General features: G+C 31.3%; 13 protein-coding genes and 4 long non-coding RNA genes across 17 annotated transcripts in view; 5 read left to right on the plus strand and 12 right to left on the minus strand.

Annotated features, from left to right (window-relative positions):
* The window catches only part of LOC150027805 (replication factor C subunit 4-like), a 6,322-nt gene extending 4,395 nt beyond the window's left edge, over positions 1–1,927 (minus strand). Inside the window, exons 1-4 of the mRNA XM_090301514.1 lie at positions 1,916–1,927; positions 1,302–1,417; positions 1,133–1,202; positions 979–1,052 (exon numbers count right to left, since the gene is read on the minus strand). Coding sequence (XP_090157640.1) covers positions 979–1,052; positions 1,133–1,202; positions 1,302–1,417; positions 1,916–1,927 — 272 coding nt within the window. The remainder of the gene's footprint in view (positions 1–978; positions 1,053–1,132; positions 1,203–1,301; positions 1,418–1,915) is intronic.
* Positions 1,928–2,024: 97 nt separating this feature from the next.
* On the minus strand, positions 2,025–4,503 carry LOC150027806 (replication factor C subunit 4-like). Its single transcript, XM_090301083.1, has 4 exons — positions 4,437–4,503; positions 2,430–2,487; positions 2,278–2,356; positions 2,025–2,195 (listed from the first exon to the last, which is right to left on the minus strand). Exons 1-4 carry the CDS (start codon positions 4,480–4,482, stop codon positions 2,040–2,042), a joined length of 339 nt encoding a protein of 112 aa, XP_090157209.1. The 5' UTR covers positions 4,483–4,503; the 3' UTR covers positions 2,025–2,039.
* A 13,089-nt stretch (positions 4,504–17,592) lies between these two features.
* On the plus strand, positions 17,593–18,775 carry LOC150027807 (cyclin-A1-2-like). Its single transcript, XM_090301515.1, has 6 exons — positions 17,593–17,723; positions 17,880–17,972; positions 18,147–18,280; positions 18,365–18,440; positions 18,530–18,606; positions 18,706–18,775. Exons 2-6 carry the CDS (start codon positions 17,907–17,909, stop codon positions 18,773–18,775), a joined length of 423 nt encoding a protein of 140 aa, XP_090157641.1. The 5' UTR covers positions 17,593–17,723; positions 17,880–17,906.
* Positions 18,776–22,351: 3,576 nt separating this feature from the next.
* LOC150027808 (uncharacterized) lies at positions 22,352–22,800 on the minus strand. Its single transcript, XR_016520716.1, has 3 exons — positions 22,685–22,800; positions 22,516–22,585; positions 22,352–22,435 (listed from the first exon to the last, which is right to left on the minus strand). It is a non-coding gene; the product is annotated as an uncharacterized LOC150027808 (long non-coding RNA).
* Positions 22,801–23,407: 607 nt separating this feature from the next.
* On the minus strand, positions 23,408–25,886 carry LOC150027809 (replication factor C subunit 4-like). The gene is made up of 4 exons (XM_090301922.1): positions 25,820–25,886; positions 23,813–23,870; positions 23,661–23,739; positions 23,408–23,578 (listed from the first exon to the last, which is right to left on the minus strand). Exons 1-4 carry the CDS (start codon positions 25,863–25,865, stop codon positions 23,423–23,425), a joined length of 339 nt encoding a protein of 112 aa, XP_090158048.1. The 5' UTR covers positions 25,866–25,886; the 3' UTR covers positions 23,408–23,422.
* A 13,089-nt stretch (positions 25,887–38,975) lies between these two features.
* Positions 38,976–40,158, plus strand: LOC150027810 (cyclin-A1-2-like). The gene is made up of 6 exons (XM_090301516.1): positions 38,976–39,106; positions 39,263–39,355; positions 39,530–39,663; positions 39,748–39,823; positions 39,913–39,989; positions 40,089–40,158. The coding sequence occupies exons 2-6, from the start codon at positions 39,290–39,292 to the stop codon at positions 40,156–40,158; spliced, it is 423 nt and encodes a 140-aa protein (XP_090157642.1). The 5' UTR covers positions 38,976–39,106; positions 39,263–39,289.
* Positions 40,159–43,734: 3,576 nt separating this feature from the next.
* LOC150027811 (uncharacterized) lies at positions 43,735–44,183 on the minus strand. The gene is made up of 3 exons (XR_016520717.1): positions 44,068–44,183; positions 43,899–43,968; positions 43,735–43,818 (listed from the first exon to the last, which is right to left on the minus strand). It is a non-coding gene; the product is annotated as an uncharacterized LOC150027811 (long non-coding RNA).
* Positions 44,184–44,790: 607 nt separating this feature from the next.
* LOC150027812 (replication factor C subunit 4-like) lies at positions 44,791–47,269 on the minus strand. Its single transcript, XM_090301923.1, has 4 exons — positions 47,203–47,269; positions 45,196–45,253; positions 45,044–45,122; positions 44,791–44,961 (listed from the first exon to the last, which is right to left on the minus strand). The coding sequence occupies exons 1-4, from the start codon at positions 47,246–47,248 to the stop codon at positions 44,806–44,808; spliced, it is 339 nt and encodes a 112-aa protein (XP_090158049.1). The 5' UTR covers positions 47,249–47,269; the 3' UTR covers positions 44,791–44,805.
* An 11,813-nt stretch (positions 47,270–59,082) lies between these two features.
* Positions 59,083–60,573, plus strand: LOC150027813 (cyclin-A1-1-like). Its single transcript, XM_090301517.1, has 7 exons — positions 59,083–59,304; positions 59,385–59,521; positions 59,678–59,770; positions 59,945–60,078; positions 60,163–60,238; positions 60,328–60,404; positions 60,504–60,573. Exons 1-7 carry the CDS (start codon positions 59,154–59,156, stop codon positions 60,571–60,573), a joined length of 738 nt encoding a protein of 245 aa, XP_090157643.1. The 5' UTR covers positions 59,083–59,153.
* A 3,576-nt stretch (positions 60,574–64,149) lies between these two features.
* LOC150027814 (uncharacterized) lies at positions 64,150–64,598 on the minus strand. The gene is made up of 3 exons (XR_016520712.1): positions 64,483–64,598; positions 64,314–64,383; positions 64,150–64,233 (listed from the first exon to the last, which is right to left on the minus strand). It is a non-coding gene; the product is annotated as an uncharacterized LOC150027814 (long non-coding RNA).
* Positions 64,599–65,205: 607 nt separating this feature from the next.
* Positions 65,206–67,684, minus strand: LOC150027815 (replication factor C subunit 4-like). Its single transcript, XM_090301919.1, has 4 exons — positions 67,618–67,684; positions 65,611–65,668; positions 65,459–65,537; positions 65,206–65,376 (listed from the first exon to the last, which is right to left on the minus strand). Exons 1-4 carry the CDS (start codon positions 67,661–67,663, stop codon positions 65,221–65,223), a joined length of 339 nt encoding a protein of 112 aa, XP_090158045.1. The 5' UTR covers positions 67,664–67,684; the 3' UTR covers positions 65,206–65,220.
* Positions 67,685–80,466: 12,782 nt separating this feature from the next.
* On the plus strand, positions 80,467–81,957 carry LOC150027816 (cyclin-A1-1-like). The gene is made up of 7 exons (XM_090301518.1): positions 80,467–80,688; positions 80,769–80,905; positions 81,062–81,154; positions 81,329–81,462; positions 81,547–81,622; positions 81,712–81,788; positions 81,888–81,957. Exons 1-7 carry the CDS (start codon positions 80,538–80,540, stop codon positions 81,955–81,957), a joined length of 738 nt encoding a protein of 245 aa, XP_090157644.1. The 5' UTR covers positions 80,467–80,537.
* A 3,576-nt stretch (positions 81,958–85,533) lies between these two features.
* Positions 85,534–85,982, minus strand: LOC150027817 (uncharacterized). The gene is made up of 3 exons (XR_016520714.1): positions 85,867–85,982; positions 85,698–85,767; positions 85,534–85,617 (listed from the first exon to the last, which is right to left on the minus strand). It is a non-coding gene; the product is annotated as an uncharacterized LOC150027817 (long non-coding RNA).
* A 607-nt stretch (positions 85,983–86,589) lies between these two features.
* Positions 86,590–89,067, minus strand: LOC150027818 (replication factor C subunit 4-like). Its single transcript, XM_090301920.1, has 4 exons — positions 89,001–89,067; positions 86,995–87,052; positions 86,843–86,921; positions 86,590–86,760 (listed from the first exon to the last, which is right to left on the minus strand). The coding sequence occupies exons 1-4, from the start codon at positions 89,044–89,046 to the stop codon at positions 86,605–86,607; spliced, it is 339 nt and encodes a 112-aa protein (XP_090158046.1). The 5' UTR covers positions 89,047–89,067; the 3' UTR covers positions 86,590–86,604.
* Positions 89,068–100,877: 11,810 nt separating this feature from the next.
* LOC150027819 (cyclin-A1-1-like) lies at positions 100,878–101,952 on the plus strand. The gene is made up of 4 exons (XM_090301520.1): positions 100,878–101,099; positions 101,180–101,316; positions 101,473–101,523; positions 101,902–101,952. Exons 1-4 carry the CDS (start codon positions 100,949–100,951, stop codon positions 101,950–101,952), a joined length of 390 nt encoding a protein of 129 aa, XP_090157646.1. The 5' UTR covers positions 100,878–100,948.
* A 475-nt stretch (positions 101,953–102,427) lies between these two features.
* On the minus strand, positions 102,428–108,748 carry LOC150027820 (replication factor C subunit 4-like). Its single transcript, XM_090301521.1, has 5 exons — positions 108,737–108,748; positions 108,123–108,238; positions 107,954–108,023; positions 107,800–107,873; positions 102,428–102,597 (listed from the first exon to the last, which is right to left on the minus strand). The coding sequence occupies exons 1-5, from the start codon at positions 108,746–108,748 to the stop codon at positions 102,453–102,455; spliced, it is 417 nt and encodes a 138-aa protein (XP_090157647.1). The 3' UTR covers positions 102,428–102,452.
* Positions 108,749–108,845: 97 nt separating this feature from the next.
* Positions 108,846–111,323, minus strand: LOC150027821 (replication factor C subunit 4-like). The gene is made up of 4 exons (XM_090301087.1): positions 111,257–111,323; positions 109,251–109,308; positions 109,099–109,177; positions 108,846–109,016 (listed from the first exon to the last, which is right to left on the minus strand). The coding sequence occupies exons 1-4, from the start codon at positions 111,300–111,302 to the stop codon at positions 108,861–108,863; spliced, it is 339 nt and encodes a 112-aa protein (XP_090157213.1). The 5' UTR covers positions 111,303–111,323; the 3' UTR covers positions 108,846–108,860.
* Positions 111,324–121,896: the final 10,573 nt, after the last annotated feature.

Here is a 121,896-nt window from a genome sequence, read left to right on the forward strand (position 1 = left end):
GCAAGTATGGGTTGGGTACAAGTATACACATGTTCCTTGATGGGCATGGGGATGAGACAAAAAATTCATAATTGTTGGATATAAGGATGGGAATGGGGATGAATGTTTACTTCAAGGATGGGATGAGATAGTAAAACCCGCACTTGTCCCACCCCATTGCCATCCCTTTGGATACAAAATAAAAGTCCTTTTACAATGCACCCCATAAGGTTTAATTACCATTTGGTACCTACAATTGCAACAACTTTCCCTTTTAGTTGCTATAGTTTAAAACATTCTCTTCTGGTTCCTATAATTGCCATGTTTTTACCCTTTGGGTCATTGTTCTCTAAAGTCATACAACGACATTTCAGATTAATGTTGATTAAATGAACCACGTCTCATTCATTTCAAACAATGTTAGCCAACACTTGGCAAGGAGAACGAAAGGGTAAAGAGATGCAAATACAGGGACCAAAATTAGATGTTTTAGGTTATAAGGGCTAAAAGGGGAAATGTTGCAACAATAGGGACCAAAAGAATAATTAAAACTTCATTAGCATTACATGTCAAAATTGATGGAAATCATGGTCATGGTATCTTATGGACATATCTATTATAATTTTGTAGTTAAAATTATTTATTTAGGTGCTTTAAACCTTAGGCTTAGACTTGTTTGATTCCTTGATGTTGGTTGTTATTAATGTGTTCATCTCTCAAACTCTTTTTTTTGTCATTAATTATGAATTTATTCAATTTAGGAGTTCTTATCTTATTTTTCAGCATATATACGTGTGGTATAAAACTTATGCTATGCGTATCATAAAGCTTCAAAATAGCAATTGTCCTATAACTCGCTATAGCTTTTTTGGAGCCAACCACTCCATGGCACTATTTGGATTAATTACTTTCATCATGGTGACTATAATACTCATTAGCTCCTTAAAGATATGAGAATACCAAATTAAGAAGAACATATTAGCATGAAAGACAAGATACCTGCTCACATAGTTGCATATAAAAAAGAACCTTGTAACTTTAGAGTAAGTTTCCATCGTACGCCTCAGGGCATTCTGTACAGCAATTGAAGGTGGTGTGAAACCAGAACACTTTGAGACAGCAACGTTAGAAATGAAAAACATAACAAACATGCCTGAGCATCTTCTGTCATTGAATCAGCCTCATCTAGAACAATAATCTTAAATGGTGGACAAGGATGACCCCTGCAATATCAAAACACCATAACAAAGAGGAAGTTATTCAAATCTTACAAGCAGAGAAAGGAGGGGGAAAGACTTTTAAGAGAATTATATTTCCCATACTTCTTACGCTTGTTAGTACCAACAGCCACAACAGCAAAATCTTTTATCTTTGTACGAACAACATTAATCCCTCTATCATCACTTGCATTCAGCTCCAGCACCCTGGACTTATAGAGCTCAGGTCGGTAATATATAGTTGTTAGAAATTAAATTACATGTGCCATTGTGTCCATCAGCACAACAGATTAGCTTAAGGAAGAAAACGGAAGCATTTTTTACTACCAATGAATCCCAACTCATAAAACAAACAAAATTGACATTTTGATAAATTCAACCCTCAAAATGATCCTCTACTGCATAACATTAGGTCTTTCATTTCTAACAGTTGAACAAAAAATATTCCTAGTAAAATTATTACCATAAGTTGCTATTAAAGTGATGCACAATTTGCATAGTCTTTGGATCTCTATGACTCAACATGTCAAGAATTCAAAGGTAGTTATATAAATTTTGTGAAAATATTTGAACTTAAGGTATTCCTTAAATTAGATTTGATTTCCTTTTTACTCGGTAAATGATTTCATGGTGAAACTGACTAACAAAGGTTTATTGAAATATTCTTAAGAGTGTAAAGCATATTTTAAGAGAAAGTTTTAACAGATAGTTCATATCACCTTGGTTTCCATTACATGTAGTCAATCTTGGATTCTTGATTAGATATTATTTAGCAGCTCTGTTTATTTTGATCTACAGAGCAACCAAAGCTAGTAGTTGTTAGAGCTGCTTAAGGTCTCTTGATCACAAGAAATTGGCATAACAGTTAGAAATAAACAAGCGCTCTTCTAATTGTGAAAATAAAACTAAAGAGGGATACCCAAAAAGCTGGTGGGCAATTGCAAGAGCAGTAGTTGTTTTTCCAGTGCCGGGAGGACCATAGAAGAGCATGTAGGGGCACTGCAATACAAGATTAGCTTGATTCATTGAGGAAGAGGAGGAGGAGGAAAGGGAAAAGTAGGTATTTGAAAAGGATAATTACACTTCCAGTTTCAAGGGTATTTGTTAGCACTCGAACAACTTCTTCTTGGTGGGCAACATCTTTCACTTTCCTTGGTCGGCTGGGTTACAACATTCAAAATTAGATTTGTACAAAATAAAATATAGAAATAATTGAAAGAGAACTTATGTTACTATTTCTCGACCCATTGCTGAGAGCTCTGCATGATTGAGGCCGTCTTATTTTCACACACTATTAAAAAGAAAAAAGAAAAAGTTTTAAAACAGCATATATCAAGGCAATAACATACCAACACAGTATCATATCAGGGATTGAAACATACAGATAGCTACTAGGAAGTTGCATATCATAATATAGAAAAATGAGGTATGTTAATGATAGATTGATAACAGTTACTATCTTCATTTGGTGTATTAGAACTTAAAACCAGACCCAGTTATGAGAAACCTGATGCGAAGCCTACCAATAGGAAACTTAAGTTGTTTGTAACATAAATGAAAGCAATAGAATATGGATACATAAGATAGTGCATAATAGAATGTGACTTCTATCACTTCTTAAAATATCTTATAATATTTTGAGTGTATCTGATGTACTTAAAGGAAAATCACACATGCAGCAAGTATAAACAGATGGAGTCTGACGTTTAAACTATTTAAAGAGAAACATGGTTAAAAGAGCAGTGTGAAAGATGGACTGAAGGAAAATATAGCCACAACAAAATTTCATAACCTTGCATTGCATATTCTGAAATAGATGTCCAAACAAACAAACACATCACTGAACATAAGAACTAAACAGAAACATATCAGTGACAGTGAACACCACACATCAACCACACAAAAAAAACTATGGGGTCAAAAAACAAAAAGGGAAGACCCTTGATTCAAGTATTCTTGCCACAGAACAAATGAAATTGCAGAGGGAAGCAAAACAAATCAGTCCAAAACCCTTCAGATTGAAAACAACCCCAGACACCAAACACTTGATATTTATATGTTGTTGTTCAAAATCCTTCCTTTTTCATACAGCCTAAATATGAAAATTCTGATACCCAAGTTGAGCGCAAATAAATAGTTCTAACAGAAAACATCTTTGTTATTTTTTAAGCCGATATTCATGTTTCTTTTTCCTTTGGGCTTGTAGCTAGCTAGCTTCAACTCGAATTCCATATCGGTGAGAGAGAGAAAACTTACCAATTATCATAAATATATCATGTACTAACAAATATATAAACAAGTTGCAACTATGTAAGCTTATAAAAGGCAAGCATTAGCATATTTCCTACAAAATCAAATTAGAGCCCTTTCGTAACTGTTGTGTGCTACTAAACATGTGCCAATGCACCAAACAGTTGTAAAGGCAAGCACTGCGACAATGGATGAAAAAGAAAAAAACATACACTGATTAAAACATTCAAATAGGAAGATTACGAGAATGAGAGAAGAATAAAATACAGATTATATGACTGAAATGGAACACTTCAGAGGAAGGTGGATAGTAAGTATCACAATTGCGAGTCTGGAGAGGAAGGATGAAATAATTTGGGATTATGATAGTAAATGGAGGAAAGAGTTTAGAGAGTGAGGGTTTTCTGTTCTTCTTTAGGGTTTAGGTCCCAATTATTTGTGTAAGGAGGGAACATGTTGCGAGAGTATTTTTCCCGCATGTAAAATTTCATCTAATAGAAAAAAATGGATTAAGACCCTTTTAAATTATAAATTAATAAGTTTCATTTTATTTTTAGTTCTTCAAATTTAATATAAACTTTTGAAATTATTTTAAAAAATTAAATATTTAAAATTTCTTGATTTCAGAAAGAGGGTTTCTTTTACACTCCTATATTTTTTCTCCAACCCTACATCTTCTAAAATATCCAAATTATTCTTAATAATTTTAAATGGTTATAAAATAGGATGTTCGGTCAAAGAAAAGAGTCTTCAGAAAAGGAAATCTGAAAAACAAAAACATCATTCTGAAATACTCTTTCTAGGATACATTTATTGATTTCCAAAATGGAAAAAATATTTAAAATGGTTAGCCCTTTTCAAAAACAGGTTAAGGACTACCTAGACTACCTTTTTTGGAATATATGCACCTTCTCATTTCATTCCAGATTTATCATTTACACAAATATTATGGATTATAAATTCCGAAAGCAACACAAAAATGAATTTTACCTTTCTTCTTCGACGAACAACGTTTCCAAAACCATCCACTAACCATCGCACAGAAAAGAAGCACACATGTTTGTTGATATTTACGGAGAACTCACGCACTAAAATCACCAAAATCGCCCATAATACTCATTGCGGCTTGCTCTGAGCAGTGACAACAAAGAAATGTTTGTTTAGGTTCTTAAAACCTCTTAGGGTTAATTTTGTCAATTCACATTTCTGATGGGATGGTGAGTACAGTAAAAAAATATTTTTAATAGTTCTTGACATTAATTAATAATAAATTATTTTATTTATGCACTTTCCCATTTCATTCTACATTTATCATTTACACAAATATTATGGATTATAAATTTCGAAAGCAACACATAAATGAATCTTACCTTTCTTCTTTGACGAACAACGTTTCCAAAACCATCCACTAACCATAGCACAGAAAAGAAGCACACATGTTTGTTTATATTTACTGAGAACCCACGCACTAAAATCACAAAAATCGCCCAGAATACTCATTGCGGCCTGCTCTGAGCAGTGACAACGAAAATGACAGAGAAGAAATAAATGTTTGTTTAGGTTCTTAAAACCTCTTAGGGTTAATTTTGTCAATTCACATTTCTGATGGGATGGTGAGTACAGTAAAAAAATATATTTTTAATAATTCTTGACATTAATCAATAATAAATTATTTTAAAAATAAAAATCATATATTTTATATTAGAAGAATTAAAATATTTCTTTAAATATTAGGAACGAATATCACATTATCTTAAATTTTAGGAATTAAATACAATGAATTACTAAGTGAAATCTAATTGAACCGAAAAAATATTATAAAAAAAAAATCAAAGAAGAATAAAACCATAATCTAATACTTGATATAGTAAACTTCTTTTAAAAATTATGTAAAACTATATATCTTGTTTAGATAAGTAAAAGTAGATACTTGAATAACCTGGTGAGTGTACTACTAATTAAACTTTCAAACATGATTTAAGTGATTTAAGGCTAATGAAAGTTGTTCATAGTTAATTGGGGACAAGTTTTCACCTAACCAAATTAAGAAAATAATAATAATAAGTTTTTATCCGTGTACATGATAGTTGTAGCAGCAATATGCAATTCAAATTGGTAGACAACTCAAGTGTCAAAATGGTCAATATTTACTAGATTGAAACGAACCAAATAAAAGAGAGCACAACAACACCATTTTGAATGATATTTTTTGAATTTTCCTAAATTTACTCATACACACGTGAGTATATAAGTTAGTATTCTTCAAGTGTAAATGGTTTATGTGTAGCATCAAAAGATGAAGATAAAGATGTGATTTTTTTTTGTGTATTGTAAAAAATCATGAATACAAGGCCGACTTTGCAATTTAATTTTAGAGTTTTTTTTATTTGATCTCCGTTAATAATGATGAAGTCATGTAATAAAGACAAAATATCTATAATAAGATATGACGAGAATTTAGTATATAAAGTATTTTTTCAATAGTATCTATTGGATGTGGAATATACTATTTAACAGTGGTATATTAATTCTATCTTCTATTTAATATTAATTAATTTTTCAAAGTTTATATTATACTTATTAAATCATTTTTTATCACATCAACTTTAGTTATCACATATTTATGGTTAATTGAGATTTTTAAAAAAATAATATTATATATAGAATTAATATTCAATTTAATATAATAATTTAAAAAAAACAATGTTAATATTTTTTTTTAAAATATTCATTTACGTTCGTTCCATACTGTACAAATTAATGTTATTATGTATGTGACATCATCAATAATTATCATGTTTTATGAAGATGTAATAACCATTAAACTTTATTAAAAAAATAAATTAAATTTTTAAAAATAATTATATTAAATTAAATATTATCCTAAATATATTATTTTGATTGGTATGAATAATTACCACCTCTTCTTGAGAGACTCTTAGTCCCATTGTTTCGTAGTGATACTGTTTTTTTTTTAGTGATTGTGTAATTTACTTTCTCTTTTCTACTTCTGATCTCCTCTTTCTGACCTCCTCTTTGTTGACTCTTATTTGCTTATTTTTATTTTTTGTTGTCCTCTTATTTTACATGTGATTTCTCCATAAGTTATTATTAGCACCTTGTCGATGTCAAGAGCAGTATCAAGAGATTTCAATTTTAACAAATCAAAATATTCTCTGTCATTTTAGTTCTTCATCCTCAGACTCTTTATCTACGTACATTTATCATTTCATACTGTGAATATTTATATCACATGTCACTTGTTAACAATTTAATTTAATAAGAGAACACATTCACTTATTTTAAATAAATTATGATTAATTAAAAAAAATTAAAGATTATAAAACTACATTGAAATAAACGTCCATGCAAAAAAGATATATATTTGACTTAAAAAATAAAAAAATACACTATAAAAATATTTAATTTTAATAGAGGTTTGTTAAGTGAGACAGATTTTGAAGATTTTTAAAAAGAAATTATGATTTTTTATTTATTTTCATTATCAGATTCTTCTAAAATTTCATTGTTTTATGAGAGTATAACTTTTAAGTGTTTCAGGCATACTCTTGCTATCTTCATCTTTTAATCTCACTCACACATACAATTTCTTCTTCGCCGAGAGTATTTTTCTTAAATGTTAGAAAATGTGTTGATTTAAGTTTGAAATATGAGACTTTCATATATTAAGACCCAAGCAATGAGAGAGAACCAAAATAAAATAAAAAGGGATTCCTTGTATTAAGGTGTAAGGCAACTATAATTAGATTTCAGCCATGAGAAAATTGGTGGTTTTTTTCTTAAAAGATAATAATTGTCTATTAAATTATAATTTCAATTAGTGAAATTTTAATTGCTGTTTATGGGTCGTGTGTTGGATTATATTTTGACACCTTTTCTATTATTTTGGACTACATTAGACAGTGAGTGTTCTATGTGGTAATAAGGGAATTAAGGTGTGATCGCATCACACCAATAGAAACTAAATGTAATTTTTCAGCAAGATTTCACATTCATGGTTGGTATTACTTAACTCCATAAAGAAAAACATTCTTTTGGGGTCGTATAAAATTTATTGTCATGATTCAACTACTTAAGCTTTTCTAGGAAGTAGAAGAGAACAGTTTCTCATCTGTTTGGTGAAATGGATAAAAAACAAGAACAAGACCAGGAGAACTCAAACATGTATGACATTGATGTTACTATATTAGAATAGATGCATATTTGATAAAAACAGTTATTGATTAAATTTTAAAAACATTTGTATTTCTGTGATTGCTCACTACTTTCAAATCTTATAACAATTACTACTAGAGGCTATATTTTTCAAATTTTAACAGTAGACAAATATGTCTAGTGTATGGTAACCAACTGTGCTATTTAGTTGCCTTATGCATTGCACGGACTATGGATTTCATGCCACCATATTTACAGCATCAATATAAAGATGCTCTTAAGCTAACATGGGGGATCATTTTTCACTTTCTCTTGTTTGTTAGGATGAAACTCCTCTTTTATCTTTTTCTTTCATAACTTATTGTAGGCTTTCCTTTTCATTGTTCCATTGGCATTTAGTTTTTTCTTCTTCTTGGGCTGTTTAGCTTTTACAAGAACAAGGAGAGAGATTCAAAGTCATATTTTGATGTTGAGAGAGTCAATGATGGGTCGAAATTGGTGCTTTTTGTGGACATTGAGAATAGAGAAAGAAGAATACTTGATAAGTTAAAAATTATAAAGAAGGAAAAGACTTCAAAATTCTTTAAATAAAGTTGAGGTTGACAAATTATGCAAGAAGGTACTTAGTTTCAGTTTCATAATTTATATGGACAATTTCAATATTAATTTATGAGTACTTATTTTTCTTACTAATTAATGCTTTTAATTAATTGAAATTGGACAGGTTGCAGTTTTGGAGACTGATGCTTCCACAGGTGGGATTATAGCAGAGGAGGCAGGGAAATCCTAAGAAGCAGCAACCAATGCAAAATTCTAACTCTGTTGTGGTGATCACAGAATGGGAAACTTTTGATTAAGGTAAACCAAAATGCTTCACACACATTACAAATGTATTAGTGAGACATCATGTGATAATGAATTGTTTTTCCTTTAAAGAAAAATGGTTAATCTCTCATTCTAAGACTGCAAATTACACTAAAGTGTAGTTCACATTATTTTCTTTGTACATCTACTTGCACCTTTCATATCTTGTGTTTTATATACGATGATTTGGAGTTCCTCTGGAATGCGTTGTGAAATTATACTTTTGTTCTTATTCTTTTTACCCTTTTCAATTTCTTCATTTGGAGTTGATTATGACTGAAACACTAATGTATTTTGGAGTTTATGTTATCTCATCATTTGAACTTCTCTAAATTGTGATTTTCTATCATTGTTTGTAGCGATATGTGAGTGTATGTTTGATCCATGAATTTCCAATTTAGTTCATTTGATCCATGAATTTATACTCGTACATATTGTTTTCACGTATATCAAGGATATTCTCTGGAGAATATCAATCAACATCTTATAAAATTTTATTAAACAAGTCATATTTGATATTAACATTTTTTTTTCATACAAGCAACTTACACTTCGATTTCATGAGTGCGGGGTGAGTTTAAGGTATTCAATAAGGTAATGCTTGCACTCACTTATACACTATGATCGCTATCAAATCACCTATAAATATATAGTCTTACACACGAGTTGACATGTCTCGGTCTGAGGAAGGTGTGCTGGAGATCCCACATTGACTAGAGATAAGGACATTTCATAGTATATAAGTGAGTGCAAACCTCACTTTATAAACCAATTTCATAAGGTTCAGTCAGACTTAAAGTCAACTTCTTAATATTGTATTAAAGCTTTATTGCGCTCTTTGTACAAACTTACCTATACCTTCACCCAGATGAGAACCCCACAACTCTGCTCGTCTCGCTGGTACTTTACTCCAACAATTTTCACTCGTGGAGTAGGTTAATGCTTACGATATTAAGTGCGAAGAACAAGATCAAGTTCATGGACAACACAACTCCTCAACCTGCGAAAATCGATTCCAGCATTTGGAACAATCTCATAACCAAATATAAATCATCAAGATCTAGAATCTTCATTTGTAGGTAAGAAGTTCATATTAAATAATTTAATTTCCAATAAATAGGATTCTTGACTATGGAACCACAAATCATGTATTTTGTACATTATCTATTTTTACTACTTATCACCGCATTAGTTCTATTCTCATAAAGTTACCTAATGACCATTATGTGTTTGGTAACCATTTTGGAATTGTTCATCTCAATCACATAATTTATCTTACTATTGTGCTGTGCTATATGTTATAGATTTTTCTTTTAACCTTGCTTCAATTTCAAAACTTACCTCCTCTCTTAAATGTAAACTCATATTTTCTTCTCATGAGTGTATATGATACATTTTCTTCTCATTTGAGAGCTAGTTGTTGGTTTGTACATTTTCAATAATTCTCATGAATATAATGTCTCTCCTATCTTCAATTGTGTTGCTCAAAACATTAGGCTTTGACATGATAGGATGGGACACCCCTCTAGTGAAAGTTTAAACTTTTAAAAACATATTATCCTAGCATTTACAGACTTATGTTTGTGATGCTTATCATCAAGCAAAACAAAAAGAAACTTCATTTTTTCTTTAAAAATTCGCATGTTGTTCATATTTTTTATTTGATACATATGGATATATGGGGCCATGTCCTGTTATTTTTATGAATGGTTTTAGATACTTCCTCACTGTTATCGATAATTTTCATTATACTTGGATTTTTTCCTATGCGTGATAAGTTTGAAATCAAAGATAATGTTATGAATTTCAGTTCTTATATTGAAAATCATTTTCAAACAAAGATTAAGACTAAATGTACTGATAATGATGTTGAATTTATGATGAAATATTTTTTTGCATCCAAAGGTATTGTTCACTAAACTACTTCTGTGGAAACACCAAAGAAGAATGGTATTGTTGAGACAAAGCATCAATATCTTTTAAATGTTACTAGAGCTCTTTTTTTCATTCTAAACTTATGTTAATTTTTGGACTTTTTCTATCTAGCATGCTACTTACTTAATAATTTGTATTCATATACCTATTCTTAGTAATACCACTCCGCATGAAAAACAATATGATAAAATTTGTGATCGTTATGTTTTGCGTGTGTTTGGATGTTTATGCTACTCTTGTTTAAACCACATACAAAAGGTTTTCTTTTCCTGAATTTGAAAAATCATAAAATTGAGATTTCTAAACATGTTGTTTTTTATGAAAATCAATTTCCGTACATTATCAAAACATTTTTAGACATGTGTTTTACCTATACATTCAAACATATAATTGAAAATTAAATTGATCAATATATTATGGCATAAAGTCGTCAATATTAAAAGATTATTTAATATGTTAATATATTGGTTGGAGGCGTCAAATTTGATATTTGTTCGTTTTGCTGTCAAATTAAGATGATTCCAACGTAGATATTTTTAACGCTAAAAAATGATAATATAATTGTGGTTAGATGATTCTAAATCATTTCCCAACGAATCCAATAATAAAATCAGTAAATCAATGTTCATAATCTATCTACAAGCAAAATAAGTTAGTAGTAACAATAAAAATAAAAAAGGGGTTGAGATTGTTTAATAAAAAAATATAAAAGAATGATTAAAATAGAAAATAAAAAGCGTTGGTTCCCAAGTTCTTTCACCAATAAATTCTTCATAGGTCATCTAAAGGTTATCATCCTTCAATTCTCACATATAGCTAAACCAGATTAAACATGTGTCAATCTAATTTAACTTGAAGTTCACCAGTAAAGCATCATGTGGCCAATAAATTAATTAGAACATTGCGAACTAACTATGAAATCAAAGTTTAAGATAAAGAAGACTCTTAATCATGCGTTCAAGTACAACCTCTCACAAAAACCAGATTTCTAAGAGATTAGAATATTTAAACAACTACTATAGAAAATTGGAAAAAAAATTATTAATCAAAATTTTAGAACTCAATGAGAAATTATAAAATAATCAATAAAAAATGTTTAGTCTTCCATGCGAAGGCAAAAAAGTTACAAAGAAGAAAAGAAACTAAGAGAAAACCATATGAAGCTCCTGACTTTGTCTTTATTAACAATTTCTCAATTTTCAACTTCTCATAATTCTTGAATTTTGTTTCCTTGTATTTTGCAAAATATTTGCTTCCAATTTTGTTGTTGAGATATTGTAGATTTTATTTTCTCATTCTTTTCCTCATATTTGTTTTCTATTTTGATTCAAATAATCAACTTTGACTTTTGCATATTTGACTCATTTGCAAAGATAAACACTTCCTTTAGACTAATCTAAAAAAACACAAAATTAATACAAAAATTAGTTAAGACCAAAGTAAACACAATTATATGAATAAGAATTAAAATAATGAATTTATTTATTATTATAATCTAATAGTATATAATTAGAACTATTCAGTATGAATAAATATATACTTAAAATTTGAGTTTTTGAAATTGGTCAATGTGTTAGTTGAAAAAATAATGATTAATTAAGTATAAATAAAAATTATTCTTATTGTTGGAACCACGGTCATAATCAAAACAATTATTCAATTTCTCCAATTTTGTTAAATTTAATTTATTATAATAAAATATATATTTGAGTGATATCCTTTTAATTTTTTCCATGTTGCATTCAATTAACATAAATAATGTGATTAATTAATTAAATGAACTAAAATTATAACATTATATTCAACTTTCTTAAATTCAAAATAAATAAAATCAAAAAATTACACCCAATTATAAGTAAACACAATTTTTTTTTAAACTTGAAAATTAAACAAAATTACAAACATTAAAAACAAATAAATCCTAAGTATTGAAAGCCGTACACCGAATAGTTAAATCTTTTAAAAAAAAATATAAACTTGCTATTAAACACGATTTTTTAAAACATAAAAATATGCTAATAAGGACGAACTTAAAAAAAAACATGTTTTTAATTACGACTTTACAAAAGAAAAACAAATTATTTTCAAACCTCCCTCCATACCTTTTTCTTTTACATGTATATTAATTTTGAAAAGTCGATTTTTATTTTTTAAAACTTTTTTAAATAATCTTAATTGAAGTATAATCTCAGTTGCATTTCCGCACTTCAAAATTCTCTCTTTTAGTAGCAACACTTCTATTATTTTTCAACTATAACATTTGGTAGAATAATTTAATCATTTAAGCACATGTGAACAACTTAACAAGAATATTCGTTGTATTTTACCTTCCATAGTGTGAAGATATTTTTTTTTAGTTTTGTAGTCAATTTTTCATCTTAAATTTATTTTGTAATTTCTGAAAAAATAACTAAAAATATAGAAAAAATAAAATGATGCTTTTGCTCAAACTAATAATAGAAGTAAACATAATTTTTTTAAATATCTTTCTACTTTATTTGATACAGTTTTTTCATTATTTAAATGAGAAATAATTTAATCATTTTTTTTATGTTTTTATAAAAAGCTTTCATGTTAGGCATTACTATGTTACTTGACATCTCAACTAGGCTGACACCTTAAGTAAAAACAATCATTTGTCATCATATGAAAAAAGTATTATTAAAAAAAAGGAAGAAAATACAAAAATATGGGAGGACTAGACCAAAACCCATATGTTAACAAAAACGATACATAGGTAGACTATACCTATTAATAAAGAATTCTAATAACAGACTAGATGAAAACCTATTATACCAATGAAATGATTCTCTATGAATAAATCTTAAATTAGCCAACTTATTCGCACATGCATTCCCTTCACGAAAAATATGAGTAACCTTATGATGACTTTTTACGGCAAGTGCACCGCGTTTGTCAGAAGTAATAATTGTCCCTCAAGACGGATATCGATCCCACAAGGAACAATAAATTATGAAGTACAATATTCGCTAAATATAACAACATAACAATAAAAATAGTTTAGAAGTTATTGTGTTGGCACTGATCAATCAGAAAACAAACAAAGAATTAGTTGCTTCAATTGGAAAAATATGGATTAGGTTTCATCTCTCCCACTCTCATGTATTTTGATGTTAATATTGAGTTCTTTGATTGAAATTGATGCCCGTAGAAAATTCATTTATATCGATCTCTCGCATATAAAATTCTTAAGAATGTTTTCCTAAATATTGATCCCTCGCATATTTATAAAAACAAGTTAGAATCACACTCAGACGTTAATGACAAATAACATTTCAAGTTTATCCCTAGCACTCAAATATGCTTAAGTATTGATGTTTAGGTCCAAACCCTAAAAATACATCTCGGTCACGAAAAGTTAAAAAGTAAAACAACAATACCAATAATCAATCAGGAACTGAATATCAATATATAAGATATCACCACAATACATAAGAGTTTGAGCATATTACTCCCAATCCCAAAGGGTAGAATTAGCGACGCATACTTCTATCACCTTCCATTCTCCCAATTGGTTACAATTCACTCTATGGTGTTTTCCTCTCAATCTGGCACACTAGGGTTGAGCCTCTAGCCCTCTATTTATCATAGTTTTCTAGGGTTAGGTTGCTTCCTATGTCGCGCTAATGAGCTAAATGATAAAACATAAAAGAGACTCAATCTTTCTTTGCATCTTTTTCCATTCTGGGACCTTCCGGCTTTATCTTTTTAGCTCAAATTATTCTCCTTTATTCTAAATCTCCAATCTTCCCTATAAATCTGCAATTAACACCAAATTTGGCAATAAAGTGCTTTTATTCAAATAAAGCTCATAAAAATGTAAAAAAGTATAAATTCATAAATTATGGATTATTTTATATGTAAATTAGCAATAAATCCTCATAAGTGCCTATATTTTAATATGAAATATTACTGAAATTAGACACTTATCACCTTAAACCTGATTTTTCCACAGTAATTAAGACAAATATTCTATCGATTACGAAACATTCAAGGAACATTTGTCTTAGCAGTAAACGCAGCACAAACAAAGGCATAGTCACATTCCAGCCAGACATTAGTAAGACCTAACTTTTGAGCTTCCTCCAAAGCATATATAACTCCATAAAATTCAGCAACCAAAATAGTTTGAACATAAAAAAACGCAGAGAAAGCTCCAATAAACTACCCCATACTCCCACGGAAAATACTTCCACAAGCGGCAAGACATGGATAACCCTCATCTAATAAGAAGAGAACGTAGAACTTTACCAGTACGAGTGTTAATACCAAAAAACTTGAGCACATTGAAATTGAACATATCATTCCTCATCGAAGCTTTAGATGAATTACCCACTAGACAAGTTAAATCTTTAATAACCAAAATAGCCATAGAAACCTCAATCTTATCCTGAAAATGAGCATAATTCATCATGCGTCATATCATCCAAATAGAAAAAGTTATCACAGCTAACTTAACCAATTTAACCAACAGACTACCATCACTCTTAATAAAAGAAAGAAAATCATCCTTATTAGATAAATCATAAGTAGGGAAAATGTGTCGAACTCAACTCCAAATACGCAAAACATTAACACATTCAAAAAATAAATGTTAAATAGATTCCTCATGTTTTTCACATAGCGTACACATAGAACAAATATGCAGACCTTTATTTGAATATGCTGATATGTAGGAAGTCACCCATGAAAAACTTTTCAAAGGACAAGAGTTTTGGAAGGAGAAATATATGAAGACCAAATAAATATAATAACACAAATTAACTTAAATAATTTAATACTTTTATTTTTAAAAAAAATAGTATTTTTTTAAAAATTAAAATAGAAAGAAATGAACTTAAAAGTCATATCGTATTAACTTCATTTTTAATAGGAAACTTTATGAGATATATGAGTTTTTAATATATTTTTATTAAAAAAAATTAATATAGATTAAACCTTTTGTTAATTTTAGTCTGTAATTGAATTTAAGAATATTGTTGAAATTAAAAAATATATCAATATAGAAAAAGAATTTATCTATAAAAATATAAAAATATAAAAAAATAACAAAGATTTACTTCATAATACCACTTTAGAATGAGAAAGTCAATAATTTAAAAATTAAAATCATACTTTTTTTGAAACACAATTTTTTCATTTTGAAATCATTTTTTTAAGTATATCATATTTATATCTATATTTTTTTAAAATATATCTTTCAATAAAGTTAAACTAGAATGATACCATTTTCATAAATTTAACATAAATGTGTAACTTAATTTACACAATTTATATATAAATCATAAATGACAGAGTATTTAATACACCAAGAAGAAGATAATAAACACAAACATTATTAAAAATAAAAAATTATCTCTCTGTGATCCAAAATTTAAATTAATTAATAAATATTTTTAATAGTAAATTTAATTTTGAAATAGATAAAAATATTATTAAAAAGAACAAATTCAATAAATATTGATATGTATTATCAGGAACTCCGAAATAATTTGTCTTATAAAATTCACTGAAATAATCTGTCTTATAAAATTTACCTTTTCATTTTATAAAAATATTTTGATATTATTTGTCATACGTAATTTTTGTATTGACAATTGTCTGAAAATGACTCAAACATACATCCTGCAGTTAAACTTTATTTATATAAAGTCATTAATATATAAAGTCATTTTATATAAACGCTCTTAGAAAATCATCATATATTTTATATGGTGGTCCTAAGATTGGTGGATTCAGATGCAAAACCAACAATGGGTTTCATATATGAAGAGATGGATCGTGCAAAGGAGAAGATTAAGAACAATTTTAATCATATTAAGAAAAGGTAAAAAATTTATAGCTTTTCTCTTTAAAAATTTAATTACTCCTTCTTCTTCTATTACTTATATGATAGTTAGTATTGATTACTATTGAATGAATGTATGTAGCTATGAAGAGGTTTGGAAAATAATTGATGCAAGATGGGATAATCAACTTCATAGGCCTCTGCATGCAGCTGCATACTATCTCAATCCTCAATTTCATTATGAACCTGAGTTTAGATCTGATGATCCTGAGGTGAAAGAAGACTTGTATACATCCATGAGAAGATTGGTTAAGGATGCTGCTGAAAGAAGGATAATTAATGTGCAACTTGTTGAGTATCATTTTGGTAGAGGAGCCTTTGCAATGGATGACGCAAAGGAAAGTAGAAAAACAATACTTCCTGGAGAATGGTGGGAGATGTTTGGGTATAGAACTCCAGAGTTGAAGAGGTTTGCTATCCGAATTCTAAGCTTGACTTGTAGCTCTTCTGGATGTGAGCGAAATTGGAGCTCATTTGAAATGGTAATTGAAGTTATTTATAATTTCTTTATTTAGTTTTATATGGTTAGTTACTAAATTTCCTATTTAATATAGGTTCATACAAAGAGAAGAAACCATTTGCATCCACCACTGCTTCCTCCTCTACCTCCTCCTCTAGAAACCGTTTGCATCCACCACCGCTTCCTCCTCTACCTCTTCCTCTTTAGTCGCTCCTACAAACGTGCCAAAGAAGCGTCCACCTCTCTCTAACCTCACCAACACCGTCGCTCACCGCAACTCTTCCTCTTCGGTACTAATTCCTCTTTTAACTAATTCCGCAAACTTAACACACATCGCAAACAGCTTCATTAACTATTGCTTCTTGCGAATTTCGCATTGCTAGGTTTCGTGCGCAGCTAAACTCGCGAAGACGAAGAAAGAGCCTGTTCCGCTCTGCTCAGGCAATAAAAGGCTTGCGTTGGCGAATGTCAAACCTATTAATGCAGTTGTTTTCCCCAAGGCTAATTCTCTCCCTGCGAGGAATCAAGCTCCTCCTCCTCCACTCGTTGTCACTGTTACTGTTCCTCCTCCGGTGCTGGATGCTTCACCTAGTACATCTGATGCAATGTCGGTTTCTATGGATGAGTCGATGTCTTCTTGTGACTCCTTCAAGAGTCCTGACATTGAATATGTGGACAATAGTGATATTGCGGCTGTTGATTCAATTGAGAGGAAGACGTTCAGCAATCTCAATATCTCTGATTCTGCCGAATCAGGTTTCATTCTGGTCACTTCTACTGAATATAAAATTATCTGCTCATGTTTTTACATTAGATATTGATTGAAGTCTTTGCATGCAACATTTGTAGTAGAGACATACTTGTTGAGTTGGAAAAAGGGGATAAGTTTGTCAATGTTGATAACAATTACGCGGATCCTCAGCTCTGCGCATCCTTTGCTTGTGATATCTACAAGCACCTTCGTGCGTCTGAGGTATAGTTAAGCTACATTTGAAAAATATATGCAGTGATCTCTGTTATTTTTGTTTTTATGATCAGAGTAAGCAAAGAAAATGTGGCTATTAGAATAATTGCTGTTTATTTTAGAATGTCGTATTGGTCTAATATTTTCTAGTTTTTGAAATATTAGGCAAAGAAAAGGCCTTCCACAGACTTCATGGAGAGAATTCAGAAGGACATAAACCCCAGCATGCGTGCAATATTGATTGACTGGCTTGTGGAGGTAAATGATGTTTGTTGATAACTACACATGTTAAACTCAAACATTATTATATTGCAAATAGGAATATGTAGGTAATATTTTATTCTTGGGGGAACGTCGCTGTTCTTTCCAATAATAGTTCAGTGCCACACCTGGTGTATATGGCTACATGCTAAACTCAGTTTCGGATTGCAGGTGGCTGAAGAGTATAGACTAGTACCTGATACATTGTATTTGACGGTAAACTACATTGACCGGTATCTTTCAGGAAATGTGATGAACAGACAAAGATTACAATTACTTGGTGTTGCCTCCATGATGATTGCCTCGTAAGGAGTCATACAAGTTCCTCGTAATTTTTCTGATTGATGGGGTTTCTAGTATTGATATTGGTTTTTGGTATTTGTTTGCAGTAAATATGAGGAGATTTGTGCACCTCAGGTGGAAGAATTTTGTTACATTACTGATAACACGTACTTCAAAGACGAGGTTTGGTTTGAATTCATTTGAGGCTTCAGGTTAACTGTTTATGTATGTATTTGAGGACCTCACATCTCAAGCAAAATTATCCGATGCAGGTTTTGCAGATGGAATCTGCTGTTTTAAATTTTCTCAAGTTCGAAATGACAGCCCCAACGGTAAAATGTTTCTTAAGGTACTGTAGTTCATAACGGATTAGTATGAGATTGATCGTTTGAAATTATTTCAAGCCGTTCTGATATAAAACTATTTTCTTTCTCGGTATAATTTACAGAAGATTTGTACGTGCAGCCCAAGGAGTTTTTCTCGGTATAACAGTTTTTCTTGTAACAATTATTCCCTAAGAAACAGCACAGACTTAACACAGTTGGAATGTTACTCATTAGTCTGGTGGAGTCAAGCAGAATATGTTAAAAGCATCACATTCAAAGATTACATTATTTGATGTGAAGAGGTTAAGTTAAATTACACATGAAAACTATAAGAAAATAGAAATCATATAACTTAATTGTTTGAAAATTGAGTGTGTTGATCAGGAAATTCCGCTCACCTGCAAGTATGTGATTGCCCGACAAAGATCTCCTTGAGAAAAAGAACTAAGGGTTGAAATAGCCTATGGAAGCAAAGGCATGAAAAATAATCCATTATGATGTAACAAAACCTCTATAGATAAAAGACTGAACATTAAGAATGATACTACATTGTGTGAGAACTAACATGCTTGGTTGGAGAGAAATAGAGGAGAGGGGAGTTGAAGAGGGATTTTAATAAAACTTTTTTGTTTGATTCAAATTCTAAGAGGGAGTGGATTGGGAATGGAGGGGAGCCAAATCCCTCATTCAATTTTTGCTCCCCTCCAATATTGGGGAGATTTGGAGGGGAAGATAAGTCATTTAAAACATTTTAAATGTATTGACAAAAATAATCTTATTTACACTTGGGAACCCAAAATAACAAGGAAATGAAGGTAAATTAATTTTTAAAAAGTCTCCCCTCCCCTTGTGAACCAAACAAGAAACAAGTTGCTTATCCTCTCCATTTATATCCCTCCCCTCCCTTCCTCTTAACTAAACAGAGTATCTAATCAAAATCCCTCATCTTCCTTCCCTTCCCCTCCACTGAACTAAACAGCCCATAAGGTTCTCACCTCAGCATCAAGACAGAGTTCCTCTTCTTTGCATATGTACAAAATCCGGCTGCTCATGATTTCTTCTGACAATGGCTTGAACCTGAATTTTGCACATCTTGAAGCAAGTGGTTCTATAATCATATGGAAAAAAAAATGACAACCATATAATGTATGAAGTCAATGTGTTCTATCCTTGGAAACCATTAACAAGAACAAAAGGAAAAGGACTGTATCAATATATCACATTAACATGGCGTTTGATACCAAAGCAACTTTTCATACATGGGAATCATGATTCCTGATCAATATGAATCTTGAGAATTATGATTCACACAAATGATAAGTTTTATTTGGTTGATCAAATATATTACCAGAAATACTTATACAAGTTTTCTATAATTCAAAGAATAATGTCATTTTTACAAAATTCTTACCACATTAAGTGATTTAATAACAATAACATGATATTCTTTTTTCCATTAAGACTTTCCTTTTAACTAAAGAATGTTAGATTTTCTTCTCCGTAAATGTCCATTCAAAGGAAATGGTGCTGCCTGAAAAATTAATTTTTAAAAGGTTATATAAACTTCCAATCCTTGGACATAGGGATGGCAAATGAACCCATATGTGCGGGCATTATTCAAACCTATCCCGATTTTGACAAGAAATCCTCGCATTAGCTACAGTACGGGTATGGATAATACCCAATTTATTAAATTGGGGATGAGAATGGATATGTACATATCTACCCCGTTTTTTTTTTCATACATTTCCCAGTACTCATCCATGTCCTCATACTCATCCCCATTTTAAATTACTAAAACACTTTTAATTTATTAGGTAATTTAAAAAACTTATATTAAGTTTTCTTTGGTCCTTAGTTTTGTAACTTATTTCTAGGTCTTACATTTGGTCATTTTTACTCTTTTCTATAATTATTTGACCTTTATTCAATTGTTATTTAATACTCTAATTTGATATTTATACAATTATAATTTTTTTTCTTGATATTTGACATTAGAGAAAATAAAATTCATATCCTATTAATATTTAATACTTGATAATATCATGTTTCTTTAATGTGATTTTTATTTTTTATAAAAAAAATATTTAATTAAAATGTGTGTTAGAGATCTCACATCAACTAAAGATTAGAGCATTTCTTAACATGGTATCCAAATCATTTCGAATCTATCCTAGCGAGAGTTTCCTATGCCTATCGTGTCACCCGCTATCGAGCTGCTATCAGACCATCCATAAATATAAATATATAGTCTCACGCACGAGTTGATAGTTTCAACGTGAGGAGGGTGTGTTGGATATCTCATGTCGACTAGACATTAGAGGTTTTCTTAATAATGTGAAACAATGTTATTCAAAACCAATTATGGTGGAAACTGACAGAGGAATTTCTAATCAATGCCACAACATGGCAATGACAATGCGAGTTTGTCATGGCAGCCACTTTTTGCATCATGAGATACTAGCAGTGAACAAAGATACCATAAAAGACAGAGAGAAGAAGGCTTGCAACGGCAACACAAGATCTAATGAGGTTGTGTGGTTGTTGCACGAGGTTTGATGAGGCTGTGGTGACAGTGGAAAATCAAGAAATTACATGAGATGAGGTGTGGAGTGGCTAAGTTGGAAATGTTTTGTTGCTATTTTAAGTTTGAAATTTGTGGTGTATTTATATATTGAATTTCTTTTGACGCAATGCTTCTGCCATAACCCGTTATGGTTTTTGTTATAACTTCATAAAGGATTGATATTTTCCATTATCAAATCAAATATTGATAACACTGATGTGAAATAGCAAAGGGGCAAGTATGGGTTGGGTACAAGTATACACATGTTCCTTGATGGGCATGGGGATGAGACAAAAAATTCATAATTGTTGGATATAAGGATGGGAATGGGGATGAATGTTTACTTCAAGGATGGGATGAGATAGTAAAACCCGCACTTGTCCCACCCCATTGCCATCCCTTTGGATACAAAATAAAAGTCCTTTTACAATGCACCCCATAAGGTTTAATTACCATTTGGTACCTACAATTGCAACAACTTTCCCTTTTAGTTGCTATAGTTTAAAACATTCTCTTCTGGTTCCTATAATTGCCATGTTTTTACCCTTTGGGTCATTGTTCTCTAAAGTCATACAACGACATTTCAGATTAATGTTGATTAAATGAACCACGTCTCATTCATTTCAAACAATGTTAGCCAACACTTGGCAAGGAGAACGAAAGGGTAAAGAGATGCAAATACAGGGACCAAAATTAGATGTTTTAGGTTATAAGGGCTAAAAGGGGAAATGTTGCAACAATAGGGACCAAAAGAATAATTAAAACTTCATTAGCATTACATGTCAAAATTGATGGAAATCATGGTCATGGTATCTTATGGACATATCTATTATAATTTTGTAGTTAAAATTATTTATTTAGGTGCTTTAAACCTTAGGCTTAGACTTGTTTGATTCCTTGATGTTGGTTGTTATTAATGTGTTCATCTCTCAAACTCTTTTTTTTGTCATTAATTATGAATTTATTCAATTTAGGAGTTCTTATCTTATTTTTCAGCATATATACGTGTGGTATAAAACTTATGCTATGCGTATCATAAAGCTTCAAAATAGCAATTGTCCTATAACTCGCTATAGCTTTTTTGGAGCCAACCACTCCATGGCACTATTTGGATTAATTACTTTCATCATGGTGACTATAATACTCATTAGCTCCTTAAAGATATGAGAATACCAAATTAAGAAGAACATATTAGCATGGAAGACAAGATACCTGCTCACATAGTTGCATATAAAAAAGAACCTTGTAACTTTAGAGTAAGTTTCCATCGTACGCCTCAGGGCATTCTGTACAGCAATTGAAGGTGGTGTGAAACCAGAACACTTTGAGACAGCAACGTTAGAAATGAAAAACATAACAAACATGCCTGAGCATCTTCTGTCATTGAATCAACCTCATCTAGAACAATAATCTTAAATGGTGGACAAGGATGACCCCTGCAATATCAAAACACCATAACAAAGAGGAAGTTATTCAAATCTTACAAGCAGAGAAAGGAGGGGGAAAGACTTTTAAGAGAATTAGATTTCCCATACTTCTTACGCTTGTTAGTACCAACAGCCACAACAGCAAAATCTTTTATCTTTGTACGAACAACATTAATCCCTCTATCATCACTTGCATTCAGCTCCAGCACCCTGGACTTATAGAGCTCAGGTCGGTAATATATAGTTGTTAGAAATTAAATTACATGTGTCATTGTGTCCATCAGCACAACAGATTAGCTTAAGGAAGAAAACGGAAGCATTTTTTACTACCAATGAATCCCAACTCATAAAACAAACAAAATTGACATTTTGATAAATTCAACCCTCAAAATGATCCTCTACTGCATAACATTAGGTCTTTCATTTCTAACAGTTGAACAAAAAATATTCCTAGTAAAATTATTACCGTAAGTTGCTATTAAAGTGATGCACAATTTGCATAGTCTTTGGATCTCTATGACTCAACATGTCAAGAATTCAAAGGTAGTTATATAAATTTTGTGAAAATATTTGAACTTAAGGTATTCCTTAAATTAGATTTGATTTCCTTTTTACTCGGTAAATGATTTCATGGTGAAACTGACTAACAAAGGTTTATTGAAATATTCTTAAGAGTGTAAAGCATATTTTAAGAGAAAGTTTTAACAGATAGTTCATATCACCTTGGTTTCCATTACATGTAGTCAATCTTGGATTCTTGATTAGATATTATTTAGCAGCTCTGTTTATTTTGATCTACAGAGCAACCAAAGCTAGTAGTTGTTAGAGCTGCTTAAGGTCTCTTGATCACAAGAAATTGGCATAACAGTTAGAAATAAACAAGCGCTCTTCTAATTGTGAAAATAAAACTAAAGAGGGATACCCAAAAAGCTGGTGGGCAATTGCAAGAGCAGTAGTTGTTTTTCCAGTGCCGGGAGGACCATAGAAGAGCATGTAGGGGCACTGCAATACAAGATTAGCTTGATTCATTGAGGAAGAGGAGGAGGAGGAAAGGGAAAAGTAGGTATTTGAAAAGGATAATTACACTTCCAGTTTCAAGGGTATTTGTTAGCACTCGAACAACTTCTTCTTGGTGGGCAACATCTTTCACTTTCCTTGGTCGGCTGGGTTACAACATTCAAAATTAGATTTGTACAAAATAAAATATAGAAATAATTGAAAGAGAACTTATGTTACTATTTCTCGACCCATTGCTGAGAGCTCTGCATGATTGAGGCCGTCTTATTTTCACACACTATTAAAAAGAAAAAAGAAAAAGTTTTAAAACAGCATATATCAAGGCAATAACATACCAACACAGTATCATATCAGGGATTGAAACATACAGATAGCTACTAGGAAGTTGCATATCATAATATAGAAAAATGAGGTATGTTAATGATAGATTGATAACAGTTACTATCTTCATTTGGTGTATTAGAACTTAAAACCAGACCCAGTTATGAGAAACCTGATGCGAAGCCTACCAATAGGAAACTTAAGTTGTTTGTAACATAAATGAAAGCAATAGAATATGGATACATAAGATAGTGCATAATAGAATGTGACTTCTATCACTTCTTAAAATATCTTATAATATTTTGAGTGTATCTGATGTACTTAGAGGAAAATCACACATGCAGCAAGTATAAACAGATGGAGTCTGACGTTTAAACTATTTAAAGAGAAACATGGTTAAAAGAGCAGTGTGAAAGATGGACTGAAGGAAAATATAGCCACAACAAAATTTCATAACCTTGCATTGCATATTCTGAAATAGATGTCCAAACAAACAAACACATCACTGAACATAAGAACTAAACAGAAACATATCAGTGACAGTGAACACCACACATCAACCACACAAAAAAAACTATGGGGTCAAAAAACAAAAAGGGAAGACCCTTGATTCAAGTATTCTTGCCACAGAACAAATGAAATTGCAGAGGGAAGCAAAACAAATCAGTCCAAAACCCTTCAGATTGAAAACAACCCCAGACACCAAACACTTGATATTTATATGTTGTTGTTCAAAATCCTTCCTTTTTCATACAGCCTAAATATGAAAATTCTGATACCCAAGTTGAGCGCAAATAAATAGTTCTAACAGAAAACATCTTTGTTATTTTTTAAGCCGATATTCATGTTTCTTTTTCCTTTGGGCTTGTAGCTAGCTAGCTTCAACTCGAATTCCATATCGGTAAGAGAGAGAAAACTTACCAATTATCATAAATATATCATGTACTAACAAATATATAAACAAGTTGCAACTATGTAAGCTTATAAAAGGCAAGCATTAGCATATTTCCTACAAAATCAAATTAGAGCCCTTTCGTAACTGTTGTGTGCTACTAAACATGTGCCAATGCACCAAACAGTTGTAAAGGCAAGCACTGCGACAATGGATGAAAAAGAAAAAACATACACTGATTAAAACATTCAAATAGGAAGATTACGAGAATGAGAGAAGAATAAAATACAGATTATATGACTGAAATGGAACACTTCAGAGGAAGGTCGATAGTAAGTATCACAATTGCGAGTCTGGAGAGGAAGGGTGAAATAATTTGGGATTATGATAGTAAATGGAGGAAAGAGTTTAGAGAGTGAGGGTTTTCTGTTCTTCTTTAGGGTTTAGGTCCCAATTATTTGTGTAAGGAGGGAACATGTTGCGAGAGTATTTTTCCCGCATGTAAAATTTCATCTAATAGAAAAAAATGGATTAAGACCCTTTTAAATTATAAATTAATAAGTTTCATTTTATTTTTAGTTCTTCAAATTTAATATAAACTTTTGAAATTATTTTAAAAAATTAAATATTTAAAATTTCTTGATTTCAGAAAGAGGGTTTCTTTTACACTCCTATATTTTTTCTCCAACCCTACATCTTCTAAAATATCCAAATTATTCTTAATAATTTTAAATGGTTATAAAATAGGATGTTCGGTCAAAGAAAAGAGTCTTCAGAAAAGGAAATCTGAAAAACAAAAACATCAATCTGAAATACTCTTTCTAGGATACATTTATTGATTTCCAAAAATGGAAAAAATATTTAAAATGGTTAGCCCTTTTCAAAAACAGGTTAAGGACTACCTAGACTACCTTTTTTGGAATATATGCACCTTCTCATTTCATTCCAGATTTATCATTTACACAAATATTATGGATTATAAATTCCGAAAGCAACACAAAAATGAATTTTACCTTTCTTCTTCGACGAACAACGTTTCCAAAACCATCCACTAACCATCGCACAGAAAAGAAGCACACATGTTTGTTGATATTTACGGAGAACTCACGCACTAAAATCACCAAAATCGCCCATAATACTCATTGCGGCTTGCTCTGAGCAGTGACAACAAAGAAATGTTTGTTTAGGTTCTTAAAACCTCTTAGGGTTAATTTTGTCAATTCACATTTCTGATGGGATGGTGAGTACAGTAAAAAAATATTTTTAATAGTTCTTGACATTAATTAATAATAAATTATTTTATTTATGCACTTTCCCATTTCATTCTACATTTATCATTTACACAAATATTATGGATTATAAATTTCGAAAGCAACACATAAATGAATCTTACCTTTCTTCTTTGACGAACAATGTTTCCAAAACCATCCACTAACCATAGCACAGAAAAGAAGCACACATGTTTGTTTATATTTACTGAGAACCCACGCACTAAAATCACAAAAATCGCCCAGAATACTCATTGCGGCCTGCTCTGAGCAGTGACAACGAAAATGACAGAGAAGAAATAAATGTTTGTTTAGGTTCTTAAAACCTCTTAGGGTTAATTTTGTCAATTCACATTTCTGATGGGATGGTGAGTACAGTAAAAAAATATATTTTTAATAATTCTTGACATTAATCAATAATAAATTATTTTAAAAATAAAAATCATATATTTTATATTAGAAGAATTAAAATATTTCTTTAAATATTAGGAACGAATATCACATTATCTTAAATTTTAGGAATTAAATACAATGAATTACTAAGTGAAATCTAATTGAACCGAAAAAATATTATAAAAAAAAAATCAAAGAAGAATAAAACCATAATCTAATACTTGATATAGTAAACTTCTTTTAAAAATTATGTAAAACTATATATCTTGTTTAGATAAGTAAAAGTAGATACTTGAATAACCTGGTGAGTGTACTACTAATTAAACTTTCAAACATGATTTAAGTGATTTAAGGCTAATGAAAGTTGTTCATAGTTAATTGGGGACAAGTTTTCACCTAACCAAATTAAGAAAATAATAATAATAAGTTTTTATCCGTGTACATGATAGTTGTAGCAGCAATATGCAATTCAAATTGGTAGACAACTCAAGTGTCAAAATGGTCAATATTTACTAGATTGAAACGAACCAAATAAAAGAGAGCACAACAACACCATTTTGAATGATATTTTTTGAATTTTCCTAAATTTACTCATACACACGTGAGTATATAAGTTAGTATTCTTCAAGTGTAAATGGTTTATGTGTAGCATCAAAAGATGAAGATAAAGATGTGATTTTTTTTTGTGTATTGTAAAAAATCATGAATACAAGGCCGACTTTGCAATTTAATTTTAGAGTTTTTTTTATTTGATCTCCGTTAATAATGATGAAGTCATGTAATAAAGACAAAATATCTATAATAAGATATGACGAGAATTTAGTATATAAAGTATTTTTTCAATAGTATCTATTGGATGTGGAATATACTATTTAACAGTGGTATATTAATTCTATCTTCTATTTAATATTAATTAATTTTTCAAAGTTTATATTATACTTATTAAATCATTTTTTATCACATCAACTTTAGTTATCACATATTTATGGTTAATTGAGATTTTTAAAAAAATAATATTATATATAGAATTAATATTCAATTTAATATAATAATTTAAAAAAAACAATGTTAATATTTTTTTTTAAAATATTCATTTACGTTCGTTCCACACTGTACAAATTAATGTTATTATGTATGTGACATCATCAATAATTATCATGTTTTATGAAGATGTAATAACCATTAAACTTTATTAAAAAAATAAATTAAATTTTTAAAAATAATTATATTAAATTAAATATTATCCTAAATATATTATTTTGATTGGTATGAATAATTACCACCTCTTCTTGAGAGACTCTTAGTCCCATTGTTTCGTAGTGATACTGTTTTTTTTTTAGTGATTGTGTAATTTACTTTCTCTTTTCTACTTCTGATCTCCTCTTTCTGACCTCCTCTTTGTTGACTCTTATTTGCTTATTTTTATTTTTTGTTGTCCTCTTATTTTACATGTGATTTCTCCATAAGTTATTATTAGCACCTTGTCGATGTCAAGAGCAGTATCAAGAGATTTCAATTTTAACAAATCAAAATATTCTCTGTCATTTTAGTTCTTCATCCTCAGACTCTTTATCTACGTACATTTATCATTTCATACTGTGAATATTTATATCACATGTCACTTGTTAACAATTTAATTTAATAAGAGAACACATTCACTTATTTTAAATAAATTATGATTAATTAAAAAAAATTAAAGATTATAAAACTACATTGAAATAAACGTCCATGCAAAAAAGATATATATTTGACTTAAAAAATAAAAAAATACACTATAAAAATATTTAATTTTAATAGAGGTTTGTTAAGTGAGACAGATTTTGAAGATTTTTAAAAAGAAATTATGATTTTTTATTTATTTTCATTATCAGATTCTTCTAAAATTTCATTGTTTTATGAGAGTATAACTTTTAAGTGTTTCAGGCATACTCTTGCTATCTTCATCTTTTAATCTCACTCACACATACAATTTCTTCTTCGCCGAGAGTATTTTTCTTAAATGTTAGAAAATGTGTTGATTTAAGTTTGAAATATGAGACTTTCATATATTAAGACCCAAGCAATGAGAGAGAACCAAAATAAAATAAAAAGGGATTCCTTGTATTAAGGTGTAAGGCAACTATAATTAGATTTCAGCCATGAGAAAATTGGTGGTTTTTTTCTTAAAAGATAATAATTGTCTATTAAATTATAATTTCAATTAGTGAAATTTTAATTGCTGTTTATGGGTCGTGTGTTGGATTATATTTTGACACCTTTTCTATTATTTTGGACTACATTAGACAGTGAGTGTTCTATGTGGTAATAAGGGAATTAAGGTGTGATCGCATCACACCAATAGAAACTAAATGTAATTTTTCAGCAAGATTTCACATTCATGGTTGGTATTACTTAACTCCATAAAGAAAAACATTCTTTTGGGGTCGTATAAAATTTATTGTCATGATTCAACTACTTAAGCTTTTCTAGGAAGTAGAAGAGAACAGTTTCTCATCTGTTTGGTGAAATGGATAAAAAACAAGAACAAGACCAGGAGAACTCAAACATGTATGACATTGATGTTACTATATTAGAATAGATGCATATTTGATAAAAACAGTTATTGATTAAATTTTAAAAACATTTGTATTTCTGTGATTGCTCACTACTTTCAAATCTTATAACAATTACTACTAGAGGCTATATTTTTCAAATTTTAACAGTAGACAAATATGTCTAGTGTATGGTAACCAACTGTGCTATTTAGTTGCCTTATGCATTGCACGGACTATGGATTTCATGCCACCATATTTACAGCATCAATATAAAGATGCTCTTAAGCTAACATGGGGGATCATTTTTCACTTTCTCTTGTTTGTTAGGATGAAACTCCTCTTTTATCTTTTTCTTTCATAACTTATTGTAGGCTTTCCTTTTCATTGTTCCATTGGCATTTAGTTTTTTCTTCTTCTTGGGCTGTTTAGCTTTTACAAGAACAAGGAGAGAGATTCAAAGTCATATTTTGATGTTGAGAGAGTCAATGATGGGTCGAAATTGGTGCTTTTTGTGGACATTGAGAATAGAGAAAGAAGAATACTTGATAAGTTAAAAATTATAAAGAAGGAAAAGACTTCAAAATTCTTTAAATAAAGTTGAGGTTGACAAATTATGCAAGAAGGTACTTAGTTTCAGTTTCATAATTTATATGGACAATTTCAATATTAATTTATGAGTACTTATTTTTCTTACTAATTAATGCTTTTAATTAATTGAAATTGGACAGGTTGCAGTTTTGGAGACTGATGCTTCCACAGGTGGGATTATAGCAGAGGAGGCAGGGAAATCCTAAGAAGCAGCAACCAATGCAAAATTCTAACTCTGTTGTGGTGATCACAGAATGGGAAACTTTTGATTAAGGTAAACCAAAATGCTTCACACACATTACAAATGTATTAGTGAGACATCATGTGATAATGAATTGTTTTTCCTTTAAAGAAAAATGGTTAATCTCTCATTCTAAGACTGCAAATTACACTAAAGTGTAGTTCACATTATTTTCTTTGTACATCTACTTGCACCTTTCATATCTTGTGTTTTATATACGATGATTTGGAGTTCCTCTGGAATGCGTTGTGAAATTATACTTTTGTTCTTATTCTTTTTACCCTTTTCAATTTCTTCATTTGGAGTTGATTATGACTGAAACACTAATGTATTTTGGAGTTTATGTTATCTCATCATTTGAACTTCTCTAAATTGTGATTTTCTATCATTGTTTGTAGCGATATGTGAGTGTATGTTTGATCCATGAATTTCCAATTTAGTTCATTTGATCCATGAATTTATACTCGTACATATTGTTTTCACGTATATCAAGGATATTCTCTGGAGAATATCAATCAACATCTTATAAAATTTTATTAAACAAGTCATATTTGATATTAACATTTTTTTTTCATACAAGCAACTTACACTTCGATTTCATGAGTGCGGGGTGAGTTTAAGGTATTCAATAAGGTAATGCTTGCACTCACTTATACACTATGATCGCTATCAAATCACCTATAAATATATAGTCTTACACACGAGTTGACATGTCTCGGTCTGAGGAAGGTGTGCTGGAGATCCCACATTGACTAGAGATAAGGACATTTCATAGTATATAAGTGAGTGCAAACCTCACTTTATAAACCAATTTCATAAGGTTCAGTCAGACTTAAAGTCAACTTCTTAATATTGTATTAAAGCTTTATTGCGCTCTTTGTACAAACTTACCTATACCTTCACCCAGATGAGAACCCCACAACTCTGCTCGTCTCGCTGGTACTTTACTCCAACAATTTTCACTCGTGGAGTAGGTTAATGCTTACGATATTAAGTGCGAAGAACAAGATCAAGTTCATGGACAACACAACTCCTCAACCTGCGAAAATCGATTCCAGCATTTGGAACAATCTCATAACCAAATATAAATCATCAAGATCTAGAATCTTCATTTGTAGGTAAGAAGTTCATATTAAATAATTTAATTTCCAATAAATAGGATTCTTGACTATGGAACCACAAATCATGTATTTTGTACATTATCTATTTTTACTACTTATCACCGCATTAGTTCTATTCTCATAAAGTTACCTAATGACCATTATGTGTTTGGTAACCATTTTGGAATTGTTCATCTCAATCACATAATTTATCTTACTATTGTGCTGTGCTATATGTTATAGATTTTTCTTTTAACCTTGCTTCAATTTCAAAACTTACCTCCTCTCTTAAATGTAAACTCATATTTTCTTCTCATGAGTGTATATGATACATTTTCTTCTCATTTGAGAGCTAGTTGTTGGTTTGTACATTTTCAATAATTCTCATGAATATAATGTCTCTCCTATCTTCAATTGTGTTGCTCAAAACATTAGGCTTTGACATGATAGGATGGGACACCCCTCTAGTGAAAGTTTAAACTTTTAAAAACATATTATCCTAGCATTTACAGACTTATGTTTGTGATGCTTATCATCAAGCAAAACAAAAAGAAACTTCATTTTTTCTTTAAAAATTCGCATGTTGTTCATATTTTTTATTTGATACATATGGATATATGGGGCCATGTCCTGTTATTTTTATGAATGGTTTTAGATACTTCCTCACTGTTATCGATAATTTTCATTATACTTGGATTTTTTCCTATGCGTGATAAGTTTGAAATCAAAGATAATGTTATGAATTTCAGTTCTTATATTGAAAATCATTTTCAAACAAAGATTAAGACTAAATGTACTGATAATGATGTTGAATTTATGATGAAATATTTTTTTGCATCCAAAGGTATTGTTCACTAAACTACTTCTGTGGAAACACCAAAGAAGAATGGTATTGTTGAGACAAAGCATCAATATCTTTTAAATGTTACTAGAGCTCTTTTTTTCATTCTAAACTTATGTTAATTTTTGGACTTTTTCTATCTAGCATGCTACTTACTTAATAATTTGTATTCATATACCTATTCTTAGTAATACCACTCCGCATGAAAAACAATATGATAAAATTTGTGATCGTTATGTTTTGCGTGTGTTTGGATGTTTATGCTACTCTTGTTTAAACCACATACAAAAGGTTTTCTTTTCCTGAATTTGAAAAATCATAAAATTGAGATTTCTAAACATGTTGTTTTTTATGAAAATCAATTTCCGTACATTATCAAAACATTTTTAGACATGTGTTTTACCTATACATTCAAACATATAATTGAAAATTAAATTGATCAATATATTATGGCATAAAGTCGTCAATATTAAAAGATTATTTAATATGTTAATATATTGGTTGGAGGCGTCAAATTTGATATTTGTTCGTTTTGCTGTCAAATTAAGATGATTCCAACGTAGATATTTTTAACGCTAAAAAATGATAATATAATTGTGGTTAGATGATTCTAAATCATTTCCCAACGAATCCAATAATAAAATCAGTAAATCAATGTTCATAATCTATCTACAAGCAAAATAAGTTAGTAGTAACAATAAAAATAAAAAAGGGGTTGAGATTGTTTAATAAAAAAATATAAAAGAATGATTAAAATAGAAAATAAAAAGCGTTGGTTCCCAAGTTCTTTCACCAATAAATTCTTCATAGGTCATCTAAAGGTTATCATCCTTCAATTCTCACATATAGCTAAACCAGATTAAACATGTGTCAATCTAATTTAACTTGAAGTTCACCAGTAAAGCATCATGTGGCCAATAAATTAATTAGAACATTGCGAACTAACTATGAAATCAAAGTTTAAGATAAAGAAGACTCTTAATCATGCGTTCAAGTACAACCTCTCACAAAAACCAGATTTCTAAGAGATTAGAATATTTAAACAACTACTATAGAAAATTGGAAAAAAAATTATTAATCAAAATTTTAGAACTCAATGAGAAATTATAAAATAATCAATAAAAAATGTTTAGTCTTCCATGCGAAGGCAAAAAAGTTACAAAGAAGAAAAGAAACTAAGAGAAAACCATATGAAGCTCCTGACTTTGTCTTTATTAACAATTTCTCAATTTTCAACTTCTCATAATTCTTGAATTTTGTTTCCTTGTATTTTGCAAAATATTTGCTTCCAATTTTGTTGTTGAGATATTGTAGATTTTATTTTCTCATTCTTTTCCTCATATTTGTTTTCTATTTTGATTCAAATAATCAACTTTGACTTTTGCATATTTGACTCATTTGCAAAGATAAACACTTCCTTTAGACTAATCTAAAAAAACACAAAATTAATACAAAAATTAGTTAAGACCAAAGTAAACACAATTATATGAATAAGAATTAAAATAATGAATTTATTTATTATTATAATCTAATAGTATATAATTAGAACTATTCAGTATGAATAAATATATACTTAAAATTTGAGTTTTTGAAATTGGTCAATGTGTTAGTTGAAAAAATAATGATTAATTAAGTATAAATAAAAATTATTCTTATTGTTGGAACCACGGTCATAATCAAAACAATTATTCAATTTCTCCAATTTTGTTAAATTTAATTTATTATAATAAAATATATATTTGAGTGATATCCTTTTAATTTTTTCCATGTTGCATTCAATTAACATAAATAATGTGATTAATTAATTAAATGAACTAAAATTATAACATTATATTCAACTTTCTTAAATTCAAAATAAATAAAATCAAAAAATTACACCCAATTATAAGTAAACACAATTTTTTTTTAAACTTGAAAATTAAACAAAATTACAAACATTAAAAACAAATAAATCCTAAGTATTGAAAGCCGTACACCGAATAGTTAAATCTTTTAAAAAAAAATATAAACTTGCTATTAAACACGATTTTTTAAAACATAAAAATATGCTAATAAGGACGAACTTAAAAAAAAACATGTTTTTAATTACGACTTTACAAAAGAAAAACAAATTATTTTCAAACCTCCCTCCATACCTTTTTCTTTTACATGTATATTAATTTTGAAAAGTCGATTTTTATTTTTTAAAACTTTTTTAAATAATCTTAATTGAAGTATAATCTCAGTTGCATTTCCGCACTTCAAAATTCTCTCTTTTAGTAGCAACACTTCTATTATTTTTCAACTATAACATTTGGTAGAATAATTTAATCATTTAAGCACATGTGAACAACTTAACAAGAATATTCGTTGTATTTTACCTTCCATAGTGTGAAGATATTTTTTTTTAGTTTTGTAGTCAATTTTTCATCTTAAATTTATTTTGTAATTTCTGAAAAAATAACTAAAAATATAGAAAAAATAAAATGATGCTTTTGCTCAAACTAATAATAGAAGTAAACATAATTTTTTTAAATATCTTTCTACTTTATTTGATACAGTTTTTTCATTATTTAAATGAGAAATAATTTAATCATTTTTTTTATGTTTTTATAAAAAGCTTTCATGTTAGGCATTACTATGTTACTTGACATCTCAACTAGGCTGACACCTTAAGTAAAAACAATCATTTGTCATCATATGAAAAAAGTATTATTAAAAAAAAGGAAGAAAATACAAAAATATGGGAGGACTAGACCAAAACCCATATGTTAACAAAAACGATACATAGGTAGACTATACCTATTAATAAAGAATTCTAATAACAGACTAGATGAAAACCTATTATACCAATGAAATGATTCTCTATGAATAAATCTTAAATTAGCCAACTTATTCGCACACGCATTCCCTTCACGAAAAATATGAGTAACCTTATGATGACTTTTTACGGCAAGTGCACCGCGTTTGTCAGAAGTAATAATTGTCCCTCAAGACGGATATCGATCCCACAAGGAACAATAAATTATGAAGTACAATATTCGCTAAATATAACAACATAACAATAAAAATAGTTTAGAAGTTATTGTGTTGGCACTGATCAATCAGAAAACAAACAAAGAATTAGTTGCTTCAATTGGAAAAATATGGATTAGGTTTCATCTCTCCCACTCTCATGTATTTTGATGTTAATATTGAGTTCTTTGATTGAAATTGATGCCCGTAGAAAATTCATTTATATCGATCTCTCGCATATAAAATTCTTAAGAATGTTTTCCTAAATATTGATCCCTCGCATATTTATAAAAACAAGTTAGAATCACACTCAGACGTTAATGACAAATAACATTTCAAGTTTATCCCTAGCACTCAAATATGCTTAAGTATTGATGTTTAGGTCCAAACCCTAAAAATACATCTCGGTCACGAAAAGTTAAAAAGTAAAACAACAATACCAATAATCAATCAGGAACTGAATATCAATATATAAGATATCACCACAATACATAAGAGTTTGAGCATATTACTCCCAATCCCAAAGGGTAGAATTAGCGACGCATACTTCTATCACCTTCCATTCTCCCAATTGGTTACAATTCACTCTATGGTGTTTTCCTCTCAATCTGGCACACTAGGGTTGAGCCTCTAGCCCTCTATTTATCATAGTTTTCTAGGGTTAGGTTGCTTCCTATGTCGCGCTAATGAGCTAAATGATAAAACATAAAAGAGACTCAATCTTTCTTTGCATCTTTTTCCATTCTGGGACCTTCCGGCTTTATCTTTTTAGCTCAAATTATTCTCCTTTATTCTAAATCTCCAATCTTCCCTATAAATCTGCAATTAACACCAAATTTGGCAATAAAGTGCTTTTATTCAAATAAAGCTCATAAAAATGTAAAAAAGTATAAATTCATAAATTATGGATTATTTTATATGTAAATTAGCAATAAATCCTCATAAGTGCCTATATTTTAATATGAAATATTACTGAAATTAGACACTTATCACCTTAAACCTGATTTTTCCACAGTAATTAAGACAAATATTCTATCGATTACGAAACATTCAAGGAACATTTGTCTTAGCAGTAAACGCAGCACAAACAAAGGCATAGTCACATTCCAGCCAGACATTAGTAAGACCTAACTTTTGAGCTTCCTCCAAAGCATATATAACTCCATAAAATTCAGCAACCAAAATAGTTTGAACATAAAAAAACGCAGAGAAAGCTCCAATAAACTACCCCATACTCCCACGGAAAATACTTCCACAAGCGGCAAGACATGGATAACCCTCATCTAATAAGAAGAGAACGTAGAACTTTACCAGTACGAGTGTTAATACCAAAAAACTTGAGCACATTGAAATTGAACATATCATTCCTCATCGAAGCTTTAGATGAATTACCCACTAGACAAGTTAAATCTTTAATAACCAAAATAGCCATAGAAACCTCAATCTTATCCTGAAAATGAGCATAATTCATCATGCGTCATATCATCCAAATAGAAAAAGTTATCACAGCTAACTTAACCAATTTAACCAACAGACTACCATCACTCTTAATAAAAGAAAGAAAATCATCCTTATTAGATAAATCATAAGTAGGGAAAATGTGTCGAACTCAACTCCAAATACGCAAAACATTAACACATTCAAAAAATAAATGTTAAATAGATTCCTCATGTTTTTCACATAGCGTACACATAGAACAAATATGCAGACCTTTATTTGAATATGCTGATATGTAGGAAGTCACCCATGAAAAACTTTTCAAAGGACAAGAGTTTTGGAAGGAGAAATATATGAAGACCAAATAAATATAATAACACAAATTAACTTAAATAATTTAATACTTTTATTTTTAAAAAAAATAGTATTTTTTTAAAAATTAAAATAGAAAGAAATGAACTTAAAAGTCATATCGTATTAACTTCATTTTTAATAGGAAACTTTATGAGATATATGAGTTTTTAATATATTTTTATTAAAAAAAATTAATATAGATTAAACCTTTTGTTAATTTTAGTCTGTAATTGAATTTAAGAATATTGTTGAAATTAAAAAATATATCAATATAGAAAAAGAATTTATCTATAAAAATATAAAAATATAAAAAAATAACAAAGATTTACTTCATAATACCACTTTAGAATGAGAAAGTCAATAATTTAAAAATTAAAATCATACTTTTTTTGAAACACAATTTTTTCATTTTGAAATCATTTTTTTAAGTATATCATATTTATATCTATATTTTTTTAAAATATATCTTTCAATAAAGTTAAACTAGAATGATACCATTTTCATAAATTTAACATAAATGTGTAACTTAATTTACACAATTTATATATAAATCATAAATGACAGAGTATTTAATACACCAAGAAGAAGATAATAAACACAAACATTATTAAAAATAAAAAATTATCTCTCTGTGATCCAAAATTTAAATTAATTAATAAATATTTTTAATAGTAAATTTAATTTTGAAATAGATAAAAATATTATTAAAAAGAACAAATTCAATAAATATTGATATGTATTATCAGGAACTCCGAAATAATTTGTCTTATAAAATTCACTGAAATAATCTGTCTTATAAAATTTACCTTTTCATTTTATAAAAATATTTTGATATTATTTGTCATACGTAATTTTTGTATTGACAATTGTCTGAAAATGACTCAAACATACATCCTGCAGTTAAACTTTATTTATATAAAGTCATTAATATATAAAGTCATTTTATATAAACGCTCTTAGAAAATCATCATATATTTTATATGGTGGTCCTAAGATTGGTGGATTCAGATGCAAAACCAACAATGGGTTTCATATATGAAGAGATGGATCGTGCAAAGGAGAAGATTAAGAACAATTTTAATCATATTAAGAAAAGGTAAAAAATTTATAGCTTTTCTCTTTAAAAATTTAATTACTCCTTCTTCTTCTATTACTTATATGATAGTTAGTATTGATTACTATTGAATGAATGTATGTAGCTATGAAGAGGTTTGGAAAATAATTGATGCAAGATGGGATAATCAACTTCATAGGCCTCTGCATGCAGCTGCATACTATCTCAATCCTCAATTTCATTATGAACCTGAGTTTAGATCTGATGATCCTGAGGTGAAAGAAGACTTGTATACATCCATGAGAAGATTGGTTAAGGATGCTGCTGAAAGAAGGATAATTAATGTGCAACTTGTTGAGTATCATTTTGGTAGAGGAGCCTTTGCAATGGATGACGCAAAGGAAAGTAGAAAAACAATACTTCCTGGAGAATGGTGGGAGATGTTTGGGTATAGAACTCCAGAGTTGAAGAGGTTTGCTATCCGAATTCTAAGCTTGACTTGTAGCTCTTCTGGATGTGAGCGAAATTGGAGCTCATTTGAAATGGTAATTGAAGTTATTTATAATTTCTTTATTTAGTTTTATATGGTTAGTTACTAAATTTCCTATTTAATATAGGTTCATACAAAGAGAAGAAACCATTTGCATCCACCACTGCTTCCTCCTCTACCTCCTCCTCTAGAAACCGTTTGCATCCACCACCGCTTCCTCCTCTACCTCTTCCTCTTTAGTCGCTCCTACAAACGTGCCAAAGAAGCGTCCACCTCTCTCTAACCTCACCAACACCGTCGCTCACCGCAACTCTTCCTCTTCGGTACTAATTCCTCTTTTAACTAATTCCGCAAACTTAACACACATCGCAAACAGCTTCATTAACTATTGCTTCTTGCGAATTTCGCATTGCTAGGTTTCGTGCGCAGCTAAACTCGCGAAGACGAAGAAAGAGCCTGTTCCGCTCTGCTCAGGCAATAAAAGGCTTGCGTTGGCGAATGTCAAACCTATTAATGCAGTTGTTTTCCCCAAGGCTAATTCTCTCCCTGCGAGGAATCAAGCTCCTCCTCCTCCACTCGTTGTCACTGTTACTGTTCCTCCTCCGGTGCTGGATGCTTCACCTAGTACATCTGATGCAATGTCGGTTTCTATGGATGAGTCGATGTCTTCTTGTGACTCCTTCAAGAGTCCTGACATTGAATATGTGGACAATAGTGATATTGCGGCTGTTGATTCAATTGAGAGGAAGACGTTCAGCAATCTCAATATCTCTGATTCTGCCGAATCAGGTTTCATTCTGGTCACTTCTACTGAATATAAAATTATCTGCTCATGTTTTTACATTAGATATTGATTGAAGTCTTTGCATGCAACATTTGTAGTAGAGACATACTTGTTGAGTTGGAAAAAGGGGATAAGTTTGTCAATGTTGATAACAATTACGCGGATCCTCAGCTCTGCGCATCCTTTGCTTGTGATATCTACAAGCACCTTCGTGCGTCTGAGGTATAGTTAAGCTACATTTGAAAAATATATGCAGTGATCTCTGTTATTTTTGTTTTTATGATCAGAGTAAGCAAAGAAAATGTGGCTATTAGAATAATTGCTGTTTATTTTAGAATGTCGTATTGGTCTAATATTTTCTAGTTTTTGAAATATTAGGCAAAGAAAAGGCCTTCCACAGACTTCATGGAGAGAATTCAGAAGGACATAAACCCCAGCATGCGTGCAATATTGATTGACTGGCTTGTGGAGGTAAATGATGTTTGTTGATAACTACACATGTTAAACTCAAACATTATTATATTGCAAATAGGAATATGTAGGTAATATTTTATTCTTGGGGGAACGTCGCTGTTCTTTCCAATAATAGTTCAGTGCCACACCTGGTGTATATGGCTACATGCTAAACTCAGTTTCGGATTGCAGGTGGCTGAAGAGTATAGACTAGTACCTGATACATTGTATTTGACGGTAAACTACATTGACCGGTATCTTTCAGGAAATGTGATGAACAGACAAAGATTACAATTACTTGGTGTTGCCTCCATGATGATTGCCTCGTAAGGAGTCATACAAGTTCCTCGTAATTTTTCTGATTGATGGGGTTTCTAGTATTGATATTGGTTTTTGGTATTTGTTTGCAGTAAATATGAGGAGATTTGTGCACCTCAGGTGGAAGAATTTTGTTACATTACTGATAACACGTACTTCAAAGACGAGGTTTGGTTTGAATTCATTTGAGGCTTCAGGTTAACTGTTTATGTATGTATTTGAGGACCTCACATCTCAAGCAAAATTATCCGATGCAGGTTTTGCAGATGGAATCTGCTGTTTTAAATTTTCTCAAGTTCGAAATGACAGCCCCAACGGTAAAATGTTTCTTAAGGTACTGTAGTTCATAACGGATTAGTATGAGATTGATCGTTTGAAATTATTTCAAGCCGTTCTGATATAAAACTATTTTCTTTCTCGGTATAATTTACAGAAGATTTGTACGTGCAGCCCAAGGAGTTTTTCTCGGTATAACAGTTTTTCTTGTAACAATTATTCCCTAAGAAACAGCACAGACTTAACACAGTTGGAATGTTACTCATTAGTCTGGTGGAGTCAAGCAGAATATGTTAAAAGCATCACATTCAAAGATTACATTATTTGATGTGAAGAGGTTAAGTTAAATTACACATGAAAACTATAAGAAAATAGAAATCATATAACTTAATTGTTTGAAAATTGAGTGTGTTGATCAGGAAATTCCGCTCACCTGCAAGTATGTGATTGCCCGACAAAGATCTCCTTGAGAAAAAGAACTAAGGGTTGAAATAGCCTATGGAAGCAAAGGCATGAAAAATAATCCATTATGATGTAACAAAACCTCTATAGATAAAAGACTGAACATTAAGAATGATACTACATTGTGTGAGAACTAACATGCTTGGTTGGAGAGAAATAGAGGAGAGGGGAGTTGAAGAGGGATTTTAATAAAACTTTTTTGTTTGATTCAAATTCTAAGAGGGAGTGGATTGGGAATGGAGGGGAGCCAAATCCCTCATTCAATTTTTGCTCCCCTCCAATATTGGGGAGATTTGGAGGGGAAGATAAGTCATTTAAAACATTTTAAATGTATTGACAAAAATAATCTTATTTACACTTGGGAACCCAAAATAACAAGGAAATGAAGGTAAATTAATTTTTAAAAAGTCTCCCCTCCCCTTGTGAACCAAACAAGAAACAAGTTGCTTATCCTCTCCATTTATATCCCTCCCCTCCCTTCCTCTTAACTAAACAGAGTATCTAATCAAAATCCCTCATCTTCCTTCCCTTCCCCTCCACTGAACTAAACAGCCCATAAGGTTCTCACCTCAGCATCAAGACAGAGTTCCTCTTCTTTGCATATGTACAAAATCCGGCTGCTCATGATTTCTTCTGACAATGGCTTGAACCTGAATTTTGCACATCTTGAAGCAAGTGGTTCTATAATCATATGGAAAAAAAAATGACAACCATATAATGTATGAAGTCAATGTGTTCTATCCTTGGAAACCATTAACAAGAACAAAAGGAAAAGGACTGTATCAATATATCACATTAACATGGCGTTTGATACCAAAGCAACTTTTCATACATGGGAATCATGATTCCTGATCAATATGAATCTTGAGAATTATGATTCACACAAATGATAAGTTTTATTTGGTTGATCAAATATATTACCAGAAATACTTATACAAGTTTTCTATAATTCAAAGAATAATGTCATTTTTACAAAATTCTTACCACATTAAGTGATTTAATAACAATAACATGATATTCTTTTTTCCATTAAGACTTTCCTTTTAACTAAAGAATGTTAGATTTTCTTCTCCGTAAATGTCCATTCAAAGGAAATGGTGCTGCCTGAAAAATTAATTTTTAAAAGGTTATATAAACTTCCAATCCTTGGACATAGGGATGGCAAATGAACCCATATGTGCGGGCATTATTCAAACCTATCCCGATTTTGACAAGAAATCCTCGCATTAGCTACAGTACGGGTATGGATAATACCCAATTTATTAAATTGGGGATGAGAATGGATATGTACATATCTACCCCGTTTTTTTTTTCATACATTTCCCAGTACTCATCCATGTCCTCATACTCATCCCCATTTTAAATTACTAAAACACTTTTAATTTATTAGGTAATTTAAAAAACTTATATTAAGTTTTCTTTGGTCCTTAGTTTTGTAACTTATTTCTAGGTCTTACATTTGGTCATTTTTACTCTTTTCTATAATTATTTGACCTTTATTCAATTGTTATTTAATACTCTAATTTGATATTTATACAATTATAATTTTTTTTCTTGATATTTGACATTAGAGAAAATAAAATTCATATCCTATTAATATTTAATACTTGATAATATCATGTTTCTTTAATGTGATTTTTATTTTTTATAAAAAAAATATTTAATTAAAATGTGTGTTAGAGATCTCACATCAACTAAAGATTAGAGCATTTCTTAACATGGTATCCAAATCATTTCGAATCTATCCTAGCGAGAGTTTCCTATGCCTATCGTGTCACCCGCTATCGAGCTGCTATCAGACCATCCATAAATATAAATATATAGTCTCACGCACGAGTTGATAGTTTCAACGTGAGGAGGGTGTGTTGGATATCTCATGTCGACTAGACATTAGAGGTTTTCTTAATAATGTGAAACAATGTTATTCAAAACCAATTATGGTGGAAACTGACAGAGGAATTTCTAATCAATGCCACAACATGGCAATGACAATGCGAGTTTGTCATGGCAGCCACTTTTTGCATCATGAGATACTAGCAGTGAACAAAGATACCATAAAAGACAGAGAGAAGAAGGCTTGCAACGGCAACACAAGATCTAATGAGGTTGTGTGGTTGTTGCACGAGGTTTGATGAGGCTGTGGTGACAGTGGAAAATCAAGAAATTACATGAGATGAGGTGTGGAGTGGCTAAGTTGGAAATGTTTTGTTGCTATTTTAAGTTTGAAATTTGTGGTGTATTTATATATTGAATTTCTTTTGACGCAATGCTTCTGCCATAACCCGTTATGGTTTTTGTTATAACTTCATAAAGGATTGATATTTTCCATTATCAAATCAAATATTGATAACACTGATGTGAAATAGCAAAGGGGCAAGTATGGGTTGGGTACAAGTATACACATGTTCCTTGATGGGCATGGGGATGAGACAAAAAATTCATAATTGTTGGATATAAGGATGGGAATGGGGATGAATGTTTACTTCAAGGATGGGATGAGATAGTAAAACCCGCACTTGTCCCACCCCATTGCCATCCCTTTGGATACAAAATAAAAGTCCTTTTACAATGCACCCCATAAGGTTTAATTACCATTTGGTACCTACAATTGCAACAACTTTCCCTTTTAGTTGCTATAGTTTAAAACATTCTCTTCTGGTTCCTATAATTGCCATGTTTTTACCCTTTGGGTCATTGTTCTCTAAAGTCATACAACGACATTTCAGATTAATGTTGATTAAATGAACCACGTCTCATTCATTTCAAACAATGTTAGCCAACACTTGGCAAGGAGAACGAAAGGGTAAAGAGATGCAAATACAGGGACCAAAATTAGATGTTTTAGGTTATAAGGGCTAAAAGGGGAAATGTTGCAACAATAGGGACCAAAAGAATAATTAAAACTTCATTAGCATTACATGTCAAAATTGATGGAAATCATGGTCATGGTATCTTATGGACATATCTATTATAATTTTGTAGTTAAAATTATTTATTTAGGTGCTTTAAACCTTAGGCTTAGACTTGTTTGATTCCTTGATGTTGGTTGTTATTAATGTGTTCATCTCTCAAACTCTTTTTTTTGTCATTAATTATGAATTTATTCAATTTAGGAGTTCTTATCTTATTTTTCAGCATATATACGTGTGGTATAAAACTTATGCTATGCGTATCATAAAGCTTCAAAATAGCAATTGTCCTATAACTCGCTATAGCTTTTTTGGAGCCAACCACTCCATGGCACTATTTGGATTAATTACTTTCATCATGGTGACTATAATACTCATTAGCTCCTTAAAGATATGAGAATACCAAATTAAGAAGAACATATTAGCATGGAAGACAAGATACCTGCTCACATAGTTGCATATAAAAAAGAACCTTGTAACTTTAGAGTAAGTTTCCATCGTACGCCTCAGGGCATTCTGTACAGCAATTGAAGGTGGTGTGAAACCAGAACACTTTGAGACAGCAACGTTAGAAATGAAAAACATAACAAACATGCCTGAGCATCTTCTGTCATTGAATCAACCTCATCTAGAACAATAATCTTAAATGGTGGACAAGGATGACCCCTGCAATATCAAAACACCATAACAAAGAGGAAGTTATTCAAATCTTACAAGCAGAGAAAGGAGGGGGAAAGACTTTTAAGAGAATTAGATTTCCCATACTTCTTACGCTTGTTAGTACCAACAGCCACAACAGCAAAATCTTTTATCTTTGTACGAACAACATTAATCCCTCTATCATCACTTGCATTCAGCTCCAGCACCCTGGACTTATAGAGCTCAGGTCGGTAATATATAGTTGTTAGAAATTAAATTACATGTGTCATTGTGTCCATCAGCACAACAGATTAGCTTAAGGAAGAAAACGGAAGCATTTTTTACTACCAATGAATCCCAACTCATAAAACAAACAAAATTGACATTTTGATAAATTCAACCCTCAAAATGATCCTCTACTGCATAACATTAGGTCTTTCATTTCTAACAGTTGAACAAAAAATATTCCTAGTAAAATTATTACCGTAAGTTGCTATTAAAGTGATGCACAATTTGCATAGTCTTTGGATCTCTATGACTCAACATGTCAAGAATTCAAAGGTAGTTATATAAATTTTGTGAAAATATTTGAACTTAAGGTATTCCTTAAATTAGATTTGATTTCCTTTTTACTCGGTAAATGATTTCATGGTGAAACTGACTAACAAAGGTTTATTGAAATATTCTTAAGAGTGTAAAGCATATTTTAAGAGAAAGTTTTAACAGATAGTTCATATCACCTTGGTTTCCATTACATGTAGTCAATCTTGGATTCTTGATTAGATATTATTTAGCAGCTCTGTTTATTTTGATCTACAGAGCAACCAAAGCTAGTAGTTGTTAGAGCTGCTTAAGGTCTCTTGATCACAAGAAATTGGCATAACAGTTAGAAATAAACAAGCGCTCTTCTAATTGTGAAAATAAAACTAAAGAGGGATACCCAAAAAGCTGGTGGGCAATTGCAAGAGCAGTAGTTGTTTTTCCAGTGCCGGGAGGACCATAGAAGAGCATGTAGGGGCACTGCAATACAAGATTAGCTTGATTCATTGAGGAAGAGGAGGAGGAGGAAAGGGAAAAGTAGGTATTTGAAAAGGATAATTACACTTCCAGTTTCAAGGGTATTTGTTAGCACTCGAACAACTTCTTCTTGGTGGGCAACATCTTTCACTTTCCTTGGTCGGCTGGGTTACAACATTCAAAATTAGATTTGTACAAAATAAAATATAGAAATAATTGAAAGAGAACTTATGTTACTATTTCTCGACCCATTGCTGAGAGCTCTGCATGATTGAGGCCGTCTTATTTTCACACACTATTAAAAAGAAAAAAGAAAAAGTTTTAAAACAGCATATATCAAGGCAATAACATACCAACACAGTATCATATCAGGGATTGAAACATACAGATAGCTACTAGGAAGTTGCATATCATAATATAGAAAAATGAGGTATGTTAATGATAGATTGATAACAGTTACTATCTTCATTTGGTGTATTAGAACTTAAAACCAGACCCAGTTATGAGAAACCTGATGCGAAGCCTACCAATAGGAAACTTAAGTTGTTTGTAACATAAATGAAAGCAATAGAATATGGATACATAAGATAGTGCATAATAGAATGTGACTTCTATCACTTCTTAAAATATCTTATAATATTTTGAGTGTATCTGATGTACTTAGAGGAAAATCACACATGCAGCAAGTATAAACAGATGGAGTCTGACGTTTAAACTATTTAAAGAGAAACATGGTTAAAAGAGCAGTGTGAAAGATGGACTGAAGGAAAATATAGCCACAACAAAATTTCATAACCTTGCATTGCATATTCTGAAATAGATGTCCAAACAAACAAACACATCACTGAACATAAGAACTAAACAGAAACATATCAGTGACAGTGAACACCACACATCAACCACACAAAAAAAACTATGGGGTCAAAAAACAAAAAGGGAAGACCCTTGATTCAAGTATTCTTGCCACAGAACAAATGAAATTGCAGAGGGAAGCAAAACAAATCAGTCCAAAACCCTTCAGATTGAAAACAACCCCAGACACCAAACACTTGATATTTATATGTTGTTGTTCAAAATCCTTCCTTTTTCATACAGCCTAAATATGAAAATTCTGATACCCAAGTTGAGCGCAAATAAATAGTTCTAACAGAAAACATCTTTGTTATTTTTTAAGCCGATATTCATGTTTCTTTTTCCTTTGGGCTTGTAGCTAGCTAGCTTCAACTCGAATTCCATATCGGTAAGAGAGAGAAAACTTACCAATTATCATAAATATATCATGTACTAACAAATATATAAACAAGTTGCAACTATGTAAGCTTATAAAAGGCAAGCATTAGCATATTTCCTACAAAATCAAATTAGAGCCCTTTCGTAACTGTTGTGTGCTACTAAACATGTGCCAATGCACCAAACAGTTGTAAAGGCAAGCACTGCGACAATGGATGAAAAAGAAAAAACATACACTGATTAAAACATTCAAATAGGAAGATTACGAGAATGAGAGAAGAATAAAATACAGATTATATGACTGAAATGGAACACTTCAGAGGAAGGTCGATAGTAAGTATCACAATTGCGAGTCTGGAGAGGAAGGGTGAAATAATTTGGGATTATGATAGTAAATGGAGGAAAGAGTTTAGAGAGTGAGGGTTTTCTGTTCTTCTTTAGGGTTTAGGTCCCAATTATTTGTGTAAGGAGGGAACATGTTGCGAGAGTATTTTTCCCGCATGTAAAATTTCATCTAATAGAAAAAAATGGATTAAGACCCTTTTAAATTATAAATTAATAAGTTTCATTTTATTTTTAGTTCTTCAAATTTAATATAAACTTTTGAAATTATTTTAAAAAATTAAATATTTAAAATTTCTTGATTTCAGAAAGAGGGTTTCTTTTACACTCCTATATTTTTTCTCCAACCCTACATCTTCTAAAATATCCAAATTATTCTTAATAATTTTAAATGGTTATAAAATAGGATGTTCGGTCAAAGAAAAGAGTCTTCAGAAAAGGAAATCTGAAAAACAAAAACATCAATCTGAAATACTCTTTCTAGGATACATTTATTGATTTCCAAAAATGGAAAAAATATTTAAAATGGTTAGCCCTTTTCAAAAACAGGTTAAGGACTACCTAGACTACCTTTTTTGGAATATATGCACCTTCTCATTTCATTCCAGATTTATCATTTACACAAATATTATGGATTATAAATTCCGAAAGCAACACAAAAATGAATTTTACCTTTCTTCTTCGACGAACAACGTTTCCAAAACCATCCACTAACCATCGCACAGAAAAGAAGCACACATGTTTGTTGATATTTACGGAGAACTCACGCACTAAAATCACCAAAATCGCCCATAATACTCATTGCGGCTTGCTCTGAGCAGTGACAACAAAGAAATGTTTGTTTAGGTTCTTAAAACCTCTTAGGGTTAATTTTGTCAATTCACATTTCTGATGGGATGGTGAGTACAGTAAAAAAATATTTTTAATAGTTCTTGACATTAATTAATAATAAATTATTTTATTTATGCACTTTCCCATTTCATTCTACATTTATCATTTACACAAATATTATGGATTATAAATTTCGAAAGCAACACATAAATGAATCTTACCTTTCTTCTTTGACGAACAACGTTTCCAAAACCATCCACTAACCATAGCACAGAAAAGAAGCACACATGTTTGTTTATATTTACTGAGAACCCACGCACTAAAATCACAAAAATCGCCCAGAATACTCATTGCGGCCTGCTCTGAGCAGTGACAACGAAAATGACAGAGAAGAAATAAATGTTTGTTTAGGTTCTTAAAACCTCTTAGGGTTAATTTTGTCAATTCACATTTCTGATGGGATGGTGAGTACAGTAAAAAAATATATTTTTAATAATTCTTGACATTAATCAATAATAAATTATTTTAAAAATAAAAATCATATATTTTATATTAGAAGAATTAAAATATTTCTTTAAATATTAGGAACGAATATCACATTATCTTAAATTTTAGGAATTAAATACAATGAATTACTAAGTGAAATCTAATTGAACCGAAAAAATATTATAAAAAAAAAAATCAAAGAAGAATAAAACCATAATCTAATACTTGATATAGTAAACTTCTTTTAAAAATTATGTAAAACTATATATCTTGTTTAGATAAGTAAAAGTAGATACTTGAATAACCTGGTGAGTGTACTACTAATTAAACTTTCAAACATGATTTAAGTGATTTAAGGCTAATGAAAGTTGTTCATAGTTAATTGGGGACAAGTTTTCACCTAACCAAATTAAGAAAATAATAATAATAAGTTTTTATCCGTGTACATGATAGTTGTAGCAGCAATATGCAATTCAAATTGGTAGACAACTCAAGTGTCAAAATGGTCAATATTTACTAGATTGAAACGAACCAAATAAAAGAGAGCACAACAACACCATTTTGAATGATATTTTTTGAATTTTCCTAAATTTACTCATACACACGTGAGTATATAAGTTAGTATTCTTCAAGTGTAAATGGTTTATGTGTAGCATCAAAAGATGAAGATAAAGATGTGATTTTTTTTTGTGTATTGTAAAAAATCATGAATACAAGGCCGACTTTGCAATTTAATTTTAGAGTTTTTTTTATTTGATCTCCGTTAATAATGATGAAGTCATGTAATAAAGACAAAATATCTATAATAAGATATGACGAGAATTTAGTATATAAAGTATTTTTTCAATAGTATCTATTGGATGTGGAATATACTATTTAACAGTGGTATATTAATTCTATCTTCTATTTAATATTAATTAATTTTTCAAAGTTTATATTATACTTATTAAATCATTTTTTATCACATCAACTTTAGTTATCACATATTTATGGTTAATTGAGATTTTTAAAAAAATAATATTATATATAGAATTAATATTCAATTTAATATAATAATTTAAAAAAAACAATGTTAATATTTTTTTTTAAAATATTCATTTACGTTCGTTCCACACTGTACAAATTAATGTTATTATGTATGTGACATCATCAATAATTATCATGTTTTATGAAGATGTAATAACCATTAAACTTTATTAAAAAAATAAATTAAATTTTTAAAAATAATTATATTAAATTAAATATTATCCTAAATATATTATTTTGATTGGTATGAATAATTACCACCTCTTCTTGAGAGACTCTTAGTCCCATTGTTTCGTAGTGATACTGTTTTTTTTTTAGTGATTGTGTAATTTACTTTCTCTTTTCTACTTCTGATCTCCTCTTTCTGACCTCCTCTTTGTTGACTCTTATTTGCTTATTTTTATTTTTTGTTGTCCTCTTATTTTACATGTGATTTCTCCATAAGTTATTATTAGCACCTTGTCGATGTCAAGAGTCAACAGTAGAAGAGAACAATTTCTCATCTGTTTGGTGAAATGGATAAAAAACAAGAACAAGACCAGGAGAACTCAAACATGTATGACATTGATGTTACTATATTAGAATAGATGCATATTTGATAAAAACAGTTATTGATTAAATTTTAAAAACATTTGTATTTCTGTGATTGCTCACTACTTTCAAATCTTATAACAATTACTACTAGAGGCTATATTTTTCAAATTTTAACAGTAGACAAATATGTCTAGTGTATGGTAACCAACTGTGCTATTTAGTTGCCTTATGCATTGCACGGACTATGGATTTCATGCCACCATATTTACAGCATCAATATAAAGATGCTCTTAAGCTAACATGGGGGATCATTTTTCACTTTCTCTTGTTTGTTAGGATGAAACTCCTCTTTTATCTTTTTCTTTCATAACTTATTGTAGGCTTTCCTTTTCATTGTTCCATTGGCATTTAGTTTTTTCTTCTTCTTGGGCTGTTTAGCTTTTACAAGAACAAGGAGAGAGATTCAAAGTCATATTTTGATGTTGAGAGAGTCAATGATGGGTCGAAATTGGTGCTTTTTGTGGACATTGAGAATAGAGAAAGAAGAATACTTGATAAGTTAAAAATTATAAAGAAGGAAAAGACTTCAAAATTCTTTAAATAAAGTTGAGGTTGACAAATTATGCAAGAAGGTACTTAGTTTCAGTTTCATAATTTATATGGACAATTTCAATATTAATTTATGAGTACTTATTTTTCTTACTAATTAATGCTTTTAATTAATTGAAATTGGACAGGTTGCAGTTTTGGAGACTGATGCTTCCACAGGTGGGATTATAGCAGAGGAGGCAGGGAAATCCTAAGAAGCAGCAACCAATGCAAAATTCTAACTCTGTTGTGGTGATCACAGAATGGGAAACTTTTGATTAAGGTAAACCAAAATGCTTCACACACATTACAAATGTATTAGTGAGACATCATGTGATAATGAATTGTTTTTCCTTTAAAGAAAAATGGTTAATCTCTCATTCTAAGACTGCAAATTACACTAAAGTGTAGTTCACATTATTTTCTTTGTACATCTACTTGCACCTTTCATATCTTGTGTTTTATATACGATGATTTGGAGTTCCTCTGGAATGCGTTGTGAAATTATACTTTTGTTCTTATTCTTTTTACCCTTTTCAATTTCTTCATTTGGAGTTGATTATGACTGAAACACTAATGTATTTTGGAGTTTATGTTATCTCATCATTTGAACTTCTCTAAATTGTGATTTTCTATCATTGTTTGTAGCGATATGTGAGTGTATGTTTGATCCATGAATTTCCAATTTAGTTCATTTGATCCATGAATTTATACTCGTACATATTGTTTTCACGTATATCAAGGATATTCTCTGGAGAATATCAATCAACATCTTATAAAATTTTATTAAACAAGTCATATTTGATATTAACATTTTTTTTTCATACAAGCAACTTACACTTCGATTTCATGAGTGCGGGGTGAGTTTAAGGTATTCAATAAGGTAATGCTTGCACTCACTTATACACTATGATCGCTATCAAATCACCTATAAATATATAGTCTTACACACGAGTTGACATGTCTCGGTCTGAGGAAGGTGTGCTGGAGATCCCACATTGACTAGAGATAAGGACATTTCATAGTATATAAGTGAGTGCAAACCTCACTTTATAAACCAATTTCATAAGGTTCAGTCAGACTTAAAGTCAACTTCTTAATATTGTATTAAAGCTTTATTGCGCTCTTTGTACAAACTTACCTATACCTTCACCCAGATGAGAACCCCACAACTCTGCTCGTCTCGCTGGTACTTTACTCCAACAATTTTCACTCGTGGAGTAGGTTAATGCTTACGATATTAAGTGCGAAGAACAAGATCAAGTTCATGGACAACACAACTCCTCAACCTGCGAAAATCGATTCCAGCATTTGGAACAATCTCATAACCAAATATAAATCATCAAGATCTAGAATCTTCATTTGTAGGTAAGAAGTTCATATTAAATAATTTAATTTCCAATAAATAGGATTCTTGACTATGGAACCACAAATCATGTATTTTGTACATTATCTATTTTTACTACTTATCACCGCATTAGTTCTATTCTCATAAAGTTACCTAATGACCATTATGTGTTTGGTAACCATTTTGGAATTGTTCATCTCAATCACATAATTTATCTTACTATTGTGCTGTGCTATATGTTATAGATTTTTCTTTTAACCTTGCTTCAATTTCAAAACTTACCTCCTCTCTTAAATGTAAACTCATATTTTCTTCTCATGAGTGTATATGATACATTTTCTTCTCATTTGAGAGCTAGTTGTTGGTTTGTACATTTTCAATAATTCTCATGAATATAATGTCTCTCCTATCTTCAATTGTGTTGCTCAAAACATTAGGCTTTGACATGATAGGATGGGACACCCCTCTAGTGAAAGTTTAAACTTTTAAAAACATATTATCCTAGCATTTACAGACTTATGTTTGTGATGCTTATCATCAAGCAAAACAAAAAGAAACTTCATTTTTTCTTTAAAAATTCGCATGTTGTTCATATTTTTTATTTGATACATATGGATATATGGGGCCATGTCCTGTTATTTTTATGAATGGTTTTAGATACTTCCTCACTGTTATCGATAATTTTCATTATACTTGGATTTTTTCCTATGCGTGATAAGTTTGAAATCAAAGATAATGTTATGAATTTCAGTTCTTATATTGAAAATCATTTTCAAACAAAGATTAAGACTAAATGTACTGATAATGATGTTGAATTTATGATGAAATATTTTTTTGCATCCAAAGGTATTGTTCACTAAACTACTTCTGTGGAAACACCAAAGAAGAATGGTATTGTTGAGACAAAGCATCAATATCTTTTAAATGTTACTAGAGCTCTTTTTTTCATTCTAAACTTATGTTAATTTTTGGACTTTTTCTATCTAGCATGCTACTTACTTAATAATTTGTATTCATATACCTATTCTTAGTAATACCACTCCGCATGAAAAACAATATGATAAAATTTGTGATCGTTATGTTTTGCGTGTGTTTGGATGTTTATGCTACTCTTGTTTAAACCACATACAAAAGGTTTTCTTTTCCTGAATTTGAAAAATCATAAAATTGAGATTTCTAAACATGTTGTTTTTTATGAAAATCAATTTCCGTACATTATCAAAACATTTTTAGACATGTGTTTTACCTATACATTCAAACATATAATTGAAAATTAAATTGATCAATATATTATGGCATAAAGTCGTCAATATTAAAAGATTATTTAATATGTTAATATATTGGTTGGAGGCGTCAAATTTGATATTTGTTCGTTTTGCTGTCAAATTAAGATGATTCCAACGTAGATATTTTTAACGCTAAAAAATGATAATATAATTGTGGTTAGATGATTCTAAATCATTTCCCAACGAATCCAATAATAAAATCAGTAAATCAATGTTCATAATCTATCTACAAGCAAAATAAGTTAGTAGTAACAATAAAAATAAAAAAGGGGTTGAGATTGTTTAATAAAAAAATATAAAAGAATGATTAAAATAGAAAATAAAAAGCGTTGGTTCCCAAGTTCTTTCACCAATAAATTCTTCATAGGTCATCTAAAGGTTATCATCCTTCAATTCTCACATATAGCTAAACCAGATTAAACATGTGTCAATCTAATTTAACTTGAAGTTCACCAGTAAAGCATCATGTGGCCAATAAATTAATTAGAACATTGCGAACTAACTATGAAATCAAAGTTTAAGATAAAGAAGACTCTTAATCATGCGTTCAAGTACAACCTCTCACAAAAACCAGATTTCTAAGAGATTAGAATATTTAAACAACTACTATAGAAAATTGGAAAAAAAATTATTAATCAAAATTTTAGAACTCAATGAGAAATTATAAAATAATCAATAAAAAATGTTTAGTCTTCCATGCGAAGGCAAAAAAGTTACAAAGAAGAAAAGAAACTAAGAGAAAACCATATGAAGCTCCTGACTTTGTCTTTATTAACAATTTCTCAATTTTCAACTTCTCATAATTCTTGAATTTTGTTTCCTTGTATTTTGCAAAATATTTGCTTCCAATTTTGTTGTTGAGATATTGTAGATTTTATTTTCTCATTCTTTTCCTCATATTTGTTTTCTATTTTGATTCAAATAATCAACTTTGACTTTTGCATATTTGACTCATTTGCAAAGATAAACACTTCCTTTAGACTAATCTAAAAAAACACAAAATTAATACAAAAATTAGTTAAGACCAAAGTAAACACAGTTATATGAATAAGAATTAAAATAATGAATTTATTTATTATTATAATCTAATAGTATATAATTAGAACTATTCAGTATGAATAAATATATACTTAAAATTTGAGTTTTTGAAATTGGTCAATGTGTTAGTTGAAAAAATAATGATTAATTAAGTATAAATAAAAATTATTCTTATTGTTGGAACCACGGTCATAATCAAAACAATTATTCAATTTCTCCAATTTTGTTAAATTTAATTTATTATAATAAAATATATATTTGAGTGATATCCTTTTAATTTTTTCCATGTTGCATTCAATTAACATAAATAATGTGATTAATTAATTAAATGAACTAAAATTATAACATTATATTCAACTTTCTTAAATTCAAAATAAATAAAATCAAAAAATTACACCCAATTATAAGTAAACACAATTTTTTTTTAAACTTGAAAATTAAACAAAATTACAAACATTAAAAACAAATAAATCCTAAGTATTGAAAGCCGTACACCGAATAGTTAAATCTTTTAAAAAAAAATATAAACTTGCTATTAAACACGATTTTTTAAAACATAAAAATATGCTAATAAGGACGAACTTAAAAAAAAACATGTTTTTAATTACGACTTTACAAAAGAAAAACAAATTATTTTCAAACCTCCCTCCATACCTTTTTCTTTTACATGTATATTAATTTTGAAAAGTCGATTTTTATTTTTTAAAACTTTTTTAAATAATCTTAATTGAAGTATAATCTCAGTTGCATTTCCGCACTTCAAAATTCTCTCTTTTAGTAGCAACACTTCTATTATTTTTCAACTATAACATTTGGTAGAATAATTTAATCATTTAAGCACATGTGAACAACTTAACAAGAATATTCGTTGTATTTTACCTTCCATAGTGTGAAGATATTTTTTTTTAGTTTTGTAGTCAATTTTTCATCTTAAATTTATTTTGTAATTTCTGAAAAAATAACTAAAAATATAGAAAAAATAAAATGATGCTTTTGCTCAAACTAATAATAGAAGTAAACATAATTTTTTTAAATATCTTTCTACTTTATTTGATACAGTTTTTTCATTATTTAAATGAGAAATAATTTAATCATTTTTTTTATGTTTTTATAAAAAGCTTTCATGTTAGGCATTACTATGTTACTTGACATCTCAACTAGGCTGACACCTTAAGTAAAAACAATCATTTGTCATCATATGAAAAAAGTATTATTAAAAAAAAGGAAGAAAATACAAAAATATGGGAGGACTAGACCAAAACCCATATGTTAACAAAAACGATACATAGGTAGACTATACCTATTAATAAAGAATTCTAATAACAGACTAGATGAAAACCTATTATACCAATGAAATGATTCTCTATGAATAAATCTTAAATTAGCCAACTTATTCGCACACGCATTCCCTTCACGAAAAATATGAGTAACCTTATGATGACTTTTTACGGCAAGTGCACCGCGTTTGTCAGAAGTAATAATTGTCCCTCAAGACGGATATCGATCCCACAAGGAACAATAAATTATGAAGTACAATATTCGCTAAATATAACAACATAACAATAAAAATAGTTTAGAAGTTATTGTGTTGGCACTGATCAATCAGAAAACAAACAAAGAATTAGTTGCTTCAATTGGAAAAATATGGATTAGGTTTCATCTCTCCCACTCTCATGTATTTTGATGTTAATATTGAGTTCTTTGATTGAAATTGATGCCCGTAGAAAATTCATTTATATCGATCTCTCGCATATAAAATTCTTAAGAATGTTTTCCTAAATATTGATCCCTCGCATATTTATAAAAACAAGTTAGAATCACACTCAGACGTTAATGACAAATAACATTTCAAGTTTATCCCTAGCACTCAAATATGCTTAAGTATTGATGTTTAGGTCCAAACCCTAAAAATACATCTCGGTCACGAAAAGTTAAAAAGTAAAACAACAATACCAATAATCAATCAGGAACTGAATATCAATATATAAGATATCACCACAATACATAAGAGTTTGAGCATATTACTCCCAATCCCAAAGGGTAGAATTAGCGACGCATACTTCTATCACCTTCCATTCTCCCAATTGGTTACAATTCACTCTATGGTGTTTTCCTCTCAATCTGGCACACTAGGGTTGAGCCTCTAGCCCTCTATTTATCATAGTTTTCTAGGGTTAGGTTGCTTCCTATGTCGCGCTAATGAGCTAAATGATAAAACATAAAAGAGACTCAATCTTTCTTTGCATCTTTTTCCATTCTGGGACCTTCCGGCTTTATCTTTTTAGCTCAAATTATTCTCCTTTATTCTAAATCTCCAATCTTCCCTATAAATCTGCAATTAACACCAAATTTGGCAATAAAGTGCTTTTATTCAAATAAAGCTCATAAAAATGTAAAAAAGTATAAATTCATAAATTATGGATTATTTTATATGTAAATTAGCAATAAATCCTCATAAGTGCCTATATTTTAATATGAAATATTACTGAAATTAGACACTTATCACCTTAAACCTGATTTTTCCACAGTAATTAAGACAAATATTCTATCGATTACGAAACATTCAAGGAACATTTGTCTTAGCAGTAAACGCAGCACAAACAAAGGCATAGTCACATTCCAGCCAGACATTAGTAAGACCTAACTTTTGAGCTTCCTCCAAAGCATATATAACTCCATAAAATTCAGCAACCAAAATAGTTTGAACATAAAAAAACGCAGAGAAAGCTCCAATAAACTACCCCATACTCCCACGGAAAATACTTCCACAAGCGGCAAGACATGGATAACCCTCATCTAATAAGAAGAGAACGTAGAACTTTACCAGTACGAGTGTTAATACCAAAAAACTTGAGCACATTGAAATTGAACATATCATTCCTCATCGAAGCTTTAGATGAATTACCCACTAGACAAGTTAAATCTTTAATAACCAAAATAGCCATAGAAACCTCAATCTTATCCTGAAAATGAGCATAATTCATCATGCGTCATATCATCCAAATAGAAAAAGTTATCACAGCTAACTTAACCAATTTAACCAACAGACTACCATCACTCTTAATAAAAGAAAGAAAATCATCCTTATTAGATAAATCATAAGTAGGGAAAATGTGTCGAACTCAACTCCAAATACGCAAAACATTAACACATTCAAAAAATAAATGTTAAATAGATTCCTCATGTTTTTCACATAGCGTACACATAGAACAAATATGCAGACCTTTATTTGAATATGCTGATATGTAGGAAGTCACCCATGAAAAACTTTTCAAAGGACAAGAGTTTTGGAAGGAGAAATATATGAAGACCAAATAAATATAATAACACAAATTAACTTAAATAATTTAATACTTTTATTTTTAAAAAAAATAGTATTTTTTTAAAAATTAAAATAGAAAGAAATGAACTTAAAAGTCATATCGTATTAACTTCATTTTTAATAGGAAACTTTATGAGATATATGAGTTTTTAATATATTTTTATTAAAAAAAATTAATATAGATTAAACCTTTTGTTAATTTTAGTCTGTAATTGAATTTAAGAATATTGTTGAAATTAAAAAATATATCAATATAGAAAAAGAATTTATCTATAAAAATATAAAAATATAAAAAAATAACAAAGATTTACTTCATAATACCACTTTAGAATGAGAAAGTCAATAATTTAAAAATTAAAATCATACTTTTTTTGAAACACAATTTTTTCATTTTGAAATCATTTTTTTAAGTATATCATATTTATATCTATATTTTTTTAAAATATATCTTTCAATAAAGTTAAACTAGAATGATACCATTTTCATAAATTTAACATAAATGTGTAACTTAATTTACACAATTTATATATAAATCATAAATGACAGAGTATTTAATACACCAAGAAGAAGATAATAAACACAAACATTATTAAAAATAAAAAATTATCTCTCTGTGATCCAAAATTTAAATTAATTAATAAATATTTTTAATAGTAAATTTAATTTTGAAATAGATAAAAATATTATTAAAAAGAACAAATTCAATAAATATTGATATGTATTATCAGGAACTCCGAAATAATTTGTCTTATAAAATTCACTGAAATAATCTGTCTTATAAAATTTACCTTTTCATTTTATAAAAATATTTTGATATTATTTGTCATACGTAATTTTTGTATTGACAATTGTCTGAAAATGACTCAAACATACATCCTGCAGTTAAACTTTATTTATATAAAGTCATTAATATATAAAGTCATTTTATATAAACGCTCTTAGAAAATCATCATATATTTTATATGGTGGTCCTAAGATTGGTGGATTCAGATGCAAAACCAACAATGGGTTTCATATATGAAGAGATGGATCGTGCAAAGGAGAAGATTAAGAACAATTTTAATCATATTAAGAAAAGGTAAAAAATTTATAGCTTTTCTCTTTAAAAATTTAATTACTCCTTCTTCTTCTATTACTTATATGATAGTTAGTATTGATTACTATTGAATGAATGTATGTAGCTATGAAGAGGTTTGGAAAATAATTGATGCAAGATGGGATAATCAACTTCATAGGCCTCTGCATGCAGCTGCATACTATCTCAATCCTCAATTTCATTATGAACCTGAGTTTAGATCTGATGATCCTGAGGTGAAAGAAGACTTGTATACATCCATGAGAAGATTGGTTAAGGATGCTGCTGAAAGAAGGATAATTAATGTGCAACTTGTTGAGTATCATTTTGGTAGAGGAGCCTTTGCAATGGATGACGCAAAGGAAAGTAGAAAAACAATACTTCCTGGAGAATGGTGGGAGATGTTTGGGTATAGAACTCCAGAGTTGAAGAGGTTTGCTATCCGAATTCTAAGCTTGACTTGTAGCTCTTCTGGATGTGAGCGAAATTGGAGCTCATTTGAAATGGTAATTGAAGTTATTTATAATTTCTTTATTTAGTTTTATATGGTTAGTTACTAAATTTCCTATTTAATATAGGTTCATACAAAGAGAAGAAACCATTTGCATCCACCACTGCTTCCTCCTCTACCTCCTCCTCTAGAAACCGTTTGCATCCACCACCGCTTCCTCCTCTACCTCCTCCTCTTTAGTCGCTCCTACAAACGTGCCAAAGAAGCGTCCACCTCTCTCTAACCTCACCAACACCGTCGCTCACCGCAACTCTTCCTCTTCGGTACTAATTCCTCTTTTAACTAATTCCGCAAACTTAACACACATCGCAAACAGCTTCATTAACTATTGCTTCTTGCGAATTTCGCATTGCTAGGTTTCGTGCGCAGCTAAACTCGCGAAGACGAAGAAAGAGCCTGTTCCGCTCTGCTCAGGCAATAAAAGGCTTGCGTTGGCGAATGTCAAACCTATTAATGCAGTTGTTTTCCCCAAGGCTAATTCTCTCCCTGCGAGGAATCAAGCTCCTCCTCCTCCACTCGTTGTCACTGTTACTGTTCCTCCTCCGGTGCTGGATGCTTCACCTAGTACATCTGATGCAATGTCGGTTTCTATGGATGAGTCGATGTCTTCTTGTGACTCCTTCAAGAGTCCTGACATTGAATATGTGGACAATAGTGATATTGCGGCTGTTGATTCAATTGAGAGGAAGACGTTCAGCAATCTCAATATCTCTGATTCTGCCGAATCAGGTTTCATTCTGGTCACTTCTACTGAATATAAAATTATCTGCTCATGTTTTTACATTAGATATTGATTGAAGTCTTTGCAGGCAACATTTGTAGTAGAGACATACTTGTTGAGTTGGAAAAAGGGGATAAGTTTGTCAATGTTGATAACAATTACGCGGATCCTCAGCTCTGCGCATCCTTTGCTTGTGATATCTACAAGCACCTTCGTGCGTCTGAGGTATAGTTAAGCTACATTTGAAAAATATATGCAGTGATCTCTGTTATTTTTGTTTTTATGATCAGAGTAAGCAAAGAAAATGTGGCTATTAGAATAATTGCTGTTTATTTTAGAATGTCGTATTGGTCTAATATTTTCTAGTTTTTGAAATATTAGGCAAAGAAAAGGCCTTCCACAGACTTCATGGAGAGAATTCAGAAGGACATAAACCCCAGCATGCGTGCAATATTGATTGACTGGCTTGTGGAGGTAAATGATGTTTGTTGATAACTACACATGTTAAACTCAAACATTATTATATTGCAAATAGGAATATGTAGGTAATATTTTATTCTTGGGGGAACGTCGCTGTTCTTTCCAATAATAGTTCAGTGCCACACCTGGTGTATATGGCTACATGCTAAACTCAGTTTCGGATTGCAGGTGGCTGAAGAGTATAGACTAGTACCTGATACATTGTATTTGACGGTAAACTACATTGACCGGTATCTTTCAGGAAATGTGATGAACAGACAAAGATTACAATTACTTGGTGTTGCCTCCATGATGATTGCCTCGTAAGGAGTCATACAAGTTCCTCGTAATTTTTCTGATTGATGGGGTTTCTAGTATTGATATTGGTTTTTGGTATTTGTTTGCAGTAAATATGAGGAGATTTGTGCACCTCAGGTGGAAGAATTTTGTTACATTACTGATAACACGTACTTCAAAGACGAGGTTTGGTTTGAATTCATTTGAGGCTTCAGGTTAACTGTTTATGTATGTATTTGAGGACCTCACATCTCAAGCAAAATTATCCGATGCAGGTTTTGCAGATGGAATCTGCTGTTTTAAATTTTCTCAAGTTCGAAATGACAGCCCCAACGGTAAAATGTTTCTTAAGGTACTGTAGTTCATAACGGATTAGTATGAGATTGATCGTTTGAAATTATTTCAAGCCGTTCTGATATAAAACTATTTTCTTTCTCGGTATAATTTACAGAAGATTTGTACGTGCAGCCCAAGGAGTTTTTCTCGGTATAACAGTTTTTCTTGTAACAATTATTCCCTAAGAAACAGCACAGACTTAACACAGTTGGAATGTTACTCATTAGTCTGGTGGAGTCAAGCAGAATATGTTAAAAGCATCACATTCAAAGATTACATTATTTGATGTGAAGAGGTTAAGTTAAATTACACATGAAAACTATAAGAAAATAGAAATCATATAACTTAATTGTTTGAAAATTGAGTGTGTTGATCAGGAAATTCCGCTCACCTGCAAGTATGTGATTGCCCGACAAAGATCTCCTTGAGAAAAAGAACTAAGGGTTGAAATAGCCTATGGAAGCAAAGGCATGAAAAATAATCCATTATGATGTAACAAAACCTCTATAGATAAAAGACTGAACATTAAGAATGATACTACATTGTGTGAGAACTAACATGCTTGGTTGGAGAGAAATAGAGGAGAGGGGAGTTGAAGAGGGATTTTAATAAAACTTTTTTGTTTGATTCAAATTCTAAGAGGGAGTGGATTGGGAATGGAGGGGAGCCAAATCCCTCATTCAATTTTTGCTCCCCTCCAATATTGGGGAGATTTGGAGGGGAAGATAAGTCATTTAAAACATTTTAAATGTATTGACAAAAATAATCTTATTTACACTTGGGAACCCAAAATAACAAGGAAATGAAGGTAAATTAATTTTTAAAAAGTCTCCCCTCCCCTTGTGAACCAAACAAGAAACAAGTTGCTTATCCTCTCCATTTATATCCCTCCCCTCCCTTCCTCTTAACTAAACAGAGTATCTAATCAAAATCCCTCATCTTCCTTCCCTTCCCCTCCACTGAACTAAACAGCCCATAAGGTTCTCACCTCAGCATCAAGACAGAGTTCCTCTTCTTTGCATATGTACAAAATCCGGCTGCTCATGATTTCTTCTGACAATGGCTTGAACCTGAATTTTGCACATCTTGAAGCAAGTGGTTCTATAATCATATGGAAAAAAAAATGACAACCATATAATGTATGAAGTCAATGTGTTCTATCCTTGGAAACCATTAACAAGAACAAAAGGAAAAGGACTGTATCAATATATCACATTAACATGGCGTTTGATACCAAAGCAACTTTTCATACATGGGAATCATGATTCCTGATCAATATGAATCTTGAGAATTATGATTCACACAAATGATAAGTTTTATTTGGTTGATCAAATATATTACCAGAAATACTTATACAAGTTTTCTATAATTCAAAGAATAATGTCATTTTTACAAAATTCTTACCACATTAAGTGATTTAATAACAATAACATGATATTCTTTTTTCCATTAAGACTTTCCTTTTAACTAAAGAATGTTAGATTTTCTTCTCCGTAAATGTCCATTCAAAGGAAATGGTGCTGCCTGAAAAATTAATTTTTAAAAGGTTATATAAACTTCCAATCCTTGGACATAGGGATGGCAAATGAACCCATATGTGCGGGCATTATTCAAACCTATCCCGATTTTGACAAGAAATCCTCGCATTAGCTACAGTACGGGTATGGATAATACCCAATTTATTAAATTGGGGATGAGAATGGATATGTACATATCTACCCCGTTTTTTTTTTCATACATTTCCCAGTACTCATCCATGTCCTCATACTCATCCCCATTTTAAATTACTAAAACACTTTTAATTTATTAGGTAATTTAAAAAACTTATATTAAGTTTTCTTTGGTCCTTAGTTTTGTAACTTATTTCTAGGTCTTACATTTGGTCATTTTTACTCTTTTCTATAATTATTTGACCTTTATTCAATTGTTATTTAATACTCTAATTTGATATTTATACAATTATAATTTTTTTTCTTGATATTTGACATTAGAGAAAATAAAATTCATATCCTATTAATATTTAATACTTGATAATATCATGTTTCTTTAATGTGATTTTTATTTTTTATAAAAAAAATATTTAATTAAAATGTGTGTTAGAGATCTCACATCAACTAAAGATTAGAGCATTTCTTAACATGGTATCCAAATCATTTCGAATCTATCCTAGCGAGAGTTTCCTATGCCTATCGTGTCACCCGCTATCGAGCTGCTATCAGACCATCCATAAATATAAATATATAGTCTCACGCACGAGTTGATAGTTTCAACGTGAGGAGGGTGTGTTGGATATCTCATGTCGACTAGACATTAGAGGTTTTCTTAATAATGTGAAACAATGTTATTCAAAACCAATTATGGTGGAAACTGACAGAGGAATTTCTAATCAATGCCACAACATGGCAATGACAATGCGAGTTTGTCATGGCAGCCACTTTTTGCATCATGAGATACTAGCAGTGAACAAAGATACCATAAAAGACAGAGAGAAGAAGGCTTGCAACGGCAACACAAGATCTAATGAGGTTGTGTGGTTGTTGCACGAGGTTTGATGAGGCTGTGGTGACAGTGGAAAATCAAGAAATTACATGAGATGAGGTGTGGAGTGGCTAAGTTGGAAATGTTTTGTTGCTATTTTAAGTTTGAAATTTGTGGTGTATTTATATATTGAATTTCTTTTGACGCAATGCTTCTGCCATAACCCGTTATGGTTTTTGTTATAACTTCATAAAGGATTGATATTTTCCATTATCAAATCAAATATTGATAACACTGATGTGAAATAGCAAAGGGGCAAGTATGGGTTGGGTACAAGTATACACATGTTCCTTGATGGGCATGGGGATGAGACAAAAAATTCATAATTGTTGGATATAAGGATGGGAATGGGGATGAATGTTTACTTCAAGGATGGGATGAGATAGTAAAACCCGCACTTGTCCCACCCCATTGCCATCCCTTTGGATACAAAATAAAAGTCCTTTTACAATGCACCCCATAAGGTTTAATTACCATTTGGTACCTACAATTGCAACAACTTTCCCTTTTAGTTGCTATAGTTTAAAACATTCTCTTCTGGTTCCTATAATTGCCATGTTTTTACCCTTTGGGTCATTGTTCTCTAAAGTCATACAACGACATTTCAGATTAATGTTGATTAAATGAACCACGTCTCATTCATTTCAAACAATGTTAGCCAACACTTGGCAAGGAGAACGAAAGGGTAAAGAGATGCAAATACAGGGACCAAAATTAGATGTTTTAGGTTATAAGGGCTAAAAGGGGAAATGTTGCAACAATAGGGACCAAAAGAATAATTAAAACTTCATTAGCATTACATGTCAAAATTGATGGAAATCATGGTCATGGTATCTTATGGACATATCTATTATAATTTTGTAGTTAAAATTATTTATTTAGGTGCTTTAAACCTTAGGCTTAGACTTGTTTGATTCCTTGATGTTGGTTGTTATTAATGTGTTCATCTCTCAAACTCTTTTTTTTGTCATTAATTATGAATTTATTCAATTTAGGAGTTCTTATCTTATTTTTCAGCATATATACGTGTGGTATAAAACTTATGCTATGCGTATCATAAAGCTTCAAAATAGCAATTGTCCTATAACTCGCTATAGCTTTTTTGGAGCCAACCACTCCATGGCACTATTTGGATTAATTACTTTCATCATGGTGACTATAATACTCATTAGCTCCTTAAAGATATGAGAATACCAAATTAAGAAGAACATATTAGCATGGAAGACAAGATACCTGCTCACATAGTTGCATATAAAAAAGAACCTTGTAACTTTAGAGTAAGTTTCCATCGTACGCCTCAGGGCATTCTGTACAGCAATTGAAGGTGGTGTGAAACCAGAACACTTTGAGACAGCAACGTTAGAAATGAAAAACATAACAAACATGCCTGAGCATCTTCTGTCATTGAATCAACCTCATCTAGAACAATAATCTTAAATGGTGGACAAGGATGACCCCTGCAATATCAAAACACCATAACAAAGAGGAAGTTATTCAAATCTTACAAGCAGAGAAAGGAGGGGGAAAGACTTTTAAGAGAATTAGATTTCCCATACTTCTTACGCTTGTTAGTACCAACAGCCACAACAGCAAAATCTTTTATCTTTGTACGAACAACATTAATCCCTCTATCATCACTTGCATTCAGCTCCAGCACCCTGGACTTATAGAGCTCAGGTCGGTAATATATAGTTGTTAGAAATTAAATTACATGTGTCATTGTGTCCATCAGCACAACAGATTAGCTTAAGGAAGAAAACGGAAGCATTTTTTACTACCAATGAATCCCAACTCATAAAACAAACAAAATTGACATTTTGATAAATTCAACCCTCAAAATGATCCTCTACTGCATAACATTAGGTCTTTCATTTCTAACAGTTGAACAAAAAATATTCCTAGTAAAATTATTACCGTAAGTTGCTATTAAAGTGATGCACAATTTGCATAGTCTTTGGATCTCTATGACTCAACATGTCAAGAATTCAAAGGTAGTTATATAAATTTTGTGAAAATATTTGAACTTAAGGTATTCCTTAAATTAGATTTGATTTCCTTTTTACTCGGTAAATGATTTCATGGTGAAACTGACTAACAAAGGTTTATTGAAATATTCTTAAGAGTGTAAAGCATATTTTAAGAGAAAGTTTTAACAGATAGTTCATATCACCTTGGTTTCCATTACATGTAGTCAATCTTGGATTCTTGATTAGATATTATTTAGCAGCTCTGTTTATTTTGATCTACAGAGCAACCAAAGCTAGTAGTTGTTAGAGCTGCTTAAGGTCTCTTGATCACAAGAAATTGGCATAACAGTTAGAAATAAACAAGCGCTCTTCTAATTGTGAAAATAAAACTAAAGAGGGATACCCAAAAAGCTGGTGGGCAATTGCAAGAGCAGTAGTTGTTTTTCCAGTGCCGGGAGGACCATAGAAGAGCATGTAGGGGCACTGCAATACAAGATTAGCTTGATTCATTGAGGAAGAGGAGGAGGAGGAAAGGGAAAAGTAGGTATTTGAAAAGGATAATTACACTTCCAGTTTCAAGGGTATTTGTTAGCACTCGAACAACTTCTTCTTGGTGGGCAACATCTTTCACTTTCCTTGGTCGGCTGGGTTACAACATTCAAAATTAGATTTGTACAAAATAAAATATAGAAATAATTGAAAGAGAACTTATGTTACTATTTCTCGACCCATTGCTGAGAGCTCTGCATGATTGAGGCCGTCTTATTTTCACACACTATTAAAAAGAAAAAAGAAAAAGTTTTAAAACAGCATATATCAAGGCAATAACATACCAACACAGTATCATATCAGGGATTGAAACATACAGATAGCTACTAGGAAGTTGCATATCATAATATAGAAAAATGAGGTATGTTAATGATAGATTGATAACAGTTACTATCTTCATTTGGTGTATTAGAACTTAAAACCAGACCCAGTTATGAGAAACCTGATGCGAAGCCTACCAATAGGAAACTTAAGTTGTTTGTAACATAAATGAAAGCAATAGAATATGGATACATAAGATAGTGCATAATAGAATGTGACTTCTATCACTTCTTAAAATATCTTATAATATTTTGAGTGTATCTGATGTACTTAGAGGAAAATCACACATGCAGCAAGTATAAACAGATGGAGTCTGACGTTTAAACTATTTAAAGAGAAACATGGTTAAAAGAGCAGTGTGAAAGATGGACTGAAGGAAAATATAGCCACAACAAAATTTCATAACCTTGCATTGCATATTCTGAAATAGATGTCCAAACAAACAAACACATCACTGAACATAAGAACTAAACAGAAACATATCAGTGACAGTGAACACCACACATCAACCACACAAAAAAAACTATGGGGTCAAAAAACAAAAAGGGAAGACCCTTGATTCAAGTATTCTTGCCACAGAACAAATGAAATTGCAGAGGGAAGCAAAACAAATCAGTCCAAAACCCTTCAGATTGAAAACAACCCCAGACACCAAACACTTGATATTTATATGTTGTTGTTCAAAATCCTTCCTTTTTCATACAGCCTAAATATGAAAATTCTGATACCCAAGTTGAGCGCAAATAAATAGTTCTAACAGAAAACATCTTTGTTATTTTTTAAGCCGATATTCATGTTTCTTTTTCCTTTGGGCTTGTAGCTAGCTAGCTTCAACTCGAATTCCATATCGGTAAGAGAGAGAAAACTTACCAATTATCATAAATATATCATGTACTAACAAATATATAAACAAGTTGCAACTATGTAAGCTTATAAAAGGCAAGCATTAGCATATTTCCTACAAAATCAAATTAGAGCCCTTTCGTAACTGTTGTGTGCTACTAAACATGTGCCAATGCACCAAACAGTTGTAAAGGCAAGCACTGCGACAATGGATGAAAAAGAAAAAACATACACTGATTAAAACATTCAAATAGGAAGATTACGAGAATGAGAGAAGAATAAAATACAGATTATATGACTGAAATGGAACACTTCAGAGGAAGGTCGATAGTAAGTATCACAATTGCGAGTCTGGAGAGGAAGGGTGAAATAATTTGGGATTATGATAGTAAATGGAGGAAAGAGTTTAGAGAGTGAGGGTTTTCTGTTCTTCTTTAGGGTTTAGGTCCCAATTATTTGTGTAAGGAGGGAACATGTTGCGAGAGTATTTTTCCCGCATGTAAAATTTCATCTAATAGAAAAAAATGGATTAAGACCCTTTTAAATTATAAATTAATAAGTTTCATTTTATTTTTAGTTCTTCAAATTTAATATAAACTTTTGAAATTATTTTAAAAAATTAAATATTTAAAATTTCTTGATTTCAGAAAGAGGGTTTCTTTTACACTCCTATATTTTTTCTCCAACCCTACATCTTCTAAAATATCCAAATTATTCTTAATAATTTTAAATGGTTATAAAATAGGATGTTCGGTCAAAGAAAAGAGTCTTCAGAAAAGGAAATCTGAAAAACAAAAACATCAATCTGAAATACTCTTTCTAGGATACATTTATTGATTTCCAAAAATGGAAAAAATATTTAAAATGGTTAGCCCTTTTCAAAAACAGGTTAAGGACTACCTAGACTACCTTTTTTGGAATATATGCACCTTCTCATTTCATTCCAGATTTATCATTTACACAAATATTATGGATTATAAATTCCGAAAGCAACACAAAAATGAATTTTACCTTTCTTCTTCGACGAACAACGTTTCCAAAACCATCCACTAACCATCGCACAGAAAAGAAGCACACATGTTTGTTGATATTTACGGAGAACTCACGCACTAAAATCACCAAAATCGCCCATAATACTCATTGCGGCTTGCTCTGAGCAGTGACAACAAAGAAATGTTTGTTTAGGTTCTTAAAACCTCTTAGGGTTAATTTTGTCAATTCACATTTCTGATGGGATGGTGAGTACAGTAAAAAAATATTTTTAATAGTTCTTGACATTAATTAATAATAAATTATTTTATTTATGCACTTTCCCATTTCATTCTACATTTATCATTTACACAAATATTATGGATTATAAATTTCGAAAGCAACACATAAATGAATCTTACCTTTCTTCTTTGACGAACAACGTTTCCAAAACCATCCACTAACCATAGCACAGAAAAGAAGCACACATGTTTGTTTATATTTACTGAGAACCCACGCACTAAAATCACAAAAATCGCCCAGAATACTCATTGCGGCCTGCTCTGAGCAGTGACAACGAAAATGACAGAGAAGAAATAAATGTTTGTTTAGGTTCTTAAAACCTCTTAGGGTTAATTTTGTCAATTCACATTTCTGATGGGATGGTGAGTACAGTAAAAAAATATATTTTTAATAATTCTTGACATTAATCAATAATAAATTATTTTAAAAATAAAAATCATATATTTTATATTAGAAGAATTAAAATATTTCTTTAAATATTAGGAACGAATATCACATTATCTTAAATTTTAGGAATTAAATACAATGAATTACTAAGTGAAATCTAATTGAACCGAAAAAATATTATAAAAAAAAAATCAAAGAAGAATAAAACCATAATCTAATACTTGATATAGTAAACTTCTTTTAAAAATTATGTAAAACTATATATCTTGTTTAGATAAGTAAAAGTAGATACTTGAATAACCTGGTGAGTGTACTACTAATTAAACTTTCAAACATGATTTAAGTGATTTAAGGCTAATGAAAGTTGTTCATAGTTAATTGGGGACAAGTTTTCACCTAACCAAATTAAGAAAATAATAATAATAAGTTTTTATCCGTGTACATGATAGTTGTAGCAGCAATATGCAATTCAAATTGGTAGACAACTCAAGTGTCAAAATGGTCAATATTTACTAGATTGAAACGAACCAAATAAAAGAGAGCACAACAACACCATTTTGAATGATATTTTTTGAATTTTCCTAAATTTACTCATACACACGTGAGTATATAAGTTAGTATTCTTCAAGTGTAAATGGTTTATGTGTAGCATCAAAAGATGAAGATAAAGATGTGATTTTTTTTTGTGTATTGTAAAAAATCATGAATACAAGGCCGACTTTGCAATTTAATTTTAGAGTTTTTTTTATTTGATCTCCGTTAATAATGATGAAGTCATGTAATAAAGACAAAATATCTATAATAAGATATGACGAGAATTTAGTATATAAAGTATTTTTTCAATAGTATCTATTGGATGTGGAATATACTATTTAACAGTGGTATATTAATTCTATCTTCTATTTAATATTAATTAATTTTTCAAAGTTTATATTATACTTATTAAATCATTTTTTATCACATCAACTTTAGTTATCACATATTTATGGTTAATTGAGATTTTTAAAAAAATAATATTATATATAGAATTAATATTCAATTTAATATAATAATTTAAAAAAAACAATGTTAATATTTTTTTTTAAAATATTCATTTACGTTCGTTCCACACTGTACAAATTAATGTTATTATGTATGTGACATCATCAATAATTATCATGTTTTATGAAGATGTAATAACCATTAAACTTTATTAAAAAAATAAATTAAATTTTTAAAAATAATTATATTAAATTAAATATTATCCTAAATATATTATTTTGATTGGTATGAATAATTACCACCTCTTCTTGAGAGACTCTTAGTCCCATTGTTTCGTAGTGATACTGTTTTTTTTTTAGTGATTGTGTAATTTACTTTCTCTTTTCTACTTCTGATCTCCTCTTTCTGACCTCCTCTTTGTTGACTCTTATTTGCTTATTTTTATTTTTTGTTGTCCTCTTATTTTACATGTGATTTCTCCATAAGTTATTATTAGCACCTTGTCGATGTCAAGAGCAGTATCAAGAGATTTCAATTTTAACAAATCAAAATATTCTCTGTCATTTTAGTTCTTCATCCTCAGACTCTTTATCTACGTACATTTATCATTTCATACTGTGAATATTTATATCACATGTCACTTGTTAACAATTTAATTTAATAAGAGAACACATTCACTTATTTTAAATAAATTATGATTAATTAAAAAAAATTAAAGATTATAAAACTACATTGAAATAAACGTCCATGCAAAAAAGATATATATTTGACTTAAAAAATAAAAAAATACACTATAAAAATATTTAATTTTAATAGAGGTTTGTTAAGTGAGACAGATTTTGAAGATTTTTAAAAAGAAATTATGATTTTTTATTTATTTTCATTATCAGATTCTTCTAAAATTTCATTGTTTTATGAGAGTATAACTTTTAAGTGTTTCAGGCATACTCTTGCTATCTTCATCTTTTAATCTCACTCACACATACAATTTCTTCTTCGCCGAGAGTATTTTTCTTAAATGTTAGAAAATGTGTTGATTTAAGTTTGAAATATGAGACTTTCATATATTAAGACCCAAGCAATGAGAGAGAACCAAAATAAAATAAAAAGGGATTCCTTGTATTAAGGTGTAAGGCAACTATAATTAGATTTCAGCCATGAGAAAATTGGTGGTTTTTTTCTTAAAAGATAATAATTGTCTATTAAATTATAATTTCAATTAGTGAAATTTTAATTGCTGTTTATGGGTCGTGTGTTGGATTATATTTTGACACCTTTTCTATTATTTTGGACTACATTAGACAGTGAGTGTTCTATGTGGTAATAAGGGAATTAAGGTGTGATCGCATCACACCAATAGAAACTAAATGTAATTTTTCAGCAAGATTTCACATTCATGGTTGGTATTACTTAACTCCATAAAGAAAAACATTCTTTTGGGGTCGTATAAAATTTATTGTCATGATTCAACTACTTAAGCTTTTCTAGGAAGTAGAAGAGAACAGTTTCTCATCTGTTTGGTGAAATGGATAAAAAACAAGAACAAGACCAGGAGAACTCAAACATGTATGACATTGATGTTACTATATTAGAATAGATGCATATTTGATAAAAACAGTTATTGATTAAATTTTAAAAACATTTGTATTTCTGTGATTGCTCACTACTTTCAAATCTTATAACAATTACTACTAGAGGCTATATTTTTCAAATTTTAACAGTAGACAAATATGTCTAGTGTATGGTAACCAACTGTGCTATTTAGTTGCCTTATGCATTGCACGGACTATGGATTTCATGCCACCATATTTACAGCATCAATATAAAGATGCTCTTAAGCTAACATGGGGGATCATTTTTCACTTTCTCTTGTTTGTTAGGATGAAACTCCTCTTTTATCTTTTTCTTTCATAACTTATTGTAGGCTTTCCTTTTCATTGTTCCATTGGCATTTAGTTTTTTCTTCTTCTTGGGCTGTTTAGCTTTTACAAGAACAAGGAGAGAGATTCAAAGTCATATTTTGATGTTGAGAGAGTCAATGATGGGTCGAAATTGGTGCTTTTTGTGGACATTGAGAATAGAGAAAGAAGAATACTTGATAAGTTAAAAATTATAAAGAAGGAAAAGACTTCAAAATTCTTTAAATAAAGTTGAGGTTGACAAATTATGCAAGAAGGTACTTAGTTTCAGTTTCATAATTTATATGGACAATTTCAATATTAATTTATGAGTACTTATTTTTCTTACTAATTAATGCTTTTAATTAATTGAAATTGGACAGGTTGCAGTTTTGGAGACTGATGCTTCCACAGGTGGGATTATAGCAGAGGAGGCAGGGAAATCCTAAGAAGCAGCAACCAATGCAAAATTCTAACTCTGTTGTGGTGATCACAGAATGGGAAACTTTTGATTAAGGTAAACCAAAATGCTTCACACACATTACAAATGTATTAGTGAGACATCATGTGATAATGAATTGTTTTTCCTTTAAAGAAAAATGGTTAATCTCTCATTCTAAGACTGCAAATTACACTAAAGTGTAGTTCACATTATTTTCTTTGTACATCTACTTGCACCTTTCATATCTTGTGTTTTATATACGATGATTTGGAGTTCCTCTGGAATGCGTTGTGAAATTATACTTTTGTTCTTATTCTTTTTACCCTTTTCAATTTCTTCATTTGGAGTTGATTATGACTGAAACACTAATGTATTTTGGAGTTTATGTTATCTCATCATTTGAACTTCTCTAAATTGTGATTTTCTATCATTGTTTGTAGCGATATGTGAGTGTATGTTTGATCCATGAATTTCCAATTTAGTTCATTTGATCCATGAATTTATACTCGTACATATTGTTTTCACGTATATCAAGGATATTCTCTGGAGAATATCAATCAACATCTTATAAAATTTTATTAAACAAGTCATATTTGATATTAACATTTTTTTTTCATACAAGCAACTTACACTTCGATTTCATGAGTGCGGGGTGAGTTTAAGGTATTCAATAAGGTAATGCTTGCACTCACTTATACACTATGATCGCTATCAAATCACCTATAAATATATAGTCTTACACACGAGTTGACATGTCTCGGTCTGAGGAAGGTGTGCTGGAGATCCCACATTGACTAGAGATAAGGACATTTCATAGTATATAAGTGAGTGCAAACCTCACTTTATAAACCAATTTCATAAGGTTCAGTCAGACTTAAAGTCAACTTCTTAATATTGTATTAAAGCTTTATTGCGCTCTTTGTACAAACTTACCTATACCTTCACCCAGATGAGAACCCCACAACTCTGCTCGTCTCGCTGGTACTTTACTCCAACAATTTTCACTCGTGGAGTAGGTTAATGCTTACGATATTAAGTGCGAAGAACAAGATCAAGTTCATGGACAACACAACTCCTCAACCTGCGAAAATCGATTCCAGCATTTGGAACAATCTCATAACCAAATATAAATCATCAAGATCTAGAATCTTCATTTGTAGGTAAGAAGTTCATATTAAATAATTTAATTTCCAATAAATAGGATTCTTGACTATGGAACCACAAATCATGTATTTTGTACATTATCTATTTTTACTACTTATCACCGCATTAGTTCTATTCTCATAAAGTTACCTAATGACCATTATGTGTTTGGTAACCATTTTGGAATTGTTCATCTCAATCACATAATTTATCTTACTATTGTGCTGTGCTATATGTTATAGATTTTTCTTTTAACCTTGCTTCAATTTCAAAACTTACCTCCTCTCTTAAATGTAAACTCATATTTTCTTCTCATGAGTGTATATGATACATTTTCTTCTCATTTGAGAGCTAGTTGTTGGTTTGTACATTTTCAATAATTCTCATGAATATAATGTCTCTCCTATCTTCAATTGTGTTGCTCAAAACATTAGGCTTTGACATGATAGGATGGGACACCCCTCTAGTGAAAGTTTAAACTTTTAAAAACATATTATCCTAGCATTTACAGACTTATGTTTGTGATGCTTATCATCAAGCAAAACAAAAAGAAACTTCATTTTTTCTTTAAAAATTCGCATGTTGTTCATATTTTTTATTTGATACATATGGATATATGGGGCCATGTCCTGTTATTTTTATGAATGGTTTTAGATACTTCCTCACTGTTATCGATAATTTTCATTATACTTGGATTTTTTCCTATGCGTGATAAGTTTGAAATCAAAGATAATGTTATGAATTTCAGTTCTTATATTGAAAATCATTTTCAAACAAAGATTAAGACTAAATGTACTGATAATGATGTTGAATTTATGATGAAATATTTTTTTGCATCCAAAGGTATTGTTCACTAAACTACTTCTGTGGAAACACCAAAGAAGAATGGTATTGTTGAGACAAAGCATCAATATCTTTTAAATGTTACTAGAGCTCTTTTTTTCATTCTAAACTTATGTTAATTTTTGGACTTTTTCTATCTAGCATGCTACTTACTTAATAATTTGTATTCATATACCTATTCTTAGTAATACCACTCCGCATGAAAAACAATATGATAAAATTTGTGATCGTTATGTTTTGCGTGTGTTTGGATGTTTATGCTACTCTTGTTTAAACCACATACAAAAGGTTTTCTTTTCCTGAATTTGAAAAATCATAAAATTGAGATTTCTAAACATGTTGTTTTTTATGAAAATCAATTTCCGTACATTATCAAAACATTTTTAGACATGTGTTTTACCTATACATTCAAACATATAATTGAAAATTAAATTGATCAATATATTATGGCATAAAGTCGTCAATATTAAAAGATTATTTAATATGTTAATATATTGGTTGGAGGCGTCAAATTTGATATTTGTTCGTTTTGCTGTCAAATTAAGATGATTCCAACGTAGATATTTTTAACGCTAAAAAATGATAATATAATTGTGGTTAGATGATTCTAAATCATTTCCCAACGAATCCAATAATAAAATCAGTAAATCAATGTTCATAATCTATCTACAAGCAAAATAAGTTAGTAGTAACAATAAAAATAAAAAAGGGGTTGAGATTGTTTAATAAAAAAATATAAAAGAATGATTAAAATAGAAAATAAAAAGCGTTGGTTCCCAAGTTCTTTCACCAATAAATTCTTCATAGGTCATCTAAAGGTTATCATCCTTCAATTCTCACATATAGCTAAACCAGATTAAACATGTGTCAATCTAATTTAACTTGAAGTTCACCAGTAAAGCATCATGTGGCCAATAAATTAATTAGAACATTGCGAACTAACTATGAAATCAAAGTTTAAGATAAAGAAGACTCTTAATCATGCGTTCAAGTACAACCTCTCACAAAAACCAGATTTCTAAGAGATTAGAATATTTAAACAACTACTATAGAAAATTGGAAAAAAAATTATTAATCAAAATTTTAGAACTCAATGAGAAATTATAAAATAATCAATAAAAAATGTTTAGTCTTCCATGCGAAGGCAAAAAAGTTACAAAGAAGAAAAGAAACTAAGAGAAAACCATATGAAGCTCCTGACTTTGTCTTTATTAACAATTTCTCAATTTTCAACTTCTCATAATTCTTGAATTTTGTTTCCTTGTATTTTGCAAAATATTTGCTTCCAATTTTGTTGTTGAGATATTGTAGATTTTATTTTCTCATTCTTTTCCTCATATTTGTTTTCTATTTTGATTCAAATAATCAACTTTGACTTTTGCATATTTGACTCATTTGCAAAGATAAACACTTCCTTTAGACTAATCTAAAAAAACACAAAATTAATACAAAAATTAGTTAAGACCAAAGTAAACACAATTATATGAATAAGAATTAAAATAATGAATTTATTTATTATTATAATCTAATAGTATATAATTAGAACTATTCAGTATGAATAAATATATACTTAAAATTTGAGTTTTTGAAATTGGTCAATGTGTTAGTTGAAAAAATAATGATTAATTAAGTATAAATAAAAATTATTCTTATTGTTGGAACCACGGTCATAATCAAAACAATTATTCAATTTCTCCAATTTTGTTAAATTTAATTTATTATAATAAAATATATATTTGAGTGATATCCTTTTAATTTTTTCCATGTTGCATTCAATTAACATAAATAATGTGATTAATTAATTAAATGAACTAAAATTATAACATTATATTCAACTTTCTTAAATTCAAAATAAATAAAATCAAAAAATTACACCCAATTATAAGTAAACACAATTTTTTTTTAAACTTGAAAATTAAACAAAATTACAAACATTAAAAACAAATAAATCCTAAGTATTGAAAGCCGTACACCGAATAGTTAAATCTTTTAAAAAAAAATATAAACTTGCTATTAAACACGATTTTTTAAAACATAAAAATATGCTAATAAGGACGAACTTAAAAAAAAACATGTTTTTAATTACGACTTTACAAAAGAAAAACAAATTATTTTCAAACCTCCCTCCATACCTTTTTCTTTTACATGTATATTAATTTTGAAAAGTCGATTTTTATTTTTTAAAACTTTTTTAAATAATCTTAATTGAAGTATAATCTCAGTTGCATTTCCGCACTTCAAAATTCTCTCTTTTAGTAGCAACACTTCTATTATTTTTCAACTATAACATTTGGTAGAATAATTTAATCATTTAAGCACATGTGAACAACTTAACAAGAATATTCGTTGTATTCTACCTTCCATAGTGTGAAGATATTTTTTTTTAGTTTTGTAGTCAATTTTTCATCTTAAATTTATTTTGTAATTTCTGAAAAAATAACTAAAAATATAGAAAAAATAAAATGATGCTTTTGCTCAAACTAATAATAGAAGTAAACATAATTTTTTTAAATATCTTTCTACTTTATTTGATACAGTTTTTTCATTATTTAAATGAGAAATAATTTAATCATTTTTTTTATGTTTTTATAAAAAGCTTTCATGTTAGGCATTACTATGTTACTTGACATCTCAACTAGGCTGACACCTTAAGTAAAAACAATCATTTGTCATCATATGAAAAAAGTATTATTAAAAAAAAGGAAGAAAATACAAAAATATGGGAGGACTAGACCAAAACTCATATGTTAACAAAAACGATACATAGGTAGACTATACCTATTAATAAAGAATTCTAATAACAGACTAGATGAAAACCTATTATACCAATGAAATGATTCTCTATGAATAAATCTTAAATTAGCCAACTTATTCGCACACGCATTCCCTTCACGAAAAATATGAGTAACCTTATGATGACTTTTTACGGCAAGTGCACCGCGTTTGTCAGAAGTAATAATTGTCCCTCAAGACGGATATCGATCCCACAAGGAACAATAAATTATCAAGTACAATATTCGCTAAATATAACAACATAACAATAAAAATAGTTTAGAAGTTATTGTGTTGGCACTGATCAATCAGAAAACAAACAAAGAATTAGTTGCTTCAATTGGAAAAATATGGATTAGGTTTCATCTCTCCCACTCTCATGTATTTTGATGTTAATATTGAGTTCTTTGATTGAAATTGATGCCCGTAGAAAATTCATTTATATCGATCTCTCGCATATAAAATTCTTAAGAATGTTTTCCTAAATATTGATCCCTCGCATATTTATAAAAACAAGTTAGAATCACACTCAGACGTTAATGACAAATAACATTTCAAGTTTATCCCTAGCACTCAAATATGCTTAAGTATTGATGTTTAGGTCCAAACCCTAAAAATACATCTCGGTCACGAAAAGTTAAAAAGTAAAACAACAATACCAATAATCAATCAGGAACTGAATATCAATATATAAGATATCACCACAATACATAAGAGTTTGAGCATATTACTCCCAATCCCAAAGGGTAGAATTAGCGACGCATACTTCTATCACCTTCCATTCTCCCAATTGGTTACAATTCACTCTATGGTGTTTTCCTCTCAATCTGGCACACTAGGGTTGAGCCTCTAGCCCTCTATTTATCATAGTTTTCTAGGGTTAGGTTGCTTCCTATGTCGCGCTAATGAGCTAAATGATAAAACATAAAAGAGACTCAATCTTTCTTTGCATCTTTTTCCATTCTGGGACCTTCCGGCTTTATCTTTTTAGCTCAAATTATTCTCCTTTATTCTAAATCTCCAATCTTCCCTATAAATCTGCAATTAACACCAAATTTGGCAATAAAGTGCTTTTATTCAAATAAAGCTCATAAAAATGTAAAAAAGTATAAATTCATAAATTATGGATTATTTTATATGTAAATTAGCAATAAATCCTCATAAGTGCCTATATTTTAATATGAAATATTACTGAAATTAGACACTTATCACCTTAAACCTGATTTTTCCACAGTAATTAAGACAAATATTCTATCGATTACGAAACATTCAAGGAACATTTGTCTTAGCAGTAAACGCAGCACAAACAAAGGCATAGTCACATTCCAGCCAGACATTAGTAAGACCTAACTTTTGAGCTTCCTCCAAAGCATATATAACTCCATAAAATTCAGCAACCAAAATAGTTTGAACATAAAAAAACGCAGAGAAAGCTCCAATAAACTACCCCATACTCCCACGGAAAATACTTCCACAAGCGGCAAGACATGGATAACCCTCATCTAATAAGAAGAGAACGTAGAACTTTACCAGTACGAGTGTTAATACCAAAAAACTTGAGCACATTGAAATTGAACATATCATTCCTCATCGAAGCTTTAGATGAATTACCCACTAGACAAGTTAAATCTTTAATAACCAAAATAGCCATAGAAACCTCAATCTTATCCTGAAAATGAGCATAATTCATCATGCGTCATATCATCCAAATAGAAAAAGTTATCACAGCTAACTTAACCAATTTAACCAACAGACTACCATCACTCTTAATAAAAGAAAGAAAATCATCCTTATTAGATAAATCATAAGTAGGGAAAATGTGTCGAACTCAACTCCAAATACGCAAAACATTAACACATTCAAAAAATAAATGTTAAATAGATTCCTCATGTTTTTCACATAGCGTACACATAGAACAAATATGCAGACCTTTATTTGAATATGCTGATATGTAGGAAGTCACCCATGAAAAACTTTTCAAAGGACAAGAGTTTTGGAAGGAGAAATATATGAAGACCAAATAAATATAATAACACAAATTAACTTAAATAATTTAATACTTTTATTTTTAAAAAAAATAGTATTTTTTTAAAAATTAAAATAGAAAGAAATGAACTTAAAAGTCATATCGTATTAACTTCATTTTTAATAGGAAACTTTATGAGATATATGAGTTTTTAATATATTTTTATTAAAAAAAATTAATATAGATTAAACCTTTTGTTAATTTTAGTCTGTAATTGAATTTAAGAATATTGTTGAAATTAAAAAATATATCAATATAGAAAAAGAATTTATCTATAAAAATATAAAAATATAAAAAAATAACAAAGATTTACTTCATAATACCACTTTAGAATGAGAAAGTCAATAATTTAAAAATTAAAATCATACTTTTTTTTGAAACACAATTTTTTCATTTTGAAATCATTTTTTTAAGTATATCATATTTATATCTATATTTTTTTAAAATATATCTTTCAATAAAGTTAAACTAGAATGATACCATTTTCATAAATTTAACATAAATGTGTAACTTAATTTACACAATTTATATATAAATCATAAATGACAGAGTATTTAATACACCAAGAAGAAGATAATAAACACAAACATTATTAAAAATAAAAAATTATCTCTCTGTGATCCAAAATTTAAATTAATTAATAAATATTTTTAATAGTAAATTTAATTTTGAAATAGATAAAAATATTATTAAAAAGAACAAATTCAATAAATATTGATATGTATTATCAGGAACTCCGAAATAATTTGTCTTATAAAATTCACTGAAATAATCTGTCTTATAAAATTTACCTTTTCATTTTATAAAAATATTTTGATATTATTTGTCATACGTAATTTTTGTATTGACAATTGTCTGAAAATGACTCAAACATACATCCTGCAGTTAAACTTTATTTATATAAAGTCATTAATATATAAAGTCATTTTATATAAACGCTCTTAGAAAATCATCATATATTTTATATGGTGGTCCTAAGATTGGTGGATTCAGATGCAAAACCAACAATGGGTTTCATATATGAAGAGATGGATCGTGCAAAGGAGAAGATTAAGAACAATTTTAATCATATTAAGAAAAGGTAAAAAATTTATAGCTTTTCTCTTTAAAAATTTAATTACTCCTTCTTCTTCTATTACTTATATGATAGTTAGTATTGATTACTATTGAATGAATGTATGTAGCTATGAAGAGGTTTGGAAAATAATTGATGCAAGATGGGATAATCAACTTCATAGGCCTCTGCATGCAGCTGCATACTATCTCAATCCTCAATTTCATTATGAACCTGAGTTTAGATCTGATGATCCTGAGGTGAAAGAAGACTTGTATACATCCATGAGAAGATTGGTTAAGGATGCTGCTGAAAGAAGGATAATTAATGTGCAACTTGTTGAGTATCATTTTGGTAGAGGAGCCTTTGCAATGGATGACGCAAAGGAAAGTAGAAAAACAATACTTCCTGGAGAATGGTGGGAGATGTTTGGGTATAGAACTCCAGAGTTGAAGAGGTTTGCTATCCGAATTCTAAGCTTGACTTGTAGCTCTTCTGGATGTGAGCGAAATTGGAGCTCATTTGAAATGGTAATTGAAGTTATTTATAATTTCTTTATTTAGTTTTATATGGTTAGTTACTAAATTTCCTATTTAATATAGGTTCATACAAAGAGAAGAAACCATTTGCATCCACCACTGCTTCCTCCTCTACCTCCTCCTCTAGAAACCGTTTGCATCCACCACCGCTTCCTCCTCTACCTCCTCCTCTTTAGTCGCTCCTACAAACGTGCCAAAGAAGCGTCCACCTCTCTCTAACCTCACCAACACCGTCGCTCACCGCAACTCTTCCTCTTCGGTACTAATTCCTCTTTTAACTAATTCCGCAAACTTAACACACATCGCAAACAGCTTCATTAACTATTGCTTCTTGCGAATTTCGCATTGCTAGGTTTCGTGCGCAGCTAAACTCGCGAAGACGAAGAAAGAGCCTGTTCCGCTCTGCTCAGGCAATAAAAGGCTTGCGTTGGCGAATGTCAAACCTATTAATGCAGTTGTTTTCCCCAAGGCTAATTCTCTCCCTGCGAGGAATCAAGCTCCTCCTCCTCCACTCGTTGTCACTGTTACTGTTCCTCCTCCGGTGCTGGATGCTTCACCTAGTACATCTGATGCAATGTCGGTTTCTATGGATGAGTCGATGTCTTCTTGTGACTCCTTCAAGAGTCCTGACATTGAATATGTGGACAATAGTGATATTGCGGCTGTTGATTCAATTGAGAGGAAGACGTTCAGCAATCTCAATATCTCTGATTCTGCCGAATCAGGTTTCATTCTGGTCACTTCTACTGAATATAAAATTATCTGCTCATGTTTTTACATTAGATATTGATTGAAGTCTTTGCAGGCAACATTTGTAGTAGAGACATACTTGTTGAGTTGGAAAAAGGGGATAAGTTTGTCAATGTTGATAACAATTACGCGGATCCTCAGCTCTGCGCATCCTTTGCTTGTGATATCTACAAGCACCTTCGTGCGTCTGAGGTATAGTTAAGCTACATTTGAAAAATATATGCAGTGATCTCTGTTATTTTTGTTTTTATGATCAGAGTAAGCAAAGAAAATGTGGCTATTAGAATAATTGCTGTTTATTTTAGAATGTCGTATTGGTCTAATATTTTCTAGTTTTTGAAATATTAGGCAAAGAAAAGGCCTTCCACAGACTTCATGGAGAGAATTCAGAAGGACATAAACCCCAGCATGCGTGCAATATTGATTGACTGGCTTGTGGAGGTAAATGATGTTTGTTGATAACTACACATGTTAAACTCAAACATTATTATATTGCAAATAGGAATATGTAGGTAATATTTTATTCTTGGGGGAACGTCGCTGTTCTTTCCAATAATAGTTCAGTGCCACACCTGGTGTATATGGCTACATGCTAAACTCAGTTTCGGATTGCAGGTGGCTGAAGAGTATAGACTAGTACCTGATACATTGTATTTGACGGTAAACTACATTGACCGGTATCTTTCAGGAAATGTGATGAACAGACAAAGATTACAATTACTTGGTGTTGCCTCCATGATGATTGCCTCGTAAGGAGTCATACAAGTTCCTCGTAATTTTTCTGATTGATGGGGTTTCTAGTATTGATATTGGTTTTTGGTATTTGTTTGCAGTAAATATGAGGAGATTTGTGCACCTCAGGTGGAAGAATTTTGTTACATTACTGATAACACGTACTTCAAAGACGAGGTTTGGTTTGAATTCATTTGAGGCTTCAGGTTAACTGTTTATGTATGTATTTGAGGACCTCACATCTCAAGCAAAATTATCCGATGCAGGTTTTGCAGATGGAATCTGCTGTTTTAAATTTTCTCAAGTTCGAAATGACAGCCCCAACGGTAAAATGTTTCTTAAGGTACTGTAGTTCATAACGGATTAGTATGAGATTGATCGTTTGAAATTATTTCAAGCCGTTCTGATATAAAACTATTTTCTTTCTCGGTATAATTTACAGAAGATTTGTACGTGCAGCCCAAGGAGTTTTTCTCGGTATAACAGTTTTTCTTGTAACAATTATTCCCTAAGAAACAGCACAGACTTAACACAGTTGGAATGTTACTCATTAGTCTGGTGGAGTCAAGCAGAATATGTTAAAAGCATCACATTCAAAGATTACATTATTTGATGTGAAGAGGTTAAGTTAAATTACACATGAAAACTATAAGAAAATAGAAATCATATAACTTAATTGTTTGAAAATTGAGTGTGTTGATCAGGAAATTCCGCTCACCTGCAAGTATGTGATTGCCCGACAAAGATCTCCTTGAGAAAAAGAACTAAGGGTTGAAATAGCCTATGGAAGCAAAGGCATGAAAAATAATCCATTATGATGTAACAAAACCTCTATAGATAAAAGACTGAACATTAAGAATGATACTACATTGTGTGAGAACTAACATGCTTGGTTGGAGAGAAATAGAGGAGAGGGGAGTTGAAGAGGGATTTTAATAAAACTTTTTTGTTTGATTCAAATTCTAAGAGGGAGTGGATTGGGAATGGAGGGGAGCCAAATCCCTCATTCAATTTTTGCTCCCCTCCAATATTGGGGAGATTTGGAGGGGAAGATAAGTCATTTAAAACATTTTAAATGTATTGACAAAAATAATCTTATTTACACTTGGGAACCCAAAATAACAAGGAAATGAAGGTAAATTAATTTTTAAAAAGTCTCCCCTCCCCTTGTGAACCAAACAAGAAACAAGTTGCTTATCCTCTCCATTTATATCCCTCCCCTCCCTTCCTCTTAACTAAACAGAGTATCTAATCAAAATCCCTCATCTTCCTTCCCTTCCCCTCCACTGAACTAAACAGCCCATAAGGTTCTCACCTCAGCATCAAGACAGAGTTCCTCTTCTTTGCATATGTACAAAATCCGGCTGCTCATGATTTCTTCTGACAATGGCTTGAACCTGAATTTTGCACATCTTGAAGCAAGTGGTTCTATAATCATATGGAAAAAAAAATGACAACCATATAATGTATGAAGTCAATGTGTTCTATCCTTGGAAACCATTAACAAGAACAAAAGGAAAAGGACTGTATCAATATATCACATTAACATGGCGTTTGATACCAAAGCAACTTTTCATACATGGGAATCATGATTCCTGATCAATATGAATCTTGAGAATTATGATTCACACAAATGATAAGTTTTATTTGGTTGATCAAATATATTACCAGAAATACTTATACAAGTTTTCTATAATTCAAAGAATAATGTCATTTTTACAAAATTCTTACCACATTAAGTGATTTAATAACAATAACATGATATTCTTTTTTCCATTAAGACTTTCCTTTTAACTAAAGAATGTTAGATTTTCTTCTCCGTAAATGTCCATTCAAAGGAAATGGTGCTGCCTGAAAAATTAATTTTTAAAAGGTTATATAAACTTCCAATCCTTGGACATAGGGATGGCAAATGAACCCATATGTGCGGGCATTATTCAAACCTATCCCGATTTTGACAAGAAATCCTCGCATTAGCTACAGTACGGGTATGGATAATACCCAATTTATTAAATTGGGGATGAGAATGGATATGTACATATCTACCCCGTTTTTTTTTTCATACATTTCCCAGTACTCATCCATGTCCTCATACTCATCCCCATTTTAAATTACTAAAACACTTTTAATTTATTAGGTAATTTAAAAAACTTATATTAAGTTTTCTTTGGTCCTTAGTTTTGTAACTTATTTCTAGGTCTTACATTTGGTCATTTTTACTCTTTTCTATAATTATTTGACCTTTATTCAATTGTTATTTAATACTCTAATTTGATATTTATACAATTATAATTTTTTTTCTTGATATTTGACATTAGAGAAAATAAAATTCATATCCTATTAATATTTAATACTTGATAATATCATGTTTCTTTAATGTGATTTTTATTTTTTATAAAAAAAATATTTAATTAAAATGTGTGTTAGAGATCTCACATCAACTAAAGATTAGAGCATTTCTTAACATGGTATCCAAATCATTTCGAATCTATCCTAGCGAGAGTTTCCTATGCCTATCGTGTCACCCGCTATCGAGCTGCTATCAGACCATCCATAAATATAAATATATAGTCTCACGCACGAGTTGATAGTTTCAACGTGAGGAGGGTGTGTTGGATATCTCATGTCGACTAGACATTAGAGGTTTTCTTAATAATGTGAAACAATGTTATTCAAAACCAATTATGGTGGAAACTGACAGAGGAATTTCTAATCAATGCCACAACATGGCAATGACAATGCGAGTTTGTCATGGCAGCCACTTTTTGCATCATGAGATACTAGCAGTGAACAAAGATACCATAAAAGACAGAGAGAAGAAGGCTTGCAACGGCAACACAAGATCTAATGAGGTTGTGTGGTTGTTGCACGAGGTTTGATGAGGCTGTGGTGACAGTGGAAAATCAAGAAATTACATGAGATGAGGTGTGGAGTGGCTAAGTTGGAAATGTTTTGTTGCTATTTTAAGTTTGAAATTTGTGGTGTATTTATATATTGAATTTCTTTTGACGCAATGCTTCTGCCATAACCCGTTATGGTTTTTGTTATAACTTCATAAAGGATTGATATTTTCCATTATCAAATCAAATATTGATAACACTGATGTGAAATAGCAAAGGGGCAAGTATGGGTTGGGTACAAGTATACACATGTTCCTTGATGGGCATGGGGATGAGACAAAAAATTCATAATTGTTGGATATAAGGATGGGAATGGGGATGAATGTTTACTTCAAGGATGGGATGAGATAGTAAAACCCGCACTTGTCCCACCCCATTGCCATCCCTTTGGATACAAAATAAAAGTCCTTTTACAATGCACCCCATAAGGTTTAATTACCATTTGGTACCTACATTTGCAACAACTTTTCCTTTTAGTTGCTATAGTTTAAAACATTCTCTTCTGGTTCCTATAATTGCCATGTTTTTACCCTTTGGGTCATTGTTCTCTAAAGTCATACAACGACATTTCAGATTAATGTTGATTAAATGAACCACGTCTCATTCATTTCAAACAATGTTAGCCAACACTTGGCAAGGAGAACGAAAGGGTAAAGAGATGCAAATACAGGGACCAAAATTAGATGTTTTAGGTTATAAGGGCTAAAAGGGGAAATGTTGCAACAATAGGGACCAAAAGAATAATTAAAACTTCATTAGCATTACATGTCAAAATTGATGGAAATCATGGTCATGGTATCTTATGGACATATCTATTATAATTTTGTAGTTAAAATTATTTATTTAGGTGCTTTAAACCTTAGGCTTAGACTTGTTTGATTCCTTGATGTTGGTTGTTATTAATGTGTTCATCTCTCAAACTCTTTTTTTTGTCATTAATTATGAATTTATTCAATTTAGGAGTTCTTATCTTATTTTTCAGCATATATACGTGTGGTATAAAACTTATGCTATGCGTATCATAAAGCTTCAAAATAGCAATTGTCCTATAACTCGCTATAGCTTTTTTGGAGCCAACCACTCCATGGCACTATTTGGATTAATTACTTTCATCATGGTGACTATAATACTCATTAGCTCCTTAAAGATATGAGAATACCAAATTAAGAAGAACATATTAGCATGGAAGACAAGATACCTGCTCACATAGTTGCATATAAAAAAGAACCTTGTAACTTTAGAGTAAGTTTCCATCGTACGCCTCAGGGCATTCTGTACAGCAATTGAAGGTGGTGTGAAACCAGAACACTTTGAGACAGCAACGTTAGAAATGAAAAACATAACAAACATGCCTGAGCATCTTCTGTCATTGAATCAACCTCATCTAGAACAATAATCTTAAATGGTGGACAAGGATGACCCCTGCAATATCAAAACACCATAACAAAGAGGAAGTTATTCAAATCTTACAAGCAGAGAAAGGAGGGGGAAAGACTTTTAAGAGAATTAGATTTCCCATACTTCTTACGCTTGTTAGTACCAACAGCCACAACAGCAAAATCTTTTATCTTTGTACGAACAACATTAATCCCTCTATCATCACTTGCATTCAGCTCCAGCACCCTGGACTTATAGAGCTCAGGTCGGTAATATATAGTTGTTAGAAATTAAATTACATGTGTCATTGTGTCCATCAGCACAACAGATTAGCTTAAGGAAGAAAACGGAAGCATTTTTTACTACCAATGAATCCCAACTCATAAAACAAACAAAATTGACATTTTGATAAATTCAACCCTCAAAATGATCCTCTACTGCATAACATTAGGTCTTTCATTTCTAACAGTTGAACAAAAAATATTCCTAGTAAAATTATTACCGTAAGTTGCTATTAAAGTGATGCACAATTTGCATAGTCTTTGGATCTCTATGACTCAACATGTCAAGAATTCAAAGGTAGTTATATAAATTTTGTGAAAATATTTGAACTTAAGGTATTCCTTAAATTAGATTTGATTTCCTTTTTACTCGGTAAATGATTTCATGGTGAAACTGACTAACAAAGGTTTATTGAAATATTCTTAAGAGTGTAAAGCATATTTTAAGAGAAAGTTTTAACAGATAGTTCATATCACCTTGGTTTCCATTACATGTAGTCAATCTTGGATTCTTGATTAGATATTATTTAGCAGCTCTGTTTATTTTGATCTACAGAGCAACCAAAGCTAGTAGTTGTTAGAGCTGCTTAAGGTCTCTTGATCACAAGAAATTGGCATAACAGTTAGAAATAAACAAGCGCTCTTCTAATTGTGAAAATAAAACTAAAGAGGGATACCCAAAAAGCTGGTGGGCAATTGCAAGAGCAGTAGTTGTTTTTCCAGTGCCGGGAGGACCATAGAAGAGCATGTAGGGGCACTGCAATACAAGATTAGCTTGATTCATTGAGGAAGAGGAGGAGGAGGAAAGGGAAAAGTAGGTATTTGAAAAGGATAATTACACTTCCAGTTTCAAGGGTATTTGTTAGCACTCGAACAACTTCTTCTTGGTGGGCAACATCTTTCACTTTCCTTGGTCGGCTGGGTTACAACATTCAAAATTAGATTTGTACAAAATAAAATATAGAAATAATTGAAAGAGAACTTATGTTACTATTTCTCGACCCATTGCTGAGAGCTCTGCATGATTGAGGCCGTCTTATTTTCACACACTATTAAAAAGAAAAAAGAAAAAGTTTTAAAACAGCATATATCAAGGCAATAACATACCAACACAGTATCATATCAGGGATTGAAACATACAGATAGCTACTAGGAAGTTGCATATCATAATATAGAAAAATGAGGTATGTTAATGATAGATTGATAACAGTTACTATCTTCATTTGGTGTATTAGAACTTAAAACCAGACCCAGTTATGAGAAACCTGATGCGAAGCCTACCAATAGGAAACTTAAGTTGTTTGTAACATAAATGAAAGCAATAGAATATGGATACATAAGATAGTGCATAATAGAATGTGACTTCTATCACTTCTTAAAATATCTTATAATATTTTGAGTGTATCTGATGTACTTAGAGGAAAATCACACATGCAGCAAGTATAAACAGATGGAGTCTGACGTTTAAACTATTTAAAGAGAAACATGGTTAAAAGAGCAGTGTGAAAGATGGACTGAAGGAAAATATAGCCACAACAAAATTTCATAACCTTGCATTGCATATTCTGAAATAGATGTCCAAACAAACAAACACATCACTGAACATAAGAACTAAACAGAAACATATCAGTGACAGTGAACACCACACATCAACCACACAAAAAAAACTATGGGGTCAAAAAACAAAAAGGGAAGACCCTTGATTCAAGTATTCTTGCCACAGAACAAATGAAATTGCAGAGGGAAGCAAAACAAATCAGTCCAAAACCCTTCAGATTGAAAACAACCCCAGACACCAAACACTTGATATTTATATGTTGTTGTTCAAAATCCTTCCTTTTTCATACAGCCTAAATATGAAAATTCTGATACCCAAGTTGAGCGCAAATAAATAGTTCTAACAGAAAACATCTTTGTTATTTTTTAAGCCGATATTCATGTTTCTTTTTCCTTTGGGCTTGTAGCTAGCTAGCTTCAACTCGAATTCCATATCGGTAAGAGAGAGAAAACTTACCAATTATCATAAATATATCATGTACTAACAAATATATAAACAAGTTGCAACTATGTAAGCTTATAAAAGGCAAGCATTAGCATATTTCCTACAAAATCAAATTAGAGCCCTTTCGTAACTGTTGTGTGCTACTAAACATGTGCCAATGCACCAAACAGTTGTAAAGGCAAGCACTGCGACAATGGATGAAAAAGAAAAAACATACACTGATTAAAACATTCAAATAGGAAGATTACGAGAATGAGAGAAGAATAAAATACAGATTATATGACTGAAATGGAACACTTCAGAGGAAGGTCGATAGTAAGTATCACAATTGCGAGTCTGGAGAGGAAGGGTGAAATAATTTGGGATTATGATAGTAAATGGAGGAAAGAGTTTAGAGAGTGAGGGTTTTCTGTTCTTCTTTAGGGTTTAGGTCCCAATTATTTGTGTAAGGAGGGAACATGTTGCGAGAGTATTTTTCCCGCATGTAAAATTTCATCTAATAGAAAAAAATGGATTAAGACCCTTTTAAATTATAAATTAATAAGTTTCATTTTATTTTTAGTTCTTCAAATTTAATATAAACTTTTGAAATTATTTTAAAAAATTAAATATTTAAAATTTCTTGATTTCAGAAAGAGGGTTTCTTTTACACTCCTATATTTTTTCTCCAACCCTACATCTTCTAAAATATCCAAATTATTCTTAATAATTTTAAATGGTTATAAAATAGGATGTTCGGTCAAAGAAAAGAGTCTTCAGAAAAGGAAATCTGAAAAACAAAAACATCATTCTGAAATACTCTTTCTAGGATACATTTATTGATTTCCAAAATGGAAAAAATATTTAAAATGGTTAGCCCTTTTCAAAAACAGGTTAAGGACTACCTAGACTACCTTTTTTGGAATATATGCACCTTCTCATTTCATTCCAGATTTATCATTTACACAAATATTATGGATTATAAATTCCGAAAGCAACACAAAAATGAATTTTACCTTTCTTCTTCGACGAACAACGTTTCCAAAACCATCCACTAACCATCGCACAGAAAAGAAGCACACATGTTTGTTTATATTTACGGAGAACTCACGCACTAAAATCACCAAAATCGCCCATAATACTCATTGCGGCTTGCTCTGAGCAGTGACAACAAAGAAATGTTTGTTTAGGTTCTTAAAACCTCTTAGGGTTAATTTTGTCAATTCACATTTCTGATGGGATGGTGAGTACAGTAAAAAAATATTTTTAATAGTTCTTGACATTAATTAATAATAAATTATTTTATTTATGCACATTCCCATTTCATTCTACATTTATCATTTACACAAATATTATGGATTATAAATTTCGAAAGCAACACATAAATGAACCTTACCTTTCTTCTTTGACGAACAACGTTTCCAAAACCATCCACTAACCATAGCACAGAAAAGAAGCACACATGTTTGTTTATATTTACTGAGAACCCACGCACTAAAATCACAAAAATCGCCCAGAATACTCATTGCGGCCTTCTCTGAGCAGTGACAACGAAAATGACAGAGAAGAAATAAATGTTTGTTTAGGTTCTTAAAACCTCTTAGGGTTAATTTTGTCAATTCACATTTCTGATGGGATGGTGAGTACAGTAAAAAAATATATTTTTAATAATTCTTGACATTAATCAATAATAAATTATTTTAAAAATAAAAATCATATATTTTATATTAGAAGAATTAAAATATTTCTTTAAATATTAGGAACGAATATCACATTATCTTAAATTTTAGGAATTAAATACAATGAATTACTAAGTGAAATCTAATTGAACCGAAAAAATATTATAAAAAAAAAATCAAAGAAGAATAAAACCATAATCTAATACTTGATATAGTAAACTTCTTTTAAAAATTATGTAAAACTATATATCTTGTTTAGATAAGTAAAAGTAGATACTTGAATAACCTGGTGAGTGTACTACTAATTAAACTTTCAAACATGATTTAAGTGATTTAAGGCTAATGAAAGTTGTTCATAGTTAATTGGGGACAAGTTTTCACCTAACCAAATTAAGAAAATAATAATAATAAGTTTTTATCCGTGTACATGATAGTTGTAGCAGCAATATGCAATTCAAATTGGTAGACAACTCAAGTGTCAAAATGGTCAATATTTACTAGATTGAAACGAACCAAATAAAAGAGAGCACAACAACACCATTTTGAATGATATTTTTTGAATTTTCCTAAATTTACTCATACACACGTGAGTATATAAGTTAGTATTCTTCAAGTGTAAATGGTTTATGTGTAGCATCAAAAGATGAAGATAAAGATGTGATTTTTTTTTGTGTATTGTAAAAAATCATGAATACAAGGCCGACTTTGCAATTTAATTTTAGAGTTTTTTTTATTTGATCTCCGTTAATAATGATGAAGTCATGTAATAAAGACAAAATATCTATAATAAGATATGACGAGAATTTAGTATATAAAGTATTTTTTCAATAGTATCTATTGGATGTGGAATATACTATTTAACAGTGGTATATTAATTCTATCTTCTATTTAATATTAATTAATTTTTCAAAGTTTATATTATACTTATTAAATCATTTTTTATCACATCAACTTTAGTTATCACATATTTATGGTTAATTGAGATTTTTAAAAAAATAATATTATATATAGAATTAATATTCAATTTAATATAATAATTTAAAAAAAACAATGTTAATATTTTTTTTTAAAATATTCATTTACGTTCGTTCCACACTGTACAAATTAATGTTATTATGTATGTGACATCATCAATAATTATCATGTTTTATGAAGATGTAATAACCATTAAACTTTATTAAAAAAATAAATTAAATTTTTAAAAATAATTATATTAAATTAAATATTATCCTAAATATATTATTTTGATTGGTATGAATAATTACCACCTCTTCTTGAGAGACTCTTAGTCCCATTGTTTCGTAGTGATACTGTTTTTTTTTTAGTGATTGTGTAATTTACTTTCTCTTTTCTACTTCTGATCTCCTCTTTCTGACCTCCTCTTTGTTGACTCTTATTTGCTTATTTTTATTTTTTGTTGTCCTCTTATTTTACATGTGATTTCTCCATAAGTTATTATTAGCACCTTGTCGATGTCAAGAGTCAACAGTAGAAGAGAACAGTTTCTCATCTGTTTGGTGAAATGGATAAAAAACAAGAACAAGACCAGGAGAACTCAAACATGTATGACATTGATGTTACTATATTAGAATAGATGCATATTTGATAAAAACAGTTATTGATTAAATTTTAAAAACATTTGTATTTCTGTGATTGCTCACTACTTTCAAATCTTATAAAAATTACTACTAGAGGCTATATTTTTCAAATTTTAACAGTAGACAAATATGTCTAGTGTATGGTAACCAACTGTGCTATTTAGTTGCCTTATGCATTGCACGGACTATGGATTTCATGCCACCATATTTACAGCATCAATATAAAGATGCTCTTAAGCTAACATGGGGGATCATTTTTCACTTTCTCTTGTTTGTTAGGATGAAACTCCTCTTTTATCTTTTTCTTTCATAACTTATTGTAGGCTTTCCTTTTCATTGTTCCATTGGCATTTAGTTTTTTCTTCTTCTTGGGCTGTTTAGCTTTTACAAGAACAAGGAGAGAGATTCAAAGTCATATTTTGATGTTGAGAGAGTCAATGATGGGTCGAAATTGGTGCTTTTTGTGGACATTGAGAATAGAGAAAGAAGAATACTTGATAAGTTAAAAATTATAAAGAAGGAAAAGACTTCAAAATTCTTTAAATAAAGTTGAGGTTGACAAATTATGCAAGAAGGTACTTAGTTTCAGTTTCATAATTTATATGGACAATTTCAATATTAATTTATGAGTACTTATTTTTCTTACTAATTAATGCTTTTAATTAATTGAAATTGGACAGGTTGCAGTTTTGGAGACTGATGCTTCCACAGGTGGGATTATAGCAGAGGAGGCAGGGAAATCCTAAGAAGCAGCAACCAATGCAAAATTCTAACTCTGTTGTGGTGATCACAGAATGGGAAACTTTTGATTAAGGTAAACCAAAATGCTTCACACACATTACAAATGTATTAGTGAGACATCATGTGATAATGAATTGTTTTTCCTTTAAAGAAAAATGGTTAATCTCTCATTCTAAGACTGCAAATTACACTAAAGTGTAGTTCACATTATTTTCTTTGTACATCTACTTGCACCTTTCATATCTTGTGTTTTATATACGATGATTTGGAGTTCCTCTGGAATGCGTTGTGAAATTATACTTTTGTTCTTATTCTTTTTACCCTTTTCAATTTCTTCATTTGGAGTTGATTATGACTGAAACACTAATGTATTTTGGAGTTTATGTTATCTCATCATTTGAACTTCTCTAAATTGTGATTTTCTATCATTGTTTGTAGCGATATGTGAGTGTATGTTTGATCCATGAATTTCCAATTTAGTTCATTTGATCCATGAATTTATACTCGTACATATTGTTTTCACGTATATCAAGGATATTCTCTGGAGAATATCAATCAACATCTTATAAAATTTTATTAAACAAGTCATATTTGATATTAACATTTTTTTTTCATACAAGCAACTTACACTTCGATTTCATGAGTGCGGGGTGAGTTTAAGGTATTCAATAAGGTAATGCTTGCACTCACTTATACACTATGATCGCTATCAAATCACCTATAAATATATAGTCTTACACACGAGTTGACATGTCTCGGTCTGAGGAAGGTGTGCTGGAGATCCCACATTGACTAGAGATAAGGACATTTCATAGTATATAAGTGAGTGCAAACCTCACTTTATAAACCAATTTCATAAGGTTCAGTCAGACTTAAAGTCAACTTCTTAATATTGTATTAAAGCTTTATTGCGCTCTTTGTACAAACTTACCTATACCTTCACCCAGATGAGAACCCCACAACTCTGCTCGTCTCGCTGGTACTTTACTCCAACAATTTTCACTCGTGGAGTAGGTTAATGCTTACGATATTAAGTGCGAAGAACAAGATCAAGTTCATGGACAACACAACTCCTCAACCTGCGAAAATCGATTCCAGCATTTGGAACAATCTCATAACCAAATATAAATCATCAAGATCTAGAATCTTCATTTGTAGGTAAGAAGTTCATATTAAATAATTTAATTTCCAATAAATAGGATTCTTGACTATGGAACCACAAATCATGTATTTTGTACATTATCTATTTTTACTACTTATCACCGCATTAGTTCTATTCTCATAAAGTTACCTAATGACCATTATGTGTTTGGTAACCATTTTGGAATTGTTCATCTCAATCACATAATTTATCTTACTATTGTGCTGTGCTATATGTTATAGATTTTTCTTTTAACCTTGCTTCAATTTCAAAACTTACCTCCTCTCTTAAATGTAAACTCATATTTTCTTCTCATGAGTGTATATGATACATTTTCTTCTCATTTGAGAGCTAGTTGTTGGTTTGTACATTTTCAATAATTCTCATGAATATAATGTCTCTCCTATCTTCAATTGTGTTGCTCAAAACATTAGGCTTTGACATGATAGGATGGGACACCCCTCTAGTGAAAGTTTAAACTTTTAAAAACATATTATCCTAGCATTTACAGACTTATGTTTGTGATGCTTATCATCAAGCAAAACAAAAAGAAACTTCATTTTTTCTTTAAAAATTCGCATGTTGTTCATATTTTTTATTTGATACATATGGATATATGGGGCCATGTCCTGTTATTTTTATGAATGGTTTTAGATACTTCCTCACTGTTATCGATAATTTTCATTATACTTGGATTTTTTCCTATGCGTGATAAGTTTGAAATCAAAGATAATGTTATGAATTTCAGTTCTTATATTGAAAATCATTTTCAAACAAAGATTAAGACTAAATGTACTGATAATGATGTTGAATTTATGATGAAATATTTTTTTGCATCCAAAGGTATTGTTCACTAAACTACTTCTGTGGAAACACCAAAGAAGAATGGTATTGTTGAGACAAAGCATCAATATCTTTTAAATGTTACTAGAGCTCTTTTTTTCATTCTAAACTTATGTTAATTTTTGGACTTTTTCTATCTAGCATGCTACTTACTTAATAATTTGTATTCATATACCTATTCTTAGTAATACCACTCCGCATGAAAAACAATATGATAAAATTTGTGATCGTTATGTTTTGCGTGTGTTTGGATGTTTATGCTACTCTTGTTTAAACCACATACAAAAGGTTTTCTTTTCCTGAATTTGAAAAATCATAAAATTGAGATTTCTAAACATGTTGTTTTTTATGAAAATCAATTTCCGTACATTATCAAAACATTTTTAGACATGTGTTTTACCTATACATTCAAACATATAATTGAAAATTAAATTGATCAATATATTATGGCATAAAGTCGTCAATATTAAAAGATTATTTAATATGTTAATATATTGGTTGGAGGCGTCAAATTTGATATTTGTTCGTTTTGCTGTCAAATTAAGATGATTCCAACGTAGATATTTTTAACGCTAAAAAATGATAATATAATTGTGGTTAGATGATTCTAAATCATTTCCCAACGAATCCAATAATAAAATCAGTAAATCAATGTTCATAATCTATCTACAAGCAAAATAAGTTAGTAGTAACAATAAAAATAAAAAAGGGGTTGAGATTGTTTAATAAAAAAATATAAAAGAATGATTAAAATAGAAAATAAAAAGCGTTGGTTCCCAAGTTCTTTCACCAATAAATTCTTCATAGGTCATCTAAAGGTTATCATCCTTCAATTCTCACATATAGCTAAACCAGATTAAACATGTGTCAATCTAATTTAACTTGAAGTTCACCAGTAAAGCATCATGTGGCCAATAAATTAATTAGAACATTGCGAACTAACTATGAAATCAAAGTTTAAGATAAAGAAGACTCTTAATCATGCGTTCAAGTACAACCTCTCACAAAAACCAGATTTCTAAGAGATTAGAATATTTAAACAACTACTATAGAAAATTGGAAAAAAAATTATTAATCAAAATTTTAGAACTCAATGAGAAATTATAAAATAATCAATAAAAAATGTTTAGTCTTCCATGCGAAGGCAAAAAAGTTACAAAGAAGAAAAGAAACTAAGAGAAAACCATATGAAGCTCCTGACTTTGTCTTTATTAACAATTTCTCAATTTTCAACTTCTCATAATTCTTGAATTTTGTTTCCTTGTATTTTGCAAAATATTTGCTTCCAATTTTGTTGTTGAGATATTGTAGATTTTATTTTCTCATTCTTTTCCTCATATTTGTTTTCTATTTTGATTCAAATAATCAACTTTGACTTTTGCATATTTGACTCATTTGCAAAGATAAACACTTCCTTTAGACTAATCTAAAAAAACACAAAATTAATACAAAAATTAGTTAAGACCAAAGTAAACACAATTATATGAATAAGAATTAAAATAATGAATTTATTTATTATTATAATCTAATAGTATATAATTAGAACTATTCAGTATGAATAAATATATACTTAAAATTTGAGTTTTTGAAATTGGTCAATGTGTTAGTTGAAAAAATAATGATTAATTAAGTATAAATAAAAATTATTCTTATTGTTGGAACCACGGTCATAATCAAAACAATTATTCAATTTCTCCAATTTTGTTAAATTTAATTTATTATAATAAAATATATATTTGAGTGATATCCTTTTAATTTTTTCCATGTTGCATTCAATTAACATAAATAATGTGATTAATTAATTAAATGAACTAAAATTATAACATTATATTCAACTTTCTTAAATTCAAAATAAATAAAATCAAAAAATTACACCCAATTATAAGTAAACACAATTTTTTTTTAAACTTGAAAATTAAACAAAATTACAAACATTAAAAACAAATAAATCCTAAGTATTGAAAGCCGTACACCGAATAGTTAAATCTTTTAAAAAAAATATAAACTTGCTATTAAACACGATTTTTTAAAACATAAAAATATGCTAATAAGGACGAACTTAAAAAAAAACATGTTTTTAATTACGACTTTACAAAAGAAAAACAAATTATTTTCAAACCTCCCTCCATACCTTTTTCTTTTACATGTATATTAATTTTGAAAAGTCGATTTTTATTTTTTAAAACTTTTTTAAATAATCTTAATTGAAGTATAATCTCAGTTGCATTTCCGCACTCCAAAATTCTCTCTTTTAGTAGCAACACTTCTATTATTTTTCAACTATAACATTTGGTAGAATAATTTAATCATTTAAGCACATGTGAACAACTTAACAAGAATATTCGTTGTATTCTACCTTCCATAGTGTGAAGATATTTTTTTTTAGTTTTGTAGTCAATTTTTCATCTTAAATTTATTTTGTAATTTCTGAAAAAATAACTAAAAATATAGAAAAAATAAAATGATGCTTTTGCTCAAACTAATAATAGAAGTAAACATAATTTTTTTAAATATCTTTCTACTTTATTTGATACAGTTTTTTCATTATTTAAATGAGAAATAATTTAATCATTTTTTTTATGTTTTTATAAAAAGCTTTCATGTTAGGCATTACTATGTTACTTGACATCTCAACTAGGCTGACACCTTAAGTAAAAACAATCATTTGTCATCATATGAAAAAAGTATTATTAAAAAAAAGGAAGAAAATACAAAAATATGGGAGGACTAGACCAAAACCCATATGTTAACAAAAACGATACATAGGTAGACTATACCTATTAATAAAGAATTCTAATAACAGACTAGATGAAAACCTATTATACCAATGAAATGATTCTCTATGAATAAATCTTAAATTAGCCAACTTATTCGCACACGCATTCCCTTCACGAAAAATATGAGTAACCTTATGATGACTTTTTACGGCAAGTGCACCGCGTTTGTCAGAAGTAATAATTGTCCCTCAAGACGGATATCGATCCCACAAGGAACAATAAATTATCAAGTACAATATTCGCTAAATATAACAACATAACAATAAAAATAGTTTAGAAGTTATTGTGTTGGCACTGATCAATCAGAAAACAAACAAAGAATTAGTTGCTTCAATTGGAAAAATATGGATTAGGTTTCATCTCTCCCACTCTCATGTATTTTGATGTTAATATTGAGTTCTTTGATTGAAATTGATGCCCGTAGAAAATTCATTTATATCGATCTCTCGCATATAAAATTCTTAAGAATGTTTTCCTAAATATTGATCCCTCGCATATTTATAAAAACAAGTTAGAATCACACTCAGACGTTAATGACAAATAACATTTCAAGTTTATCCCTAGCATTCAAATATGCTTAAGTATTGATGTTTAGGTCCAAACCCTAAAAATACATCTCGGTCACGAAAAGTTAAAAAGTAAAACAACAATACCAATAATCAATCAGGAACTGAATATCAATATATAAGATATCACCACAATACATAAGAGTTTGAGCATATTACTCCCAATCCCAAAGGGTAGAATTAGCGACGCATACTTCTATCACCTTCCATTCTCCCAATTGGTTACAATTCACTCTATGGTGTTTTCCTCTCAATCTGGCACACTAGGGTTGAGCCTCTAGCCCTCTATTTATCATAGTTTTCTAGGGTTAGGTTGCTTCCTCTGTCGCGCTAATGAGCTAAATGATAAAACATAAAAGAGACTCAATCTTTCTTTGCATCTTTTTCCATTCTGGGACCTTCCGGCTTTATCTTTTTAGCTCAAATTATTCTCCTTTATTCTAAATCTCCAACCTTCCCTATAAATCTGCAATTAACACCAAATTTGGCAATAAAGTGCTTTTATTCAAATAAAGCTCATAAAAATGTAAAAAAGTATAAATTCATAAATTATGGATTATTTTATATGTAAATTAACAATAAATCCTCATAAGTGCCTATATTTTAATATGAAATATTACTGAAATTAGACACTTATCACCTTAAACCTGATTTTTCCACAGTAATTAAGACAAATATTCTATCGATTACGAAACATTCAAGGAACATTTGTCTTAGCAGTAAACGCAGCACAAACAAAGGCATAGTCACATTCCAGCCAGACATTAGTAAGACCTAACTTTTGAGCTTCCTCCAAAGCATATATAACTCCATAAAATTCAGCAACCAAAATAGTTTGAACATAAAAAAACGCAGAGAAAGCTCCAATAAACTACCCCATACTCCCACGGAAAATACTTCCACAAGCGGCAAGACATGGATAACCCTCATCTAATAAGAAGAGAACGTAGAACTTTACCAGTACGAGTGTTAATACCAAAAAACTTGAGCACATTGAAATTGAACATATCATTCCTCATCGAAGCTTTAGATGAATTACCCACTAGACAAGTTAAATCTTTAATAACCAAAATAGTCATAGAAACCTCAATCTTATCCTGAAAATGAGCATAATTCATCATGCGTCATATCATCCAAATAGAAAAAGTTATCACAGCTAACTTAACCAATTTAACCAGCAGACTACCATCACTCTTAATAAAAGAAAGAAAATCATCCTTATTAGATAAATCATAAGTAGGGAAAATGTGTCGAACTCAACTCCAAATACGCAAAACATTAACACATTCAAAAAATAAATGTTAAATAGATTCCTCATGTTTTTCACATAGCGTACACATAGAACAAATATGCAGACCTTTATTTGAATATGCTGATATGTAGGAAGTCACCCATGAAAAACTTTTCAAAGGACAAGAGTTTTGGAAGGCGAAATATATGAAGACCAAATAAATTTAATAACACAAATTAACTTAAATAATTTAATACTTTTATTTTAAAAAAAATAGTATTTTTTTAAAAATTAAAATAGAAAGAAATGAACTTAAAAGTCATATCGTATTAACTTCATTTTTAATAGGAAACTTTATGAGATATATGAGTTTTTAATATATTTTTATTAAAAAAAATTAATATAGATTAAACCTTTTGTTAATTTTAGTCTGTAATTGAATTTAAGAATATTGTTGAAATTAAAAAATATATCAATATAGAAAAAGAATTTATCTATAAAAATATAAAAATATAAAAAAATAACAAAGATTTACTTCATAATACCACTTTAGAATGAGAAAGTCAATAATTTAAAAATTAAAATCATACTTTTTTTGAAACACAATTTTTTCATTTTGAAATCATTTTTTTAAGTATATCATATTTATATCTATATTTTTTTAAAATATATCTTTCAATAAAGTTAAACTAGAATGATACCATTTTCATAAATTTAACATAAATGTGTAACTTAATTTACACAATTTATATATAAATCATAAATGACAGAGTATTTAATACACCAAGAAGAAGATAATAAACACAAACATTATTAAAAATAAAAAATTATCTCTCTGTGATCCAAAATTTAAATTAATTAATAAATATTTTTAATAGTAAATTTAATTTTGAAATAGATAAAAATATTATTAAAAAGAACAAATTCAATAAATATTGATATGTATTATCAGGAACTCCGAAATAATTTGTCTTATAAAATTCACTGAAATAATCTGTCTTATAAAATTTACCTTTTTATTTTATAAAAATATTTTGATATTATTTGTCATACGTAATTTTTGTATTGACAATTGTCTGAAAATGACTCAAACATACATCCTGCAGTTAAACTTTATTTATATAAAGTCATTAATATATAAAGTCATTTTATATAAACGCTCTTAGAAAATCATCATATATTTTATATGGTGGTCCTAAGATTGGTGGATTCAGATGCAAAACCAACAATGGGTTTCATATATGAAGAGATGGATCGTGCAAAGGAGAAGATTAAGAACAATTTTAATCATATTAAGAAAAGGTAAAAAATTTATAGCTTTTCTCTTTAAAAATTTAATTACTCCTTCTTCTTCTATTACTTATATGATAGTTAGTATTGATTACTATTGAATGAATGTATGTAGCTATGAAGAGGTTTGGAAAATAATTGATGCAAGATGGGATAATCAACTTCATAGGCCTCTGCATGCAGCTGCATACTATCTCAATCCTCAATTCCATTATGAACCTGAGTTTAGATCTGATGATCCTGAGGTGAAAGAAGACTTGTATACATCCATGAGAAGATTGGTTAAGGATGCTGCTGAAAGAAGGATAATTAATGTGCAACTTGTTGAGTATCATTTTGGTAGAGGAGCCTTTGCAATGGATGACGCAAAGGAAAGTAGAAAAACAATACTTCCTGGAGAATGGTGGGAGATGTTTGGGTATAGAACTCCAGAGTTGAAGAGGTTTGCTATCCGAATTCTAAGCTTGACTTGTAGCTCTTCTGGATGTGAGCGAAATTGGAGCTCATTTGAAATGGTAATTGAAGTTATTTATAATTTCTTTATTTAGTTTTATATGGTTAGTTACTAAATTTCCTATTTAATATAGGTTCATACAAAGAGAAGAAACCATTTGCATCCACCACTGCTTCCTCCTCTACCTCCTCCTCTAGAAACCGTTTGCATCCACCACCGCTTCCTCCTCTACCTCCTCCTCTTTAGTCGCTCCTACAAACGTGCCAAAGAAGCGTCCACCTCTCTCTAACCTCACCAACACCGTCGCTCACCGCAACTCTTCCTCTTCGGTACTAATTCCTCTTTTAACTAATTCCGCAAACTTAACACACATCGCAAACAGCTTCATTAACTATTGCTTCTTGCGAATTTCGCATTGCTAGGTTTCGTGCGCAGCTAAACTCGCGAAGACGAAGAAAGAGCCTGTTCCGCTCTGCTCAGGCAATAAAAGGCTTGCGTTGGCGAATGTCAAACCTATTAATGCAGTTGTTTTCCCCAAGGCTAATTCTCTCCCTGCGAGGAATCAAGCTCCTCCTCCTCCACTCGTTGTCACTGTTACTGTTCCTCCTCCGGTGCTGGATGCTTCACCTAGTACATCTGATGCAATGTCGGTTTCTATGGATGAGTCGATGTCTTCTTGTGACTCCTTCAAGAGTCCTGACATTGAATATGTGGACAATAGTGATATTGCGGCTGTTGATTCAATTGAGAGGAAGACGTTCAGCAATCTCAATATCTCTGATTCTGCCGAATCAGGTTTCATTCTGGTCACTTCTACTGAATATAAAATTATCTGCTCATGTTTTTACATTAGATATTGATTGAAGTCTTTGCAGGCAACATTTGTAGTAGAGACATACTTGTTGAGTTGGAAAAAGGGGATAAGTTTGTCAATGTTGATAACAATTACGCGGATCCTCAGCTCTGCGCATCCTTTGCTTGTGATATCTACAAGCACCTTCGTGCGTCTGAGGTATAGTTAAGCTACATTTGAAAAATATATGCAGTGATCTCTGTTATTTTTGTTTTTATGATCAGAGTAAGCAAAGAAAATGTGGCTATTAGAATAATTGCTGTTTATTTTAGAATGTCGTATTGGTCTAATATTTTCTAGTTTTTGAAATATTAGGCAAAGAAAAGGCGAAATATGTTTCTTAAGTTCGAAATGACAGCCCCAACGGTAAAATGTTTCTTAAGGTACTGTAGTTCATAATGGATTAGTATGAGATTGATCGTTTGAAATTATTTCAAGCCGTTCTGATATAAAACTATTTTCTTTCTCGGTATAATTTACAGAAGATTTGTACGTGCAGCCCAAGGAGTTTTTCTCGGTATAACAGTTTTTCTTGTAACAATTATTCCCTAAGAAACAGCACAGACTTAACGCACTTGGAATGTTACTCATTAGTCTGGTGGAGTCAAGCAGAATATGTTAAAAGCATCACATTCAAAGATTACATTATTTGATGTGAAGAGGTTAAGTTAAATTACACATGAAAACTATAAGAAAATAGAAATCATATAACTTAATTGTTTGAAAATTGAGTGTGTTGATCAGGAAATGCCGCTCACCTGCAAGTATGTGATTGCCCGACAAAGATCTCCTTGAGAAAAAGAACTAAGGGTTGAAATAGCCTATGGAAGCAAAGGCATGAAAAATAATCCATTATGATGTAACAAAACCTCTATAGATAAAAGACTGAACATTAAGAATGATACTACATTGTGTGAGAACTAACATGCTTGGTTGGAGAGAAATAGAGGAGAGGGGAGTTGAAGAGGGATTTTAATAAAACTTTTTTGTTTGATTCAAATTCTAAGAGGGAGTGGATTGGGAATGGAGGGGAGCCAAATCCCTCATTCAATTTTTGCTCCCCTCCAATATTGGGGAGATTTGGAGGGGAAGATAAGTCATTTAAAACATTTTAAATGTATTGACAAAAATAATCCTATTTACACTTGGGAACCCAAAATAACAAGGAAATGAATTGTGAACCAAACAAGAAACAAGTTGCTTATCCTCTTTATTGATATCCCTCCCCTCCCTTCCTCTTAACTAAACAGAGTATCTAAAAATCCCTCCTCTTCTTTCCCTTCCCCTCCACTGAACTAAACAGCCCATAAGGTTCTCACCTCAGCATCAAGACAGAGTTCCTCTTCTTTGCATATGTACAAAATCCGGCTGCTCATGATTTCTTCTGACAATGGCTTGAACCTGAATTTTGCACATCTTGAAGCAAGTGGTTCTATAATCCTATGGAAAAAAAATGACAACATATAATGTATGAAGTCAATGTGTTCTATCCTTGGAAACCATTAACAAGAACAAAAGGATGAGTTTGTAATTGAAACCCGAAATGTTTCCCAAGAATTTGGTAGAGTATTCAGCAGCCATAATCCCAAAACTTTGTCATCAAACTTGATGCCCATTTCTGACAATTGATCTCGGAGCCCCTGAAAATCATTTAAGTGATCTGAAATAGAAGTGCTCTCCTTGTACCTCAAATTCATCAAGGAATTCAACAAGTATAATTTATTGTTCCCTGTACTAGAGGCATACGAAGTCTCAATCTTCTTCCATAAGGATTTTGCATCTTCCTCATTAGCAATGTGATTATAAACATTGTCTTCAACATGCTGACGAATAAAACCACAAACGTGCTGATGCTCAAACTTCCAATCCTCATCAGTCTTGTCTTTTGGCTTTTCAGTAGCAAATACAGGAAGGGGCAATTTCTTCACAAATAACAGATCCTTCATTTTTCACTTCCACAAGTTATAAGTAGTGTCGTTCAAACAAACCATCTTATTTGTTTTTGCCTCCATCATTCAAGCAGTCTAATAGCTCCAACCAAAGAGCTCTGATACCACTCTGATGGGAAATTCAATACAATAACAATAATATCTCAACAAGAGCAATACGCAACGGATAACAATTTCCCCAACTTGCAAGAATCTGTGAGCAGCAATAGCAAATAATGGCAGCAACACTTAACACACTTCAAGAAGACACAAGAATTTTAACGTGGAAAACCTTCTCAATGTGAGAAGTAAAAACCACGGGCACAAACCAGTCAATCAAGGTTCCACTATGATAAAAAATTATGGTTACAAGAGACTCAAATCACAGCACAATTTGTGCTCAATGACCAGCCAAATACCAATACAACAGAGATGAAAACAGAGAACAAGGAACCTGAAAAATTCACAAACTGTAGTTACCGTACACGGCATATATGTCACTTTTCCAGTGACTTTTGAACAATCTGAACGGTCAAACTGCAGAACCACGAGGTATGAACCTGTTGACAATAGTTCAGCCCGATCCAACGGTGGACGAAACGGCAGCAGCAATCTGAAAATTCCCGTTCTCAAAAGAAACGCTAAAAAACGCTGCTGCAGTGTGAGATGAATTTCTCTCTGCTCAAACACCTTCTGCAAGATCCGAACGGTCAGATTGAAGTTACCAGTATGAACCTGCTGACAAAATTTCAGCCCGATCCAACGGTGAACAAAGAGTCGATGGTGGCCGGAAGTTGCTGAGCGAAGCTTTCTCTCTCTTTAATCTTTTCTCTCTCTTTTTCTCTCACTTTTTCTCTCTCTTCTCTATGTGCTACTGGCTCTGCCCCTGTTTGAAAAACTCTAAAGGTTAATGTTGGAATGGGCCTCCACATAGGAAGTGAGCCCAAACCCAACAGCTCGTACAATCAAACAAATATTATTTATAACGCAGGCTCTCCTATCTTATCAGCAGGGAACTTTTGACCTCATCACCGCATCAACTTTCCATTGATGTTAATCGTTGATTCAGTACTAGATATAAATAAAAATGGAAAACATGTCCTAAAAATAAGACAACATGCAACTGTAAAACAATATTTTTAAGAAAAATAACAGTTTTTCTTGTAACATTTATTCCCTAAGAAACAGCACAGAATTAACATACTTGGAATGTTACTCATTAGTCTGGTGGAGTCAAGCAGAATATGTTAAAAGCATCACATTGAAAGATTACATTATTTGATGTGAAGAGGTTGAGTTAAATTACACATGAAAACTATAAGAAAATAGAAATCATATAACTTAATTGTTTGAAAATTGAATGTGTTGACCAGGAAATGCCGCTCACCTGCAAGTATGTGATTGCCCGGCGAAGATCTCCATGAGAAATAGAACTAAGGGTTGAAAGAGCCTATGGAAGCAAAGGCATGAAAAATAATCCATTATGATGTAACAAAACCTCTAAAGATAAAAGACTGACCATTAAGAATGATACTACATTGTGTGAGAACTAACATGCTTGGTTGGAGAGAAATAGAGGAGAGGGGAGTTGGATTGGGAATGGAGGGGAGCCAAATCCCTCATTCAATTTTTGCTCCCCTCCAATATTGGGGGGATTTGGAGGGGAAGATAAGTCATTTAAAACATTTTAAATGTATTGGCAAAAATAATCCTATTTACACTTGGGAACCCAAAATAACAAGGAAATGAAGGTAAATTAATTTTTAAAAAGTCTCCCCTCCCCTTGTGAACCAAACAAGAAACAAGTTGCATATCCTCTCCATTTATATCCCTCCCCTCCCTTCCTCTTAACTAAACAGAGTATCTAATCAAAATCCCTCATCTTCCTTCCCTTCCCCTCCACTGAACTAAACAGCCCATAAGGTTCTCACCTCAGCATCAAGACAGAGTTCCTCTTCTTTGCATATGTACAAAATCCGGCTGCTCATGATTTCTTCTGACAATGGCTTGAACCTGAATTTTGCACATCTTGAAGCAAGTGGTTCTATAATCATATGGAAAAAAAAATGACAACCATATAATGTATGAAGTCAATGTGTTCTATCCTTGGAAACCATTAACAAGAACAAAAGGAAAAGGACTGTATCAATATATCACATTAACATGGCGTTTGATACCAAAGCAACTTTTCATACATGGGAATCATGATTCCTGATCAATATGAATCTTGAGAATTATGATTCACACAAATGATAAGTTTTATTTGGTTGATCAAATATATTACCAGAAATACTTATACAAGTTTTCTATAATTCAAAGAATAATGTCATTTTTACAAAATTCTTACCACATTAAGTGATTTAATAACAATAACATGATATTCTTTTTTCCATTAAGACTTTCCTTTTAACTAAAGAATGTTAGATTTTCTTCTCCGTAAATGTCCATTCAAAGGAAATGGTGCTGCCTGAAAAATTAATTTTTAAAAGGTTATATAAACTTCCAATCCTTGGACATAGGGATGGAAAATGAACCCATATGTGCGGGCATTATTCAAACCTATCCCGATTTTGACAAGAAATCCTCGCATTAACTACAGTACGGGTATGGATAATACCCAATTTATTAAATTGGGGATGAGAATGGATATGTACATATCTACCCCGTTTTTTTTTTCATACATTTCCCAGTACTCATCCATGTCCTCATACTCATCCCCATTTTAAATTACTAAAACACTTTTAATTTATTAGGTAATTTAAAAAACTTATATTAAGTTTTCTTTGGTCCTTAGTTTTGTAACTTATTTCTAGGTCTTACATTTGGTCATTTTTACTCTTTTATATAATTATTTGACCTTTATTCAATTGTTATTTAATACTCTAATTTGATATTTATACAATTATAATTTTTTTTCTTGATATTTGACATTAGAGAAAATAAAATTCATATCCTATTAATATTTAATACTTGATAATATCATGTTTCTTTAATGTGATTTTTATTTTTTATAAAAAAAATATTTAATTAAAATGTGTGTTAGAGATCTCACATCAACTAAAGATTAGAGCATTTCTTAACATGGTATCCAAATCATTTCGAATCTATCCTAGCGAGAGTTTCCTATGCCTATCGTGTCACCCGCTATCGAGCTGCTATCAGACCATCCATAAATATAAATATATAGTCTCACGCACGAGTTGATAGTTTCAACGTGAGGAGGGTGTGTTGGATATCTCATGTCGACTAGACATTAGAGGTTTTCTTAATAATGTGAAACAATGTTATTCAAAACCAATTATGGTGGAAACTGACAGAGGAATTTCTAATCAATGCCACAACATGGCAATGACAATGCGAGTTTGTCATGGCAGCCACTTTTTGCATCATGAGATACTAGCAGTGAACAAAGATACCATAAAAGACAGAGAGAAGAAGGCTTGCAACGGCAACACAAGATCTAATGAGGTTGTGTGGTTGTTGCACGAGGTTTGATGAGGCTGTGGTGACAGTGGAAAATCAAGAAATTACATGAGATGAGGTGTGGAGTGGCTAAGTTGGAAATGTTTTGTTGCTATTTTAAGTTTGAAATTTGTGGTGTATTTATATATTGAATTTCTTTTGACGCAATGCTTCTGCCATAACCCGTTATGGTTTTTGTTATAACTTCATAAAGGATTGATATTTTCCATTATCAAATCAAATATTGATAACACTGATGTGAAATAGCAAAGGGGCAAGTATGGGTTGGGTACAAGTATACACATGTTCCTTGATGGGCATGGGGATGAGACAAAAAATTCATAATTGTTGGATATAAGGATGGGAATGGGGATGAATGTTTACTTCAAGGATGGGATGAGATAGTAAAACCCGCACTTGTCCCACCCCATTGCCATCCCTTTGGATACAAAATAAAAGTCCTTTTACAATGCACCCCATAAGGTTTAATTACCATTTGGTACCTACAATTGCAACAACTTTCCCTTTTAGTTGCTATAGTTTAAAACATTCTCTTCTGGTTCCTATAATTGCCATGTTTTTACCCTTTGGGTCATTGTTCTCTAAAGTCATACAACGACATTTCAGATTAATGTTGATTAAATGAACCACGTCTCATTCATTTCAAACAATGTTAGCCAACACTTGGCAAGGAGAACGAAAGGGTAAAGAGATGCAAATACAGGGACCAAAATTAGATGTTTTAGGTTATAAGGGCTAAAAGGGGAAATGTTGCAACAATAGGGACCAAAAGAATAATTAAAACTTCATTAGCATTACATGTCAAAATTGATGGAAATCATGGTCATGGTATCTTATGGACATATCTATTATAATTTTGTAGTTAAAATTATTTATTTAGGTGCTTTAAACCTTAGGCTTAGACTTGTTTGATTCCTTGATGTTGGTTGTTATTAATGTGTTCATCTCTCAAACTCTTTTTTTTGTCATTAATTATGAATTTATTCAATTTAGGAGTTCTTATCTTATTTTTCAGCATATATACGTGTGGTATAAAACTTATGCTATGCGTATCATAAAGCTTCAAAATAGCAATTGTCCTATAACTCACTATAGCTTTTTTGGAGCCAACCACTCCATGGCACTATTTGGATTAATTACTTTCATCATGGTGACTATAATACTCATTAGCTCCTTAAAGATATGAGAATACCAAATTAAGAAGAACATATTAGCATGAAAGACAAGATACCTGCTCACATAGTTGCATATAAAAAAGAACCTTGTAACTTTAGAGTAAGTTTCCATCGTACGCCTCAGGGCATTCTGTACAGCAATTGAAGGTGGTGTGAAACCAGAACACTTTGAGACAGCAACGTTAGAAATGAAAAACATAACAAACATGCCTGAGCATCTTCTGTCATTGAATCAGCCTCATCTAGAACAATAATCTTAAATGGTGGACAAGGATGACCCCTGCAATATCAAAACACCATAACAAAGAGGAAGTTATTCAAATCTTACAAGCAGAGAAAGGAGGGGGAAAGACTTTTAAGAGAATTAGATTTCCCATACTTCTTACGCTTGTTAGTACCAACAGCCACAACAGCAAAATCTTTTATCTTTGTACGAACAACATTAATCCCTCTATCATCACTTGCATTCAGCTCCAGCACCCTGGACTTATAGAGCTCAGGTCGGTAATATATAGTTGTTAGAAATTAAATTACATGTGTCATTGTGTCCATCAGCACAACAGATTAGCTTAAGGAAGAAAACGGAAGCATTTTTTACTACCAATGAATCCCAACTCATAAAACAAACAAAATTGACATTTTGATAAATTCAACCCTCAAAATGATCCTCTACTGCATAACATTAGGTCTTTCATTTCTAACAGTTGAACAAAAAATATTCCTAGTAAAATTATTACCGTAAGTTGCTATTAAAGTGATGCACAATTTGCATAGTCTTTGGATCTCTATGACTCAACATGTCAAGAATTCAAAGGTAGTTATATAAATTTTGTGAAAATATTTGAACTTAAGGTATTCCTTAAATTAGATTTGATTTCCTTTTTACTCGGTAAATGATTTCATGGTGAAACTGACTAACAAAGGTTTATTGAAATATTCTTAAGAGTGTAAAGCATATTTTAAGAGAAAGTTTTAACAGATAGTTCATATCACCTTGGTTTCCATTACATGTAGTCAATCTTGGATTCTTGATTAGATATTATTTAGCAGCTCTGTTTATTTTGATCTACAGAGCAACCAAAGCTAGTAGTTGTTAGAGCTGCTTAAGGTCTCTTGATCACAAGAAATTGGCATAACAGTTAGAAATAAACAAGCGCTCTTCTAATTGTGAAAATAAAACTAAAGAGGGATACCCAAAAAGCTGGTGGGCAATTGCAAGAGCAGTAGTTGTTTTTCCAGTGCCGGGAGGACCATAGAAGAGCATGTAGGGGCACTGCAATACAAGATTAGCTTGATTCATTGAGGAAAAGGAGGAGGAGGAAAGGGAAAAGTAGGTATTTGAAAAGGATAATTACACTTCCAGTTTCAAGGGTATTTGTTAGCACTCGAACAACTTCTTCTTGGTGGGCAACATCTTTCACTTTCCTTGGTCGGCTGGGTTACAACATTCAAAATTAGATTTGTACAAAATAAAATATAGAAATAATTGAAAGAGAACTTATGTTACTATTTCTCGACCCATTGCTGAGAGCTCTGCATGATTGAGGCCGTCTTATTTTCACACACTATTAAAAAGAAAAAAGAAAAAGTTTTAAAACAGCATATATCAAGGCAATAACATACCAACACAGTATCATATCAGGGATTGAAACATACAGATAGCTACTAGGAAGTTGCATATCATAATATAGAAAAATGAGGTATGTTAATGATAGATTGATAACAGTTACTATCTTCATTTGGTGTATTAGAACTTAAAACCAGACCCAGTTATGAGAAACCTGATGCGAAGCCTACCAATAGGAAACTTAAGTTGTTTGTAACATAAATGAAAGCAATAGAATATGGATACATAAGATAGTGCATAATAGAATGTGACTTCTATCACTTCTTAAAATATCTTATAATATTTTGAGTGTATCTGATGTACTTAGAGGAAAATCACACATGCAGCAAGTATAAACAGATGGAGTCTGACGTTTAAACTATTTAAAGAGAAACATGGTTAAAAGAGTAGTGTGAAAGATGGACTGAAGGAAAATATAGCCACAACAAAATTTCATAACCTTGCATTGCATATTCTGAAATAGATGTCCAAACAAACAAACACATCACTGAACATAAGAACTAAACAGAAACATATCAGTGACAGTGAACACCACACATCAACCACACAAAAAAAACTATGGGGTCAAAAAACAAAAAGGGAAGACCCTTGATTCAAGTATTCTTGCCACAGAACAAATGAAATTGCAGAGGGAAGCAAAACAAATCAGTCCAAAACCCTTCAGATTGAAAACAACCCCAGACACCAAACACTTGATATTTATATGTTGTTGTTCAAAATCCTTCCTTTTTCATACAGCCTAAATATGAAAATTCTGATACCCAAGTTGAGCGCAAATAAATAGTTCTAACAGAAAACATCTTTGTTATTTTTTAAGCCGATATTCATGTTTCTTTTTCCTTTGGGCTTGTAGCTAGCTAGCTTCAACTCGAATTCCATATCGGTGAGAGAGAAAAAACTTACCAATTATCATAAATATATCATGTACTAACAAATATATAAACAAGTTGCAACTATGTAAGCTTATAAAAGGCAAGCATTAGCATATTTCCTACAAAATCAAATTAGAGCCCTTTCGTAACTGTTGTGTGCTACTAAACATGTGCCAATGCACCAAACAGTTGTAAAGGCAAGCACTGCGACAATGGATGAAAAAGAAAAAACATACACTGATTAAAACATTCAAATAGGAAGATTACGAGAATGAGAGAAGAATAAAATACAGATTATATGACTGAAATGGAACACTTCAGAGGAAGGTCGATAGTAAGTATCACAATTGCGAGTCTGGAGAGGAAGGGTGAAATAATTTGGGATTATGATAGTAAATGGAGGAAAGAGTTTAGAGAGTGAGGGTTTTCTGTTCTTCTTTAGGGTTTAGGTCCCAATTATTTGTGTAAGGAGGGAACATGTTGCGAGAGTATTTTTCCCGCATGTAAAATTTCATCTAATAGAAAAAAATGGATTAAGACCCTTTTAAATTATAAATTAATAAGTTTCATTTTATTTTTAGTTCTTCAAATTTAATATAAACTTTTGAAATTATTTTAAAAAATTAAATATTTAAAATTTCTTGATTTCAGAAAGAGGGTTTCTTTTACACTCCTATATTTTTTCTCCAACCCTACATCTTCTAAAATATCCAAATTATTCTTAATAATTTTAAATGGTTATAAAATAGGATGTTCGGTCAAAGAAAAGAGTCTTCAGAAAAGGAAATCTGAAAAACAAAAACATCATTCTGAAATACTCTTTCTAGGATACATTTATTGATTTCCAAAATGGAAAAAATATTTAAAATGGTTAGCCCTTTTCAAAAACAGGTTAAGGACTACCTAGACTACCTTTTTTGGAATATATGCACCTTCTCATTTCATTCCAGATTTATCATTTACACAAATATTATGGATTATAAATTCCGAAAGCAACACAAAAATGAATTTTACCTTTCTTCTTCGACGAACAACGTTTCCAAAACCATCCACTAACCATCGCACAGAAAAGAAGCACACATGTTTGTTTATATTTACGGAGAACTCACGCACTAAAATCACCAAAATCGCCCATAATACTCATTGCGGCTTGCTCTGAGCAGTGACAACAAAGAAATGTTTGTTTAGGTTCTTAAAACCTCTTAGGGTTAATTTTGTCAATTCACATTTCTGATGGGATGGTGAGTACAGTAAAAAAATATTTTTAATAGTTCTTGACATTAATTAATAATAAATTATTTTATTTATGCACATTCCCATTTCATTCTACATTTATCATTTACACAAATATTATGGATTATAAATTTCGAAAGCAACACATAAATGAACCTTACCTTTCTTCTTTGACGAACAACGTTTCCAAAACCATCCACTAACCATAGCACAGAAAAGAAGCACACATGTTTGTTTATATTTACTGAGAACCCACGCACTAAAATCACAAAAATCGCCCAGAATACTCATTGCGGCCTTCTCTGAGCAGTGACAACGAAAATGACAGAGAAGAAATAAATGTTTGTTTAGGTTCTTAAAACCTCTTAGGGTTAATTTTGTCAATTCACATTTCTGATGGGATGGTGAGTACAGTAAAAAAATATATTTTTAATAATTCTTGACATTAATCAATAATAAATTATTTTAAAAATAAAAATCATATATTTTATATTAGAAGAATTAAAATATTTCTTTAAATATTAGGAACGAATATCACATTATCTTAAATTTTAGGAATTAAATACAATGAATTACTAAGTGAAATCTAATTGAACCGAAAAAATATTATAAAAAAAAAATCAAAGAAGAATAAAACCATAATCTAATACTTGATATAGTAAACTTCTTTTAAAAATTATGTAAAACTATATATCTTGTTTAGATAAGTAAAAGTAGATACTTGAATAACCTGGTGAGTGTACTACTAATTAAACTTTCAAACATGATTTAAGTGATTTAAGGCTAATGAAAGTTGTTCATAGTTAATTGGGGACAAGTTTTCACCTAACCAAATTAAGAAAATAATAATAATAAGTTTTTATCCGTGTACATGATAGTTGTAGCAGCAATATGCAATTCAAATTGGTAGACAACTCAAGTGTCAAAATGGTCAATATTTACTAGATTGAAACGAACCAAATAAAAGAGAGCACAACAACACCATTTTGAATGATATTTTTTGAATTTTCCTAAATTTACTCATACACACGTGAGTATATAAGTTAGTATTCTTCAAGTGTAAATGGTTTATGTGTAGCATCAAAAGATGAAGATAAAGATGTGATTTTTTTTTGTGTATTGTAAAAAATCATGAATACAAGGCCGACTTTGCAATTTAATTTTAGAGTTTTTTTTATTTGATCTCCGTTAATAATGATGAAGTCATGTAATAAAGACAAAATATCTATAATAAGATATGACGAGAATTTAGTATATAAAGTATTTTTTCAATAGTATCTATTGGATGTGGAATATACTATTTAACAGTGGTATATTAATTCTATCTTCTATTTAATATTAATTAATTTTTCAAAGTTTATATTATACTTATTAAATCATTTTTTATCACATCAACTTTAGTTATCACATATTTATGGTTAATTGAGATTTTTAAAAAAATAATATTATATATAGAATTAATATTCAATTTAATATAATAATTTAAAAAAAACAATGTTAATATTTTTTTTTAAAATATTCATTTACGTTCGTTCCACACTGTACAAATTAATGTTATTATGTATGTGACATCATCAATAATTATCATGTTTTATGAAGATGTAATAACCATTAAACTTTATTAAAAAAATAAATTAAATTTTTAAAAATAATTATATTAAATTAAATATTATCCTAAATATATTATTTTGATTGGTATGAATAATTACCACCTCTTCTTGAGAGACTCTTAGTCCCATTGTTTCGTAGTGATACTGTTTTTTTTTTAGTGATTGTGTAATTTACTTTCTCTTTTCTACTTCTGATCTCCTCTTTCTGACCTCCTCTTTGTTGACTCTTATTTGCTTATTTTTATTTTTTGTTGTCCTCTTATTTTACATGTGATTTCTCCATAAGTTATTATTAGCACCTTGTCGATGTCAAGAGCAGTATCAAGAGATTTCAATTTTAACAAATCAAAATATTCTCTGTCATTTTAGTTCTTCATCCTCAGACTCTTTATCTACGTACATTTATCATTTCATACTGTGAATATTTATATCACATGTCACTTGTTAACAATTTAATTTAATAAGAGAACACATTCACTTATTTTAAATAAATTATGATTAATTAAAAAAAATTAAAGATTATAAAACTACATTGAAATAAACGTCCATGCAAAAAAGATATATATTTGACTTAAAAAATAAAAAAATACGCTATAAAAATATTTAATTTTAATAGAGGTTTGTTAAGTGAGACAGATTTTGAAGATTTTTAAAAAGAAATTATGATTTTTTATTTATTTTCATTATCAGATTCTTCTAAAATTTCATTGTTTTATGAGAGTATAACTTTTAAGTGTTTCAGGCATACTCTTGCTATCTTCATCTTTTAATCTCACTCACACATACAATTTCTTCTTCGCCGAGAGTATTTTTCTTAAATGTTAGAAAATGTGTTGATTTAAGTTTGAAATATGAGACTTTCATATATTAAGACCCAAGCAATGAGAGAGAACCAAAATAAAATAAAAAGGGATTCCTTGTATTAAGGTGTAAGGCAACTATAATTAGATTCCAACCATGAGAAAATTGGTGGTTTTTTTCTTAAAAGATAATAATTGTCTATTAAATTATAATTTCAATTAGTGAAATTTTAATTGCTGTTTATGGGTCGTGTGTTGGATTATATTTTGACACCTTTTCTATTATTTTGGACTACATTAGACAGTGAGTGTTCTATGTGGTAATAAGGGAATTAAGGTGTGATCGCATCACACCAATAGAAACTAAATGTAATTTTTCAGCAAGATTTCACATTCATGGTTGGTATTACTTAACTCCATAAAGAAAAACATTCTTTTGGGGTCGTATAAAATTTATTGTCATGATTCAACTACTTAAGCTTTTCTAGGAAGTAGAAGAGAACAGTTTCTCATCTGTTTGGTGAAATGGATAAAAAACAAGAACAAGACCAGGAGAACTCAAACATGTATGACATTGATGTTACTATATTAGAATAGATGCATATTTGATAAAAACAGTTATTGATTAAATTTTAAAAACATTTGTATTTCTGTGATTGCTCACTACTTTCAAATCTTATAACAATTACTACTAGAGGCTATATTTTTCAAATTTTAACAGTAGACAAATATGTCTAGTGTATGGTAACCAACTGTGCTATTTAGTTGCCTTATGCATTGCACGGACTATGGATTTCATGCCACCATATTTACAGCATCAATATAAAGATGCTCTTAAGCTAACATGGGGGATCATTTTTCACTTTCTCTTGTTTGTTAGGATGAAACTCCTCTTTTATCTTTTTCTTTCATAACTTATTGTAGGCTTTCCTTTTCATTGTTCCATTGGCATTTAGTTTTTTCTTCTTCTTGGGCTGTTTAGCTTTTACAAGAACAAGGAGAGAGATTCAAAGTCATATTTTGATGTTGAGAGAGTCAATGATGGGTCGAAATTGGTGCTTTTTGTGGACATTGAGAATAGAGAAAGAAGAATACTTGATAAGTTAAAAATTATAAAGAAGGAAAAGACTTCAAAATTCTTTAAATAAAGTTGAGGTTGACAAATTATGCAAGAAGGTACTTAGTTTCAGTTTCATAATTTATATGGACAATTTCAATATTAATTTATGAGTACTTATTTTTCTTACTAATTAATGCTTTTAATTAATTGAAATTGGACAGGTTGCAGTTTTGGAGACTGATGCTTCCACAGGTGGGATTATAGCAGAGGAGGCAGGGAAATCCTAAGAAGCAGCAACCAATGCAAAATTCTAACTCTGTTGTGGTGATCACAGAATGGGAAACTTTTGATTAAGGTAAACCAAAATGCTTCACACACATTACAAATGTATTAGTGAGACATCATGTGATAATGAATTGTTTTTCCTTTAAAGAAAAATGGTTAATCTCTCATTCTAAGACTGCAAATTACACTAAAGTGTAGTTCACATTATTTTCTTTGTACATCTACTTGCACCTTTCATATCTTGTGTTTTATATACGATGATTTGGAGTTCCTCTGGAATGCGTTGTGAAATTATACTTTTGTTCTTATTCTTTTTACCCTTTTCAATTTCTTCATTTGGAGTTGATTATGACTGAAACACTAATGTATTTTGGAGTTTATGTTATCTCATCATTTGAACTTCTCTAAATTGTGATTTTCTATCATTGTTTGTAGCGATATGTGAGTGTATGTTTGATCCATGAATTTCCAATTTAGTTCATTTGATCCATGAATTTATACTCGTACATATTGTTTTCACGTATATCAAGGATATTCTCTGGAGAATATCAATCAACATCTTATAAAATTTTATTAAACAAGTCATATTTGATATTAACATTTTTTTTTCATACAAGCAACTTACACTTCGATTTCATGAGTGCGGGGTGAGTTTAAGGTATTCAATAAGGTAATGTTTGCTCTCACTTATACACTATGATCGCTATCAAATCACCTATAAATATATAGTCTTACACACGAGTTGACATGTCTCGGTCTGAGGAAGGTGTGCTGGAGATCCCACATTGACTAGAGATAAGGACATTTCATAGTATATAAGTGAGTGCAAACCTCACTTTATAAACCAATTTCATAAGGTTCAGTCAGACTTAAAGTCAACTTCTTAATATTGTATTAAAGCTTTATTGCGCTCTTTGTACAAACTTACCTATACCTTCACCCAGATGAGAACCCCACAACTCTGCTCGTCTCGCTGGTACTTTACTCCAACAATTTTCACTCGTGGAGTAGGTTAATGCTTACGATATTAAGTGCGAAGAACAAGATCAAGTTCATGGACAACACAACTCCTCAACCTGCGAAAATCGATTCTAGCATTTGGAACAATCTCATAACCAAATATAAATCATCAAGATCTAGAATCTTCATTTGTAGGTAAGAAGTTCATATTAAATAATTTAATTTCCAATAAATAGGATTCTTGACTATGGAACCACAAATCAAGTATTTTGTACATTATCTATTTTTACTACTTATCACCGCATTAGTTCTATTCTTATAAAGTTACCTAATGACCATTATGTGTTTGGTAACCATTTTGGAATTGTTCATCTCAATCACATAATTTATCTTACTATTGTGTTGTGCTATATGTTATAGATTTTTCTTTTAACCTTGCTTCAATTTCAAAACTTACCTCCTCTCTTAAATGTAAACTCATATTTTCTTCTCATGAGTGTATATGATACAGGACAACAAAATCATAAACAAAATTGGTTCATTTGAGCTAGTTGTTGGTTTGTACATTTTCAATAATTCTCATGAATAAAATGTCTTTCCTATTGATCCTGCCTGTTGACCGAAACGCTGGAAACTGCCTCGTCAAAGGATCGACGTGTGCACCGCTTCACACCTCCGTTCCTCTTCGAGATCCACCTCAAGAACCTGCAAAGAAACAGAGCGGCGCCGCTGCGGCCGATCGCACTCCAACGCCCAAGTCAGTGACCGAATCACCAAATACTAAGAGAACAAGAACCGTGCAAATCCTCTCTCACAGTCAGCTCTATAACTCGCAAGCGTAAAGAGTGTATTCTGAACGTGCGTACCTCAGAAAGTTCGTTGAGAACTCTTATATACCTGGTTGCTTTCTCTCTCCTGGCAGTTACAGACTTGGACACGTGGCTCGCATCCAACCGTACACGTGCCACCATCTGGAGCCTCCTTGACTTGGCGCTGCTTCTACTCTCATTTTGGCTAAGTTACTTATGCATGGTGCTGCCCAGTGCATAGCTAACTTGGGAGTGCGATCTCTACTGGAACTGGCGAGTTAGGGGGCCTTCCTACACCTTCCCTGTGGTCTCGCCGGCCGCCTTCATAATCTGCTTCTCCTTCATCTTCGGCGATGTGCTTTCTCTGGCGGTCTCCAACCGCTTGGTCGCCTGAGTTTACATCTGGCGACTTCATCTTTAACCCGGTGATCGCCTATTCTGGGATGCTGGAGATCGGAACACGCCAACTTAATAACTGGCGACTTCACGAGCCCCCCGACTTCCTTCCCTTCTGCCAACCTGGCGCCTTGTCAACACGCCTATACTGTAGTTTGTTGCCACGTCATCACTCCCGACTACCAGGGCGGTACACAAGCCCCCCAGTCTTAAGCGAAGACTTGTCTAGCGAAAAGACTGAAAGAGTCACATCAACACCGATCTACGTGGCACTGACGCAGAATTCCAAACGGTTGTACCTTCTGCTTCTCTGACGCTCCACCAAGCCCCTCACCCATCGCTCAACACGTGGCTTCATCAACGGCTCTCTTCAGTTGCCGTTTGCGCTTCCCAAATCCATTTTCGAAAAAACTCTTAAACCCATTTCCACTCAACACTGTTCCATCACTTTCCCTCGCATTCACGAACGCTCTAACCTGCTTCTGCAAAAATCTCTCAGCGCTCTCCAACATTCTGAATCACCATCATCCTTCATCGTCTTCTTGATCATCGAAAGGTACCTACTTTCCTTCTTCTGCTGGTTTTCCCTGCATTTTAACCGATTCGCATCATCCTGTAACTGCTTGGTGCATACGCTGTGGGTTGCTTTTTTCATTTCTCCTTCTGCATAACTTAGGGCTTTGTCAATCGTCGCAACGAACCTACATTCGTTCGTTTTTCACCTTCCTTCTATGATCGAGTCAGCCTCTGTAACCCCTGATCATTTTTCCTTTTCTTCTTCCTTTGCAGCTGCAACCATGACTCACACAAAGATCACCCCGAATCCTCCTCCTTCATCACGAAACCCCCCTTCACAAGCACATGACCCGCCACGAGTTCGTGGCGCTTCATCCTCCCAGGCTGAGAGGCCTGCGTCTTCCCGTCCTAACCTGGCCCAGGCGACTCCACCTATCGCCGGAGGAGCCCCCGTTCCCTTGCCAGACTTTAAAACCCTATATCCCTGGGCCAACTCGACCCTTCTAAGGGAGACATCGTCGGTGAACACTGCTGGAGCAGTTTTGCGGCTGACGAAGGGGGATGAGCCTAACCAGACGTTTCATAAGGAGCACGATGAGAAAATGATAGTGCTACCTTGCCCCCCCGATCTGCCCGTTTGTGCCGATGACAAGGTTAGTGCCGACGGGCCCTTCTGCTTCGTCTACACGACCTTATTCAAGAAGGTGAAGCTCAAGTTCCCTTTCACCCGATTCGAGAGGGAACTCCTTACCGAGCTCAACATTGCCGCCGCCCAGCTTCACCCCAACAGCTGGGCGTTTGTTCGAGCATTCCAAGTGATGTGCGACCACCTGGGGTTGCCCACATCCGTGGACGTTTTCTTATTCCTCTTCGAAGCCAAGCACCCAGGAGATCGCCTGTGGGTTAGCTTGAATGCGATTGCTGGGAGGTCGATCTTTGCCATCTTTCAACAGTCCTACAAAGACTGGAAAGGGAGATTCGTTCAAGTGCGCGCTAATGACAAGGACGCCTCCCTTCTCGACGGCTTCCCCTTATACTGGGTGGACAAGGGGAAGAAAGAGTCCAAGAGCTGCTTCAGGAGACCCAGAAGTCCTGACAGCATGGGAGCGTTGGACAGAGATCTCTGTCTCTTCTGGAAAAGGGTCGCGGATGCCAACATTACTTTCCTTACCACAACCCTGATCTCCTTCGAATTCTACGAGGATCAACTCGAAATTCGAATAGGTTAGAACATTTAAACTGTTGTTTTAGTACTGCTTCTGTTTAGCTGTTTCTGGGCGTCTTGTGCGTTATGCGCAAGACTTTGGTTTTATTTTTCCTGCACATACCATCTGCTTCGCTGCATACTACCTTATGTACTTATTTTCTCCTTGAGTTAACCCATGCATTTTCGTTCCATGCAGATAACATGTTGGGCAGAGGCATGCTCGCTGAACTGAAGGCGCTCGCCCGAAACCACGGGTTGGCGACGGGCTCGCAAACAGTGCCCAACTCGGTGGTGGAGAAAGCCATCGTTCACGGACGATCGCCACCTAAGGAAACAGCTCCCTCCGAGGTCCAACCCGCCGCCCAACGCAAGAAATTGGTCCTCAAGAGACCTAAAAGGAAAGCCCCTCAAGTCATCCACGAGGAGGAAGAAGAGGATGACGAGGTCACCGAGGATGGCCTCGTTACAAAGAGGAAGAGGGTGGCACCTTCTTCACCACCTGCACCACCCCCTCTTCCCACGTCGACGCCACCATTTACACCTGCTCCTCCTCCATCATCGCCACCCCCACAAGCTCCTGTTTCACCAGTCCAAGCGGTCCCGCTGGCCACTGCGCCACCTGCAGTGGAGGCCACCGAAGACAATTTCTTGGAGGACCCCCCAAGCGCCTCCACGCCATATGTATCAGCTGGAGGGGGTCCTCCCTCTAACGCCTCCGCTGCAGATGCCGCTCCAATCGGGAATGAGGTTGCCCACACCTCTCCGATTTTAATCACTGAATCTCTGATGTCGTCACCACGCCGAGAAGCGCCCACTGAAGAACCAGCTAAGGAAGGTGGCGACGAAAACCCACAACAGGCCCCCACAGCGCCTCTAGTGCCTCTACAAGCAGCAAACCTCCCCCTTGAGGTCACGAGGATGTGGGAGCCTCTATCTGCTAAGCTAAAGACGATAGCATAAGATATCCCTGCCATCATCACCAGAGCTGTGGAGAGCTCCACCAGGAGGCTCCAAGACGACCTCTTCAACCTCAAAACCGAAAACAGCACCATCAGGGTCGAGGTGGAGAAGTTGTCCGCCAATCTGACACTCGCGGAGATTGAACACTCCCGAGTGGAGGATGCAATGAACACCGAGCTCAGGCTGGCGCGCAAGGAGGCCACTGACCTTCGCCACAAGGTGCATCAACTTGCTCAAGAGAAGGTCGAACTGGAGAGCAAGATTGTGCCTCTTCGCGTCAGGGTGGTTGACCTGGAGGCTCTCATCAAAGCTGACGCCGCTAAGGTGCAGAAATTGGAGCAGAGGTCAGTCGACCGAGAGAAATTCCTTGGGCAAGTAGAAAAGGCAAGGGACGACGCCATAGCCGATCTCGCCGAGGCCAACGCAGAGAAGGGAAAGGTGGCTGCTGAATTGGCCCAAGCACAAGCGGAATCCAAGAAGGTTACTGAAGACCTTCTCCAGGCTCAAGAGACCAACGAACAACTCAAGAAACAGGTTGAAGAGCTGGAGCAACAGAATAAAGAGCTGAAAGAGCAAACTGAAGACCTCAAGAAGCGGATTGAGGAACTTCAGAAGCAAATTGAAGAACTCAAGCTAAACTCTGCTCAGATTCTGGCTGCTGGATTCGAAGCTGCGCGGGAACAATTTGCTTGCCTATTCCCCGACCTGGATCTCAGCATGGTGTCGCTGAACAACGAAGTGGTCGATGGAAAGGTGGTGCCCGCCGAAGACTAATCAATTCAATCCACCCATCGCCCTTTACACTTTCCTTTGTAAATAACTTGCAATAGACTTTATGTCCCTTCGTGTATATGTTCTGAACTGTTATTCGCTGTTAATGACAAAGTCTACGTTTTTCCTCTTATAACTTCTTCACTCGCTTCAACTTGCCTTGTTTGTTTAACTCCAAAGAAACGACTTAGGAAAACTGTAGGCACGACCTTTGACTTAACTGCTTCGAATCACTTCAGCCTTAAGCAACAAACACTTAACAATTCGTAATCTTAAGGCAATTAACCTTATCGTAAAAATATTCTTCAAGCAACAAACTTTAAACCAGCTATTGGCTTGAACACGACTTCACCCGATCTGCTCCCTCAAAACGGGTCCTTTAACTTTCTCGCCGATGTTTGAACTTTTCCTGGTCGCCAGAGACTCTTGGCGATCGGGTTCTTTCTGGCTTCACGCCTTGGCCATTGTTCTCTGATCTGGGGGTAGAGGCGCCTTTCGGATCCTCCTCTACCTTCCTGAACTTCAGGACCACGGGCCGGGTGGCTAGGCGCTCTCTTCGAGCCTGCCTTAGCCACCTTCCAAACTTCGTCCACCCTTAACACCATACCTGAACTCGTTCGAGACGAGAAGGATTTTATCTTGCCTGAACTCGCGCATAGGCGAGAAGGTCTTTAAATCGTGCCTCTACATTGCCCCAGAGGTTACATCTTCTCGCCCCCAGAAACACGGAGGACTTTTACTTGCCTCTACCTTGCCCCAGGGGTTACATCTTCTCGCCCCCAGAAACACTGAGGACTTTCACTTGCCTCTACATTGCCCCAGGAGTTACATCTTCTCGCCCCCAGAAACACTGAGGACTTTCACTTGCCTCTACATTGCCCCAGGGGTTACATCTTCTCGCCCCCAGAAACACTGAGGACTTTTACTTGCCTCTACATTGCCCCAGGGGTTACATCTTCTCGCCCCCAGAAACACTGAGGACTTTTACTCTTTCTTGCCTGCACTCGCTCGACGGCGAGGAGGTCTTTAACTTGCCTCAGGACGCGC

The sequence above is a fragment of the Phaseolus vulgaris genome, chromosome 4, assembly GCF_051622355.1.
Source record: "Phaseolus vulgaris cultivar YP4 chromosome 4, ASM5162235v1, whole genome shotgun sequence".
Lineage (NCBI taxonomy): Eukaryota > Viridiplantae > Streptophyta > Magnoliopsida > Fabales > Fabaceae > Phaseolus > Phaseolus vulgaris.

Coding starts and splice junctions, on each gene's coding strand:
- LOC150027812 (XM_090301923.1), bottom strand. CDS start 47,248: ATGGTTAGTGGATGGTTTTGGAAACGTTGTTCGTCGAAGAAGAAAG. Junction 45,254..47,202: donor TTGTTCGTCGAAGAAGAAAG/GTAAAATTCATT, acceptor TCTTTTTAATAG/TGTGTGAAAATAAGACGGCC. Junction 44,962..45,043: donor ATACCCTTGAAACTGGAAGT/GTAATTATCCTT, acceptor CTTGTATTGCAG/TGCCCCTACATGCTCTTCTA.
- LOC150027819 (XM_090301520.1), top strand. CDS start 100,949: ATGTCGGTTTCTATGGATGAGTCGATGTCTTCTTGTGACTCCTTCAAG. Junction 101,100..101,179: donor CTCTGATTCTGCCGAATCAG/GTTTCATTCTGG, acceptor AAGTCTTTGCAG/GCAACATTTGTAGTAGAGAC. Junction 101,524..101,901: donor TCGAAATGACAGCCCCAACG/GTAAAATGTTTC, acceptor TGTGTTGATCAG/GAAATGCCGCTCACCTGCAA.
- LOC150027815 (XM_090301919.1), bottom strand. CDS start 67,663: ATGGTTAGTGGATGGTTTTGGAAACGTTGTTCGTCGAAGAAGAAAG. Junction 65,669..67,617: donor TTGTTCGTCGAAGAAGAAAG/GTAAAATTCATT, acceptor TCTTTTTAATAG/TGTGTGAAAATAAGACGGCC. Junction 65,377..65,458: donor ATACCCTTGAAACTGGAAGT/GTAATTATCCTT, acceptor CTTGTATTGCAG/TGCCCCTACATGCTCTTCTA.
- LOC150027806 (XM_090301083.1), bottom strand. CDS start 4,482: ATGGTTAGTGGATGGTTTTGGAAACGTTGTTCGTCGAAGAAGAAAG. Junction 2,488..4,436: donor TTGTTCGTCGAAGAAGAAAG/GTAAAATTCATT, acceptor TCTTTTTAATAG/TGTGTGAAAATAAGACGGCC. Junction 2,196..2,277: donor ATACCCTTGAAACTGGAAGT/GTAATTATCCTT, acceptor CTTGTATTGCAG/TGCCCCTACATGCTCTTCTA.
- LOC150027813 (XM_090301517.1), top strand. CDS start 59,154: ATGTCGGTTTCTATGGATGAGTCGATGTCTTCTTGTGACTCCTTCAAG. Junction 59,305..59,384: donor CTCTGATTCTGCCGAATCAG/GTTTCATTCTGG, acceptor AAGTCTTTGCAG/GCAACATTTGTAGTAGAGAC. Junction 60,405..60,503: donor ACGGTAAAATGTTTCTTAAG/GTACTGTAGTTC, acceptor TATAATTTACAG/AAGATTTGTACGTGCAGCCC.
- LOC150027807 (XM_090301515.1), top strand. CDS start 17,907: ATGGAGAGAATTCAGAAGGACATAAACCCCAGCATGCGTGCAATATTG. Junction 17,973..18,146: donor TGATTGACTGGCTTGTGGAG/GTAAATGATGTT, acceptor TTCGGATTGCAG/GTGGCTGAAGAGTATAGACT. Junction 18,441..18,529: donor ACACGTACTTCAAAGACGAG/GTTTGGTTTGAA, acceptor TATCCGATGCAG/GTTTTGCAGATGGAATCTGC.
- LOC150027818 (XM_090301920.1), bottom strand. CDS start 89,046: ATGGTTAGTGGATGGTTTTGGAAACGTTGTTCGTCGAAGAAGAAAG. Junction 86,922..86,994: donor CAGCAATGGGTCGAGAAATA/GTAACATAAGTT, acceptor GTTGTAACCCAG/CCGACCAAGGAAAGTGAAAG. Junction 86,761..86,842: donor ATACCCTTGAAACTGGAAGT/GTAATTATCCTT, acceptor CTTGTATTGCAG/TGCCCCTACATGCTCTTCTA.
- LOC150027821 (XM_090301087.1), bottom strand. CDS start 111,302: ATGGTTAGTGGATGGTTTTGGAAACGTTGTTCGTCGAAGAAGAAAG. Junction 109,178..109,250: donor CAGCAATGGGTCGAGAAATA/GTAACATAAGTT, acceptor GTTGTAACCCAG/CCGACCAAGGAAAGTGAAAG. Junction 109,017..109,098: donor ATACCCTTGAAACTGGAAGT/GTAATTATCCTT, acceptor CTTGTATTGCAG/TGCCCCTACATGCTCTTCTA.
- LOC150027820 (XM_090301521.1), bottom strand. Junction 107,874..107,953: donor CAATGACAGAAGATGCTCAG/GCATGTTTGTTA, acceptor ATTGCTGTACAG/AATGCCCTGAGGCGTACGAT. Junction 102,598..107,799: donor ATATGCAACTATGTGAGCAG/GTATCTTGTCTT, acceptor TTTTTTCCATAG/GATTATAGAACCACTTGCTT.
- LOC150027816 (XM_090301518.1), top strand. CDS start 80,538: ATGTCGGTTTCTATGGATGAGTCGATGTCTTCTTGTGACTCCTTCAAG. Junction 81,463..81,546: donor GCCTCCATGATGATTGCCTC/GTAAGGAGTCAT, acceptor ATTTGTTTGCAG/TAAATATGAGGAGATTTGTG. Junction 81,789..81,887: donor ACGGTAAAATGTTTCTTAAG/GTACTGTAGTTC, acceptor TATAATTTACAG/AAGATTTGTACGTGCAGCCC.
- LOC150027810 (XM_090301516.1), top strand. CDS start 39,290: ATGGAGAGAATTCAGAAGGACATAAACCCCAGCATGCGTGCAATATTG. Junction 39,356..39,529: donor TGATTGACTGGCTTGTGGAG/GTAAATGATGTT, acceptor TTCGGATTGCAG/GTGGCTGAAGAGTATAGACT. Junction 39,664..39,747: donor GCCTCCATGATGATTGCCTC/GTAAGGAGTCAT, acceptor ATTTGTTTGCAG/TAAATATGAGGAGATTTGTG.
- LOC150027809 (XM_090301922.1), bottom strand. CDS start 25,865: ATGGTTAGTGGATGGTTTTGGAAACGTTGTTCGTCGAAGAAGAAAG. Junction 23,871..25,819: donor TTGTTCGTCGAAGAAGAAAG/GTAAAATTCATT, acceptor TCTTTTTAATAG/TGTGTGAAAATAAGACGGCC. Junction 23,579..23,660: donor ATACCCTTGAAACTGGAAGT/GTAATTATCCTT, acceptor CTTGTATTGCAG/TGCCCCTACATGCTCTTCTA.